The sequence below is a fragment of the Amblyomma maculatum genome, chromosome 11 (assembly GCF_055883805.1).
Source record: "Amblyomma maculatum isolate TAMU_Amacu chromosome 11, ASM5588380v1, whole genome shotgun sequence".
NCBI classification, from domain to species: Eukaryota; Metazoa; Arthropoda; class Arachnida; order Ixodida; family Ixodidae; genus Amblyomma; species Amblyomma maculatum.
Window position 1 is genome coordinate 118,004,090 of NC_139354.1, and position 121,896 is coordinate 118,125,985.

Sequence of the window (121,896 nt, forward strand, 5' to 3'; positions counted from 1 at the left end):
GCTCCATCCCAATCTTATTCTTCTTTTTATTTCCTTTTCATGGTCCGGGTCTGCGGTTACTACCTGTCCTAAGTAGACATATTCGCCTACTACTTCCAGTATTTCGCTACCTAATGTAAACTGCTGTTCCTTCCCGAGGCTGTTGAACATTACCTTAGTCTTCTGCATATTGATTTTCAAGCCTACCTTTCTACTTTTCCTGCCTAGGTCTTCAATCATTATTTGCAGTTCATCCCCCGAGTTGCTTAGCAAGGCAATGTCATCAGCAAATCTCAGATTACTGAGGTATTCTCCATCTACCCTTCCCTAACTGCTCCCATTCCAAGTCTCTGAATACTTCCTCTAAACAAGCTGTGAATAGTACTGGGGAGATTGTGTCTCCTTGCCTAACACCTTTCTTTATGAGAATTTTGTTACTTTCTTTATGCAGAACTATGGTTGCTGTGCAGCCACTATATATATCTTCCAGCACTTTCACGTACGGCTCGTCTACCCCCTCATTTCGCAATGCCTGCATCATCACCGAGGTTTCAACTGAGTCAAATGCTTTTTTTCGTAATCAATGAATGCTACGTACAAGGGCTGGTTATATTCCGAGCATTTTTCTATCACCTGATTGATGGTATGGATATGATCGATAGTAGAGTACCGTTTCCGAAACCCTGCTTGATCCTTTGCTTGATTGCAGTCTAAGGTTGTCCTGATTCTATTAGCGATTACCTTAGTAAATACCTTATACGTAACAGACAGTAAGCTGATTGGTATGTAATGTTTAGGGTCCTTAGAGTCCCCTTTCTTGTGAATGAGGATAATGTTTGCATTCTTCCATGGTTTCGGTACCGTCGATGACACCAGGCACTGCGTATACAGGGTGGCCAGTTTTTCTAGCACGATATCCCCCCCGTCCTTCAGCAAATCTGTAGTTATCTGATCCTCTCCAGCTGATTTCCCCCTTTTCATAGTTTCTAGTGCTTTCTTGACCTCGTCCTTCGTCACTGGTGGAACGTCTGACTGTTTTTCCCTACCGCCAATCTCATTACGGTCCTGACTACTTTGGCTACTGTAGAGACCTGTATAGAACTCCTCGGCTACTTTGACTATCTTTTCCATATTAGTGATGACGTTGCCCGCCTTGTTCCTTATCGCATACATCTGGTTTTTGCCTATGCCCAATTTCTTCTTTACCGCTTTAAGGCTTCCCCCGTTCTTTACAGCATGCTCAATTTTCTCCATGTCGATGTGGTCTGTTGGATTGGAAGCTTTCATACTCTGGCGTTTCTTAATCACATCTTTCGTCTCCTTAGACAGCTTACCGGTATCCTCTCTAACTGTCCTACCGCCTACTTCTACCGTGCACCCAGTAATGATATCTCTGAAATTATTTTTCCTTGCTTCTAGGGTAATATCGCCATCCTCAGTTAGAGCTGAATACCTATTCTGTAGCGAGATCCTGAACTCTTCTGCCCTCCCCCTCACCGCCAATTCGTTGATGGGTTTCTTTCTTACTAATCTGTTGCGTTCCTTCTTCAGATTTAGGCTAATTCGGGACCTCACCATCCTGTGGTCACTGCATCGCACTTTCCCGATTACCTCTACATCTTGCATAATGGCGGGGGTTGAACACATTATGAAGTCGATTTCATTTTTAGTCTCTCCGTTAGGACTTTTGCATGTCCATTTCCGGTTCTTCCGTTTGCTGAAGAAGGTATTCATGATTCGTAAGTTATTGCGCTCTGCAAACTCAACTATTAACTTCCCCCTGCTATTCCTAGAACCAATGCCATAGTCACCTACTGCCTTGTCTCCTGCCTGTTTTTTCCTTACCTTGGCATTGAAGTCGCCCATTAGTACAGTATACTGCGTTGCCGATTCTATACATCTTCATCTTCTACATATTCTACAACCTTCAGTTTATACCGCTTATTAGGCCTAATTACGATGCCTGCAACCCTCTCATTAATACTATAGAATTCATCTATATTACCCACTATATACTTATTGACAAGGAAACCTACTCCTAGTTGTCGCCTCTCTGGTAAACCTCGATAACACAGTACATGCCCATCCTTTAGTACAGTATATGCCTCATTCGGCCTCCTAACCTCACTAAGCCCTATGACATCCCATGTCATGCCCTCTAGTCCATGGACCATGTCACGCCACGCTTTCCGGTCTCTCACCATCTTCCTAACATCACATAACTTCATCTGCAGTGCCTCGAGGATGCCATCTAACCATCGCGTTCGCTGCCTACCCCTTCTCCGGCGACCCTCAACCTTTCCCAACATCAAATCTTTCTCCAGCGACTCCTCTCTTCTCATCAGATGACCAAAGTAGCTGAGCTTTAACTTTAAAATTTGACCCTCCAATGAGCAGTCAGGGTTTATGGTCGACAATATCGACTGATTTGATCTTCTGGCAGTCCAAGGAACTCTCAAGAGTCTTCGCCAGCACCACAATTCAAATGCGTCAATTCTTCGGCGGTCAGCCTTTTTCACAGTCCAACTCTCGCATCCATACATCACAACTGGAAAGACCATAGCACGAGTTATACGGATCTTGGTTGGCAGCCTAATGTCTCTGCTCTTTACTAGGCGGTCAAGGCTAACCAGGCGTCTCCTTATTTCATGGAAAAAGCAAGAGAGTTCCAGAAACCCATCTACTTCTGCTTTATTGATTATGCGAAAGCGTTTGACTGCGTAGATCACAGCAGATTGTGGCAAGCTCTCCAAGAGATGGGAGTTCAGATTCACCTCATCTGTCTCCTCAGGAACCTGTATGAAGAAAAGAGGCCACAGTCAGAACTGGGCATGGTCTTACTGATTGGTTTTCGATCGAGAAAGGAGTGAGGCAAGGCTGCATACTGTCGCCCTGCCTATTTAACCTATATGCAGAGTGCATCATGAGGAAGGCCGGTCTAGACGAGTCTTCAGCTGGATTGAAGATTGCTGGAAAACGTATCAACAACCTTAGATATGCGGATGATACCACTTTAATGGCAGAAAGTGAAGTGGAACTCAAGAGACTTCTGAAGCGCGTACAAGAAGAGAGTAAGAAGTTTGGGCTTAAACTGAACATTAAAAAGACAAAGGTTTGGTTTGGTTTGTGGGGTTTAACGTCCCAAAGCAACTCAGGCTATGAGAGACGCCGTAGTGGAGGACTCCGGAAATTTCGACCACCTGGGGTTCTTTAACGTGCACTGACATCGCACAGCACACGGGCGCCTTGCTTTTCGCCTCCATCGAAAAGCTGCCGCCGAGGCCGGGATGCGATTCCGCGTCCTTGGGAACAGTAGTCGAGCGCCGTAACCACTGCGCCACCCCGGCGGGGAAAAGACAAAGATCATGGCGTCTTGCCCTATCAAGTCCTGGAGCATCAATGGACAAGAAGTGGAAGCTGTGACAGATTTTCTCTTCTTGGGCTCCAAGATTACCTCGGAAGGAGACTGCAGCCATGAAATTAGGAGACGCCTGCTTCTGGGAAAGAGAGCAATGGTTAGCCTTGACCGCCTAGTAAAGAGCAGAGACTTTAGTCTGCCAACCAAGATCCGTATAACTCGTGCTATGGTCTTTTCAGTTGTGATGTATGGACGCGAGAGTTGGACTGTGAAAATGGCTGACCGCCGAAGAATTGACGCATTTGAATTGCGGTGCTGGCGAAGACTCTTGAGAGTTCCTTGGACTGCCAGAAGATCAAATCAGTCGATATTGTCGACCAGAAACCCTGACTGCTCATTGGAGAGTCAAATTCTAAAGTTAAAGCTCAGCTACTTTGGTCATCTGATGAGAAGAGAGGAGTCGCTGGAGATTGATTGATTGATTGAAAACATCTTTATTTATTCAGTATTCTCATAGCATGTGGGTGGGCCGCCTAGTCCGGTAGTCCATTGGCTGCTGCTGCTGCGCTGGCCCTCCCCACCAGCCAGTGCTGACGGTCAGGATCATCGCTGAGCAGAATAGCCTCCCACTGCTCCTCCGAGGGGTTGGGAATGGGGTCAACTAAGGGATTAAATTGGCATGCCCACACCATATGGTAGAGGTTAGCTACCTCTCCACAGTGTGGGCACTGCGGAGAGTATAGTGTAGGGTACCACGGGTGTAATTTAGCTGGTGTTGGGTATGTGTTGGTTTGTAGTATCCTAAGGATGTTCGAACTTATTGAGGGATTTGTGTGGTGTTGGGTACTCCTTTCTGGCTGTTCTGTATGGCGCGAGATTGTCAGCATACACTGCTAAACCTATCAGGTCACGACACCCTTCATGGTCATCAGGGGGAGACGCCCGGTATAGAAGAGCTCGGGCATGCCTGTGAGCGGCTTCTTTTCCTCCTGGTAGTTCCAGGTGACCGGGAAACCAGATGATTGATGCTTGGTTGGGTGGGTGCTTAGTTAGCAATGACAACCCTGACTGGAGAAAGATTTGATGTTGGGAAAGGTTGAGGGTCGCCGGAGAAGGGGTAGGCAGCGAACGCGATGGTTAGATGGCATCCTCGAGGCACTGCAGATGAAGTTATGTGATGTTAGGAAGATGGTGAGAGACCGGAAAGCGTGGCGTGACATGGTCCATAGGGTCACGAAGAGTCGGACATGACTGAACGACTGAACTGAGTTCCTCTAACAGCACTGCTAAACTACCTTCACTAGCTAGGGTTCTAGCATTAAACGTTGCCAGGGTCAGTTTCCAATGGCGGCCTGTCCAGCGGAGCCAGGCTTTTTTAGCACCCCCTGCTGCGTCACAGGTCTGACCGCCGCCGTGGTCAGTTGTTCCGCAGCCGCTGGTGACTGAGGGCCGGGGTTTTACGGAGCTTATCATAGCTTATCATTATGGAGCTCCATAAATTGCGCGGCACCGGGATTTGAACCCCGGTCCTCTTGCATGCGAGGCGGATGTTCTACCGCTACGCCACCGCCAACTAGCTATAAAGGCTCCTAATCCTGACCTTCTGTGCTTATGTCAGTGCCTAGCTTTCATGTCATGAATCCTAACCCCATTTATTTCTTTGCTTATCTGTGAACCCCAGAGTTTAGGAGAAGATACTGTGCTGAGCTCCTCAGTATACGAATTCATATTTCAATAATTCACAAATCGTTGTCAAATAATTCTTCATATGCAGTGATAGCGAACTGGCTTTGGCCCTCGGCTGCTGATGCCATCGTCACGCGTTCGCATCTAAACGCCACAGTGGCCGCAATTCAACGGAGGCGAAATGCGAAAACGATTCTGCGCTATGCCACCTCAGTGAACATTAAAGAATACAGGTGGTCAAATTATTTTAGTGCCCTCCACTATGAAGTCTGTCATTTTACAGCGGTTATACTCTTTGGCTTTTATTATTGCGAAACCAATACTATTCTACATTTCGAGCCTTCAGCGTAGCGCGGTGGTTGCAACGTACTTTCGTCTTACCCACGTGACGCTGCGACATCACACCACACGTGACACTAGGGTATGGGCTGGCAGGAGCTTAAAACTTGGGTCTCTCGCTTCACATGGGACGGTTATATCAGAATCAGCCTGCTAGGACCCTGACATTCACGTTACCCCTATAGGCCACTAAGGCACATTCATACGACTTCGTTAAAGCGGGGCTTTATATGTGGGCTGAGGAAGAAGAAAAAGAGAAGAAGAAGAACGCTCGGTCACCCGCAGCTAATGCTTTTGCTCAATATTTGGTTAAGCAGAGTTGAATCCTTGTAATTGTGTTTTTCAAAATTCGGTGGACCTTCTGGGTATTTATTTCAGAATGCGATTTTCAATATTTTTCAGCCAATAATATTTTCGACAGAATGAACGTTTTTCTGTGATTTAACGCAGCAACCCTGTGCGGTCAAAACACACATATGCTGTTGATCTCGGCGTGTTTGTCTGAAGAAATATTTTGTTCTTTTAGCAATTAACGTACAAGTGGTATAGTTGGAGTAGTGCTTATACAAGTAATTGAAGTCACCAGAAAAAACACTAATGTAAATTGAACGAGAGATATATCCCTTTTGCAAAAAAAAAAAAAAACGGAAGTGGAAGTTCGTTATTTTTAAGAACTACTAGTTGCCGCTGCTGCCGTTTCTGTTAACGTCATACGGCGCGTTGCGTTGAGTGGTCGCACTGTTAAGCGAGAGGGCGGAGAATTAAGGGCTCTGAAGTTTGATGGAAACTGCCGAAGTGATGCTAAACTGTTGCCGTAGCCAAGACATGATATTTTTTGTGACAACCTTGTACAATTTTGTGTCAGTGCCCCAGGGGGAGTTGATAAACCTCTTTGACTAACTTTTAATCGGATAATGATAGTGAACAAACAGTGCTTAGCTGATGAGGTGGTTCCTCCCGGTCTGCAGACCGATGTATGTAAGCTGGCAGAGAAATACCTTAAATCTCACAAATCCGTCGATTATCGAACTTACATCACATCCTCTGCTTCCCTACTTAACGGATTTGCAACTTTCACTCAGTGGAGATGCTAATGAGCAGCCTGCTGTCTGCGCTTTGATTGCTAGGAGTACTGACATTGCCAGGTTAAAACCGAATTCGGCGTAAATCTCGTATTGTTTAGTTTTGAACTGAAAAATTGCATGACTGCGCTTAGTCTGCTTAAGAGCGAAAATAAAGCCATTTTACAGAACTGATTTCAATAACTGCATCGTCATTCTCATCTCTGCTATCTTCATCGTCATCATCATAATTATCAACTAAATGCACCGTCATTTTCATCACTAATATCGTCGTTACAATTATAACAGCATCAGCATTGTCATCGCTCTGTAATTCTTAGGCTAGACAAGGAGTGTTACAATCTGTTTCCTCTGAGCTCGGCGTGGAGTAGTGGCTTGCTCGCTCGGCTGGGGATCGGAGGGATAGTAATCCGATTCCCAGTTGGGGCAGGTTTTTTGCTTGTGCCAGTACGGTGGACACTTTCGGCGCGCAGAACCTGATGACGTCACTGATTAGCCAAGAAACGATTTCGCCTTAATAGTCCAACGCCTACTTATGTAACTAATTTTGTTGCTTCAGGTCATTAAACCTTACATATATGCCACATTAGTACAGTATACTGCGTCTTTACTTTTCGTATTGCCGATTCTACATCTTCATACAAGCTTTCAACTGCCTGGTCATCATAACTGCATGTAGGTGCATAGGCCTGTGCAACCTTCCGTTTATACCGCTTATTAAGCCTAATTACGATGCCTGCAACCCTCTCATTATTACTATAGAGTTCATCTATATTACCCGCTATATACTTATTGACAAGTAAACCTACTCCTAGTTGTCGCCTCTCTGGTAAACCTCGATAACACAGTACATGCCCATCCTTCAGTACAGTATATTGTTTCTCCAATTGTTGCTCCTAATCTGGCACACACTGAACATGAGACGTCATATGTGGCCTACTTCGCTCTGCAGCAACGCGTTCTGTTAAAGCGTCCTTACCTTGCTTCGAACAGTTCCTCTAGAATTATCATAAAACGATTCGTCTCTGATTTCTCTTTTCCTCCTTTTATACATGTCCGGTGTCTGCTTATTCTGCGGCGAGGTAATAAAAACGCCCTCCAGCGGCGACTGCTGCCGTGGCGCTACCAGCTCGCGCTGCGCACGCGACCACCAAGATTGGAGCAAATGTAGCATGCGTACGCGGGCGCGTACTTGAGACACGCGGCCGCTCGCTTCACTTGGTCCCTCCTCGCAATCGAGCGGATATCACTTGTACGTGCCCGTGCCGACTTAATGCCGCGGACGTGCCGGGCGAAGCAACGCAAAGCGAACCCGATTCCGTGCAGGGATGGGGAAGACTGAAGCGTATACACTTTGTTTAACTAGACAAAGAGTACAAAGGGAAAGTAGATAGAGTCACGTGGAGCCAGTGTGCTTACCACCGCATCCGGCCTCTGGCGTTTCTATTCGTAAGCGGCGGCGCTTTTCTATGGCCACTAAAACTTTGCATTCATGTACAGGAACTGTTCGTAGTCTGAGAGGGTTTTCTTTAGGAGAGACGAAATTTGAAATAACTTCTTTCCGAATTTAAGAACAAGAGGTCAGAATTGTAAATAGAATATTTTTTAAATTTAAAGTCCCGAACCGACGTATGGCTTAAGAGGAACACCGCAGTTAAGGTCCCCGGATCAAGTCGGCCCACCTGGATTTTGTAATGCGCGCGCTGACATCGTACATCAGATGCATGTGTTACACACCAAAGGAACACTGACTCAGCTTACTACTTATCCAAATGATTTGATAAGCTGCGCACAAGCTCCCCTACACACCAGAAGCTTCTGCACGATTAGAGAGCAGTGTCGAATAGCACGTACTGCTCTGTAATCGCCCAGAAGCTTTAAAATTATTGAACATTCCTGCCACCCATTCACAATGGTTGCAAGTCCATCTTTCTGGAGCAATACTTTCAATTGTGAGCAAACAGTGGGATATTGTAAGGTGCATAAATAATGACCATCATCATGATGATTATCATGGTGATGGTCATCATCATGAACAACACATGATCATGCGCGTGGCGTACGCTTCCGATGCATGGGATAAATTTATTTTTACGTTTTCCGGCGCTCTCACGAGTAGTTAAATCTGACGTAGAAGACCAACGAGCCGAGTTTATGAAAATAACTGTGACTAAGCTGCAGAATATCGCAAGATACCATTATGAATATGGCAATGGAAATAGTTCCGGCACTTCCGGCACATAGCAAAAGTTTGCTTGTGAACTTCGTCCTCGGCTCACAGCAAGTAATTAAGTCTGTCATATACAACTAATGGCAATCGAAAAAAATAATTAAAATTTTGGAGGACACCTAAATAAGCTTTGTGTTAGGAATGGAAGCGCCTTTAACACCGCCTGTTCATTCCGATATATACTTTGGATTGGGAGACTGGTAGAAAGTTTGACAAGGTGTTACACATCTTTAATTGATTTCGTGTCTGGGGGAAGTTAAGGTGCATTATATGTCTCACTTATTGGTGGACACCTGCACTTAATGTGAACGGCATGTATTTGGATTATAGGCATGTGCTCGGTTCGAATTCCTATTGGAAACTGTAGCCGCCTCCAACTTGACTTCAGATGGATGCTAAATGGGAAGTGAAATGGTATGACACCACGCTGTAGCCGCACAAGAAGGGTTGCGACACAATTTAGATGTAAAGTCACGTACATAATTTTCCCACATTTTGTCCTCAAAACTGTAGGGTACAGCGACGACAACGGTTTTTCAGCGGAAACACCTGTGTACACGCTCACTTAGAACACCCGTCTGCCGAGGAAGGAATGATCTGTGGATGTATTGTTATGGTGCAGTTTTGCAATGTGCGAAAAACAATATAGCTTCACATTTTTTTCCCATAATTTAATCAAGATTTGTGGGTATGAATTTCAGTCTCCCATGATTATGCAATGACACCTACGCTCAAAAGCGGAAATAATTAACCGCTTTTCAGCTCTGCAACTCTGGCCTGTATACACTGAGGTATTTCCTCGCCCACTTTCTTCCTCATCTACAAAACGACTCTAAAATTCTAGCTGCATGTCACACTGTTTTGTCGTGCAAATACATACGTGCGTATTTATGTGTGATATAATAACTTCTTGAGATTTGACTTCTCTTTCTCTTGTTTTAATCGCGCATTGACTAATTATTGTATTCAAATATATGTTAACTTTGTTTTTGATACCGCAGTGTTATAGGACGTTTCGGTTTGTTGAAGTGCTGCACCGTCTGTGTAAGGTGTAATGCGTCCGCCTGGCATTTACTTGTTCAAATAATTGCTTAGCAATTTTGTTGAGCGAACATCTAAAACATAAATAAATAATACGTTTTTGCAGTTCTTGAGTTCTCATAAAAGAGGTCGTATTCTTCCCTAGCATATTTTGCCACAAAAACGTGGACGTTAAAGCTGAGCACATAACTTTTGACAACCTTTGATGCAAGCTCATAACACAGGCAGATGATCGATACAGACTTAGGTGTTCCGCAGTCCACAACTGCGGTATTTCTCAAGCAAGGCCGTTGTACTGTTTATGATTTACAGACGACCAAGTGTGACAGGGTGTGAGGGACGCGGCATGTAGTGAAGGGCTGCGGACACTTTCTACCGCCTGGAGTTCTTTAACGTGCAATGACGTCGCGCAGCACACAGACGCCTTGTATTGCCTTACGTTTACCCTCCGTCAAAACGCGACCGCCGCGGCCGGGTTCGAACACATGTCCCGCGGCTTATTACCAGAGCGCGCTATCACTGAGCCATCGCGGCGGTGCTGTCGGATGGGCAAAATAATAATTGGTTCACAGGAAGAAAAAGGCGCAGTATCTGTCACACTTGTCTGTGGAAACCTGAACCTCGCCGTTAGGGAAGGGAAGAAGGTGGGAGTTAAAGTGGAAAGAGAGAAAGAGGAGCCGTAGTGGAGGGCTACGGAGTAATTTCGACCACCTGGGGATCTTTGACGTGCGCTGACATCACACAGCACATGGGCAAAAGCGCAGATTGCACTTTTGTTGCTGCCCCGCAGCGGTGGTGCAGGGATAGGATTCGCGAGTCATGTATCGGAGTACCCGGGTTCGAACCCTACCACCAGCGGCTGCGTTTCAATGGAGGCGAATCGGAGAGGCGTCCATGTGCTGTGTGATGTCAGTGCACGTTAAACATCCCCAGGTGGTCGAAATTACTCCGAAGCTAGCCCTCCAATACGGGACCTCCTTCTCTGCCTTCACTTTAAAGGCGCTGTTTATTTATTTATTTATTTATTTATTTATTTATTTATTTATTTATTTATTTATTTATTTATTTATTTATTTATTTATTTATTTATTTATTTATTTATTTATTTATTTATTTATTTCTGTTGCCATTGCAATAAACATATGCACCCCCTGATGTATCCAACCTGAGGCAGATTTAAGGCAATATAAAAGTCGTGCCGAGAAAGTAATCAAAAGGCTTTGGGAATAAATGCGAAATCCGATTGTGATAGCGCGGTTATAACCACGCTACCAAAATGACATCATTCGTGTCGGGCGATGCAGAGCCGAGTAAGTACGTTCATGACCAAAGCAAGTCAGTCTTGTCGTGCATTGTCCTCCCCAAACTGAATAGGTAGCCGGCAACTGGAAGCAGCGAGGGGCGCGGGAAAGAATAAAAAATGAGATGAGAACTTAACCCAAAACCCTTGAATTCTCAGTCAGTATGTGAATTCTCGGCCTCGCTGGAACGTTGGGACGCTTAGTTAAAGCGGGCCTTCATAGCTATGACGCCGATTTCTCTCGTATACTGTGGTAGCTTACGAATGTAGGTGATGTATTATGTGATACAGGACTGTGTGAGATAATGAAAACGCAAATTAAGAAAGTAGGGATAAAGCGAGTAATAAAGGAACCTATGCAAGCGTGTATCGGAAAGGAGAACCGTACACGGGAACCATTAATGTGGCCACGGCATGCCTCTTAAAGGCAGAGCTGAGAGAAAATGAGGTTTAATGAAGGAAAAGGTGAGGGTGAAAATGTGGAAACAACGAGCAGGTTGGTCGGCTCCCTTATTCAGTGCTTCATTGTCTTTTGCTGTTTCACCTCAGACAGTAGAGCAGTATAGAGTAGCCTAGAAATCCGGAAATAATGAAATCACGAGGCAGATATTCACCACTTGTAGGTTTGCCCGGCACTGAAGCCGACGAGAATTCGGCACCTGACGGCAGGCAGAACAACTCATCTTCATACATTGCATGGACGCAAGGGCCTTAATTATCATCGCTCTCTCTTGAACTTTATTCGAACAGCTAACGTTTTTTCTTTCAGTTAATACACCCTTTAAAGTTTTATACATATTTCATTATGCCCTGAGGCAATAAACAACGTTATTAAAAAAAAAATCTTTAGGTGGAGTATAGAGTTGGCATCCCTATTTTTCTTTTTTTTTTTTTTTTTTTTTTCTGGGGTGAAATACATTTGCACGATAGAGAAGCCCACGTCGCCCAAGCGTCGCTAGAGGCGAGGCCCGACGGCGGTGCCGGAAGGTACCCTATGCAATGGCCTCCTTTGTAACGATCAAGTGGGAGGTACTAACTGTCAATTGAAAGATCGTCTTGAGGAAAAATATAGAGTAGGCTCTAACCGCGCATGCATAGAAACATAACCACATAACTATCTGAATTCCTTCGCCACAGATTATCGTAAATCTAGAAGAGACATGGAACTGAATAAAGGTGAAACGCGAAATGCGCGTGTGTGCCGTGCAATATCAGTGGTACAGGTTAAAGAAACCCAGACGGCCCAAATTCCGGTGGTGGAATTACTCCCCAGCCCTCCACAATGGCTCAACGACTAATATTCCTTTCGCCTTTATTAAGGCGATACATAATGATAGTCAATGATGAGAGAGAGAGAGTCGTGAATATGACAGCGACGGAGAAACGAATGAGATACCGGCAAATGTAAGTAGTAAGATCTAACGCTATTAAAACAATTGTAACTCGGCGTCGTCGGCCGTTTAAATCCTCGTATCCTTGAAAAATCACAAAAACACATCTGCCAGGCTTTCAGTGCAAGAGCATCAATAACCTCATCTTGGAAAAAGATTATCCTGTGGCATCATCGTTTGAGGCCTCGAAAAATCCTGAGCATTAATTTCTCTGTTAGTATAGTTGGCAGTCAGCAAACACCCGAACTCTGGCACTCCTCGTTTGAAACATCGGGGCATCGAAAAGTTATCAGCATGACACTGGCAGGTGGTAGTCGGCAGGTCACACGATCTGGGACTAATTGGTCGGACATGCATGCCGGAGCTCATTTCTGCTTCCTTCGTGGGAGTCGCCAGACGTGTGATCGATCGGTGGGTTGTGCGGCGTCACGACAACAGATGGCATAGTCGAGCTCAAACGATCTGCAAGACTTGTACAGCGAACTAACGAGACCTTCGCACCTCCCCCCCCCCCCCCCCCCCCTCTGCATTAGAAACCTCGTCGCCTAGAAAAGTTACGAGTATGCTCCTGGTGTGTCCACTTCTTTGACCATAAGACTGTGCGAATCTCACTGAGCTCGAAACCGTCGCCTGAAAGAAGTGTCGACAACTATAGGGTAGTCTATGAGTTCTAAGTCGGCTAAAAATAAACTGCCACCGTGCAGCAAAATAATTCAGAAACGAGCATTCTTTTCTATGTCGTTTCTTTACATAGACGACATAATCGTCTAGAATACTATGGAAAAGTAATCTTCTCGCATATATGGCGCATATGAATCTCGTTGTTCACCTGTCATGTCTTTTTTTTTTTTTTTGTCGTTAAACTTCAATGACTCACTTCCGAATCGACTCGAAGTGATGTCGATCAAGCGCCACAGTTAACAGCCGGTTATGTTAATACGTGTTCCAGTAATGATCTTGTCGCATGGAGCACAAGCATATAGTATTCCATAAGCGAGAGAATTGTGATGTTCTTTATATAAGCCCTCTCCATTGAGATGCCTCCACCCCCAGTGTCAGATATCACTACGCTTCTGCACATGTTAGCTAAAAGGTGCTCAGTTTTTAAACGCTCCCTACAAACTTCCCGGGTTCACGTTCCCAAAGGTTTCATACTCCAAACTTCAGAAACTAGAAGCCTGGATAAGCATTTACAATTTCAAGGCCTAAATTTTCTTAGAGGCTCAATATCTCAGTGACTAAAACTCACTGCATACGTAACGTTGATGACAGAAAAGAGACTCCCTTAAACCTCGTATAGCGACGATAAGAAAGAGATGCACCTGTGCAAGTATAAGCAATAAACCTCGTCATCATTTACTCCATTGCTGCTGCACAGTGTTGGCTATTCGTGGCGTTTGCCTGCTAATCCCAGTGTCGAAGGATCGAATGTCGCTTGAGGCCACCGCAATTCGGTGAAGACATAAAGCAAGCACGCCCGTCTGCTGTGAGATATCAGAGCACGCTAAGGTACCCCGTGAGGTTTGAACTAATTTAGAGTGCTCCACTACGGCATGCACCATATCTTACGAGCGTCTGTGGAACGTTGAAACAGTCGCACCACACAAGTCATCCCAATGAACATTTAAAGTCTTGTGGAGATAATAAGAGCGCCCTAAACACCCGCAAGGCGTTTAGTGCAGTTTAAGCGTTCATATCGATGAGTGTTATATATTTGGCAAGTTCGTTACCTACCAGAGAGATGCATGTAGAATAACAGGTTAACGGTGCTCTGTCGCAGGTAAAGAAAACGGGAGCAGAACAGGTGAGTGAGAACAGTGGAATAAAATGCTTTTCCAACTTTCACGCACGGCTCGCGTACACGTAAAGCGGTAATTTCCTTCCACTTCGAATTTAATATCTCCACTCGCATTTTTCTCTATCGTAGGTTGGTAGACGCGTTAGCTGAGCATAATCAGGGAAGATTGAAAAAGTGTAAATACAATTTAAGTAGGAAGAAATTACATTACTATGAGAGAAAACATTTCTAGGAGAATCATTTCTCCAGCAGAAGCGCCTACTAATGCGCCTCGACCCTTTGCAAGCACTCGGGCCAGAGTGCACCGCAGAGTGCGCGAGTAGCATCCAGCTGTCAGTGCTCCATTCGCGACCGGAGCTGGGAACCTTTTAATCCATGCAAACACCGAAGGAGCGTGCAAAACGCACAAAGGAGGCCCGTTGAGAAACGCGAAGTGGACGAGAAAAAATCCACGAGGGGCTACCGGAGAGATGCTCGAGATAGTCAGCCCTGAGAGGAAGACAGAGGAAAATGTAGAAAGAAATCCGGGACGACGCGAAAGGCGCTTAAATGGACCGACGTCATACGGCCCAGACTGATGACGTCAAACACGCGCCGCGGGAAACCGAGGGAGCGAAAGGCGACGCGGGAGTGGCTGGTGAAGAAGCGAGGGAAGAGGCGACCCCGAGACCTCTCGAGAGAGGGAGGCAGTAAACCCATGCTTTCTCCTCAACTAGAGGGACAGAAGGAAAACAGGAAACAGTGCGAGAAGGCACCGAACCCATGCACCTTTTCCCCTCTCCTTGCTTCTTCCTCGTCCTGCTCACCACCAGCCTCAGGAACTTAAAAACCCGACGCCTCACCTTCTTTTCCCTGTGCCCCTCTTATCCCGATCTCGAGGGGAAGGCGGGAACAGTGAGAGAGAAGACGGCGCGGCGATGCTAAAATTAGCGACTCAGTCTGAGGCGTGCAAGTGCAGGCCCGGAGCTCAATGAACTCCCGAAAGCGTGCCAGTGACCCCGTTTCCCGAAACGTGCGGTGAAGGGAAACGGAAGGACGGGGAAGAGCGGCATCTTTCTGCGCTCAGGCGCGAGTGAGGAGGAAGGCGCGGAACACGTAAGGGAGAAGGAGGAGCCAAAGCCTCTGACGTAAGCGGCAGCCCGTCGGCTATAGCCAGGCTTGCTTGCTTGCTTTGGACAGGGTGTTAGCTCACACCAGACAAACCAAAAGGTCAAAGTTAATGCAACCATCTGCAGCTTTCTAGCGCTTGCAAATGATAGATTTTGAATAGGGGAATTAGAAAGCGCCGCACGTCAATTAACCCAAGGCGCATGGTATATTAGAAAACCACAGAGAGATTTGCTATAGCAGCCTCGGCAGCGCGCCAGCGGTTATTTTTGGAATTTGCAAGGGGCTCCCCTCTTCGTCGCTTTGCACCCTCGGCCAAAAAAAAAGCAGCCCTTCCCCTTCGCGTTTTCCCTCTCTAACCTTCTCTCAGAAAATGAAAGAAAGGAAGGCTCCACTGCACCACCGCATGTCCACAAATGCATCGCCACAAACGCGTCGATATGTGACGCGCGGGGGTGAACCCTGATCCGACATGCGTCGGGCGACAGTGATTGCCAATTTCGAGACAAGCAGCAGCGCTGTAGGGAAAAAACGCGCTTCAAACGCCGCCGGAGCCAGCCCCTCGATCTGCGCAGGCCTGTAACGGGGCGCGCGCGACTTGCGTCACTTCCCTAGACGTCTCTTCCCTTTTCCCCCTTTTTTCTCCCCTACGTCCTCTCAACGTGGCTCAATGCATTACGACAAGTGTGCAACGCCAGTTGCAATCTGTTCGCCTGCTGCAAATTCTACACGCTCGCGTGCAAAAGAAAGGGATGAAAATGCAGCATCATGTCCTGATAAACTCACAAAATTTTAACCGCGCATTCACAAGAAGGAAATAACGCAGCGCTCGTTGCCATCCCTACGTTTCCCTAAGCACACTGTGGAAGCAACGTGCACAAAGCAGACGCTGGCTGCAGCACATACTCGTGTTACCCGAGCCCTGGGGCTGTATTGCAGTGCGAAACTGTACAGCGTGCTACATTTGAGCACATGATTTTCTGAAACCGAAGTTGGAGGTAGAAGCGGGACGGGACAGTGAGTCTGCAGCGACAGTGCAAGGTTGCTCTAACCACGACACGTTGGCAGGTCGTTCCACGTCCCGTGCACAAAACTTCGAAACTTCAATCAGCGCGCATGCAGTCGCAATAGCAAGCCAAATGAATTTCGATGAAGAAACACGTGCGAAGCAATTTTGCGAAGCGTTGGAAAACTGGAAGGTCGGGTCCAGCCTCCGTGAAGCGGGCTGGCGCTACCACGGGGGAAATACCCAACGCGCGCGAAAGGCAGGGAAAAGGAGAGAGCACGAATAAAATGCGGTAGCAGAACCTCGTCCAGCATCGCCCGCAGCGAAACCGCAACGAGCTCTCGAAAACGCGCCTGCATTGGCCGCGAAAGTGCTTCGCACACAGCGCATTCTTCCCTGCAGCAGTCCGTGACGCTGCGGACCTGAATGGAACGGATGTGTGCTGGCGTGGGGAAGGCGAGCCGTGCGGTGAAGCCAGCCAGGAGCAGTGTGGTGGTGAGGGTATATGTGCGTGCGAATGGGACGCGTGACGCTCTGCAAGCGGCCGACGTACCTTGGGCTCTCGGCTCCCCGGTCGCAGTCACATCGCTCGCCGAGCAGGGTGCAGCTTCCCGACGACGCCTGTTCATCACCTGTCCAGCATTTTCCGTTGGTCGAGGGGGGAGAACCTCGGGGCGCTCCTCCACACCCCCCTCCGCTCGGGCGCGCGCCTACCTTGCGTCAAGGTCTCCCAGCGACGGCATCCATAGCGCCTGAGGCGCCCCCGCGCCGCGGCGCACCGCAGTGGCGGCGCCTCCCCCTCGCCACTTTTCCCGATTCCTCCCTTCGATTTCCCCTTTAAGGAAAAAGAGCTATGTTTAGCAGGAGGGATGCCCCCGAGCTGGCAACACGGGCGGCGTCGCGTCGTCTGCTCGCTGCAAAACGCGCGAACACGCGGTAGCAGACGAAGGTAGAAGGCGAGCATAAGGGGTAAAGCAACTTTGTGAACATAGAGACTGCAGCACTTCTGTTACTGCCTTTTAAATATGTTTTATTTTTTCTTACACTAGCTGCTTGAAAGGCGGAATAAGATCGTATATTACTGCGTACGTGCTAAACATGATCGTTTTGCTAAGAAAACATTTCTACTCCGTTGAAGCGAAAATTAACTATCATTTGAAGTAGAAACTTCCCGGTCCTCCCGTTCGGCACCTCGACCAAAGGCTTGGACCAAAGGCTCCCTTTACTTGAAGGAGTTAGCAGAAAAATTCTAACCACACAGATTCGGAGAACTCTGAATTAAAAGCAAACAACGAAGCGTCCTCGTCAGAGTCCAGTCTGGTTATTTCACATCCCTTACTTTATTGTCACACACACGCTCACTACGGCCTTCAGCTACGACTGGTCATGCATAAAATGGAAAGAGTTAGGGTTTCGCTTTCTTTGTACTGTATAGTCCTGTTTGGCTGCCTTTGTCAACTGCGAGGATTTCCAGAGCATTAAAGTTGGCAATAACATCCCGTTTCTAAACCCCCTCTCTACCCAAAAACATTTTTTTTTTTTTTCAAGAGACCGAAGAAATGCCGAAAACGAAAAACCGAAACTCATTCCATTGCCAGGGGTGACGCTTTACATTACGCAGTGGTGACTCACGAATATTTTGGATGGTCAATGTAGCGACCGAAAACAATAGGTCCTTTCGCACAATGTTCGAGACGATCGCCGAAGTGAAATGTCTCGTACAGCTGCTAAACGTACGTGGTGCAAGTTTTCAGAAACGAAACACCTAAAGTAGAAATTTCCTTAGAATCTGTTTATTTCAAGAAACCCCGGAGTTTGATTCTCTATAAACTTCTGAAACAATGCCGATTTATTGCAACACCGAGGTGAATAAGCTATATTTTTGATGTGCTATGTGCATTCACGTGCCACATGCTTCGCAGGAGGATCAAAAAAAGGGTTTAAAAAGCCATTAAGGGAGGCAAAGTAAAATGAGGATACAGAGAAAGCATCGGTGTGCTAGCGAATGTTTCTACAAAAGAACTTAGTTCGTCTGGGCAAAGCGGTCGTCACTGGCAGTGGTTTAGGGCCTTCCGGAGTATGCCTGCTCAGAATGACCGAAGGACCTATTTAAAGGAGTACAGACACCAAATTATGGTGGCTTTTTTCTTCTTAAGACATTCCTACATATTGATCACCGCTCGATTTTTGCCTATGACCACTGAATAATTTTAATTGAATTTTATTTTCTCGCCAGTTTTGGTTACAGTTACAGCAGCCGAGACATGGCTGTGACGTCACAATCAAGTCAATGTCAAGCGCGGCATGGAAAAACCGCGATATAATCGCTGACTCTTCATCTTCTGTATTTCCTGTCCTTGAGGCAGGCTGGCTTCAGTGATCTGATGAATTAAAACAACACAGGAACGAATATATCACTGTTTTATTCATCCCTCAGTTCACCTAAACTTTACTTTGACGTCACAGTCATCGCTTGGCTGTTGAAACCGAAACTGGCGAGAAACGAAATGTGATTATAAATTATTCAGCGGCCGTAAACGAATATCTAGAGGTTATTCGTGTACATGTAATGTCTTGCGCATCATTACAGAAGACAAAACACGAATTCAAAAATGAAGTGTCCATAGTAAACTCCTGTCAAGGATGAACGTTTTACCAAGACTGAGTCCTCTTGTAGTATTTGCCAGCACGCCGAGGCTCCCTCTTAACCATTGCTTATGTTGCTTTGCGTTCTTCAAAAATTCCACATCCCTTCCCTCTCTCCATTATAATTAGAGACAGTCGTTCAGCTTCCCATGTTCAACAGTTTGACCTTTGCATGAATTAAGACAAGATATACGGAATAGAATTTCGATGCTATACGCGCTCCTTCGATCTTACAATGATAAAGGAAAAAACCTACAACCGATATGCTGCTGTCAGGTGGATCTGTAAACAAATCCACCTGATAGCAGCACTGCTTCTACTGAGCACGAATTCGGGAGGTCGCTTCCACATCGAATGTTTCGTCATGTATATCCATCATAATGTGTTTTCAGGTACAAACCAGCACGAGCTACTGGTGTTTAAAATAATTAGGTTTTGCAAAAAATATTAGACCAAACCTAGCTAGCTCTTGCATCTGCTATAATTGTAAAGAAACGAAAAATATTTCAGCAGGGAGGCGATCAAGCCAAGGAGTTCGACAGATCATATTTAAGCTAGATATCTACAGATCCCCATGGCCACCATGCTAATGACTAAAAGCATCTACGCTTGAGGGATAAAAAAATAACCTTGAGAGAATAATTTTTTTTGATATCCAAGTGCAATCCAGGGTTCTGCATCGGTATGGAAATTTGTCAAGCATCGGTAATCGTTTAAGCGATGGTGAGAACTTCGTCGCCCCGTCAAACTCTACCCAAATGTTCCAAACGAATGCACAATGTTTTACCCTATATATGTCGAACGCGGCTGGACAACGGACATGCTGAACTCCAGGAAGTGCACATCCGCGCTGGCTCGATCCGATGGCATGGCGCCTTCATCGTGCACCAGTTGGGTTCAACCTGGCATTTTCTGAAACCAAAGTTGTTTTGGTGTATCCTGTGGTACAGTTTCCCAAAAAAGCCGACTGCTACGGATGTGGTGAAATTGGAGGTACCACTACCCGGTAGCGGTAGGTTCTGAACTAGTATGGCCGTTTAATTTCCACGCGACACTTCCGTCATGCAGAGAAGCCACAGTATCTGGCACACGCTTCGCCGCGTTCTATGCTGGACTTTATGGGAAGAAGTCAGCCTAACAGCCCTTTCGCACTCTGCATTGCGGCCTCTGGAATCGCCACCAGAGCCTAAGACTGCGCTAAACATTTAGGAAAGCTATCCTGCAGCCCCATTAAGCATACGCCGAGTTGCCTTTTACCCACTGAAGAGTGGCTTGCAGCTTGCAGCGTGCAGCTTCTGTGAAGGTTTCACAAAATGTTGTACAAATTTTGGCTATCTATCAATCTATTTAAGGTTTCGGCCTGTTCGATATAACAAGGTTCCAATAAAAAGGTCACACTTCAGAAATAACTCTGATGTCAATTTTGCGTTAACGGTGGCGGATCTGTGCCAGAAGAAAATGCAGTTTGTAGCAGAAATTTAAGTTTCCAACAGGCCTACATTGCATTTTGTAGCAGATGTTCTCCCTCTGGACGCAGAAAAATTGTTTCAGAACAAAATTTTCTGTTTTAGAGCACATAAAAAAGGGGGTTATGATTTTTACGAAAGTTACGATTTGCGCTATGATTGAAGAAAAATTTAAAAAAAATCAACCCCGAATAAATATTTATTTTTACAGCATTTGCAACTTAAAGGGAAGGTGCATCGGTTTTAGATTTCGATAAGTGTCGAGCGGTTGAATGATTATAACTTGTACTTAAAGCATGCGAAGTATCTTTGCGCTAGCATTTGAAACAATGGCGCAATTAGCGATCAAAATCGCCACGGCTATCAGGCTTCACTGCACTGCACAGCGACGCATGATGACGTCATTGACGGTACCGGTATGTTTTCTGCATAGACACACTTGGTTTGAAGAAATGAAAAGAAGGCTGCCGAAAACAAAACCCTAGAAATGTTGATTAGCACCTTCAGAAAATGTACAGCAGTACGTGGGCGAAGGCAACGAACATCAGAAATAGTACCGTCCGCGACGTCATCACTGAATTTCTCCGCAGAACTTTAGTGCTGTGAGGAGAAGCTCGAAGTGTAATCGTCGATTACGCCATCAGTTTGAATGCTAGCGCAAAAACACTTTGCATGCATTACCTGCAGCCTATGTAGATTTGAACCCTTGAATATCGCAAAATTCTCGAAACGTGATGCAGCTGCGCTTCCACATGAAAATAAAAATAGACGAAGAAAACCCGCACAAGTTGCAAGGATCACATTCTTTACAAAGCCCATCACAAAGTATTCTTTCTTTTTGACGGGGTAACAACGAACTGCGGCGGATTGTTGGAAAGCTCGAGAACGGCAAGAGGCAGTTTGGGCATAAATGCGAGAGGCGCGCTATCCCTTCGCTATTCCCGGTTAAGCTGCTTAATGGCAAGATGCATCATGTTTAGTGGTCACTTATTGGTTCCGCTGTACATGATTATCAGTAAATATCGCATTTGAACAATACAAAAGAGTGAGGCGATTTTGGCAGCAGTGCTTTTTTCCATCAGCCCATCAACCTTTGACTGATCTGAAAATTCATGCGATGGAGATTCATTCTCCATCACACGAATTTTCGCGTGCAACAGCTGTTAACGCGAAAGCCACGAATGGCCGGAGTTCCTTCATCCGCTGGTGTAAATAAAAAGTTACAAATACTCTATCTTGTGTGATGGTTTAATTCGTTTATAATACAAGACTGTGACGGACATGTCCAAATGTCTCTGAAATGTGCATTTATAAGAACACATAGCCTTAGGTTTCAGAAACCCTCCGAACCCGAATGATGCTCTACGTGTTTACGCACGACGTGGATTTCATTCCTAGTTCTGATTCCATCCGCGCAGTGACGCTAGCGCACAGCACGGACTACGCGAAATCGAAACTATAAAGCGATAGAGCGCACGGGCTGCGCTATTCGTGCACGTTGCGCATTACCAAAAAGGTTACATTTCCTCTCTCTCTCTATGCAGGAGCACCGGTGCCAGTTCACATGTTCGCTTACCGGTCCACAAGCGAGCGACCACCGCGCGCACAGCAACGGCCGTCAAACGAAATTCTTTCATTCATGAAAGGCCGACCAAAATCGCACGCGTGCTAGCCATTGCTGTTTACAACACTTTGCAGGGATATTGCACTCCCTGAGCGACACGCGGCCGCTGTTTTGCTCTTTAGAGACTACTACTTGTGGCTCCACTGCGAGAGGAAGGGGACAGCAACCGTGCTGCTGGCGCCTTCCGAAGCTCTTCGGGGAAGCAGTGTAAATCACCCTCCTTTCCTTTCTGCCCGCTCGGCATCCTATCCTCATTCAGTCACTCTCAGTGAAGTACTGGACGATTCTCGACGCGAGGCCGCTTGCGGGAAGCGACCACATACTGACTCAATCTGGATCACGTGTGCAGAGCTTTCTCTCCAGGCTCATCGGCAACTGCCGGAGAACGCGAGGACGGATTGTAAACGCGTACACTTTGTACGCTTGCTCGAGTCCAAGCTCGAAAGAAGCCCTGCGCACGGTGCCGATGCTCAGCTGAGTCGAGATGACACAACTTGGAACCGCTATCACCGCCGGCCAGGGCCAGTGGCGACGCGCAAAGAACCATCGACGTGCGACCTGAACCCGTATTGAGTTTGCGTCGTTATCGAAAGTGTCGCTATCTCCCAGACCTGGAGTAATCTGATTGGTGGAAACGCCGGAACATGATGTTGCCACCTCTTCCGGTTCAGTACTGATACCGGCTTTTCGACCAATCAGATCACTCGAGGTCACGTGAGATAGCAACACTTCGATAACGACGCAAATTCGGAATACCGGCTCTGTGTGGCCAAAATGTGCTCCGTCCATATCTCACCCTCCTTTGTGATGTGTCGCGCACGCTTTAACCCTTTGATTGGCAGTGCGAGCGTCTTTCGCATCGCCGTGAACGCGTTGCTTTGGGCGGCCTTATTCTCGGGTGCAGCAGCAGGGCAGTGGGTTGTAGAGAGGCCAAGGGGAATAGTGCAGCGTTGTGTAATAATTCACTTTCTTTTATTTTCCAGAAACCCTGGATGGTCTCCCGGGCTAAAAGCTGCTCAAGTAGCTTGACTAAGGCCCAGGAAGCCACTTCATGACAGCAACTGTTTAAAATAAAATACACCAATGGCTGGCACAAATAAAATAACAAATTGAAAGATGTTTGAAAAACATCCAGACTGGCGCAAAACATTTATATGAAATTCGATTTCAAAGCAATAACAATGCAAAGATCAAGTAGGTGTCCTGTAAAGGTTCAAAAAAAAAAAAACAACAACAAAAAAAAAACAACCTAATCTATATACAGAAATAAGGACCTAATCTGTTTACTATTCAAACCAATCGTATGTGTGCATTTGTTTAGTAATGATGAAGATTATGGGACAAAGCTTGGTGTTTGTAGAATAAGGGAGCGATTATTCATTGCCTTCTACCCCGGAGCAGCCATATGACTACAAAGAAAATAGCTTTCCTTTGTAGCTGTGTGGCTGCTCTTGGATGGATGCTAATATGTAATCGCTCTCTTATTTCAAATTTATTCCACCTCGAGGGTTTCCCTTAGACTTTAGACTAGTGTTCTACAGTGGAGCTTTCTGTGTAATAAACACCTGTGATCATTATTACTTGCACTTTCCTTCGGAGCGAGTTCTGGGGAGCGAAGGCAGCCCAAGATTTTTGAACATTTGTTTGGGACTTCCCAAGCAAATGCAAGGTTACAACTCAAAATCGAACTCAGTCTTCTAATCAACTATTTGAAACCCTTACTTTTTTGCAACAAAATCCTGGAATAAGGGTGAAGCAAACATTTAAAACTGTCAGCTTCCGTTTTTAATATTTTCAACAACCTTTGGTGCAGGTGCGATGCAAAAGTGAGAAAAAGCTGGATTTTGCAGCAGCTTGTAGCAGGATTTTTCCTTCGGAGCAGTTTGACACAGTTGACCATACAACAACTGCACTAATGGAACGAATATCAAGCCAGTGCAGAAAAGAACACAAATGTGGGCAGAAGGTAAAGCTGGTTATTCATCAAGTTTACGCAAGCAGTCCCCAACACAGAATGCAAGACACCTGTATGAAATATGTACACTATTTATTTCCATGTACATCATAAAATGCACTCTTGCATAGCTTTTCTATCCGGGTATAAATGATAGATTCCAAAGGGATCAAGGTACACGCATCTGCGGACGTTACACCGGGAAACAGCGGAATGCTCTTCACACTATAGAACAAGATTGTAACTTGCACAGCGGACCGAAGAATAGCACACTCATCGACACCATTTTTGTGGCAGCCTCCACTATAAAATGCAAGGTGCTCTTATTGATCAAAGAAAATCGAGACATGTTGCAAAACACCATCTTTAGAGGGTTGATGCTATTACACAGCAACTTACACGCAGTTCAAAATATATGACAACTCTGCAAGAATTATTTTGTGGGTCATCAATTCTGAAGCCATTGCTAGAGGACTCCATACAGACTGTGACCGTCTTGGTTTCCTTGATGCACGCAGGAAATTTTGCTTATGGGTGTCTGTGCACTTAACTTTCACAACAAATGTAAATGTCACAATAAATGCCACAACAAAGGCAGGGCCGTGACCAGGTATCAAACACATGAGCTAGCTCTCAGCAAAGAATGCTAAAGCTTACGAGCAAGGACTTGACCCAAAACTGCGAATGAACTTCTTGCTGTTGTACTGAACGAGGAAACAGCTCATAAACATTTCATGCAGTCTAATATTGTCTAATCTATGTGGACAAGTTTTTTATTATGATTCAGATAATGCTGTATGGACCAGCATAACAGTATTCCCAATAGCGGAATTTTCGCAAATTAGGTGAGCATGACAAAATTAACTTCGCCAGAAACATTTATCCTGTATATACTACACGTAAATGGAGCGAGCCAACTATAAATGGCTTGCATGAACGTGATCACTCTCAAAAAATCTCTGTCCCTTTCACCCCTTGTTCGATTTCTTCTTTCACAGTACAGCCTAGAGGTTTGCCCCGACTGTGGTTTTCCTTATTACTGCTTATATTCCGACCAAGGATGTGCACCCTGTGGCTTTGGTACAGCAAAGACGCTCACATCGCACGCTGCGCTCATAACCAAGCGTGAAAAATCCTCAACTAACCGACCACACCATGTTGTAGCAAGGAACACACCACTAAAAACTCTTCCCGCAAAAGCAGCATCCAGTGCATGCATGCCTGTCCAAATCACAAAGCAGTTCATGACGGCATGGCTGAAACAACCAGCGGTGTCCTATAAGTTTATTCACGGCTTAAATCCAAGCCAGGATCTGCAGGAATCGTGATACACAGCCTGCAACTACTTAACTGCTAGCTAACAAACATTTACATCACCTGCTCCATAACAAAGACTTGTTTGCTGCTTAGCTCTACAATAAACAACCACAAAGAATACAATTTCTGCATTCAAACTAGCACAGGGTAGCTCAGCGACCACAGGTGACGAGAACAATTTCACAACAAAGATGTTGCAGATTTACAATACTGAATATACCAAGGAACACCGAGTACAAACCTAACCTCTAAAGCACAACATTTTCTAGTTCATACGAGCATACATATAAACAGTTAAAAAAAATGGTTCACTATGCTGCTGACATTAAAGGGAACACCAAGCAGACTTCTCTAATAAAGAGCTTAGTTATAATAGCACCCATATAAGAGCAAAATATGATTCTGACTATGTTAAAGAATCTCACCAGGAATAAAATGTCAGAACTGCGCTGAAATATTTGCCTCTCTAGATCAAGTATGCCACTAGTGAAGTAAACCAGTAGAAGCCTGCAAAATTACTTTCAATCGAAGCACACATCTGCCAACGAAGTAAACAACATTACCAGAGCAAGCTTACGATACCGGAATCTTACTTTTATGGCTGCCATGTATGAATTAGGATAAACAAAATGAAACTAAACAATTTAATTTGCTCATACAAGGAGACATCACCGAAAGTAAACAAAATGTAACCAGAGGCATGAAGGCAATCACAAAATATATTTGACCTTAAAATGTCTATTCATAAACTATAAACAGCAAAGGAGTAGTACGAACGAAATATAACGTTTCCCTAATAATATAACAACAAAAGTGAAGATGTTATAGGAAGAAGCGGGAATGCAATGCAAAACAGAGCTGAAAGAGCTTGCTTCAGCCCCAGATGTACAAATTTAGCACTATCATATACAGCTTCACTGCTTTCATAGATATACAGCCTGCCTTATCATTGTACAGAATCCATAAAGTGCTAATACGCTGGCATCACTGCATCTCTCTCGTCCACAAATAAAGTAAGTGACGAGTATTCACGATAGAAACGGTTTTGGGAAGCGGTTGCTTAGAACCTCATGCTGGCCGCATAATCTCGCAGGCCATACGTGCTGTCGGGCACGAGCGCTCGCCGTGAGCAACCAAACTAAAGATGTGTCTTGCCATGTGCATGAACACCGGCATATAGTCACAACCTAGTTTAAGCATGACGGGTTAAACAACCAAATAACAGTTGAACGGTAAAACTTGATCACGAAGGGAGGTGCAGAATAAAAGCCAGTGCAGGACGAAAGTGTAACTGAGGTTGCGCTTCTGTCCACGAAGATAGAAAACTCAATAGCACCCACTATTACACATTCTGCGGTCGTAATGTATACGCCACTCGTACAGCTATCATGAACGTTCCCCAAAAGCAGAGAATTCTGCCCACTGTACAACTAGGAGATGAGCGTAGCTGTCAAGTTGCTGCTGTGTAGACGACTTCAGGGCAAACTCCAGCTATGAGCTGAAAAAAAGATTGAAGAGATGACAGCATTACTCACAAAAGACATGTATGACCAATGTCTGGCTGGTGAGGCAGACAATTTCAGCTACACAGACTCCCCAAAGTCATAACAGCTCAAAAATGGAAGGGTAGATGAAAATATACCATATTTACTCGATTCTAAGCACCGCCTCTTTTTTTTCACTATCTAGTCCAAATAAAAGGGCATGCTTTTATTAAAAAAATTTAATATGACCCCCCCCCCCCCTACTCTTAGACAAGGCGGATGCTAACAAACACATAATAACAGTATATTTGGCAAACTTGTTCGGCAAACGTGATTAGAGTTCACCTAAATTTCAAGCTGTAGGCAGCTTTCTACAAACTCTTTCTGACCTCAGTTACAGCTCTCAAACAACTGACATCAAACCAAGCAATACACGCCCGTGAAACGTGCCGAGCGCCACTGATACGAGGCCCGCTATGAGTTATCGGGGCCGTTCTTGGCCGGTTTTTGCCGTTCTGTGCCGTCATCTGTCACAAGTGTCAGAATAATGCAACACATGAAGCCGCATATCACGCCATAACGATCTCTTTTTCTATGATCACACTGTGCACGCTCCACCACCTCAATTATAACCTTGGAACTCTGACAGCTCTGGCTCTTCAACAGACTGAACAAGCGTACCTGGCGGCCTTCAATATGCACTCTTCTTTGCAAAAAAAAGAGAGTGGATAGATTCCAATGCAAACATTTTTCAAACAACCTTGCAGTGCTGAACATGCAGCGTAGCCTAAGCTATGGCAGCTGCGAATGTTAAGAAGCAGCAAGTTTTGTTTTTCTTTTGCGAGAGTCGTCCATCTTTGTCATCGTACTGAATGTGCTGCGTAGTGTAAGCTATGGCAGCCGCAGACATTAAAAAGCGGCAGCTGTTTTTTGTTGTTTTTTTTTGCTAGTCGTCCATTCCTACACTTATGAATCAACGAAAGCATGCGGTCAGCTGCGACCATGAGACAAGATTTTAGCATTGTGCGCTTCAAATGGCATTTGCAGCTATCGCGCTTTCCAATGATTTTGTGGCAGTGGACTACGCCCGTCCCAAGCGCGGCGTGATAAATCGAACCAAGCTTGTGCAATCAAACCATCCCAGGCAGTCTGCAGAGTTCGCTCCCCGCCACTGCAGGAGCTATCAAAGTATAGTCAAAAGATAAACGTAGCATCTTGGCGTGCTGCCAATAAATGAGCTGTGGATGTGACGTCCAAAACAGAGGGACGCGCCACCGACTAAAGGCTGTTGCACATGCAAGCGAAAATACTCGCGATTTCCGCCACGGTGACAACAAAACCTGTTTTGAGCTGTCGCGGCGGCTTGACCAATAAGAGCGACGCAGTTTCAACAAGTTGGAAATTCTTTGCTCTGTCACTGCTGCTAGTTGCTGAGTTCGCTCAATATCTTGCATGTGAACCGGCCTGAATGCTTTTTTTTTTTAAATATCAGGGGTAAAAGTGGAGGGTGGGTTTTTTTATGCAAGTGGGTTGATCACGCGACAAATATGGTATTCCTTTTCACAATCGCAAGCGGCGTCTCAAGAATTTTTCTGTATATTGAATTATCGATATATCGAACTATTTCGCTATCCCCTTCAAGTTCGACATATCTGGGTTTGACTGTAAATGAAAGTTTGAATTATCCAGTCTCCTGCACTGCTGTTGATACGCAGATGTTGAGGGTGTCCGCAGAACTTTATTTGAATAATGAAATGAGGACTTCAGCATCATTAATGCTCTATTACATTTTCCTTAGAACAAAGTGCCAAATCTGTGTCCACTGTACAGGCGACCCATATCCGGTGCTAAATTCCTTCAGTGCTCCATCGATGTTCTGATATGCAATATGCTATGCATTGCATTGCTCAATCTATACGACAATTCAATTTTGCTTTTTTTTGGGCTTTTATTTTACATTTCCAAAGGTTAGGGGCCAATCCACATGATGCATGCGAATAAACCCAGTCTACTGAGGCTTTGCCATTGCTTAAATTTGAATGCTACAGGCGACTTCGCACTTCAACGTTTGGTAGAAAACTCTGTTACGTTCAAGTAAATATGGTATTATCTCGTCGTGATTTAAAAATAACTTTTGCCCTCTTTTGTAGCATTTCACGTGCTTCCAATCAAGCACTGACACAAAATACCGACCCCTATCTTGTCCTTTGGTTGTACTCGTACCTCATTCTAATTAAGTTAGAGTATTAAAACAAAAATGAAATAGGAGCCATTAAAAAGGACTTCCACACTCATGTTTTGAAATGAGTTATTTCATTTAGTTTCTCGTGGCCTTCTTTCTTTCTCATTATACACCACAGGCTACATCATCTAGAAACCACAATCAATAACAGAGAACCACGAAAGAAAAACTTTATGAAACATTACAAGCTACACCCCCAAATTTCATTCAAAATGTCATCATCTCACAGCTTAATAGACAGATAGAGGAAGCCATATTTGTTGTGAAGCTCACTTTAGTCTATTCTCATAAAATTCACACCTACCGCACGCTTCAGAAATCATCGATGCAAAAACACTCCTACTAGCAACCACTGCTCGGTAAAAACACCACTAAGGTCGCAAGAAATTCACCGAGTCAGTAACCATCCCTCAACTCTTAGCAATGCAAGATTTGGAGCTCCACAAGGAAGAGGCTTCCCACCTCTTTTATTTCTCATCTACGTCAATGATTTGACAAAAGACATAAAATACATGCTATGTTTATTTCCAGATCGTTGCATTATCTACAGCCTTTTCCTCAACCCTAGCAACTTCACCGCTCTCTAAACGGGCTAGGACGAAGTTCTATTGCAATGTGCCGTGAGAAGCCCTCGCAAGAAGTCAAGGCGGCAGGCCTGTCGTGCAGCTTCCTCCGCATATACACGCGGGATCAGCAGTGGAGGTACTGGACTTCAAACCCTGCCAGCAAAACCATCAGCTCAAAGCACAGACGGCGAAGTCAACGAGAGCAGCGATGTTTCACATATCACATACCAAAACATTTATCACATCACATCACAAAACTTTTATCACATACCAAAACATTTAGCTCTGTAATCACCACTGAGGATGTCAACCAGGTTAAACGACAAATACTACCCTATTGCACGCATTGACGCCGACGATTCCACACCGAACCATTTATTTTTCCTCTGACGGCAAAGTGCTTTAGAATGGCCTCCCAGACACCGCAAATAACTGACTAGTTAGAGAAGCTGTTCACAATTTTAGTGACTTATGTTTTATCACCACACTATGTTCTCTCAGGCTTGTTAAAAGCATACTACTGCAATGCTGAACTGTCGGCTGTATTTTGTCTTGAATTTTTTGTACGCCTGCTTCACTCAGGTTGTATATTAAAGAGTTGCTCTCTTTTCCCTGTATGTTTTTGGTTTGCCATTATCTAAAACCAACACCCCTTCCTCTTTATTGCCTCCCCCGTTAAGGAACAAGTAAATGAGATAAAATTACGGTCAGAAAAAAAAAATGATAACATAGAGTTGGTGATCTTAAACCATACAACCAATAACTACAAAAAAGCCTTCTAAACTAACTGATCACTGCATAAATTTCTGGCATGTAGAATCAATAAAAATTTGGGCATAAAAACATTGCTCTAGTTTGTAGATGTGGAGTGCCAGTCCTCGCTTATCAGTGCAGAAAAGAGAGAAGACTTCCTATGGGTTGTCACGCCCCTCACAAGCTTAACAAGCAAACAGAAAAGAAAATTCTATGAAACAAAACATACCATACTGCAATGCCTTTCTTGCCTCTACCTGAGTGGTTTATATGACTCCTCTGCATGAATACTAAGCATTAAAAATTCCAAACAGAGGTTTTGAGAAAAACATGAGCTTCGGATCAAGAGGTCTGAGTATGTCTGCACGCGTGCAGAAAAACACTGAGCAGGGATGGTCCAACTCGTGTCATGTTGTTTTTGTTTAGCAATACAAGCACAAAAATACCTGTCATTTTAGGATTGAACAAGTCGATATTAGAACTTAAGTTTGAAGATCTTTCTTTGGCATATTCCCTCTGTGGAGGAACAGCAAGGAAAACAATACAGTTGAACCCTGCAATAACGAAATCGCTGGGAATGACAAAAATTTTTTCGGTATCGCAAAAACGGGACTGCAAATGTAAGCAAATATGAACCTGGCCCCGTGAAATCGAATCTTTATTTCAAAAAGTCATTTACTGACATCTGCATTCACTGGTGGTAAAAAAAATCAGACGCCACCAAAGTACCGTAGTCACTCACATAGTGAGCCCATTCCCACAATGAACCAAACTCCCAAGCCCCTCTCCCTCTACTTCTGTCTTTGAGAATTTACTTTTAAAATGAAAGCTTTACTTTCCTAGCAGGAGCCAAGGTCATCGGCAGGCTAGCTAAGACCTTCAAGCGGAAGATCGGTGAGGGTGTGTCAACCACGTGACTTGCCACACGTGCACTGTTCACTCTGCCACCGTCGCGGCTGCCGTGTCAATGGTCGCCTCATTCCGACCGTATCTGATGATTAGCCACAGCTGCGCTGCACACTGTACCACGTGACTCACCACTGCTGCAACCGCGTGCCATTGCCACGGTCTTACCACTGCACCTCACTCGCTTTGAAAGGCGGCGACTGCGCGCTGCCTACTCAGTGTCTTGCCCTAGATGGAAAAAGTCAGGTGGAGCTGACGTCCCCAACTGTGACACCATCGCAGACAGCTGTTGCAGACGGCCATTGCAGACGGCCATTACAGATGACCATTGCAGATGACCATCACAGACGATGGGCCAAATCTGATCATCCGGCCGACATTGCCATTCATGCAAGGGATTCTGGAGCATAAACGCGCTAAACTCGCAGTTGAAACTAACGAACCAAACCAAGGCATAACCACGAACCAGCAAAGCTTTCCCTTACATAACCATGCATAGCACTTATGTTCATTGAAAGCCCAATGATATCAGTAAACAAGCCCTGGCTGAAAGTCCATTCAAATTTCAAAACCACACGGCAAGCTAATCTGCTAAAACATCTGCAGGTTACTAAGATGACTTTAATGCTTAAATCTTGGCGATCCAACAGTTTCTGTAACCATACAGCCCCTTTATACCTGACAGAGCCACACTTACATTCAAGGCCTCCCCAGAGAGCCCGGCTTGCAAGAGTGCTAACAGAAAGTCCAGCTGGAGAGCAGAAAGTACTTCAAATGGAGAACTGCAGGTGGCGTTCGTACCTAGCCTCCACGTCCCCGTCTGACAGCACCTCCACCGAACTGGTGCTGCAAGTTCGTTCCCCGGTGCGGACGCTGTTTGGCGATGCTGCGTTCCGCTCTTCCAAGGGTTTGGTACCATCGCAAGCGATGCCATTGGTGTCAACGGGGGATGACGTGTTGGCAACGTATATTCCGAGCGCCTCTTGCACCGATTCGGGCAGCTTGGCGGAGCCCCGGAGCTGCTCGAAAATCGCCTCGGCCGTGGACAGCATGCGCTCCAGGTCTATCCGGTAGCACATGTCATTCACATGCTGCAGGCAGCGCGGATGCAAGGGAGAGAAGTGGTAAAGTCGAAGTTAGAGAACCTAATCTTAATGAGGGCTTTCAAGCTAGATTCTGTATCAATGAATTTACAAAAAATTACTAGCAAAGAAACTCTTATCAATAAAATAGAACCACCACAAGCTGGCAAACGCTAAAGAATGAAATATGCAAGTGAATGCAGCTGGCTTCACTGAAAATGAACCTTTTCATCATGAGTTAAATCAAGTCATGGAGAAAAAAAAATGATTGGCTGGTTTCTATACCCAATTTCTTTTAGAATGAATAATGCTTGTGCCGCCCCCAATAAACAGTAACACAGCTACAGAGAGTGGCATATTTTATTAAGCGTAAAAATCACTTAACACTTTCCTGTCTACAGGAAAAGGGGGGGTTTTTGGGTAGTGTCATTATTTTCCTTTCTTCAGAAAAGCTTTATTGGTACAGGAGTGTCTAGATTCAAATTGTAGAGGAAGAATTCCTTTTCACAATGGTATCAGTGACAATCAACATATTTATTGAGTAAGTGATCAAAAAAAGAAAAAAACTACCAGCAAAAAATTGTAGTAAAAACAAAAATCACAAAAGCATCAAAGTTTCTTGACATAAATAAAAAATTTGAAATTTTTAATATAGATGTTTTTTACAACAAAGACCGATGCAACATTCCAGCAAATCGTAGCTTTCTGTTAACAGTATTCACTGCGTTAGGAGAAAACAGTAGCCGAGGTCGACCCCTGGCTGTTCTCTAGCGGTAAACACGACTCCCTGCGCTGTCGGTGGCAAGTAATACTGCCCAAAAGACGTTGTCACCTTGCAGATAGCAGTTGTGACCTTTGGAACAGTGATCTTTTGTGATCAGCGCGCAGCAAAAGTGGAACTTTTCGAGGGCGAAAGCGAAACTTATCGGGACATGGCTGTCGTCGTTCCGGGTCAGTTTGACATAGTTTCACTGTCTGTGCTCAAGTCTGAAGAGCTGAATTTGTTTTCCGAGTCATCACTGCTGCTGTTCTCATCTAAAAACGAGCTCTCCGATGCGTCAACTTCTGCGGAAACGCGCCGTTTCTGCACAGCAGAAGCGCGCGACGTCGACGCCATGATGTAAAACAAGGAGCGCCGATCACCTGACTCTAGAGACCATCTGGATGGGCACAGCACGGTGGAAAAAATAAAACCAAAAGCAAAACTAAAAGAATGGTTTCTCAATTTCCCACTGGATGATGCTACTTGTCAAGAAGTGCTTTGAGACCGGGAAAATTTGAATCATGAAACCGTCGACAGCGAGCTATCAATGAAAATAGGCGCGGACAGGAAAGTGTTAATGTCATCCTCAGTACCATGCTGACAAAAAAAAAAATGTACGGCTCGACAGTAAAAACTAGTGTAACTCAAACACAGCAGTGTATTCAAGCATTTAGCTGTTCTTCATGACACTTTCCCTTTTTTAAAGACTGCAGGTGGGAGCAGGAAAAACACCCAAATCCTTACTACACTTCCCCTTTCCTTCTCTAGAGCACCATTAACCTGAACTCCATGGCAGGCAAGTGAAGTAGTTTTTGGGTACATCACCAATACACTGCCACTGCCACAAAAAATCCAGGAGAAAGTTCATGACACAGCTATGCCTGAAAAAGCTACAAAAGAATTGCCACTTTACTCCAGTGTGAGGTGTACCTAGCCATTATAGTTAGAACAAAAGAAGGATAATTCAACGCCAGCAGAATTTCCTCATAGAGGCCATCAAATTTTATCAGTAACATATTAGGGGCTATCATTTAAACTGGTATCTTGTACTTTGTACCACAACACCAAGTAAATTTGAAGAGTCGCTAAATAAACAACCATAAAAGGAATACAGTCGAACCCAGATATATCGAATTTTGGTTATATCAAACTCATAGAATATCCCCTTGAATATCACATGTAAAAGTATAGGAAAGTTGCGTCATATATCGAACTCAATTTCACCGGTCGTTCGATATATCGAACTCCACACCACGGACTGGAAAGTGTGCCTTTCCCACAGACGATCGCATCACCCTCGGCCGTTTGCTGCGTGACGTTTTCAAGCCACGCGCAGAAGGAATGAGAGGGGACAAATCGGTCTAGGGCAGCGCCGCCCCATTCGAAGGCGCACGCATTACCGCACGCCAGCGTGACGTTTGCAAGCCATGTGCATGAATGAACCAGAGAGAACTGGTGCGAACGAGAGAGGAAAACTGCGATAGAGCGAAGCGCAAGGGTGTGCCCATTCTTTTGCCGAGCTATCTCTCTCCTTCCTCTTTCCTGGCCTTCGTTCGCAGTAGCACGCGCTGCGCATGTGCCAAGCCAGCTCGACCCGTTCTCAGACAGAACGTCGGACACTTTCTCCAGCGTGTGTAGTGAACCCTCTGCGCGCGGCGGCTGATGTGGCTATGGTGCCTGCGGAAGTTAAAAAGCGGCAGATCTATCTTATTTTTTTTTTTTTTTGCGAGAGACGTCTATTCTTATCGTTGCGCTGTACCCGCGGCGTAGCTTAAGATATAGCGTTACGAAGCGGTATTTTTAATTTTTTTTGCGGGAGTCGTTTATCCTTGCATGTATGAATCAACGAAAGCACGCGGTCAGCTGCGACCATGACATCGGCTTTCAGCATTTTTCGCTTCAAACAGAATTTGCAGCTACTGTATCATGCTTTCCAATGATTTTGTGGCAGTGGACTACGCCTGCCCCAAGCGCGGCGTGATAAATCGAACCAGGCTTGTGCAATCAAGCCATCACGGGCACTCTGCCAAGTTTGCTCCCCGCCCCTGCTGCGGGAGCTGTCAAAAGATAAACACGCTGTGATCGTTATCACTGCGCAGCATCTTGGCACGCTGCCAAGAAATGAGCTGTGGATGAGACGACCGAAACAGAGTGGCGGGCCATCGACATGCAAGCGAAAACGCTGGCGATTTTCTGCCGCGGCGACACAGAAACAGTTTTGAGCTGCCGCGATGGCTCGAACGGCAGAGGGACTGCGTCCCAACAAGTTGGAAATTTCTTGCTCTGTCGCTGCCGCTCGTCGCTGAGATCGCTTAATCGCTTGCATGTGAACGAGCTGGCCTAACGCTTTTTATTTTTCCAAATTCTCGAGTGCAAAAGTCGAGGGTGGGTTCATTATGCGAGTAAGTTGATTATGCGACAAATACAGTATTGTTTTTTCGCATCGTAAGTGTCGTCCCAAGCCGATTTCTGTATATCGAATTATCGATATATCAAACTATTTTGCAATCCCCTTCGAGTTCAATATATTCGGGTTCGACTGTTATAACAAATTATTAGCAACAACAAACTCTTTTAAAACATTCCGGAAAAAAATATACAATTCCTACTTAACAGAACCAATGTGGCTGGACATGAGACAGACCAGACAGTACATCAAATTTCCTGGAATTAAGCTGCACCCCCTCCGATCGCACAGGCATGCGGTGCTTGCTCCATTCCATGGAATTGCCGCCTTCAGAACAGTACTAAGAATACAAGAAAGATCTCTCCTTGTTTCTTAACAGGTGTGTCCCTTGTGTTGCTGCCTCCATAACAAATAAACTGCACTGTCCTTGCAGGCATTCGTGAGAAAATTTTCTATCACATGTTCTGGTTCGACACCCTGGAAAACAGGCAAAAAAAAAAAAAAAAAAAAAAAAGTCATTCGCAGCTTTGGTAAAGGCTTCCACGTTGCCTTGTGGTGGCCTTAAAACTACCACATAGAAAGTAGTGCTGTAATGGTAACTAGTTGGTTTTTCATCTTCAGGAGGGCGCGCTATACTTAGGCACAAGGACGAATTATACGATAGAGGTGTTAGCCATCAGATCTGCCCAATTCTCATGTGCACTCTTGTCAATAAAAGTCAGCCACAAAAGAGCATGTGCGTTACAAGTGGACACAAATACAAAGCTCCTCTGGGAACAGTCCCAGCATCACTAATATCGAAAACCTTGCTATGCTGGTGCATGGTAAAATTCGACTTCATTGAGACACGCTAAGTATAACTGTCTCGCTCTTTTTATCATATATTTATCTCACTTTGCATTTTCTTTTTAATGGGCACATTAAAAAAATGAGTAATTGCAATACTCCTTTACCAGACCACACTAGCAAGTATTGTAAAATCTCACTAATTCTGCCTTTAGGGCCTAGGAAAAATTTTCAGATTATCCAAAAGTTTGAATTATCGAACTCACATCTCAGAAAAAAGCTAAGTGACAACAACCATTTTTCACAAAATCTTCAAGTGCTATGTTTTTGCGCACACTACTAGGAGTGTTGAAGAACTGCTGAGATCGCATGTACCACCGTGGTCTTTTTTTGCAGTGCGACGCAGTAGCAATGGTGCTTCGTTACAAATGGTTCTATTGCGTTTTGAGAGTGTTTCACTGCACGAACTGTGACCCACACAGTGAAGCATCCTCAAACTGCAATGGCTCCGCATACTTGAAGAGCGGAGGAAACACATAGAAGAAAGGGAGGAAAACATGAGCAGGCATTAGAACAGCGTGACGCCGTCCCTAAGTAACACTAAAAGGTCAGTGACACGCACCGCAGTGCCTGAAAGGGCCGAATGACCAATGCGCATGCCCAATGACAGCAGCGGGATGCCATAAATTTAAGAGAAGCGAAACAGAAACTATGCTGCTCTGCATTGGGGGGGCTTCCAATTCATTATTGTGCTTGCCACAGCATGCATGCCTGAGGTTTGTTGGGAACCACTGTTCCATAAAAATAAAGTTCGGAAGGTCTATTTCAACAATAACTAGCTTCGAGCGTCATACCTCAACGCGATCTCCCTCTGAATCAACCTCTGCAAGTCCCCCAGCAGTTGAGCTAACAAGTGCCCGATGCCTTAGAGTTACGTGGGCATCGGCTGGAACTGGGCTTCTAGTTCTACTTATCCAAATTTACAAATTAACGAGGGTAAAATTAAGAATCATTTTACTGTAATCAGGAAAAAACTCAAATGATGAGCTTTTCCATTACTCCTACACAGACCTGTATACTATGAGTTGGCTTCAAACAGAGCCTGATCCCAGCCAGAGCCCGATGCCACGATACAACAGTAAGGCTCACAAGGAGGAAGGGACACCTACCTTGAGGATTTCGTTGAGGCCGTAGTTGTTTTCGATAAGCAGGTCCTTTTCGTGGTCCAGAATGGCTACGCACAGGAGCAGGTGGAAGTTCTTGCACGGCAGGTCTGTCCACAGGACCTGAGCATCAAGGAAACAGGCAGACGTGCCAGGTGTGTCACAGGACATCACAAATTCCTTTTTGGGACCAAGTACAGCCACAATAATTAACTTAAATAGATGTGGGCAACACCACAGACGGCTTTTCAAACAAAAATCTCTTTTAACGGCATTACCATTTTGCCTGTTATGTGGCAGCAAGCTGAAGAGGCATGATGGCGGACAGTGACGATGTTTAATGTCTGTATGCCTAGCGAGAACAATTTGACTTTGCCCCCGCCACTGTTTGTTTCTTTGTCTTTTCAATCCATGTTGACATTCAGCATCATTGTTGGGGCTCTGAGGGTTGTCACTACTAATTAATATTCGGACCAGAGGCCCAACAACATGAGTACAAGCACTCTGAAGAGCTCACATTTCCAATTGTGCACCTTTGAACTCACAGTATTCTCAAGTTTTAACCGATCACATTTTTCTGCAGTGCTCTCCAAATCTGAACCCTTCATATATTTAGTACTGGGCAAGTCTAATTACATTTTCAACCTAGTTTCAGACCAGCAATCTGCCTTTTGCGCGAGTTTTCTGCGCATGCGCGAAGTCGTAGCAGCGACCGATGGAAACACATTAGACGGCGCCGACGGAGTTTCCCGGCACCGCCAGTGCACGGGGGCTGGCAGCACCGGGCAGCACGGTGACCGTCATAGGCTTGGGGAAGCGATGCCAACCACATCTGCCGCGAATGGTTGCCACTCTCTAGGCGTGCCGAGTGCAAGACGTGGTTCTTCAGGTTTCCTTCGGCGAGCCGTGACCAACAAGGATGTGAAGCTTGAATTAGGGCCACCAAGCGTCAAGATGTGAATGGCTGACCCTAGCAACCGACTGCATACTCTCGATTGTGCGAAAAACACTTCATTACAGGTATGTATGCATCTAAAAAGAAAATTTGCATGATGATAAGTATCTACTGGAGTTTCCCCCAAGCCTGTAACCTTCCAGTGACAGCGCAATGAGCATTTATTCGGTGCGTGTTTGCTTTATGTGCTACGGAGCCTGATGGCGATGTATTTTGTCGTTTGTTTTCTTTATGTGTGAAGGGGCCGAGTAACGCAGATGCTGTGTGCGCTAGACCGTAATATTTAGCATGTTTTATCGAGACTGCCAAATTACTAAAAAGAAAAAAAAGAAATTGGCAGTGGCTTAGCTTGGTTAAGCCTGGTAATTGTGAAAGCAATAGCTATGGCTACACCTAGGTTCAGCTGGTGGTGTAGCTGGTTGTGGTGCTTGTGGTTATGCAGCGATTCACTCTGGCCACGGCATATGGTTCAACTATTGTTTATTGCGGGGTGCTACCTAGTTATTCTACGTACAACTAATAGCGAGGCAAGGAGTGCTGTGGCTGCAACGATATACTTGGTTGTGGGTGAGGTTAAGGCAGAATGTACAACTGCCGCTCCGGCACCGGCTGCAACGGCATTGTTTACGCCAGCAGAAATGAAAGCATCCCTGGAGACTGCGTTGGTTCCACCTGCCGCTAGGCCACCTCCTACAGTATACAACGTTGCACCCCCGGCAGCAGCTGCGGCTGCAGCCCCATAATTCTTAGCTTTAGGAACATGTGGCACAACTGCAGCTCCGCCCGGCCGTAGATCAAAGTTGGGCTTAACTCTCGGTGTGTAAGGGCATACCCGAACCGGCGCCCCAAACGTCGTTCTAAACTATCTCACAACAGTCTCAGGGATGATGTCACTCCGGCTGTAGCGCCTCTCGTGGAAGGAGCGGGAGTTAGACCACGGTTGGTAGCTACTGCCTCGCGAGTCGACGGAGCGAGTTGGGGCCCCTGTTCTTGCGCAGCTATGTTTGGCGGCGCGCCAAAGGTCACGCTAAAGGTCAATGGTAGCTACCGCCTCGCTACGCGAAGGGCTGAAAAGTAAAAGTAGTATTGCTTTCGCAATAAAAATTCGCCGTTTGTTGTGATGCACCACCGTTCATGAGCCAAGTGGTTGAGCTGGTCATGAGGCTCGCGAACGGCAGTGCATTACAACAAACGCCATATTTTTTTTTTCTTCTTGTTATTCAGGTGGCAGTCACGATAAAACATGCTAAATATAACTGCCTAGCGCACACAGCTGCCTGTGATATCCGAGCTACCTTGCCCTTTCGCACATAAAGAAAAGAAACGACAAAATACATCGCCATCAGGCCCCGGCACAACTAAAGCAAACACGAACTGAAGAAATCCTCATTGCGGCTATCACTGGTGCGTTACAGGCTGGGTGCAAACTCCAGTAAGTACTTTTCATCATGCATATTTTCTTTAGATGCATACATACCTGTAGTATCTGTGTTTTTGCTGCTCGAAGCATATGACGCACTTGACACTCTTGCACGACGCACAGTATTTTTTTTTACCTTACAGGCTCGCCTTTGTGCTCGGCAAAGCATTCGGATTTTGTTCCGTCGGTGTACGCAATAAGTTGCACTTCGTTAGGGAGCTTGATAATTGCCATCCTCGTCCAAACGTTTGCAACAGCAAGGAATCCATCCAGCACAAATTAGTCTCCTGGAAGGTTCATGCTCATTCACTCGCAGAGTGGATCGCTCTGGACATAGAACAGCATTGGTTCCTGACCGAGATGCGCATCTGATTATGTGGAGATGCACATGTGTCACCAAGTCGTTGATTCCGCAGAAATCTCTGTGGAGGCAGAAAGGTTGCGGATCCTTTCACAACAGAATGACCATCCTCTGTGCATCGAGAACCTTTTCACCACTGCGTTGACATTCGTTCTGGGGGCAGCAACCGGCTACAGCGCTGAATCATCCATTGCCAGAAAAATGTTGCGAGTTTCCTGCAGGTGTGCATTCTGGCCTGGACAATGCCCTTTTCAGGGGGTGTGTATAAGTGCCTCTCTGCCAAGCTTCATAGATGAAATCCTATAGCTGCACGCTTGTAGATGACGAGAAGAGGAAGCGACGCCCATTGCACCATGCCGGCACCGCGGTGACTGCATTGTGCTTGGTAACTCAGGACACCCTGCGCATGTGCGCCGCTTGTAAGTCACAGGAAATGATTCCACCTAGCTCTGTAGCATCAACAAATCCCTGGCTGCTTTGCTCTTTGAGATCCCCCTCTCTCTCTCTCTCCGCGCTCTCCTGTCTGCCGAGAACTTGCACGCTGACAGCGTTTCATTCTGTCACGTCGAACACGGCCCGCGCTATGAGTGGATTATGAAAACGCCGTAACATTCCCCCATACTGCGTGAACATGATATACTGCATTCACTGTCAGTACTTTCCGCCCCGAGGGCAAAAAAGGGGGGAGCTTTCGCTTTCTACCTGCGTTGATGTGGCCATTTCGTATGGTGCGCTTTTGCATCATATGCTACACCGCCGTCCAATGTGCTTCTCGCCCGCCCCCGCATGACGGTGCCACATCCTCCCGCAAAAGGCGGATTTCAAAGAAATACTACCTCAGCACAAAAAGCCGCATGCTTGGCTCCAAGACTGGTTGAATAAACAAGCTACACAATTACTAGAGCACTGCAATATGCACACTACAACATATATTGAAATGTCAGGCCAGATAAGACGACACTGCATTATCCGTATTCTCAGCAACAATAAAAATTTTAAAAATCTCTAAAGAACCCCTTTGCATTGTGTAGCAATGTCCCATTAACTCCCCAGACGGTCCTCTGTTTTCTCATCGGCTTCTGCCTACAGAATGACAATATGTTTTTGTAGCGAAAGCTACATTGCAGTAATTTTTTCAAGACCTCGGGTGGCCGCAGCTACATCGTGAAGAGGCGTAGCTACGAGAAGAAGAAGAAAAGACAAAGAACAAGAAGACGAAGAAGAAAAAGAAAGCGAAGAAGAAGAAGACAAAGAAGAACGCTCAGTCACCCTCAGCTAATGCTTTCGCTCCACATTCGGTTCAGCAGCATTGAACCCTTCTCATTTTTCTATGCACCTTCTAAACTACTAATTCACCTTTGTACTACAGTATTTACTCGCATAATGCTCGCACTTTTTTTTTGCAGAAAATTGATGCTAAGTTGGGGGGGTGGGATAATTATGCGGGGAAAATTTTCGAGCAAATATTTTGGAGTGCTAAAAGCAAATTTAAATAGGTGCGAATCAGGATTCTTAGGTCAGCTATTGTAAATATAACCAAGAAATTACTTTCAAGCAGAACTTACCCTTGTTAGAAAACTACAAGGTTGCCAAAAGCACTTTATTTACCGCACGAAGCCTCATCATCACTCCCTGCGTTCCGCGGTATAATGCTCACAGCAGACCGTACAGTTCTACTCTTGATCAGAGACTTGATCCGAGTCCGTGTCGACACTGCAATCGCTGTCTCCAGTAGCGTACTATGCAGAACTCGTTCACGCCGAAGTGCCTGCTGGCAGCGCGGTTGCCATGCTATAGCCCGTACTTGAAAGCTTTCAGCTTAAAAGCTGCTGTATAACTTGCGTACCGCCCCACTGCGATGCGGCACCAAGCAAGCAACGCGAACGGAATGAAGGAACAATGAGAATGAGACACGGAGACACCTCGCAAAATGGCGACGACTACGAGCATCATGGCGATAAAAAAAAAAAAAAAGAGACGAGCATAACCGATGATCATGGTGATCTACTCGAGCACGCTATCACCGCCTGGTAGCGCGTGCACATGAGGCCAGCTAGGTTCAGTAGCACTCCAAAGATGGCGCTTGTTACTACTAGCAGACGACTCTCGCGGTGGTGGTGCGATAAATATGCGAGGAAAAAAAAATTCTAATTCTTGACGCCCAATGTTGGGGGTGCAAGCATTACGCGAGTGCGAACATTATGCGCGTAAATACGGTAAACCTCACATTTGCAGAATTATAATAAAAGGTTCTTTTTTTTCTCAAACCACCTATTTCAGAATGCACCACAGATTGTTTATGAAATCAAAATACGAATATAGCACAGTTTTTTTGCACTGCTCTTCCGAGATTGCCACAGCAAGCTCATCCACTGGTCTCACGAGCTGCAAGATTTTAAAAGCCAACTTCTCAGTGACCTTTGGAGCCAGCGAGGCAATGTACACAGCCACATCCGAGTGAAAAGCCATGTTTGTCAACACATAGGGGGGGTTTCACGTGAAACATTGCAAATTCTTTATTCTCACCTCCTCTCTGTATTTAGTGCTGCTTTGAAAGCTTTTTGTGGCATCAGTGCAGGATGGTTTCACTAAACATGCTAAATCCAAAACTGTTTTCTCTCCTTCGACTGCTCACGAATAGCATTACAGATTATAGAGTTAATACTACTAAGACTAGAGCGAAAACGACAGCGGCGCTAACATGTAAACCCTCTCCACTCCTTTGCCAATCGTGTTCGCAGCCATTGTGGTACTTCTCGCATACTACATCTGCGTACAGCCAGCGCCCTCTAGTTCCAGGTACAGCAGACGACGTGATTCGAAACTATCTCAAGTACGCTTTCATTAGCCTTTATATCACTTAGTGGTACAACTGTAAAAAATAAAATGCGAAAACATATTTTACAAACTTTAGTGTTTTATAGATCTACTTTTTAGAGTTTTTTGTGCGAGCAAAGCAACAATAATTAATAGTAGTACCATCATGGCATTACGCGAGTGTAGCACAACCTCTTCACCGTGCTTTATCCTCCCTATTAGGGGCAGAAGAGCTCTGCTAGCTTAAGGCTTCTCAAGCTTCTTTGCAACTGATGTATGCCATACAATGACTTTTCACACATTGGGAAACATGACTCTCCTGCAGGTACACAGGGCCCAACTGAACTGATAAACGCTGACTGCATTATGTACAAGAAATTAGTTTTATCAGACAAAAAATAAGAGGGCAAAAAGGAAAGGTGAGATTAAAGCATGTACAAATTCAGGTGGAGGAGTGCTAAATCAACAGTATACTAAAGCGGACTATCTCAGTGGGTTAACTGGTTTTGCTGTAGATTTAATAAAGAATGCGCACAGAAGGCCAGGACAAGATAAGACATATGCACCCATGGCATGTAACTTAAGAGGCATTGTGCAGATGAATGCGTATACGCATACATGTGCGCATGTGTGTCACACCTTGCCCAAGCATTTTTTTGTGCCGTTATTAGCCAAACTATAACCCTAAAGTACCTAATTTCGGAGCCCAGTCAGACAACCAACCCTTTAACCTGAGCCAACTAGCAGAGGCGTGTTTGCCCCCTCACCTCCCAAAGTCGCATGATCTCTTCGCACTTGAACTCGCGCTTGAACAGCACCAGCAGCCAGCGGAAGCAGAAGTACAGGTTGCCAGACTCGTGCTCTTCTGAGATGGGGGAGGGGGGGAGGAAAACAGGTCACATGAATGCAACAATCTTTCACAACCTGTCGGAGGATAACAGTACAGCAGATGTACTTTTTTATTTATCACTTGAGTAGTACCAGAATGCTTCCTGTGAATGAGTCGGTTCCTTTCCGAAATTGTGCACTACTTGTCCACGGTGATTAGATAACTCCACAGTAGCAAAAGTATTGACACAGAAAAAAATGAGCCCTAATCAATGCGTCTGGGCTGAACATGTAGCCTCAAGGTTTTGTGAATAATTCATAAGTAGCGTAATCGTTCTCACACACAGATAGGTAAAAAAAAAAATTTGTGTGCTTTAGCGGCAACAACCACTGGCTCCACCTCTGCCCGTGAGACCCGTATCATTGAAATTCTACTATAACTAATAAAAGCATTTTGCACTGACAATGAGAATCTGATAACCACAAAAGAGCCTCCAGATTCCAAGGGGTAAGTTGAAGTGAGCCGTACAACGAGCTCTTGTGAAGGACCAACATGAAGCAGCAGTAGTCCAGTTTGTCTAACCATTTTATAAACACAGAAGTTTGCAAAACCCTGCTCTACCATCCCACGCTTCAGTACTGCGATGAAACTCTACAACTCTGGCAGCCCTGCCAGAGGTTGAAGCACACTGTAGGCCCTGATCAGGACAGTAGACTAGAATATTACTAATATTACTAATATTCTAATTTTGGCTTGTTGGTCCGGCTGCACAGCGAGGAGAGGCCGCATGAAAAGAAGAGTATGAAAGACATACAGGGCTAGTGCTGAAGTGGTCACTGACCACCTTATATTGTAACGAGTACAAGGCAGCGATCACTGATCGGAACAGTTTCATGCGCTACCTCAGTTTCTTCCTCTTTGTCCTATGTTCTTCTCTGTTCTCTTTTCAGAGAGGCATGCGGCAATATACTGCCACTGAAACATGCTCTTTGAGACCATGACAAACCACACACCCAGATAAACAGCTAGCTTGGAGACAGCGACGGCGAGGATGTCGTAGAGTTGTGCCAGCTGCTTCTTCATGCCGCTCTGGTCCAGGTCAAAGTTGGACATCTGCAAAGTTACACAGAGGTCACAACCACTGACAAACATGGCCAAGAAGGCTGGTTTTGGTTTGGGTCATCAGTTTCAAAACGAACCAAAGCAACTCAGGCTATGAGGGATGTCATAGTGGCGGCTGACCCTAAGACCCACTCGGGACAAACTCAAATCTGCTGGTGTCAATGATGGAAAGGCTACATTAACTCTCTTGTGTCACCTATGGCTTCATGACAGCCAGAATCAAGACCCTCGCAAACTATTAAGCAGACAAGTGTAGGATAAATGGGAGGCCTGTTATGATACTGAAATGAAAGAAGCCAACAGTCAGCGAAGCCAAGGAAATGATGGAGTCTTTCGTTCTGTTTTTTGTAATGCAAAAGACACAGCTGGCTTGACTGGGACAGCATTCCCAACATTGCATAGTTCAAGAAAGTGGGCCTACAAGTGAGGCATACACAAGGATATTACCTGGAAGCCAATAGCAACCAATACAGTTTTAGGACTGTCGGCTGGACGAGTTGGTAGTAATTCAATTTTGGGCAAAAAACAGCGCAAAAGGCGGTTGTCTGTATGCTTTTAAGGTTGCTCTGTCCTATGTCCTTCCACATCGTTTGCCACTCAGAAATGAACCACTACAGTTTTCTTTCTTCTGCAGCAGACTGATTATAGAATTCCACAACACATTTATAATAACTACACAATGCCACCAAATGTAACGAAGAATTCCTGGATCAATACTCAATTCAAGGTCAACACTGAGCTCACTTCGATGCTGAAGAAATAGCACAAAAAAGAAAGCTGCTCAACACATACCTCCTCACCCTCCAAGAAAAAAAAAAAAAAGATTAGCAGCACAGCAGACACACTAGTGGAGGGGAGAGGGGATCGTGTGGTTAGCATTCCTTCACAACACTGCTTGAAATGCTAGTGTATACCAAGCACCAAAAGGTCACAAAAAACAGTATCAGTACAAAAACCCAGTTTCAGTGTCATCATCACACACAGCACACAATAAAGGTTTTATGTGAAGCTTACTTTTTAGTAAACGAATTACATAACACACCGTCACAATTAAAGCGATGATCCCTTGACAAAAATTGAATTTTTTTTTTCCCGACTGTCAAGTTACACACATTTATAACAGCAGGTGCATACACTCACTCAGATGTGCTGAGAAAAGGCAGCGTGGGAGAGGGAAGAGTGTCACTTTCACTTCTGAGAGAGAACTGAATCCTAGTCCCTAAATTACTTTTGCATTTCTGTGCATGCAATAGGCGTTTGAAACAGTCTAACACAGTCTGATGGAGGTCCTTTGAACTAGAAGACCCTTGTCGGCCACTCACCACTCGCTTGATGAAGCCCACAAAGCACCAGAAGGAGTCCTCCTCGTTATCCATCACCATGAGGATGGGAGACAGCAGGTCACTCATGCCCTGGACATAGCCTGAAACAAACACCGATCGTTGGAGGCTGGCACAGAGCACAATACCTTACCAAAAAAAGCCTCGCAAGTGTGGCACAGCCGTGATTGACCTGCACGCTTCACCTCGTCATCGCACCTGAAATGGCGGTGCTTAACGAACTCTTTCAGTAGCTCAAACAGATTAAAATCGTTCGAGGCATGGTCTGGACTGTCAAGGGGATCTGGCAGTAAGTGCAGGCATGCACTGTCTTGCAGGAACGGGACTCCCTCGGTGACGATGTCCGGTTGCTTTTCCACCCTGCCCTTTGCACATCGCTGAGGATTTCACAGTACTAGTAGACACTGTTCATCCTCTCGCCAGCTGGCACAAAAACCACATAAGCCATTCCAGCTCAGTGGAATGCTTTGGAACTTTTGAGGATTTGGCGAGTTGATACGCTTCCAGTGCTTCGATGCACGTTTCGACTCTGGGGAGTAATATTCATTGCATGTGATGACCTGATCAACCAATGGCTTTCCTTCAGAGAAGAAACGGTGCTTTAGCTCTTGGGTGATTTGCAGAATTTCACACAATTTTACAAATTTATTCGCAAAAAATTTAGTCACAAACCACTGTTCAAAGTACATGTTCACTACGTGTGCTGCCACCTTATTCACCAAGGGACTTTATCACCACAAATTTGGACCAGCATGCTGCGAGAGCAGACTTTTGTCCCATGTATAAATGACAAGAAGTTCCAGTATCCCTGGTAATGGTGATAAGAAAAGAATCCCCAGTTTGACTTGAATGACCCTAGTTCAAAACCTGCACAATCTGGAGCACAGTTCCAGCCAATCACCCCATGTAAGTCGATGACTCCGGATTTTCACTAACCTTAACCTTGGTGGGTTTGTACTATTTAATTTTGATGGGCTCTCTGCACGAAGTTGCCTCAAAGTACAATAAGCCATGTTTATGGACGTATAGCTCACTACTTGTGGTAAGCGCAGCATGACTAGTGAACATGACGTTGATGACATGCGGGTCGCACGCTCCCACAAACTGGTCCCTGTGAATCATGACTAGCAATCACAAGGTTCATGTTATACGAGCAGCACCCATGCGCCTGGTTGCGATTGTAGCTCATGCGTTCATATCTGCACTGGTGCAGGAGAGTGTTCAGAACATCCGAAATCCTGAAAATTGTACTCAGTGAACACCGGCTGGGAAACTTTAGAAATTTGATGTATGGTTTTGATTTATGGGGTTGAACGTCCGAAAGCGACTCAGGCCACGAGAGATGCCACAGTGGAGGACTCTGCAAATTTCGACCACCCGGGGTTCTTTAATGTGCATTGACATCGCGCAGCACACAGGCGCCTAGCTTTTCCCCTTCACCAAAGAGCGGCTGCTTCGGCCAGGATTTGATCCCGCATCCTTGGGCACAGTCGTCGAACGCCCTTACCACTGTTGTCACAGCGGTGGGCAAGAATTCGCGTCAGCTGGGCTCCTATCACCAAAATTATAATGTAGGCTGATGATGATGACGATGAGGTAAACAATACCAGAGAGTGGCAGTAAGTTTTGCATGGATGTGAAGACAAAGCAGCAAACAAATAATTCATCACTCTGCTACAAATGAACTGCACAGCGGCAAGAGCAGCGCTAAAGCCCAAGAACTGTGCTTGCTCACCCAGGTCGAAGTTGTACATGCAGTAGGTCATGAGGATGTCATTGAGCATCTCGATCTTGGCATTGTTCTCTCCCTGGTAGAAGGTGTGCGTCCGGTCCGTCCGGCTCACATCTTTCTCTGCACGAGTAGGACAAATAAAAAAAAAAAATTACACTGAATATGATACTTGGTCATGACTCTGGGCCTTCAGGCAGTGCTCTGCAAAACAATCTTCACTTGCGATGAAAGAGACTCGACAGAGTGATTTCCCAACAAATTTTCAGGAAAAAAGATGGGTTTCTTTCAAAACCAACTGCTCTTGGGCAGCCTTCCCAACCTATTCAGTCATACTACAACTATTTCCCTTACATTGGATCGCTCAGTTACTGGTTCACTCTCATGGAAGATGTTTTAAGTACTGCTAGCCACCTGTTCAAAAATGCTCTGAGGGCGTTCATCTTTCATCGAGGGATAAAGTAAATGCTGATGGCATTTCCACTGGAGAAGAAAACCATTCGTAGAGCTACCAAAGCAGAAGCTCAATTATACAGTCAGTTCAAAGCTCCTCTACTGCTGAATAGCAAGGATGCTGTTCCGGCACTAAAGACTTGTTCTCTCCTGTGGTTGATGACAGAATCTTCACTAGACTCAACTCCAGTGCGTATCCATCAGGCAAACTGTGCAGCAGTCACTGCCCTTATGCTGTTGAGTTCCAAGCCAGATCAGATTTGCGCACTCACCAACGAGATTCTTCCTCTCCCTGAAGTCGGCAAACCGTGACTCCTGGTCTTCGCTGATGGACTTCCACTGAAGCTTCATGCGGTAATAGTAGTCCCTAGACAGCAGGCGAGAGCAGAAGAGAGAAAAAGTCGTAAAAATCATTCAAGCAAAAACTTGAAAAATATGCTACAATGCATCCCATATTAAGTGATACTTCTCCCAAGTTTAAACTGCAACAACTGCAAGCCAATGATAAAAGCACAGTTGAGATCACTGCAAACAACAAAGCCTTGCTCGTTGCGTTACACGCCCATGCATTATGGCGCCTAGCGTCTGGTAAAACAAACCAGTGACGACACAGAGCTCAGCTAAGCTCAAAAGAGGTGTTGCCACACGCTTCTGTGTGTAGCTGTGGCCACAGCCTCTAGCCAAAAATATGAAATGATGAATGCCAAAACCTCCGAACCTATTGTTCTTCATTCTAAATGTAGAAATAGAGCACAAACCACATGATTAATTTAAACAGTGCGAACACGAAGACAAAGGACAAGATAAAAGAAAGCCACAGTACAAGCGCTGAAGTCTTGCTGACACACTTATTGTCCGTTGAAATAAAATATGATTCCACTATCTCTCTCGTCATCTTCTCTTTGTGGCGATACAAAATCCTAACCTTGTCAAACTTAGGAGTGCACTTCTTCTACTCCTTCTTCATTATTTCACATGAATGGCAATGTGATACCAGAAACGTTTTGTCCTTTCCACTTTCGAAGTTGTTCCGGTGTTCCTGTAGTCTCTTATTAATACATCGTCCTGTTTGTCCTATATAACTGGCTCCACAAGAGAGTGGAAGCCTGTACACAACACCTGTCTTGCATCCAACATATGGGTTTCTATGTTACACCCCACATTCTTGCTTCTTCGCTTCTCTTTCCCTTTGAATAGCCGGGCAAATCCTCTTCATCTTGAGCGGGGCGGTCAATGCGACGTCAACACCATACCTCTTGCCTTGCCTACATTTTTGAGGCCATGTGAAATTCTGTGCACATAAGGTACCACTGCAACCTTCCTCTGCCTCTCACCCAGGCTGGGCAGGGATTTCAGTCTGTGCGTTCTTTTAAGGCTTTTCAGTACCCGGCAACTGGCCTCATTAATAACCGACTCCCGATAACCGGCCCTTGCAATTCTTGTCACTTGTCTTTCAAAACTCTTGCCTATGACTCCCGATAACCGGCCCTTGCAATTCTTGTCACTTGTCTTTCAAAACTCTTGCCCATGCCATATGTTGGATGCAAGACAGGTGTTGTGTACAGGCTTCCACTATCTTGTGGAGCCAGTTATATAGGAGCCAGATCGAATCCCGCAAACCAAACTAAACCAAACCAAACCTCTAGTTTTCTTAAATAGGGCTATGAAATAGTCTTCAATACTGCCTTTATATGTTTTGCCACTTCTTTGGCAAATACAAAGAGAATAAAGCGGCCTGAGCATGAGCTCACCAGATGCTCCAGGCCTTGCTACACCGCTATAGTCCATGGCCATGCTCACTTTTAATTTTCTTTTTCTTTTTTAAAGATAAGTGGCCACAGTGCTTCCTGTACCCCCTATTCAACGCGTAACAAAGCCAGCCATTTATTATTATTAGTTTTCAAAACTGAGATTTGTAATATATGTAGGCCTATCGACTGCCAAGTAGTGACAGCTTTTGGAATCATTTCCTACAGAGCATACATTATGAGTACCAGTCAATTATAGGTCACTAAATTTCGTTACTCATATCTTGCGAATGGCAAAGTCTTGCAAACCCCTTGGGCACGCATAAAGGCACATGGTTCTAATACGCTGCTGCTGCATCTCTCTGTTAGTGATTCATGAATCATTCACTACGTCTTTTACGCTCACCTAAGACTACCACGCCTTGCTGTGTGGCATTGGCCGCAAAGCCAGTGGCTGTCAGTGCATCAAACTAGGGCGTGTTGTTCCTGAAGGCATGCAAAGGCGCTGCTGGAGTCCACCAGACAGCCGTTGCTGCAGACCCACTGGTAGCACGCAAACTCAGTGTCAATCCACGATGCATTACAAACAGGGTGCATCACCAACCTGTTTTCTTCATTTTTGTTTGGTGCACTGTAGTGTAAAAGTTGAGAAGCTACAGCGGAAGCGTCCTTTTTGACTGCCGCTATGTTCGATGCCAACGAAGCTAGCTCAAACCTTTCTGCAGCGGGACAACAAGCGATGCAATACCTATCACTTGTCCGCACTTCTTGGCCTAAATAGATTAACATGGTCCCTTCAAGGGCTACTTTGGACTTTCTTTCCATCTCTTCAGATTTCACTGAAACTTTCATAGCATGTCCTGCTCTGTTTCCTGATCATTTATGCCAAATTTCAAAGCTGCTCGGAGTTTTGTTGCAGCGCAAATAAATTTTTAAATTTCTGATTTCGAGACTTTGATCGAGGCGATTTCTACGAGCAACCTTGAACGCAAGACGTCACTGGATGCCTGGCCACTTAAATACAGTACAACCTCGTTAATTCAAAGTCATCGGGACCGCGAGAAATCTTCGAATTAAGCGGGTTTTCGAATTAACCGAACACACCAAGAAATAAGACTTAGGCAAAAAAATTCGTTGCAGGAACATGTTACCTTTATTTGGCATAGTTTGAATTACTACTGAAAGTAATCAGAGATGCTGGTTTGCCGCGTCCGGTAGTTTGCGGCTCCTAAGGTCATGCTCTCGAGTTGGTCAAATAAACGAAACATCTCTGAACTTCCACCGCGGCACTCAACAAAACTGCGGATAACGTTCAGCGATCCGATAACTTCACCAAGAGCAGGTGCTCGGAGAGGCTCGTCGGTGTCGTCATCGCTATCGTCGCTGTCATCGCGCATGTTCGTACCAGCAGTGATCTCACTCTCCAAGTCAGAGTAGCCAGTCTGCTCTTCGCTTTCAATGTTGATATAATCGGCGAAGCCGACTGCGTTGGACTCATCCTCTGCGCAGAGCGCATTTGCCATGCCATGCCTTTTGGCCAACTCGGTCTTCGAACAAGCGCTCTTGTCTGCTTTCTGGATCAAGCAGAACTTCTGCTGCAGCGTTAAAGTCTTGTACTTTGGCATTTCTGCACTGCTACGGTCACAAAGCTAGCACTTCTGCACAGTCCCGCCCAAAAAAACGGCACAGTAGCCGACCTCTAACCACAGCGCACAACACAAAGAAATGGCGCAGGCGAGACCGGCGCGGCGGTGGTGGTGGCGTACTTGCAGCGTCGGAGGCACGGGGGAAGAGTGGGCGAAGCACACCAAGGGATGGAGTGGGGGCGAGGTCACGTGATAAAAACCGGTATGCCCGCCGTGTTGCAGTGAAGCACGTCTTCTCCTCTGCAGGCGCCTGTTTCGACGGTGCGCAAGGCGCACTGTGGACCGATTTTTGTGCAGAGAGTGCTCCGGCTGGGGCGCTTCGCCTATAAATCATCACCATTACTATGTGGCTTTGCCTCGCGGCTCCGTAGGGCCGTCGTTTCGCCGGGTTTGCGGCGAAACATGGATCAGGCATTGCCGCATAGCAGTCCAAATTTTCGAATTAACCGGGCTGGCGCAGGCCGCCTGTTCGAATTATCCGGCCAAATTTACATTGGAAAATACGGGACCGCAGAAAACCTTCGAATTATCCGGGATTTCGAATTAACCGAGTTCGAATTATCGAGGTTGTACTGTATGTGAGAAAGTGCTCATCCACTGTCCTATACCTAGTAAGAAAATTGTCGTCCAACAGTTTCGTGGCTCAGTCTAGTTGCCATGGCAAAAGTCCTTTTCTGATGTGTGTAGCCGGCACCAGGCATGCGGTAGCTGGGAATAAAAATGCTAAATTCCTGAATTTGACACAAATAGTGACCCCCGCTGTTAATCACAGCAGCCAGTTTAGCCAATAAACGTGAATACAACAAGTTTTGCTGCCGTATCCACAACCTCAAACGTTGGCCAAAACCTACTATGTACTTTCAGCGTCGGTTCCCTGCTTTATGCTCTTAAAATAATTCCACAAGGAACACTGAAAGGTGGTTTCTAACACTAGAGATAGGGGACTCTAAGAAATATGATAGCTCCTCCACTCCACCATTCCGCTACACTACTCGACTTTATATCCACTCCAGCTCAAGCCAGCCATTTGCAGTGCGGTTTATTTTACGTACTTGAGTTTCTTGCGATGGGCCTCCCGCTCCTTGTATGTGGAGCTGAAGCTGTAATATCCCAGCAGGAAGGGCCACACCTCTCTCCGTAGATCGGCCGCAATACCCTGCGAGAGGGAAAAAGAGGCACAAACACAGTCGAGCCAACTGGCGGTAATTTTCACACAGGAGTAGTCCACAGAAGTATGCACTGTACTGCCCAAAGAAATGGCGACGATGATAAACACACACAGGAGAAGCAGCATGATACTGTAGCTGAGCTGTTGTTGAACGTCTACTGCTCTGAACCACAGGAGACACAAGAGCTGCTGTAGGGGAGTGGGCATGCCACTGACACTGGCGAGATAAAATTAACCCCATCCCACCACATGAAACGTTACAAACACAAAGTCAGTGAGAACAAAAGAATTGAATGGAAGCCCTGCTTGTCGCCTGAGTGCCACGTCTATAGACTTCGTGCACATCCAACTCCGAAGTGACGTGCGCGCCACTGGTGGCCACTTCTGCATCCAGAGTTTAAATGCGCCAATAGACATTCGTGTGAACAAACGTTTTAGAAGTATTTTTTTATGATATCACAGAGCACCTACGACATCCTCCCTTAATGAGGAATAGGTGAGCGGACCCTAGAATAGCTTGCAAAAGTACGAAACGTCATTTCAAAGCAACACCAACTAGCATGAAGCAACACCAACTAGCCCAATCTGCAGTTCCTAAACAAATACAGTTGAACCCGGTTATATCGAACCCGGATACAGTCGCCGACCGATAAATCGGACGCTCATAATTCGGACATGCTCGTTTATTCGGACAGGTCTGCGGCACCGCCACTGGCCCCATAAACATGATATGTAAGGACGACCGATATTTCGGACAGCCTCCGGCTCTATATTCGATAATCCGGACTCTGAACAGGGTGCCTCGATGCGCGCGCTGCCCCCGCCGCCGTTCCTAGTTAAAAAAAAAAAGAAAGAAAGAAAGGAGACGAGCACCTTCCTTTGGCGCCTACTCGAAATAAGCGACTGTGGCCTCCGTGATCGGCGAACAGTGCGCCGTCAGCATTGCTGGAGCTGATCACGGAGGCGGTGGCGCAACAGGACAGTTGCGACGGGAGAACAGCAGGTGGCGCTCCACTCCGCATGACTGGCCCTCGGGCATGTTTGGCCTCCCCGCGTCTTCGCCATCGGCCACCAGTTTGTGCTCGTTTGTTCAGTGCCTCGTGCGTGAGTAGCATTAGGCTAGGTTCTTTCAAGTGACCATACGACAACGTTTCTCTTGAGTTTGACAACGACAGGCCACGGCAAATGGCGCCAACGGTGCCTTCGCGGTCCGTGCCGACGGCGGCGAAACGTGGGAAATACACGACGCTGACAATGGCGAAGAAAGCAGCCATAATACAGCAAGTGCTGAGCGGCCGTTCTCAAGTCGAAGTTGCCCGTGAGTTCAACATCTCCAAGCAAACGATATCGGACTATATGAAGAATAGGTCCAAGATTCTTGAGGCCACGGAGAAGACAACAACAGCTGAACAGAAAAGGCTGCGACAAGGCCTTTACCCGAAGTTGGAAGAAGCGTTGAACATCTGGCTTAACGCTACTGTCGCCCAGCGTGTTCCTGTTTCTGGCCACCTTTTGAAGCATAAGGCTGAGACACTCGCACTGCGGCTTGGCATCGAAGGATTTCAGTTCAGCGACGGTTGGCTCAGGAATTTTAAAAAGCGGTTCGACCTCGCCTTCAAAAAAATGTGCGGTGAAAGTGGTGCAGTGAGTAGCACACTGATCGCAAACTACCGCAGTGAAAAACTTGAAGCGCTGCTTAGTCGCTACTCGCCAGACAACACTTTTAACGTCGATGAGACTGGTCTCTTCTACAAGCTGCTTCCAGGTTGCACGTAAGCGGAAGTGCGTGCAGCAACGCCTCGACAAATTCTTCCCGAAACAGGCACCCTAAAATGTAAATAAACAGGTATTTTTTGCTTCATTCGTTTTTTCGGACATTCGATATTTCGGACTGGTTTACATTCCCCGTGGAGTCCGAATTATCAGTCGTTGACTGTATATCGAATTTTGGTTATATCAAACTCACGAAATATCCCCTTGAAAATTCCATGTAAAAGTATAGGAAAGCCACGTCATATATCGAACTCAATTTCACCGGTCGGTCGATATATCGAACTCCGCACCACGCACTGGAAAGTGTGCCTTCCCCAAAGTCGATCGCATCACCCTTGGCCATTTGCCGCGTGACGTTTTCAAGCCACGCGCGGAAGGAATGAGAGGGAACAGTTCGGCGACGGCTGGTTTGGACAGCGCCGCGCCCATTCCCCAAAGGCGCACGCATCTGCAGTTGTCATTTCTCGTGCGCCAACACATGACGTTTGCAAGCCATGTGCGTGGGTGTGCCCATTCTTTTGCCGAGCTATTTCTCTCCTTCAGTACGCGCAATGCATGCGCCAAGCCAGCTCAGCCCGTTTTCAGACAGACGTCAGACGCTTTCTCCAGCGTGTGTTGCGAACCCTCTGCATGCAGCGGCGCGGTGGCTGACGTGATTATGGCGCCTGCGGACTTTCAGAAGCGGCAGCTCTCTGTTGTTTCTTTTTTTTTGCGAGAGTCATCCTTTCATATCGTAGTGCTGTACGCGCGCCGTAGCGTAAGATATGGCGTCTGCGGACGTTAAGAAGCGGCACGGTTTATTTTTTTTTGTGTGGGGATGTTTATTTATTTATTTTTTTTTTATCGTTTATCCTTGCATGTATGAATCAGCGAAAGCACGCGGTCAGCTGCTGCGATCATGACGCCCGCCCCAAGTGCGGCGTGATAAATCGAACCAGGCTTGTGCAATCAAGCCATCACGGGCACTCTGCCAAGTTCACTCCCCGCCACCCCAGAAGCTATCAAAAGATAAACGCCCTGACATTATCGCTGCGCAGCATCTTGGCACACTGCCAATGAGCTGTGGATGAGACGACTGAAATGGACTGACGCGCGCCATCGACATGCAAGCGAAAATGCTCGGGATTTCTGCCACCGCCGCGGCCACACAGAAACCGTGTTTTGAGCTGCCGCGGTGGCTCGAGCGGTGAGAGGGACGCAGTTCCACCAAGTTTGAAAATTTTCATTCTGTCGCTGCCGCTCGTCGCTGAGATCGCTCAGTCGCTTGCATGTGAGCGAGCTGGCCTTAACGCATTTTTTTTTCTTCAAATTCTCGGGTGCAAAAGTGGAGGGTGGGTTCATTATGCGAGTGATTATGCAACAAATACGGTATCGTTTTTTCGCATCGTAAGTACCGTCACAAGCCGATTTTTGTATATCAAATTATCGATATATCGAACTATTTCGCGATCCCCTTCGAGTTCGATATATCCGGTTTGACTGTACAAACTGCTCGAACCACTCAAAAGCCACAAGGAGTGAGCTCTTGTTTACATTCTGTTTGCATAATGTTTGCATAATGTTTGCATAATGTTCATCGCAGATGTGTTTCTTGTTTAGTTAAAATTACTGTAATAGGCTATCTTTTTGTTACATGTGCTGTTTAGAGTGAAACAAGTCAGTAACCTATCTTTTTTGTTTCCTTCACCACACGTTGTTTGTTATCGGCTCGTTGTTAGGGGCAGACAGTGATGCTTCAGTCACACATTTTTTCACGTCGCGAATGGGCCTGGACTGAAAAAGCTAAACAACTTTAGCCAAGTTTTTGCTTCGAAAGAAACTTGTTTGGCCACTGACTACTGTGTTTAGAAACATAGGGGCGCGCGCAGACGGCGGAAGCAGCCGGGTTATAGTCTGCAACGTCGTCTGCAATGATGCAGAGTTTGCTTTGCTTCATTTGTAATGACGTTTGAGGGCTGCTTTTAGCTCCCATCCAGCACCGACCACCAGGTAACTCCCATACGCATGCATCACGATGTTCTAAAAATGCATCGCCTTTGCAATGAGGTTACATACTTTTCCAATCTGTTCTACAGCGTACTCAGCTTTTCTTCACGAAGGGATGACATCATTGGTGCAGCATGAAAAAAATAAAAGAGCGTAATTAAGAGATCTCTCTAGTACATGTATTCCTATGGGGTGCCATCCCACTCAGGACGCTAAAGTGGCCACCAGTGGCGCTGAATGTAGCGGCAACAGCGGTGCGCCAGCCGGCATGCATGAAGCCTATAGCAACTAGATTTAAAAAAAAAGGCAGTTGAATCTAGAAAGCAGTTTTTTCTTTTTTTTTTCCAGCTGTGTTTGCTCTTCAAAACCTAAGCAATGCAATCTTGCTGGCTTCAAATAGAACGCACATTGCCACTAGTCTGAAAAAAAAAAAAAAAATGTGTATGTTTTCACGTAGCCTCGGATTATCTGTTCCAGGGTCTTAATTTTAAAAAAAGAAATTGAGTAGTGTACATAAGGCCCGCAAACTGTGAAAGCCCATCCATGTTGACACCAGTGAGTGCACAAGCAAGGGTGCCCGATTTTTCGGCCTTGTGGAATCCCGAATGTCCCTCAATATGCTGGCAAACACCCACTGTCCTTGCTTCCACATTTTTAGGCTTAACATGCACAAGAAAAGCGTGCGCATTCTGACCGCTTAAAAATTGCCCCGTTTAATTATTAATGAGTAGCTGCGCAATAATATAGCCTCCTAGAGATGATTACGGGATGACTAACCTAGAACTAGAGTAGGCAAAATAAAGAAGGTTACTTGTTATGTGCAAAAAAAAGTATTCAAAATGTTCACTTCAAAATTATTTCAAGAAAATAACTATTTGCTTCGAACAAGAGAATCTCTATTCCCACAGGCCTAATGAAAAATACGGTTTTGAAAATACTGAAATATGCTGTTTGGTCCCTGTCGGTTTGAAAGCTATTGGAATAATTCAAGAGAATTTACTATTCGCTTCGAGGCTGGAAGACTACTATTTGCAGGCCCCTATAAGAATTCAACAAAATTTCCTTCTCCTCCTCCTCCCTTTAAGAACACTTTTGAGCTGCAGTGCAGTACGGTGCAGTTAAATTTCTTAGAAGAAAGTATTCTTCTAAGAAATTTAACTGCACCGTAAGACAGTTCTCAGCAACATATGTTGTTGATTCATCGTTTGGGACAAGAAAAAGAATTGCAAAGTGAACCATTGATTTTGCTAGTAACTCACCCCTCGGAAGATGCGCTGTTTGAGGGTGTCTTCGTTGAGGATGCGTCCTTCAGGATCGTGTGCCAACGCCCACTCCTCGTGTCCCAAGGGGCTGCCACGTTTCACCTCAGTCCGCTTGGGCAGCGTCTGACGAAGACGACGACGAGAAGAGAGAGCAACCCCGTCAATCCACTTAGAAGGCATAAACAGCAAAAAACTCTTTTAATGCCCACGACACGATCCCTTGTGCCCCTTAAAGCTGCAACTATAAGTTATGAGAACAATTGCTTGCTATATTTTGGCTCTACCTTGATATCTCCTATGTGAAACAAAAGCGTGTAATCCCTTCACTTTGCTGATTTACTGATATTGATCAAGTAATACAAAAAAACCTAGATATAACAAAAAATAAAAAGTTACCATTTTTTGTAACGCGAAGTTTTAGCATTAAGAACTGAAAGGACCGTGCAAGACAGAAAGGTAAATAAGAAATAAGCGTAAGTGCAGTCACAGTGAAAATGTTTATAGGCTGGTAGCGTGACATTTGCAGCCACAACCCCCAACTTCCACCGCGACTTGCAAAATGCCTCGAAAATATGTTGCAAATACACATGCTTCGATGAAAGCAATTTTTAGGAAATTCAGAAACTTCACAATACTGAAGAATTTGCTAAATGATGGTTCGTTACAACCAGGTTCAACTGTAAATGCATCTGTTAGGTTTCCTTACAGTAGTTTACACCATTTATTCAAAATGATTCTATTTAACTACACTTCTATAGAAGCCTTCCTTGTGTGCTCAATACAAGAATCAATGGGAAGTGGTGCACTGGGACAAATGACCAAAGATCCTGGCCCTAGTGCAATACACCCTGAACCCAGGGGTAGCAAAACCAGACAAAGAGATATGAAAGTTACTCAATGGACGCAATACTCACCGATGTTGCATTCAATTTACTGTAAAACCTTGATAATATGTTTCTTAAAGAATGTGGGAAAAAGCATATCCAGGAAAACATATGCTCTGTAGTGCCTGATTTCGAAAAACTGAGCTCCTGAATGAGGTAAAAGGGAATTTAGAACTGACACTTTCACCGTATAAAATAATAATAATAATAATAATAATAATAATAATAATAATAATAATAATAATAATAATAATAATAATAACAATTGGTTCACAAGAAAGTAAAGACGCAGTATCTGTCACACTTGCTCTGTGGACACCATGCACCAGTAAGGGAAAGGTGGAACGTGGGAGTGAAAGCAGAAAGAGAGAAAGGGGTGCGGAGTGGAGGGCTTCAGAGAAATTTCGGCCACCTGGGGATCTTTAAAGTGCACTAACATCACACAGCACACCGGCACCACTTTGTTTCGCCTCTATCAAAACTCAGCCGTGGAGATAAGCATTTCTTGACATCAAGTATGAACAGCTCCCTTTTTAGTTATTGCAGAATTCTGTCTGTATTTGTATTGTCCTAAGCATGCAAGAGATTTGGTGACAAACTCGGTTCGTAGACGACAATGACGAGCCGAGATAGTTTCCTTGGTTGCTTCCGGATGCTTCACCCCCTTACACGAGTGACACGTGGGAAAGCCGATACGATGGCTTACAGTTATCGTGTTTTTGCTCTTACTACGTTCCCCAGACCGGTCCCGCTCGTATTTAAGTGTGCACAGTTGTACTAGGTATCAAATGGTTCACGCCTATGCCCCTAAGGCACTGCAAAGAAGCCATCGTGTTTCTTCTCGTAGAGTCGTGTTTCCGTGAGAAAGGACACCTTGTATGTTGGCTCGTTGACTTTCTTTGATGCTTCGCCCTTTTACATATAGGCACTGCAGGAAAGCAACCATAACGAGTGAGCGCCACTGTTCAGTTCTTTTACATCGCGAGTCCTTAGGTCGGCGTCCCTCGCACATTAGCACATGTCTGATTAACCGCCATACATATTATACGATCACAATTTGTAGAAATTTTGAATTAATAATAATAATTGGTTCACAGGAAGGTAAAGGCACGGTATCTGTCACACTTGTTTCTGTGGACACCAGAACCGCATCTTAAGGGAAGGGAGGAAAGTAGGAGTGAAAGCGGAAAGAGAGAAAGGGGAGCCATAGTGGAGGGCTACAGAGTAATTTCAACCACCTCGGGATCTTTAATGTGTGCTGACATCGCACAGCACACGAACGCCTCTTCGTTTCGCCTCCATTGAAACGTGGCTGGCGGCGGTCGAGATCGAACCCGGGTACTCCGGCACAGTAGTCCGGCATCTTACCACTGCACCACCACGGTGGCGAAAATTTTGAGTGTAGTAACCAGGGAATTGTGTTATCTGGGAATGCATTAACGAGGAGAAAAATAGTGTAACTCTATGGGAGATATTTTAAGCCCGCGATTTTGAATGTATCAAACGGGAACTCATATAGACCGTTAAGTATCAATGAGGTTCCACAATATACGAATGCGTAGCATCAAACAGACATCTTTCACTGCAATATGCCAGCAAACTGACATAGCTGTCTGTATTTGTGATAGAATAGTACCTAAAGGAAATTCAAGTACTCAGGCATGCACTGAGCACAGGAAATCTAAAACTCACCTTTCAGAGTTTGTATTGCTCTGTTTTTGCCATTTTTGTCCTCATATGATTAGTAGAAATGCCGGAACCAGAAGCGATGGTAAGTATTCACTTCCTGTCACCGCTCGCAACAAACATCTGGTTCCAGTGTTTCCCCCATTCAGGTGACTGGCCTAATACTGGCCTAGAGAAACGTGGTCCTACACAACCTGAAGACACTTACTCTTACGACCACCTCAAAGCCTGGCTCCTCGCTGTGGTCGCTGATCTCGAGGCCGGTCAGGCTGTCGGGCTGCTGCTCCCCAAAGTAGTCGTAACCGATGCGGTACTCCTCACCAGGTAGCCCCGAGGCGGCCCCAGTGACGTAGTGGGCAACCTTGGCAAAGCCATCCCACGTTGCATCCCACGACGGATTCACCAGGAACTTCTGTAATGTAATGGTTTAAACACGGATGTGAAGTACAGCAAATGTTCCATTACAAACAGCAAACATTTATATGTATTTATTCATTCAACCTGTTATTTTAAATGTGATCAAAATTTGCACAATGGAAAGTCTTGCAATGACTGTCATAGCGTTTCAAGAGGGACAGGCCACATTATGGACAACTAAAGAAAAGTAGTTTTGACAAAAGGGTAATGTTACAAAAACATCTCACATCATTCAAGTAACATGCTGCAACATGTGCATGTATACTCTCACATAAAAACTACCAAGTCTGCAAAAATCATATACATTCCGACATTTTCATCATCCAACTCCCTATTTTCCCTGCATTAAATGCATGCATCATGAATACCAGGCTTTAAACTAGGCCAAGTTGTCTGGTGAACATTTAAAAAAGCGCTTAAAGAAATGCTATATGTCCTCATCTATGGCTTAGTTACGTGTGCGACAAAAGAAAAGTCTGCTGAGGATAACAATTTGCAAGAAACTAAGCCTTTACTTGAGGCTATGCCCCGTAGCCCAAAAGAAGCCTTTCCAACAACCATAAATAAGTGGCCAACATGAGCAGAAAACCAGTTCTGTCCTAACGGGAGGCATTGTTTGTGCCACCAAGGGCTTGTGGTTGCTGCCAGGTCACACACACACAGTATAAAGAGCCCACTCACTCTAATGACATCGTAACGCGAGGAAGACTCTGTGTACAGGTCTAGCTGGTCGAAGGATTTGTGCAGGGCTTCCACAGCAGGCATCTGCACCAGGTACAAAAAGTGGTCCTTCCTCGACCTGCGCAGAGAGAAAATACTTCAATAATGTAGAAAAATTATGCCATGGAGCGGTAATGCATTATGATGTGCCTTCATGTGTCATGCCATCATCTGCTACATTTCATTTCCCTTTCCAACCCGCTCCTCTTCTAACCCCCTGCCCCTTTGACATGTGGACGTCCATGTCAATAGTGTAGATCCAGAGGTTACTCTCTTTATGCTCATGAAAGACAAGCCTGGCAACCATGGCCACACACACACAAGGATACAGCCACCATCACCATGTTCTGCTGCCTCACTCATTTGAACTGTCTGTGTCATTTTTCATGCAACATGCTGCAATAAATGTCGACACTGAAGATAAGTCACAATTTGGTGAACCTAACGTAACACCTTTCAACAACAGTTAGTGATGTAAACAAAGGAAAAGAACTTATACACATATATCTCCTTCTATTGGTGAAAGCACTTTCAAACTGTCAGCTGAAGGAGAATAACAAAAGAATAAGCCCATAGGAAAACACAGACTAGAAGACACATGCACACACGTGAGATATTTGTACACAAGAAAGGACAACCTTTAACAATTTGCTGCCAGCTGTTTCTTGTACTGGCAGCCCTATGCAGAAACAGTTTCTTTTTCATTTTGCAGAGGGCCACTAACCGACTTGTGTGAATTAGTACAATGACTGCCATGCAATAAAGGGATAGGAAATAATCATGGGTCATTGGCTGCCTGTACGCAGAATCCTCACATATAATTTTTCTCCCTTTATTATGTAACAGTATCACTTTGTACACTGTTCAACTCAAACCCACTGCCTCAGCCAACAGCTCCACAGAAATATGAGCTGACGTAGACACATCTGGTTGTGGACATATATCACTCCTTTTCCTCCTCAAGCCTCGTGCATTTTTACAGTGGTTATCAACTAACCCAGATGAAAAGCGTGCCTCGCCTTTCACTGCCAAGGTTTTTGGAGACTGCTGCATACTCCCAGCCAGGTTTTTTTTCTACACATTATTTCCGTGAAACTTTTATGCTAGTAATGCACAACGATGCTCTGCAGAGCATGTTTATTAAATATTTTTATAGCACTCGGCAGGTTTACCCTTGTTGCCCGGATTCATAGGTGGCAAGGGCGCTCCCTCGCTTTCTTCGCCCAAGAAGCCATTTAGCTCAACTGCTTTATTGCTGAAACCTTCATCTGAATCAGAATTCGTCAGCAGTTCATTTTTCTTCGCTCCTAAAACTGAGGAAGCAAGTGGCATGGTCTTGCCATGGCTGCACAGCTGACGACGAGGAAGTGACACGGTGTCGATGATTCTGATGAAGATGGAGAAACATCTCTCCATGAGTTGCTTGAAAATATACCCTGCAAGTTTTGTGCATTTATGTGACTTCTCCACAGATGGTGTGGCATGCCCGCAAATTGCTTTTTTACACGAGTAGTATCGGGAGTGGCAGGGAGTGAGTTAGCACAGTATACTAAGGAGTAGCAGGGGGGTATGCATGTGTGGCCTTTTGAGGTATCTCGGAAGTGACAGGGAGATCCATGGCAGAGGCCTATGACCTGCAATAGGCATATCAGGACTGCCGACAATACTGATCACTAATTGTGGAGTCCATCCTTTCCTTTGTTCCCCAAGCTGCTCGTACCTCAATAAAGCACAATAAGAACTCCAAGAAGGTTATCCACTGTTAGTTTTGATCACTGACAATACTGATCACTAATTGTGGAGTCCATCCTTTCCTTTGTTCCCCAAGCTGCTCGTACCTCAATAAAGCACAATAAGAACTCCAAGAAGGTTATCCACTGTTAGTTTTGACCTTGCCTTTGAGTCGGTCTGATGAATAGTGAATTAAAAACTGCCTAAACAAGCAACCATTTAGTCACTCACCCACTCACGACTCCTGCACTCATCTAGATCAATTCAAGTGTAACATGGTAGAGAAATACCAACGGTCCTCAAGGTCTTAGTCCACATCACAACTGACTAAGGAAAATATCGTTGTTCAAGCAGGGACTAGGTATAAAGAATATGCGGACTGAGGTGCGAGGGCCCTTCATTTTTCTGAAGCAAGGAATGTGCACCGGGTACAGAAAGCAGGCTGACTGCATGTACAAGTAATTGTCTCACTATTGAACTCTCCGTGAGCTTCATCTCGTCTCACACAACCATGCAGCCTCATGACAGACAAGGAAAATGCAATGGGTGAGCGTCTCAGCCTAAAGATGAGGAATGAGAAGTGGTTGCAGTCAGAGAGCAGATTCATGACCAGGTAACAAGAGCAGGATAAAAGGATCCCATCCTTCTTTGTGCCCACTGATGCAAATTCAAGTCCCTGAGAGAAGTTTGCTTTGACAACACTTGCAAGTTGTTTGTATGCTTCTATCAGATGTACAGAAACAAAATACCTCAATAAATCGCAAGAAAAAAAAATAAAACAGGCAGACTTTTTTTACTAGCCCCAGGACAGGTCACTGGCCCTCCTTTGTTGTCTTATGACCTCATGACGTCCCATAACACTATGAAATCCACTCCTGAGACTCCCTAAGCCACCTCTGGCTGGCTCGAATGCGTTTTCCGGGTCTGGCCCACCTCCAGAATATACTTTTAGTTAAGAATCAGGTGAATGCGTGTCTCATGCATTAGAGTTTGCACGTGCTATGCATAGGTCCAGGATCTTGCTGCTACGTCCATTTGTTCCAGCTATTCTTAGCTCGTAAGTACTTTGACACTTAAATCCCTGCTCTACTTTCCTACATTGGCCTGTTAATGTAAAAGTGCACATTGTAAATTTGATCAAATTTATTTGCATGATGCTGCCCAACCATATGCACTCCTCAATTTTTCCATAATAGCCACTGTAATGCTGTCTGTATCAAGCAACACGCAACTATATTAGCAGAGAACCAAATTCTTTTTTTTCTTTGTAGTACTTACGCGACGTACAACCAGCTCGTGAAACTCATTAAGGCCTGATAGCAAGATGTAACAGCAATGTTTTATATGTGCAAAGAAGTTGGGTGCGAGAACAAAGTGTCTCACATTTCAAAAGGTGAGGGCATCTACAGAAAGAACCTTGTCTTTCACTAGGTACCCACTTCATGTAGCCAGCAGAAAATTATGCTTACAACAGCTATGGCCTTCGGACAGCCACATTTTTTCTGATGTCAAAATACTCTTGTATCAGATTAGTCTAATAAACCTGGCCTGCTGCTTAACTCCTGGGTGTAATAATAATAATAATTACCTCACAGGAAAGGAAAGGCACAGTATCTGTCACACTTGTTTCTGTGGACACCTGAACAACACTGTAAGGAAATGTTCTGGCATAGCAATGATAGGAAGCCATCCAAAATGGGCGCCGAGCGTTACTAGGAAACTATAGAACATTTTGAAAGACTATCATTATCCCCTCCAGACACACCGTTAACACAACCTCTTCCCATGGAACTGTTTAGATGTTTCGACACGTTGCTCCCGAAAAAGTTGCACAAGTGTTCAGATGGGACAGCAAGTATGACAAGGCATCATTACCAGGCTCCAACTTTAGAGAATTAAGTCGATTTAATTAAACTCATTCCTATCAATCTGTTATTCCCACTGATGTGTGCAAGGACAATTATATAAAAGAAGAGAATGCACCTTCTAACATGAAATTCCGTGAAAAATACTCGAACCCAAAGTTTTTAACATAACCACAAGAAACCAGGAGCCGTAATGTTAGAGCAAATCACCAAAAACAGCGTTTTTATTTGCAGCGACTTGGGGCCTCCAAAGATATGTAAAATCAGTATCCAACCAATCACTAAAACCAGAGAAATTATCGGGTTTTCCCAAGCTGTCCCCAAAACAAATTCAAGCAAGGACTTCCTGCTAGGCACTTACTATCGAAGTGGACTGTCATAAAACAATTCAAAGATACTCAAATGCATTCATATTAATCCATTTTCCTTTTTTCTTCTTTGAAGAAAAAACAAAACTATGAAGTCGTAAGGTGAAATCTGCCCAGTAAGTACCCTAATAGAAGTGGCTACCATGAAGATTGCTCAGCAGCTCTGCATATCAAATCTGCCAAACAAAAGCATGGCATTGGTCCATCCTCTACTGCAGCAGCTGCTTGCGGAATTTGTGACTATTTTTGCAAGAGGCATCATTTGAATGTCTTCAAAACCATTAAAAAACCACTTTGTACGTCCGTGGATGTGTAATGCACAAGGGTCTGCAACTCCTAAATTTCGCACCAGAATAATAAGGTACTGCTACCAGAGCACAAAACCTTTGCCTAGAGACTCAGTCGAAGCAACTGCCACCGCAAAGGAAAAATTTCTGCATGCAGTTCTTTAAGCGACTTGCAGTCACAAATAGAGGTGACATAGTAGGCCTGGAAAGCCATGTTTCTGCTGAGAAAAACACCAATCCAAATTACATAACAATGCTGAAAAACCGGAGTAATGCAATGTAAAGCTAATTTTCTCAATGACACCAGCCCTTGATGACTGCGCACTTTCGTGAGATAAAATTACCCTTGCTACAAGTGATTCCGGACAAAACAAAATTCTCCAGCATTTCAACCTGGAGAGGTGAAACAAATCAATCACTGCGACTATCAATTTTGCTGAGTTATTTCAGTGCAATGATTTATATACAGGAACTTTTAAACAGCTCCCTTTCTTCCTTGTTCCCCGTAAAAAAATACGCGAGTGTAGGTGTCATGACACCCCGTATTTCAATTCAGGTCACTGAATATTTTCTGCCTTTGTAACGCACGTCCACTCTACAAAGCGTACTGTGCAGAGCTTCGGGTAGTCTTTTTGAAAGGCTGGCGAAAAACCTTCCCGAAGTCATAAAGGGTAATACATATCCCATAAGGCCCTGTAAAGTTGAAAGGCTTATGCACAGGGTCCACAACACCACTGCAACATAAACAGGCGTGAAGGTGTTCCAAAACAATTAGCTCCGCTTTAAAAGCGAAAGTGTTCATTCTTGCGGCTGCAGCCAAGATTCCCCCGGCCACAACGAAAAAGAACGCAGAAAATAAACAAAAAAAAAAAAAAAAAAAACCACAGCAGACACGAGTGATGATGACACGTTCTTTACTGAAATATGAGTCAGTGAACAATGCCCAAAACAAACACACAGCTTCAAGGCACTATGAAACAAAAATATCCACAACACTTTTGAAAAAGTTGTAAAGGGCACAGGTGTTTTTCAAAGTTGACATTTGCAAAAAGAAACAATAATAAACAGTATTGTAGGTTCTCTCCTTCACCCCAATCATTTCCTCTATACAGTCTTAGACACACGTGGTATTCTCTGTTACTATGCAAATTTCAAGGTCGGCTTTTAATATGTGCTCAACGGGCAAGCGACATAAGCAACATTGTAATGTGTGCTACTGACGCCCAAACAATGCTCGAATAAGTGGTAAAACGCAACACCTGCTTTAGTTAATTTCAGGCATTCCATGGATAACTCACCATCTGGTCACTAATTAAGCCACTTAATATATAAAAGCTCTGGCAATTATATTTGAGGCAGAATCACTGCGTTACGTAAAACAATGGCTCCTTCTGTCCAGCTGTTCTGAAATTATGTTATACCTCTGTCACACGAGCAAATTTAATGTCATTCGTATCGAATGACATTAGCATCTAATGTCATTATTCCCCTGCTACACGAGAACATTTAATGTCTGTCATTAGGTTCGAATGACATTCTTTATTGAATGAGTTTGGGAAACTCATCCGCATTCGATTGCGAACTGAATGTGTAATCTTGACACCAGATACACAGAAGAAACAAGTAATGCAACATATTCTGTGCACAGTGAAATTAAAAAATTATATTTCTAGAGTTTTGTTTTAAAACTTGCTAATTTAGGTGTAAAATTATTCGTACTGCAGGCTCTCGCGGAACGGCATTACTCTCGGTCACAGCAGTGGTGCAGTCATGGCAGTGACTCACAATCATTTTGGGCTGTTTGTTCCTTGGTAGCCGCATCTTCCCGTATTTATCTTGGAACTATTTAAAGTTGTGACTGAGCTTCTAACATTTGAACGTCAATTACATTCTCTATGTGTCTCCGTGCGTCTCCGCACTGTGTATCCACGCTCCGCTGTATTCAGCCATATTGTTAGTTTACATTTGTCGAATTTGTGGGTGACTCGATACTTGGCTTGGATTTTTATGGCTAGAGCTACAGCACAGCCAAAAGTGATATTTTCGATTGAATTATCGTACAGAAATGTTTTGAATAGCTTTAAAATGTTACGCAGTGATTTCAAATGCCTTTTGTGTGCACTGATGTTCCTTAAGTGCAGTATTTTTTTATAGCTGGTCGTAATTGCCACCATTTGCGAATGACATTTTATTTTACCGTGTAGCACCGAATGAAACCGAATGACATTCGATTCGAATGACAATAAATCTGCCTGTGTGACAGAGGTATTAGTCTGTATTTTAAAAAATGAACGGACAAAATGAAAAATGCGACTAAGCTATTCATTGCCAAAGCTTGCAATTCACCAGGTCACCTGCTGCAATTTGCAAAGTTGTTCATAGTTAGCTTTGCAAGTATGTTTGTTAACCATTACTTGTATGCACTGTCGAGAGGCTGCTGCATTTCGCAGTGTAAAGGTTGTGTGTTTTTTGTTTGTGTACTCATTGTTGAAAATGTGTGAAATGGAAGATCCTTTCAGTTGGCACGTAGCCAATGGGTTAATTATTATAATGATCTCGTCAAGTAAAAAACAAATACCACCAGGGATGTTCCCTTATGGATACAGATTAAAAACACATTTGATAAGCATGTACAAAAACATGAAAATGGCTCAAAGGCATTTTGCATTAACAATGATGCATCATAAACGTGGCCAGATTTTTTTTTTTCTTTTTTGGCTAAAGGTAGGTTAGGAAACAGGTAGAGTGACATATTAAAATAGGAAAAGCACTATGTTCACAATTTCAATGTGTTCACATGAACACACACAGCTCAGGCCAGAAAAAAAGCTGCCCGCACCACAAAAAAGATAGTGAACTTGGCAAAGAGGAATGAGGTAGTTTGTTATTTCCTAACAATAAGGCATCCTAGGGTGTGCAAGAATTGCAGTTACAACATCGGCAATGACATGCACAAATGGAACACACAGTAACTAGAGCAATGGACAACAGATTACTCAGTAGCATGCTGGCTAAACAAACACTCAATTGCTTCTAACCATCATTTGTAACAGCAGAGGTTTGCGACTAGCCATCAATTTTTTTGTCTCTTGACATTGTGGAAACAGAGTACACAGCCACTGTATAAATGAATCCTGAAATTCGGCGAGGAAAACTTTTTTTTCCCATGTCAACAAGACTGTCAACCGTCTCTTCTAAATACTGAAAAATATGACTGCTTCAGTGTGAAATGAAGCTAGTAATGGTGATCAGAACATAGCTCTTTCAATGTGTTTCAATGTGCTGACACTAACATCTTGGCTTGCCATTACCACATTTTATTATTTCCACTCTTTGTTATCACTGTTATTGCTGTGTTGTATTGTTATTGCCATTATTTCTTTGTAACTGTAGCGCTCTTTGCCATTTTAGCAATTCCAAGTGTCGTTGTAAAACACGACAGCTTGGCTCGATGCAAAGACCTAAATTGCACACTAAATCATCACACAATCACTCTGTCGAATATCTTCCTACAGTTCTGATGTTTTTCGCACCAGGAAAATTTAAAATTAAGTTTAGTGTGGTGTATTAGATTTAAGCACCAAGTACTCTTTAAAATTTGCCGCATATTCTAACATGAAAGCTTAAAACACAAGGAAAACGATGTGAAATTGTTCCACCTCATCGCAAGGCATCTAATGAGCTATGCATAGTGTTCCGCAGGCTTCCCCAAAATGCGAGCACTCAATCTAGCAAGACACTTCAACCTAACAAACCAATTGCAGTCTCCAAGGTGTAAACCAGTGGCTTTTATAACCAAAATTCTGCAGATGCAGGTTTTGACACACGAAACGTTTAAAAAAAGGCATGAAAGTAAGTTTGCGTGATATCACCATAACTACCCACAGTATTTGAAAGCACCAGATTTGACGTCACGACACCCTTGTTGCTCCTGCATGATCTGAATCAACCCACACACGTCGCTGATGAGGTATAGCTACCAGATAACCCAATTTTACAAACTCTGTCAAGCTTTCAGCATGGCAAAACAAATAACAAGCTACTATACACCTAAAACCAACCCAAAAGCATCAGTGCGTGAGGCACCCTTTCCCATGCGTTTTCGAGACATGAAACTGCAAGAGTATGGAATCCGTAGCATCTGCAGCCATCATCACTAAACTGGACCCCCGACTGCCAACCTTGTTCAGTTTTTCTATATGTGCCCCCCCCCCCCCCCCCCCCCCCTTATGAAAAAAAAAAAAATAAACTCATACAAGAAAAAGTGGCAAAGTGGTATAGTAGCGTTTCGCTACGTTGATGACTACCTTATTTTCATGAATAAGGATGGTTTCGATAGTTTGGCGCAAGATGTGTTACGAATGTTCAAAGAGCAAGGTCAGGGTCTGTCTTTTACGTATGAGTTTCCAAAAGATCACCATATTCAGTTTCTGGATTTGGACTAGGGTCTGTCTTTTACGTATGAGTTTCCAAAAGATCACCATATTCAGTTTCTGGATTTGGACTTGTGCTTTGAAGACAATCACGTGTGTTGGAGCTACAGCCCCAGGTCAGGGAAGCCTCTGCTTAGCTTTGAATCGGACCACTCGAGGTTGGTAAAGGATGGGTTGGCGGTCGCATGCATCAAGTCCGCATTACGTAAATCTTGCTATCACCGTGTCGAAGATGCTTTTTCAAAACAAATTTCGAAGTTGTTGGCGGCAGGCTTTCCAACTATCCATCTCGCTCGTCTGTCAGAACGTGTTTTAACGCGATCGAGGAAGAGTAAAACGGTGCAGGGTGACGTTGGTGTGGCGACGCGACGAAAGAAGGTGGCTGCGATACCTTACCTCCACGGCGTTTCTCACCGACTTAAGAAACTGGCGGCAAGGTACGACATTGACGTTGTATTTACAGCGAGAAACAAGATAGGAGGCTTGTGTGCTAGAGTTAGAAAGGGGCTCGACAGTGTACCTCGTGATAGTTTTCGTTGTGCAGTGTCTCATAAGAAAAAGTTCACCACCTGCAGAAAGAATGTGGTCTACCGCATTCCGTTGAATTGTGGCCGGTGCTACTACGGGCAGACAGGCAGATGTCTAAATGTGCGCCTGACGGAACACTCTAATTCTCTGGGAGGGAAGGCGAGTTCCAATCTTGCGCTACATGTGCAATCCCGAGAGTGTAAGTCGAAGCATGACCCGTCCCTTTGTGCGCCTGACTTCAATAATACGGGTGTAGTTTACAGCAATGGTAATCAACTCTGCAGGGAGTTGGTTGAGGCATTTTACATTGCTAAAGCCGAGGACAAGTGTGTGGCTAAGGCGTCGGTTAGCCTTCATTGTAAGGAATTTGACCTTTTAGGAAAGTTGTTAGTTAGGCCTTGACTTTGAATTGGCTTTGTATTTTCGTCTTCATCTTCTTCCCAATGTCTTGCATTCCACCGGTTGGGTTGTGCGCGAGCTTTTCGGAAGGAGTCTTCGTTGTTTTCTTCCGATCATAAACATTCAGTTGATAGTCCAGCCTTGTCCTGTCCCCTCTTTGCTGTGTCTCGTCTTTTGGCTGGTTATGTAGTAGAGTGTAGTAAGGTGTCAATGTGACCGAAAATGCTAATAGCACAAAGCTTCATTTTCTTCATGCCTTCTCTAAAGCATGACGTTATAGTCTGCATATCATGTCAAACAATTAAGAGAGATGATCTTATTTAATAAGACAATTAAAGAGCTGACATCTGCCTTTCTGCCTAAACTCCCCACATGAAACCGTGCCAATAACTCTCGACGTAACATAATTTTAACTTCCGATGCCACCGCAGTTTAGGCATGCGAGAGGAGAGCTCAAGATGTTGCCGTTCCCAAATGACACACCCCCACAACCCTTACTTGTTTTTCATCGCTGAAGTCTCACAGCAGTGAGCGCTAAATTTTAGCCTTCCCATGAATGCAAAGCTACTTCTTCATTACACTAGTACAAATTTGAAGTCGATAGAACTAAATCTCAAGTCCTGCAGCTGTGCAGTGCTGTGCTTCAAATCATGCAGCTGGTTATGTCTGCCTGATTAGGGTAGGGGGTCATGACGTCAAACTTGATCAGTTTTTGCCTGATAAGGCGCCTTGTCATGAGCTCATGAAATGAAAAATAAGACCATCCGTAGAAAAAGAATGGTCAACGACATTTCGGCACAACCGCACATTAAACCAATTCATCTTCAGCAGTTTTCTTCTATTTATTTTTTTTTATTTTGAACCAGTACACTGTTAAGTCGACAACCAATATTCTGGACTCCGATGGCTGCGAAAGCATCCGAAAAATTAAATTTTGCAGAAAAGATCACTTTAAGTAAACTTCTGATGGCTACTATGGTGGAGGAAGGGGTCACTAGGCCGGTCTGATACTTGAAGGTCTCGCCACACGGTGTTTACACAAACAATGGGCAGCAACCGGCGTTTATTGGCTGTACTGTTGTCATCATCTCTCAGGCAAATGTGCTGGCTTAGATCTAAGTCCGGACGTGAAAGCAAACCTGCCACTGCAAGTTACTGTACCACCACATTTTCAGGATGCTTCATCGCATAGTCCTCATCTGCCATGCAGTGAAATGTCCTCGAAGAAGCGGAGCCGTATGTGTAGCTGCAGTCACACTTCGTAAAGGGCCTCATATTTCTAATTGAAAATCTGCTTGATATAATCACATTTTCGACCCCTTGAAGCCTGGATTAATGGCGTCCCACAATACATCTTATACGCAGCTTGGCTATTGGCACTGGTTCTGTAGCAATTGCGAATGAAGTCCGAAAAATAGAGCAATCAGTCATGATAAGCCTGAAATTTCAGGAGCTCATATACATTAGCTGTATGGAGCATGTCGTGGTGTTGTGAAGAAGTCTGAATAATTAAGCATGTTAAAAAAAAAAAGCTGTGGTTTAGCTTGTGGTTAAAAGAACTCTCTGTTTTCACTTCCACTTTCCTCCTTTTACTTACGACTTGGTTAGGGTGTCCGCAGAGAATTGTTACAGATAATGCGCCTTTTCTTTCCGTAAATCAACTTGAAACCGCGCCTTTTCTTTCTGTAAATCAATTTGAAACCCCACTGATGCCTGCTGCACTGCTGTGTGGTGCGGCATTCGAGGAAGCGCCAAATGAATGGCGCCACACACCCAGCGGGATACATCGTCTGGTGACGTCATCACACGTTGCGACGTCATGACCGGATGTGACGTCATTATGACGTTACTTCTGGTTCTTATGACTGGATGTGACGTCATGACGTCGCAGCCGATGATGTCACCATGTGATGACATCATGGCCAGTCATTGTCATTACTCATGACTATTTAGTGATGGCTAATTAGTACTAGTTAGCCATTAGTTAGCACTGAGGCACCGCCAGCTGTGCTACTATCATCCTCACGCTAGAGAAGGAGAATTAAGATGCGCTACTCACGATCTCAGACGTGGCGCAGTTAGTAAAGCGCTCGGCTGGGGGTCAGTGCTACCACGGCCAAAGTACGACCACAACAGAAGTGCGCTCACTACGAAGTGGCTGGCGTAGTGCAGCTCAAGCTACAAAATCGGGTGTCTGACTTTTCGGTCGTCAACTGCCTTACAGTGGAATCCTGCTTCTAGGCCTGATTTGGCAGCTCCTGCCAAATGGATCACGTCATGTGTTCGTGTGAGGTCAGACAACTTTACAATCAGAGCCCAGCCATGCCAGCCACCTGACAGAGCCATCCATGCCTGCGATTTTTCACTCACAATGCCAATGCCAGATTTTCCAAAAAATGTAGCCTTTAACGCTATCGCATTCCGGAGCTGCACAGGCAGTTGATAAACGCAACAGCAACAAGTTAGCCTTGAAAACAACAAAAAATGTACGTTCTTGCCTGCCACTTTTTTTGTTTGCCTGTTCATGAGAAATTTGTGAAGCTTTGAAGCTCTCGTAATCGTTCACATGTGCAGGAAGTCATAAGCAGCCCTTTGTCTGCCTCGAAAGCTGTTGGTGGCAGTGAGGCAGTAGCAAAGAAGATGAACACGAGCAATGAGTGGCATTTCGGCCTGTGTACACATTTCTGCACCATTTTCGAAGCGGCCGCTTCCATCCTACACAGTCCTGGTCTCTCGAAACCTAGATTTTGCATTTTTAAGGTGCAGACAACAGGAAAAATATGGAGCCCATTTCTGAAACATGCCTTGGAGCCAGTCCACACAGCTACACCTGGTACAACACGTTGCTCACACATCAGACAGCATGCGTGCAACGTGCGGCATGTTTTCGCTTTTGCACCTTCTATGTTTCGCGTCTGCGCTGCGAAGGGCATCGAACGGCACCCCCAGCCGCAAGAGAATTCGCACAGCCTGGAAGTGTGCTTGGCCCCAATGTGTTTGCAATGCATCGGAAGCCGCCAAGTATAGTTGTAGTCAAGTGCTGATGAAACCGAATTAAGCGTTAGCCTCATTGCCGTTTGACGCACGGTAAGCCTAGGCCATCAAAATAGCGGCGCGAAGTAAACTATCAGGAAACGACAATCATAACATAACGTGTGAAAACGCTGCCATAAGTTGTGGCATAACATCTGAGTCTGTATTGCGTGGGTTTACATAAAAATCTGAGCAGGGCAACCTCATGAAAATGTAGCAGACACACCGTAATGAAGGGCTCTGGAAATTTCAACTCCCGGGGTTCTTTAAAATACACTGACATCACACAGAATACGGGCGCATTAATTTTCGCCCCCCTCAAAAAGTGGGTGCCGCGGCCAGGATTTCAACTCGCACCCTTAAGCACAGTTGTTGAGCGTCCTAACCACTGCAGGTGTGGCGAGTGCATAGTTAAAATCCATGAGCCAACCTGACAAGCCTAAAATGTAGATGCTGCATGACAAACTCGGCCATCAGGAGGAGGCACCCGAGAGAAGAACTGGGTACACCAAAGAAAATTCTGAAGCGTCAGCTGTCAACTAACAATGCTGACGGCCTCACATAGGAAGAGCTTCTGCAGTTTTGATACATTAACAAGTATTTACACACTTTGACTGCATTCAAACGCTGATGAGCCTAGGAAGTGCTACCATGTGACAGACACAATGCATTCTTAAAATACCACATCAGGGATCGTTTGCACAATAACAGAAATTGTACCTGTACATAACTGTTAAAGCTTTCCACCGGAATCGGGAACCACCGTCCACAGGCATTGTGCATAATGCGAAGTACACTACAAGCTTCACTGCCTTAATATGTCATAAGCTTGCAGACCTCAATGCTTGTGTAGTACACACACACAATCATTTCTCTTTTCTCCCAGACAAAGAGGAGACAAAATGTGCCGCTAACAAGAATAAGTAGTACAAAGCATTAACAAACAGATTTCAGGGATAGTGTATATTGCTGCACTGGAATCAACACGTGCAGACCAGTATGAAAAACTAACGGAATTTCCATCAGCCGACTGGATCTCTGCACAAGTACACCGGCTTTGTCTTATAACGTTCTGCTGAGAAACAAGTGCCTAAGTTAAAAAAGGCCTAGTAAAGTGATGCTGTAAATGTCATGCAAGTATGGCAATCCCAGAAAAAAAGAAACAACACGACCTGACTAAAATGTCAATTTGTTCGCATTCTCCAACTGCACATACGCTTCGAAGAGCCAGGGTGTATTACGAAAATTTCACCCACAATATCATACTCCTAAAGGCGTCTCTTTTAAAAAGCAAAAACAAAACAAAAAGTACAGTTTGCTTGCATGTTCAGCATGTAAAAGCTACATTAGATGTCAGTTAACTTTCACAGCTATCACAAAAGCTTTTACAAAGCGATAAAAGAGGAACGGAAAAATCCTACTGTGGACCATGCGACTCTTGGAGCTCTGTGACCAACATACCTAAAATTACTAGATACCTTGTTCATTGCTTTTTGCAAAAAAACCTACATAACATTCCCTTCATGCTGTGCAATGAATTAATTCATTAAAAGATGCTTCAACAATGAAAACAATACGAGGCGAGATGCTATTTGATCAGCTACGCTGGCAGCTAGGTTTACGCACCCCACTCGCAATTATCGGTTAGTGACACAGGGATGTTGTAAAACATGAATTTCAGATGAAATTAGCTACACACAGATGGAGCGAAAGATGTTCGATGAAATATTGAGTGTGTAAAAGATGGCTTTGAGTGCATAGATGGAGTGATAAAGACTGTTGATAACACGATAGTGTAAAAAGTTGCTTCTACTCCACTTCTACTCCACAGACCGAGTAAAGTCATTTCTAAATACTTTTTAAGCAATGCATCAAGGATGTGAGGCACTGAGGCTTTAAGTTGAGTGCACAATTATCTCCTTAGCAGAGCCACTCCCAAGTAAAAAGGCGCACACTCGGGAGGCAGCAAGTCTAAGCACACTGGGGAGTGAGGAACATGCGAGAACCTGAGGATGATTCTGGACTCGAAACAGAAAAGTTACAAGGGCTCAGCTTTTAACTACCATAGATTTGCAATTTTAAGCATATCCCCCTCTCCCCCCCCCCCCCCCTGGCAAAAAAAGTTTTGAAAAAAAAAAAAAAAGTTTGCACGGTATTTTCGATTTTCGAACTTAAGTGCCCCCTCCCCTTCACTTTGGCCTACACGATCATGAAAAAAGGGGGGTGCTTAAAATAGAGTAAATATGGTATCTATAAGCTTAACTTTTTCTTTCATAATAAAACAATTTGTCTCCACCCTAAACCAATAAAGATTCTCCTTAAATTTCAGCCACGCCCCTCCTTGTCTGACAACTATTCGTTCAAAATAGTGATCGAAAAGTAATCTGCTTTTACGACACCACCAAGGGTGGCACAAGTAGCAAACACATCACTGCTCTGCAGAAAATTGTAAATCACCGTGATGAGCATTTAAAGATTGTAAAACTGCCACACCCTTCCGCCCACACCTCAGCCATGGCCTTCCCTCCCCTCAATGCCTCTAGAAACAAGGAAGGATCCGTCCTTCCAGACCTCGACTCTGTTGCACAGGAAAGAATCACCGAGGAAAATAAAGATCATGTGAAGCTGTTCCCTCCTCCTTCAGCCTGAAGCCGCCTCCTCTTTGTCTCGTAGTAGTCCATTTTTGCTCTCAACACAGACATCTTCATCTTGTGTTCGCGCTTCTTCAGAGCCACTATCTCGTTTGTTGCCCTCTGGACGGCCTCACACATCTTGGCGATGGAGCCAACGAAGGTGGTTCCGTTCACTGCCTGACCACCATCCGTGGCATAATCGTTTCGTGGGCTGCTGTCACGGACACCCCGTGTCGCACCATCTTCGCCTTCACTTCCTTCACTAGCATTGTTCGCCTCTGGCCATCTTTCTCGCTTGATACGCGGCGGACCTCCCGACTCCTCCTTCTTGAAACCCCACAATGGACGCGCTGCTAGTGCATCCGTCAGGCAGTTTGTAGTCTGATGTACACTCAGGTTTTGAGTGCACGACAGCTGGGCAGCTAAAACACTACCCTTGTCAACGCTGTTCGTTGCATCGAATAACTTGTGGGCGGAAGGGTCACCCGCCATGGGCTGCCTGGACTGCTCCGAAGAGTCGGGAGACCTTGGCAAAAGGATAACTTCGGGGTGGTGCGATTCGGACAGAAACGGAGCGTCCGATTCCAGGCAGGATGAAGGTCCAAGGATAGAGTCGTTCCTGGTTTAATGAGAGCAGGCAGGAAAGAAAAACAGATGGAAAGCTTTAATTAGCTGCACTGTAGGAAAAGCATCATGACAACCAAAAGACACCTGGTAACAAGAGGCTCAAAGTGGAATTTAGGAATTTCACTTCTGCACTGTTCTCAGTCCACAGGAAGAAACAATTTCCAGCATTCTCACTTTCTTAAAGATGAAAAGTTGGCAAATAATGAAAGCTTTAGCCAACTTCAGAGCTGACTAATGTATTTCTTAGCTATGCAGTGAAAAGACGCACATTAAATTTCAAATAAAAATGAAACAGTCCTCGACACGGGACAAAATGTAACAAAAATTCAAGTGAATACCTGAAGATAGCAATACTGATCCCTTTAGCATGATCCTTGGATGCGTATAATAACCATGTTAGGATCCACAGTTATTAAAACATCATTCACAAATGGGAGAATTTCAGCGCATATGTTTCAGCAACTTCACTGTAACAGGCAAGACTTTATGCACCTCAATAGAATGGGCAACGTAACAAACTAGTTGATGAAATCGCAAAAATAATATTAAAACCCGCGCACAATATGGATCCACATATAAGACGAGGTGCAATTTTGGAACAGCAAAATAACGGGGAAAAAAAAAAGCTTTTATGTGCGTATAATGCGAGCAAGGAAAGATCAGGAAAAGTGTTTATTTGCCCTACATTTCGCAGTGACCTCTCAAGCCGTACGTGCTCCGCACTTTCGCATCTGATGCCCCCCACCCAGCAAGGGGCGTCGAACCTTCAAATACCAGTGCTGCTTCATTCACTCCCCATCTCACGCCGACACATTTAATCGCAGAATTTCGCACACCGTGACAACAAGAGCAGCTCACAATCGCTCCGGCAATCGCTGAAGCCCCATGGTTCTCCGGTTGTTTCAAAATTACTAGGCCGCTTCCTTTTCGGACATGGGACAGCAGCACACGAGCTGCCAACAATTGTGCGCACCAGCACCGTACGCAGCCGCATGACAGTGTGCCCAAGAAGTGTTCTTGGATTCAGGGTTTTCGCGATCGTCATTGTCTGGTACGTGTATAGTCTGCCGAGAGTCCCATGCTAGAGACATCTTTTAGCAGAAACTCTTCTTCGGTACCTCTAAATGCGTTTGGTATCACGCATTTCTCGAAAGCGCAGCTGACGTGCTCCTTAGGAATACTGGAGAAGTGACCGTGATTCGGCTTTAGGGTGTGGCTAGCATGGCTGGAGAGGCGCATGACAGACCTGTGCAACGTGCCAAGTAATCCTTTTGCCATCACTACATTGTACGAGATGCGACCTTACCTCCCTTCCCGGTCGCGTGTGCGTCGCAGGTACCGTGGTCATGAGGATAGTGGGGTGAACCGAAACCACCGAAACAGTCAGCCGACACAAAAGCTAGATAGCACCTCCTCTCACCGGAAGCCTGACGCTGACGGCGCTGATTAATAATATGGCCAGAAATGTGATTTTAGGCTGAAATTTGCTTGCATCCATATATTATAAGACGTAGATGTAGAAATCTGACACAAAAAAAACAACAGAAAAAACTTGGTATAGTATGCAGGTTTTTACGGTAGATACAAATAGAAAAAGACAGCATTAGCTATGAAATGTAATTTACTTGCCTAACACCTAGTGCACCACGAGTACTTCTAGCTATCTTTTTACAATATAATGCAGGTTTCAATCAGCCGGTTCCCAGTAACATAAATGTGTTGCCAGTAATTGTCTACTTTCACTACGCTCAACAAGTCTATAAGTCTAATGTCTACTACTCACCAGACACTTATATATTAAGGACAACAAGATGAGCAGCCCACAATGAAGTCTATATCTTTATCTTTCATGCTGTGCCCCCGAAAGTGCCATTGTAACACTACCGTTACTAGTTAGTAGTGATATCTGCCAAATTCTCATTTACTGACTTCTATGCTGCACTTCAAATCAAAAATAAAATCCAAGCCAATCCAAGTTCCATTGCTTAACCAGGCAGGCAACAGTGTCAAGATGTTCAACTCTCAATTATTTAAAACCACAGAGTGAAGTACTGGTTAACTTACGCGTCCACATCCATGGGCATGTCGTCTTCGTGCATGTAGTAGTTCTCCCCGAAGGTCTCGAAGACCTTCAGGGAGAGTGCTGAGAGATGTGCCGCTGTAGCCCCCTCAGCACCTAGAGCCCCCAACGACAGAGGCCAAGGAGGAAGAAACCAACGGTTGTTGAACAAGCCTCTCTCCTTTCTTCCTCTGCGGAACAGTCACCACACTCTCAAGAAAGCAGCAGCCACAAGAACGACAACACTCTGTGGGGCCCCATGCACACGACCATCACTCCAGAAAGCGCAATTGCAAAGGCCATGGCCATAGTTTCAGTGGCCACAAAGAGATGCAGCAGTGAGATCTCTATCGGACAGAGATGTGTCTTAAAACTAAACCCTCAGTGTGTAAACTAAACCCTCAACACACTGAATTCTACTCTGCTACTGACCTTGACTTGAGTGACGTGACACAAATTGCTGAATTTAGGCATGTCATTAAGCGGAGAAAAAGAATTGGGGGACACTTAAAGGACAAATGAAGCAAAAATTTATTTTGGCTGCAATGTGAATGGCGACTAATAAAACTAATCCACACAAAGTTTCATACTCCATAGGAAACTATTTCTTTAGTTACAGGTGTTTTAAAGTTTTGTAGCAGACGAGTGCACCTGGTGGCGTGTCACAGAGCTGGGCTTACCGGATATGACATAGAACAGCCGCTCGAGAAGCGTCCACAACCTGAGCCCATTGTGTGTGGGCGGTCTGTGGACAGCATGCAATCAAGACCTTGGGGCTGAAGCGTGACTTGGTGGTGTTACAATGTTGAAGTTTTTATTATTTACACGGTGATTATTATACCAGAACAGTGCGCAGCCACCAAGGGCACGAACGTGCGCGGTGTGCAAGAAACGCGCGCATCGCATGTGTCTCAGATGTACGGAAAACATAGGGCAAAACGTTGATGGTTGGCTTTCGTTCCCAAGGCTGTAAAATTTATACGATCGACGCTCATGTCTTTTATAACACCTGAATAAAACCCAAGCCGTCCTCACTTGCTAAGGTTTCTGAAAGAAGTAACAAGCCTCCAGTATGCTACAACTGCAGCGCCTGAGGCACCGCGCGCGTTCCTATCTCATTTCCAGCTCTTACTAATGGCTACCCTCTTTCCAGTTTCGGTCCGAGAAACAACAGTTTTTGCGAGCGATTCCTGAAACACTCGCTTCAGTTACGAATGCAGTATTTTACTTATAGTGCTCTCCCTTGACGTAGTTCTAGAAAATGCTAGCAAAAAATTTCGTCGCAGCTGGCGTTTAAGCATTGCCTTTAGGGTAATGGTGTGAAAGCATTAAGAGTGGCTTTCGTTGGCTGTTCCCCTTTGGCAATGTACTTCGACAGGTATTTTAGATTATATGTGCACTATATAAGGCGCTCTTATTATTGTTCTTTTTTATTTACTGACGTAGCCTGCACAAATATTGTGTGATTGTACTTTGCTGCTTATCCTCGTTTGCGTATGTGCAAATTGGTACTCATTTACCCCCTAATATCTCAATTTGTACCTCTACTATCTCAGACATACTCATTAGCATAAGTCGTGAGCTACCACATTACGTGCAAGACCACCTGGCAGAGATATAAAGCCACACTTTCATCAAGCCGCATGCAGGTGCGGGGTCATCCGCTCTTGCAGTGAGCAAGCAGGTGGGCACGTGGCCACTCTCTTATGAGCACCAGAGATGCAAAGGGGAGTGGACGTTTTTGCAGGAACGAAGTGTGCCCTGTCCTGTCACTTTGTTCGTTCCCGAGTTTGCCTGCCTGCACTATAAACCAATTTCCTATCGCTTTGCTTCAATGCATGGCCAGGTTGGGTGCACGTGCTCAGCCCAAGAGTGGACATCCCCGTACCAGCTTCCAGCTAGGAGAAAAGCCTTGCTGACTCTGTGTCCAAGGGCTTGGAAGGGCTCAATTCACACCTTTCCATCTTAAAGGAGTAGCCTGAGTAGGCAGCTCCTGACAACTCGGCCATTTAACGTAGCCCTGTGGTGTCCCACAGAAAACACAACCAGGCGATCAATTAATGCCCTGCCCCATGTCACCTGCCAACGACTACACCGCCTGGCCATAGCACGCTTGAGATTTTTAGCTCACAATAACAATGCTGAATTTTCTAAAGATCAGGCTGTTGATCGTATCGCATTACAAGAAACCAACAGGAATTGCTTGAGTAGCTACAAGTGAAGTGGGGCCTAGGCTGGCACTAAATCCCCCGTCCTTACAGATAGATGGACAGGAAATGTGGTGTGCAGGTGGTGACATTCTCAGTAGATTACAACAGTGCGAGTGCCCCTGACAGAGGTCTGCAACTGATTAACGTGATAACGTTGAGGGCCCCATTCTCTAGAAAATACCGTATAGGTGCTATCACTAATGTGGGTGAACAATCACGGGCACACCTCTGGCAGGTGGTACTTGGCAGGTCACAAGGACAAGTTGGCAGCTCCTGCCAACTAGGAAAGCTCCCCTGAGGTCGAATAAACCCTCCTGGACCCTTGAATTCCTAGTCAGATACATTACTTCTAGGCAACGCAGGCGTTTTCCCATGGCTAGGTTAAAGCAGGGCTACGTCAGATGAGACGGCTGATGGCTGTAACTAGCCAGTGTGTGCGCGATAACACGTGTACAAATTAAGATATTAGTGATTTAGCGAGTGACAAATGCATGCACGCCATGAGAGTCCACAAGGAAGCCACAGACGAGTGCCATTAATGCTGTTCCGCCGTACCCTAATTGGTAGAGCTTAGGCATCTCTCAGCTTTTCATTTGCACCTGAGAAAACCCTCTTGTGTGTGAGGTTGCTTGACAGTGCAGCCCTAAGTCTGTGGTAAACTCCACCTAAAGCAAAATACAACTGAGACACCAAGGCCAAGGGGAATGGCAAGAGAAAATGAAAAAGAACTTTGAAACAAGGGCTAAAAACCGGTCTGCTGCCCCTCAATGAACCATTAAACCCCAGTCACCAAAATCCACCTTGGGTGGCAAATTAGCCCATTGTGACTCTTAGGGGAACTGACTATGACCAAAGCTGCCGCTGTTAGTGCGAGGCCATTTAGTCAATAGTAATATAGTTGCGCAGGCTACACATGCAACAGACGACCTGCACATTGTCAAGGAACTGCGGGTGGAGGTAATAATTTACGCAGCGCACACTATGACGGGCCTGTAATACGGTCTTGAAACTGGCTGTAAAATTTGTGCATTATGCAGATTAAAAAATCTATACATCTCTGCACCACAAAATGTTCTCAAAAGTGACCCAGTAATCTACAAATACACATGTTCTTTAAATTCCTATTCCCAAGCCTTGGAGCAATGCCTGGCACCAGTCTCTCCCGCAAATCCTGACATGCGACGTCATGCAGCTCACCATCATCAGTTGGAAGTGGCCGTCGTGGGCTCAACAGAAAACGCGACAATCTCCGTAAAAAGGGAGGGTGACAACCACGACCTGCTGGAGATGGTGGCACGCCGCTCTTTGCTGTGACCAGATAGCGAGCAGCCAGGAAAGAAAAGCCTACTACACAACAAAGCTGGGTGGTGCAGAAGTTGATTTCTGGCTGGCACCAGTGTAAGAATTAATAAAGAGAAAAGGAAGCGGGCTGTTTTGAATTGCTTATATTTCTGGCAGCACACGAGCTGGGCACAAAATTTCCAAGGGACAATGATAGCAGATTCAATATCTTGCTGGCTTGCGCTTTTCTTTCTCTCGGTGGAATCCCTTTCAAGAGCCTTTTGAAAGGGATATTAAAGAGTTAGTTTGTTACATTAAAGGGCCACTGTCCAGGGGAGGACCTTTTAGGCGAAGGAGCCCAGTGTTTCGATCAGGTACCGGAGATAGTCTGTGCAAAATGCTACAGGGACACGCGTGCCGCAAAGCAACGAAAATACAAATCAAAGCTATCTCATGCTCTCCTTCGGGAAGCCAGCTTCCCCGTTTCCTGCGCTGGCCCGTCGAGCCACAGCAATGACGTACTTCCCGCGAACGACGTCCATTGGTCCGTCTCGCTGTCTGAGGGTGAAGGATGGGTGTCTACCGCTCGCTGCGTGCTTTTCCCTCGCCACGGCCCGACTGAATCCAGAGGTGCGCGCTCCCTCGCCCGTTTTCTTTCTTTTTTTCGCGCAGGCAAAGTGCCACGCCCCACCTCCTGCCAAACGCGGAGGAGGAAGGGGAATTTGTCTTGTGGAGGCTAGACGACCGGGTAGGAGAGTGAAAAACCGTTGCGAGGGAACGGAAGGAGATAAACACGACAGAATCAGATGATTGGGTGGCTGTAACTGCGTAATTAGCTACTCTTTTCAAAAACATTTTGCGGCCTTTCATTCTGGGGGCGAAGTCTCACAGTCACCGGAGAAGAAAATATTTTCGATCGGAGGGTGGACAGTGGGCCTTTAAGTGACTGGTGATCCAAGAATGCAGACATGTAATTTCTACCGAAAGCAATGCTCAGATAACTGAAAAAAAAAAAAGGACTAGAAACTGCACAACCAGCAGTAACGGCCCTACAACAGAATCTGGCATGTACTCCCACCTGCCAAGAGAATTCCTTGCCAAATAGAACTGGTTATTTCCTTTTGTGCTCTACGCTATATTAACAAGAGGACACCAACACGGCAGGTGTATATGGGAATGCAAAATGCTGCTCTCTTTGTGTGCCACTGCCACCTGCCTAAAGCTCCGATTTGCAAGGCAGTTTCAGTTTCACAAATCGAAATAAAGGTCATTAGAGTAGCTGTGTAAAAAATTACATTTTTCATCTTTTTTTAGGCAAGTGCAGGAGACAAGACAGCATGGAGTGCGGACAAGTGCAAGGGGCTTTGAACACTGAATGACCACAGAGCACCACACAGTTCGATGTGCCGGTACTTAAACAGGCAGCCATATGCAAAACCACTGGAGGAGACGTAAATATAACGGCCCCATAGTTCCTTTAGCAAAGGGTTGTTTATGGGTTTCAACATCCAAAAACAACTTGGGACCTAAGAGAGGCTGCAGTGATGGTTCGGAAAATTTCGATTACCTGAGGTTCTTTAACATGCACTGACATCACACAGCACATGAGTGCCTTGCTTTTCAGTTTCATTAAAAAGCAGCCACCGTGGCTAGGATAATCTATGTAATAAACTTCTTTGGTAAAGTTAAGTAAGGTTAACCTATTTAACATTGAGCCTATAAGCACAGCTAAATTGCATTAAATTGGCACTGTAGTCAGGAGGCAGTCAAACTATCCCACAGATCATTAACAGCAAACTGCCTGAATGCCATACTGCCTCAAAAAACAGCCATACCATTCCAATTAATATCAACTGCTTTTTTTCTTAAGGCAAAAGCCTTTAATGGCTCATGCTGTCGTGGACATATTGTGTCCCGATTTTGCGGCAGCTCTGGTTGACCGAGGCGGGATGACGTCATAGAGGTCGCGACCAATCACAGAGCACCACCACAGTATGCGCGAATTTGTGCCTTATATGGCCACATGTCAATCAATGATCAATCACTAATTAATAACTAATTAATAAATTGATTGATAATTGATGACTAATTAGACAATTCATCTTATTAATTATTAATGCAGCACTCAGGCTTTCGCCTTTCACTACTTTAGTCTCTAAAGTCCCTCGTAATTTTTTTACCATTTTTTGCTATCAGTTAATATTATGAATCACGGGCAGTGAAAAATTTCTTACTCTCTGCCTTAAAAGACAGAATCACTAAGGGAGATAAACACAAACTATCTGCTCGATTGTTTCCCTTAGAATGATACTTAGATGTTAGTATACATGAACAACCCTATGGCATTTGCCTACACCTAGTTTTCCACAACTCTGACTGTTTCCTCATGTTGTTTTCATTTCAACCCCATGAAGTGGTGACGATGACACTAAAGCTGGCTCCAGGTTACAGTGAGAAAGAAAAGCCGTGACGTGCAGTTGCCGACAGATTTACCAGACTCTGCAGGAAACTACAAATGGGACAAATAACTGAACAATTCAAAAACCCATGAACTTAAAGAAAAAGAAACTTCATTGTGAGAAACCGGCTTCAGAAATCGCGAGCAACATCATTTTGCACATTTCGTTTTTCCAGGCAACTATAACAGACTCCAGTAAGAGAGTATAATACGAGGTTCTTTTCACAATTGTATCACGCTGGATTTCTGCCATGTATCATAAGTGGATAAAAAAGATTGCAGCCTAAATTCGCAGTTCAGACCTCGTTATTAATCAGCACTATCAGCATCAGGCTTCCAGTAAGAGGAGGCACTATCTAGCGAAGGCATCGGCTGACTGTTTCATGGTTTTAGTTCCACTACCTTGATTTCGCGATCCTCGCAGCCATGGTGCCCACGAAGCACATGCGATCAGAAGCATGCAAAGCACACCTCGCACGGATCTCTCAGGGGCCTCTACAGCCATGCTAACGTGCCCTAAAGTCGAATCGCAGCCACTTGACCAGCCTTCCTAAGGAGCGCGTCAGTCGCACTTTTGAGAAATGTGGGATAGCGAACGCTTTTAGAAGTGCTGAAAATGATTTTATACAGAAAGCTGTCTCTAGGAAGGAACTCTCGGGAGACGACACATACTAGATGACGACGATCGCAAAACATGAGAGGGGTTCAACGCTGCTGAATCAAATGTGGAGTGAAAGCTTTGGCTGCGATTGACTGAGCGTTGCGTCGAACACAACCAGCGTTCCATTGAACACATCGAAGTTCACTGGCGTTCTATGGAGAACCCACTTTCCTGGCCCATGCATGCGATGCTGGCAGACGCTTTCCTGCTCTCCTCGATCAGCTCTCTCCGATGACGCGCATGTGCAGTGTGGAAACTGCCCTTCTCCTCTCCTATCCGGCGCATGCATTTCTGGGACACCACTACCCTCCTCCTCCTCCTGTGTGTGGCAGCACTGCATACTTGAAGTCTTTGGGTGACCCACGAGCAGTTTGCCCACGTGCGGTGAGGCTGCTTAACGAGGCACGTGACGTAACAAGTCCGCACGTCGCACGCAACACACCTGCGGCAAAAGCCAGTTTTGGCGCATGCGCACTGCCGCTCTCTTTCAGGCACCGCAAAATGCGTGAAGGGTAGCGTAGTGCAGCTTTCATCAAACCTCCAAATCTGGGAACACTTCCGGGCGCACATGCCGCCCTCCTGTGCACAGATGCAAACAAGCGCGAGTGTGGCACATGATGGCCGGCTGCTTGTGTGCTGCAATCCCGTGTCCAAGCTGGAAGCAATCTACTGGGTTTACGACCGCCAGAGAACCGAATGGCAGGCGAATGTGAGGTGCTCTTCTCATCACAGTGTGTGAAATTCTCCGATTATGCATGTCGGCGCGAGAGGGGGAGCGATACAGCAGCGACGCATGAAGGCTAGTGACACTATTCACAATGCCTGGTGCGTTGCACGCAAAAGCGCAGAACACTTAGGGTTAACTAGGAAACCCCTAAATGTAGAACACAAATATTTCTGCTGACCTTCCCCCCCTAAATTTTTTTTTTTCCATTTTTTTGCTATTCCAAAATTACACCACATATTATATGCGGGTTTTTACAGTAATTAGGTAATCATTGATATCCACCCAAGCGAAATGTCAATGAGTAATTACTCCCTTATTACAAATCTACTTCATCTTGGGAGATTCCCCTAAATATCTGACTAATAACAGACTGCGCTTGAACCAGAGTCAAGCTTTTGTCCCATCCACACCACCAATACAAAACTGCAACTGCCAGTTGGTCATACACTGTGAGCAATGCCAAGCAAAGGCAGATTTCGTTTTCCTGGGCAACGATGCTTGTGATGACCGAGAATGGGAACCCATAGGGAGGTGCAAGAAGCGAGTATCAGACTGCACCCCAACCCCCACCACTACTTGCCCGGCACCATGGCCAGCCCCATCTGAGCAGAGGTAGTTGGCATTGCCATCCCAAGGTAACGCCAATATTAGACCTTGCCTTAGGACGCTAGGTAAGAGGCCAATTGGTAAGACAGTCGGTGTCTCGAGACACCCCCCTGCGTCATCGTCTCCTTTTGTCCTGTGTCTGCTACGGTTTTTTAAGACACCTTGCCGTCATGCCACTCACAGCGGCGCTTCCTCCTCTCACTCTCGTCATCCAAACCTCCTCAGCTCCCCGATTCGCCGAAACCGACCATGTGGGAGTGCGCATCTGTTTTTTTGTATTTTGTTTTACAAGTAGCAGCAGCATTTTCCACTCATTTTTAGATTTTTTTCTTTTCTGTCCCGCCGCTTGCCGTACCTTTGCAATTTGAATGCTATGGGTACAAGCGGACTGCGACGTAAAGAATGGGGCATAGCAACAAATGCAACTAGAAGTTGGTTGTCATGCCATCCTGCCGTGCCTTCGGTTGTGTGCAGTTGCAACTGCAAAGCTTTGTCAAATAATTGCAATCCATTTCCATTCCAATTTCATTTACCTGTCCCGCTGAACCTGTCCTGCTGAACCTGGAATAGTTGCATATACTAGTACGGGCTTTTGGTTCAGTTCAGTTTAAACCTTTAAAGAGAGCGGCTGCCTTCTATTGTCAAAACCCAGTCCCGTAACACTAGAGCAACTTTTCTGGGCCACCTTTAAGGATCTACCAAATTCTAGCACATTTTGGACGCAGTAATAAAGGCTACAGGACTCTGGACATCCACACTTGGAGCATATATGCAAATGTTTCCACGAGGAATAAGACATGAAAATGCTTTTCCAAGGACAATTCACCCCTTAGAAGAGCATTGCATTATATATCACCTCGTTTTCGCGGTGCACTAATGCTTTCTTTTAATCAAAATTTTGTACTAAAATAGTTTCCATTCAATTTAATCCAAATGCCAGAATACTTGACCTCAGCATTAATCAGTTTAATTCAGGCACCATAGCGTTTACTCCAAGTGCCAAATATTCAATCCGTATCTCCAAACTGTAAACACACCAATGATTAAAGAAATATAATGCCCATTCGGCAACCAATGAGCCTGTCGTAAGTATGGTTACGCCATTTAGAACCATACCAGTCATGGGCCCAGTGTTTACAGCATACGGTGCGCCTACAGAAGGACTCGGTCAGTAGCTGCATGAAGTCAGCAGGCGTTAGTTATGGCCAATGGCACATGATTCCCCCCCCCCCCCCCCCCCCACGGGGTCAGTAAAAACAGTTACACCATTACAACTGTAATAAAATCCTCCAGAGAGTGTCAACGAAATAACTAGGACAACCTCTCTGCAATGAGCCAACAGTCCTGTCACACTACTTTTTATCACTTGGAACTTGACCTGTCACCTCCACAAAGCAATTATTGATTTATTTATTTATTGGTGATAGGATGGTTGTGAAATGACGCAGTATTTTGAGAATAATAAAGACACTACGGTGACGAACCACTTTAGCTGGGTGATTTCATGATGCCACGTGATGTCCTGGAACTTGTACAATGAGGTGATATTTTTGCAACACTATTACGATGGGCATCAGATAAAGCAGCCTTGTATGAATAATACTATCAACTTGCAGTCATATTGAAATCTCTTGCACTGTAACTGAAACACAACTGGCTCAGCGCGCCTGCAAAACAACTACAGCGTTACACACAGCTTTTTTGAAAGTCAATACAGTAGAACCCCTTTATAGCAAAGTGACTGGGACCAGCAAAAATCTTTACCATATTAGGGTCTTCACTATATAAGTTGTTGGTGATACATGGCCCTGAAGATGCTGTCTGGTAGTTAAATGACCACTTACTGAACACGCCTTGTTGCATAATGAAAAAAAAAAAAAATTCTGATATAGCTTCTATCTCTGTCTTATCATCTCTTTGTGCAACTTTTTTTTCAGTTATCAAAATTTTTTACACCAAGTGGAAGTACCTCTTAAGCATGAGGACAACGTGGCTACAAATACAATCGAGTTTGATTTCACATGAAAATCAAAGCCTTGCATGAACAAGGTGTAACTTTTTACTGTTTTTGTTTCTTAAAAGGCAGTAGATGATAAATGCACACGGCAGTCAAGTGCTGCAAGACCGAACAGGCTGCAACTCCACTGCCTTATGCTTTGTGCTGCACAGTACTGTGAATATTTGCCCGTTTCTTCCCCTTCCCTATTTCTTGCTGCACTTTTACTCTCCCTTACTTTCTGAACGAACTGCACCGCCTCCTTTCCATGTTTGTAGACAGCTTTACTTTTTTTTTCCCCTACGCGCTGCATGCTTTCCCCCACGGCTCCAATGGCTCCATAAAGTAGGCTTCTAAAGTAGACTCCACCTAAAAGGGCACACGGTGTTATTTTTCTGTTTTCAAATACAATAATATCTTTTCCTCGCGATTCAAAGCAGTGCACGAGCGACGATGTCATATCGTGGGAGTCATCGTCACGGCCATGACCACTTTACTATACCCGATATTTACAAAAAATGTCTTTACTATAAAAGGGGAAAAATGTACAGTTGTCTATGGAAGATGAACTGGGACTTCAGTTTTACTTCACCACATCCGAGTTTACTATAGCGGGGTTTTGCTGTACCCCGCGCGGTTCTAATATCACCGCTCAAGACCATCGCAATAAGCGCGTGTAAGCTTCACTTATCTTGAACATATTACTGACAAAAAACCGTCCTAACACTCCACACGGCAAACGAATAGGTAAACTGACTTCTGCCCCTATGACAGAAAAAAAAGCACACCCCTTTCACATATTGAATGCTTCAAACTCTAACAATTATGCAACATTACCAGCATTTGTCGAGGCACGACTAGCTGATAACACGCAGTCTCAATATACAGGTGCTTTATTCTTTAAAGAAAGACTCGTTGCTGTTTTTAAGTGCAATCTCAACTAAGTATACATTGTACGAGTGCGAATAAAGAGAGTCTGAAAAATTTGTCAGCTACTGCAAGGCAGCTCTGTTGTCATTTCAATTCACTTCCACGGTCATGTGAAGCTGCCCTTTAAGCCAAAATGACAAATGAACAATGAGCCATAACAACTGATTCTTTTAATACGCACCCCGTAACCTGCAGTCAATTAAAATATGACAGCCATCCCACGTCCGCTGAAACCAAAACAACGGGACAGGCTAATTATTAACTCCATGAGACCATTTCTGTTGACCGATATCCTGGGCATCATTCCAAACGAGAAACACCACCAAACTTTAGCACCAACAACCCTACAAATAAATTTTCATTCTTAAAAGACTATAGACACCAAATTTTGCTGGCATTGTTTTTTTTGTTATTGATGCGTAAGACATTCCTGTATATATGAATCACCACGTGAATTTTGCTTGACTACTAGTAATTTTTAATTGAATTTCCTTTTCTCACCAGTTTCGGTTTAATTTTCAGCAGCCGAGAGATGGCCGTGACATCGCAATAAAGTCTAGGTCACGCACGGCACGAAAAAACAGCAATATAAACACTGACTCTCCGCCTTTTGTAATACCTGTCCTTGAGGAAGGCTGGCTTTATTGTTCTGAAAAATGACACAGGAACGACTATATCACTGTTTTTTTCATCTCTCACGTGACCTAGATTTGATTTTGACGTCACAGCCATCGCCCGACTGTTGAAACTGAAACCGAAACTGGTGAGAGAAGAAATTCGATTATAAATTATTCAGCAGCTATAGGCGACTGTCATGAGGTGATTCATGTACTGCAATGTCTTAAGCATCATTATAGAAGACAAAACACGACCTCAAAAATGAAGTGGCTATACTCCTTTAACATTCTGCCTGACACAATACACGGTTAGGGAGAGAGATGTAAAAGAGAAGTAAGTAGAGAGAAGAAGCAAGGCTCACCGGTTTTGGCACCGCTACTATCCCCCACCATCTCGCGACGTTCCCGTTTGGCCTTGAGGAACAGGTTCTGCCATTGCTTCTTCACCTCGGCTACGCAGCGGCCGCCCGTCGCCGGGTGGTGCTCGTTCAAGATGGTCGTCACCTCCTTCCACCCTTCCAGCTTCTCCTTTTTGCTGATGCCTTCGGCGAGGCGCGGGTTGACCAGCGCCCGCCGCTTGCGCAACAGCGACAGCAGCTCCATCTTCTCCTCCGTTGGCCAGTGGGGGCCCCTCCGGCGGATAGCGGGCGGCAGAGACGACTGGCTTCCTGATGGGCTCCCACAGTGGCCGGGGGCTTGGCTTCTGACATCGCTAATGACCAGGCCGCTGGGGAAGGGTGGCGGTTGCAGAGGGGTGGTGACGTGAGCTGGCAGCACTGCCGGAGGTGGCGGCGGAAGAGGCGGAGTTGACGGTGACTGCACTAAGAGCTGCACCGGATGGGGCACAATTGAAGGCTGCAGCTTGCCGCCATCGGCCGGAGGGTGGCTTCCGGACTGGCTCAAAACTAGCCGCAACGACTGCTGGGGAACAAGCCGGGACTGGCCGTTGGGCTGGCTTTGCACCATCATGTTTGGAGCGCGCGAAACGAGGAACTGGATAGCTTGTGGAGCACTGATCAGAGGGTGTGGTCGAGCGACCGCAGTGGGGACGCCCGACACATCGGAACCACTTGCGACTGTCTCTGTAGCTTGGCTTGCGGTTTGGGTTGTGGCTGGGCTCGGAGCTGGGCTTGCAGCTTTATCTGTGGCTTGTTCGGTGGCTTGACTCGAGTCCTGGAGCGGGCTGACGTGGACGAGGGAGTATGCGTCGGCTGGATCGCTCCTTGAGACCCGAGAAGAAGGAAAAGGTCCGGAGCACAGACGACGAAAGCGAGGAATTAACTGGCTGTCTTTTGGACCGCTCTAGTCAGTCATCGCTTTTGGCGGCCGCGAAAGGCGGAGCGGAACGGCACCGACGCAGGCACACAAAGATCGGCCAGAAGAAGAAAAAAGAGACACATCCAGTGGATGAGCAAGACCAACAAAATCAAGCAACAGTGTGCCATCGCATCCTCAAGGAGAGTCGGAGCAGCTGCACAGAGCAACATCTCTTTTTTGCTTCTTTTATTTTCTACTATTATGAACAGCGTCGGAAGAAAACAAACATCTCGTATCTGATGCAACGCTCCCTAATTCAATAGATACAGTCACCTTTACTGAACAATAAAAGTAACCAACTCGTTAAAATTAATCATACAAACGAGCAGCAATATTCCCCAATCACAGGATGCCATTTCCGCAATCATAAGAAGCATATCAGCAGGCCAGCACAAGGGTTGATAACATCAAAACGTCTCTCACGGTCGTACCAATCAGCCAGGCCAAGCCACCAGCATAAAAGTAACGGGATTTGCAAAAGTATGCAACAAAGCACTATCACATTTTGTAAGACAGTGGGCATCAGTAAAATGCAACGCATGCGATTTGTTTGCATGTCTGTGTGCAATCCATTTACTTAACAAATTTCAAGGGGCGCGCAAAAAAATAAGAAGTGTCCAGTCCACACCGCCCCAGGTACACAACACTAGTAATACCCAAACACAGCAAAGATGGCTGAGGTCTATATAAATTTGCTTAGCTGGGAGTGCTTGTTCGACATAAAGAGATGCAGAAACTGGTCGGAAAAGTAGTGGGCCAGATGTAGAAATAATTACAAGGCAGGCTATTCACTTATCGACTTTGCTTGTACCTCAAATTCCCACCCATTCTCTTCCCATAAAAAAAGGTTTCGGCACTTTTTTTTTTTTTTGAAGTAATGCGGAGTTTACTTCGTATTCCTTTATTTTATCACATACACCTAAATGAGTGAAAGCCATCTTGAATGGCTCACTGCTAGTCAACTCAACTCCGAATGCTCTCGCGCTTCATGTTTGCATCAGAGTTAAACGTTGCGCCCCCCCACGAGCAAATGAATGAACAAACAAGCATGGCAAAGGTGGTGATGGCAGGCTCTCACCTTTTGAAGGAGACGTGTTCATGCAGGGCGCGGATGAAGTGCTCATGCCGGCGCTCGATGAACACGAACACGGGCAGGCGCGTGCCGTCACTCAGGTTCAGCGTGAGCTCGTGCCTGTCGCCCACCTGTCGTAGTCGGTACGAGTTGAGCTCAGTCACCTCGAATGAGATCGACTGCGCAGCGGGAGACGAGGAGGATGAGGAAGAGTCCCCAGAGGAGGCCACCGTCCCATTGTCGTCCTTCTTGATCTTCACTACACCTGTTTAGAAAGCGGAAGGGAAGAGAGCGTTGCGTGTGCAAATTGCTTTAGCCACGCAGAGCAGCAAGTGCTCGCGTGTTCGACGTTTGTCACATATTCCCGGGCTCGCCACGAAGTCTGCTCTGAGGCTGTATGGTCGAGCACTTATGCAGCTACCAGGGTCGCTGGGGACAGGATGGGACAGAACAAAACACAAACTAGATAATTAAAATGAGAACTATGGCCCAATTTTTAGAAAGCTCCTTACCTCAATGAAGATGCCTTCAGAGCAACACACCCTCCTGTAGTAAATTTTCAAATATGCTAAGCATGGCCCCCTTCATAAGGAGTACCGTATTTACACGATTGTAAGTCGACCTCATCTTTAAAATTCGAAAATCCGAAGTGGGGAGGTCGCCTCACAATCGAAACCAAAGCATGGCACTCTTAATAAGAACAAGATAAAAACTATGTCAAGGAGGCTATAGCAAATCTGTTTGCTCTACGGCTTTAGGGGGAATACTGGTCTTAAACTTAATTTTTCTATTTATGAATAGATTTACACCAAACTTTCAGAGTTTGTTTTAGTATTCTGATTCCAAAACTGCAAACGTTTTTATTTTCTTCGACAGCAAATAGTTTTTGACACAGCAAAGAAAGCATGTGTTTTGTTTGGAGGAGCCTTGGTAATTAAACTTAAGACCTTGTGGAGAAGATTTCTATTTCAAAATGATCTAGAGTCAGCAAGGAGTGCAATAAGCATATATGAATATTCTAGAATAATTTGGATGAAAGTTAGAGCTCGTCAAACTTGAAACAAAAAAAGTTTGTTTTGGCAACTCAAACAAATTATCTATTTTGAAAATTTTCTTAACCAGCCAGTGGTTTATAGCCAACATTATTGCACAGCCGATAAATTTATCTTCCTAGCAAGAACAGAATCATAGCAATAGCAGATATAGAACCCGAGATATCACTCCTCCAAAAGGCTGAGTGTGTCAAAAATTCAGTATTGAGAAATTGAAGAAAAACGTATTGGCAAATTTTTGACGCACCACAGCTAGCAGCAACTCATTAAAGTGTGTTCTGACTAGCTTCCGAAGTCAATGCATCATTTACCATCGATATAATTGCCCTCGAAAGAATGAAATTACTGCCAAACTGAATGCATGGTCCGGAGGCCGCCACCAAGACGAGTGAGTTTGTAGCGGCATAAAAATATGCATTTTGCCGCCCACACAAACACACAAAAATAAACCCTCCATTTCTTCCTCTTGGTTTTAGCTGGATATGACAAGCACACATCTGTTGCCTAACCCATGCGCTTCCTATCGGTTAGGAATGTTACACAACGAGGCCTGCGTTGCTGCTTTTGTTCATGTTGCTCCAAATCTTGCGTTAAGTTAAAACGTTGTGGAACCTTGATCAAAACTTCACTTAATGTGGGACACACTCAAACAAAACTGTCATTTTAGGTCAAGTAAATACAGCTTTCCTGTTGTTTACACTTGCCATACCTTTATTGCTGCGTTTTTATATATATGACATTATATATGGGGAAGGCAGGAGCGCTCGCGCTAGGCCCATCGCAGTTCATTAAAAATCATCTTACGGTCATCGGTCATCATCTCTCTGTTCTCTGTGTTCATGGGCTCACAGCCTCACAACAATATGACACTGAGAGATTTTGTATTCCTCTACCTTCTGTGCTCTGAAGAAATGCTGAAGCTTTTCCAGAGCTGTGATTAGAACCTGAACGCAACGGTAATATCTCTATCAGGTATTAATGGCCACCCATGTTGAAGGTACCATTTATGCGAAAAGTAGCCAGGTCACATGTTTTGCTTCTCAGCTGTGCATCGCGGAGCACTTAGCCCTTCTCCCCACCCCCGTGTTTCCAACTTCTGCAAGGCGAGAAGAATCCCTGACTTTACCTTTTAATGACCTCTTGATATTTAAGGAAGTCATAAAAAGGCTCCATATACAAGTGATGAGCAAACCATACAAACAGTTACCTTTCACAAAGGTTGCGCACTAACCATACTTTCATTTATTTTTTTTTTTTCCCACCCTAGCAATGAGGACCCAAGTGGCAGCCACTTTCCCCCCCCCCCCCCCCCCCATTTCTTATGGAAATAAAAAATAAACCTGGAACCCCCCGAAAAAGCAAAGCATCGAACGAGTGCACCTGAACCCCCCTCCAAAAAGTGGCGAACAGTGCGAGCAAGTCGGAAGAGGAGTGACGCACCGGATGACCTGGTCTTGTCTTTGCTCCCAACGTGGTATGACACCGTGCTGTCAGCGGTGAGGTCCTCCCAGACACCTGCGGAGTCCTCGTCGTACCGCTGCTGTTGGGCTTTGACCTCTGCCGGCGGCCCGTACGGGGACCAGGACACAATGTGGCCGTGCCTCTGCACCACCAAGTCCAGGTCAGATCAACACACACTGGTGGCCCTATTAGGCACTGCCTGTCACTTCAGCTTAAAAAAACACATCTTCGCACTTGTTTTTTTTTTCTGCTCAAATAATGTGGACAGGCTGAAGAAGGCCATATAATTCGTTTTGAAGTTTCAAAGATATACTGTGTCTGCAAATAGTATGCAAACGACTGTCATGTAATAAAGGACAGTGACTACACAGGAAAGAAGGTGATCAAAGGTGGGAAAGGGCCTAAAGGCAGCCGTGGAAAAGGCCCAAAGACAATGTAGCAGGAAGCCTAAGGGCGAGAAACTTCAAGGGAGGAGTCTGTTATTGATGGGGAGTAGCGGAGAGGATTCATCAAAAGCATTCAACGCCTGCACTTCGGCTGCTAAACTCACCTCTTTTGTGATCTCCAGTTTCCCAGAAACTGTCTGTTCCCCCTGTGGGCTGGCGAAGCGCACGGATACATTGTCTTGAGTGTACGTCAGCTGCACAAAAGAAAGCGAGAAGTTGGGGACAGCTCCCACACTCATTCACTCACTGTCATTCACCAATTCACTCATCCATGTAGTTTGCTGCTGCAAAGCCTTCACCACAAGTGATGGCAAGCTAAGGCGCTGTCCAAAAAAAAAAAACTAGTATTACAGGCTTATATACCAGGAGATGGAGATGAAAAACGGAAAAAGCTAATATAAGGCACTACGGCAGATATACTATTACTAACACAACCTCGGTACAGTCAACACTATGTAAACCAAAATGATTTCCATTTACATGAATATATAAACAAACGTGCAATGGCGAGTAAAAGCAAATGCATAAGGTGCTTGAAAATTTCGACACAGCGCAGTAGCAGTGCCGGCAAACGACCTAGCCAAATTAGGGACAGCAATGCCCCAGCAAGATGAACACAGCATGCAAGTTTTAATATTAATAGCCTGTTCTAATACATTTAACAGACTGTCTCAGTGCACATTATTAGTACAGGTTGTAATCGATAAACCTTTCTCAATTCTGAGAAAACCAGGTAACAAAACAGAAATGGGTTTGACTTTAGTAAACCCATGGTCTATGCCCCAAGTGTCAGTCGGGAAAAAAAAAATAACTTCTTTCCTTCTTAGCTCGCTTTATGGGTAGAAATGAGAGGGCTGAAACTGACAGGAGAGCAAAAAATGTCGGTGACAGTCAATAATTGCAATAAGTGCACGCAAAACTAAAGCGATGACATTTACGATTAATCTCCCCAAGAAGTTAGTGGCTTTGCTTTAAAGACAACAGCACCAAAAAGCATAACGATATCACAGGTGTGACCGGCTACTGCTGTTGTGGCACACACATTCACAGCCACTGACTACAAAGTGTTCCCCTACATCGAAGACTGACTCTAAACAATGGCATTTTTGGCTAGGGTGATGAAAGAGTGTTTCATAAATCTGAAATGCAACCTGTCTGTTCTTACTCCATTCATTGGAAACTGCGCCAGCATTTCTCAGAAAAACACATGCACACAAGAAAATATAGCATTAGAAACTACTGACGCACGCTCTTTTTTCAATACAGCTGTTCGGAAAATTGGAAACAAACTAATTTAAATTTACCACAGGCAACGACAAGGATGCTAACAAGGAGAGCCAGCACTAGATGCCAAGCTTTCGATACACAACCTGCTTTGATATAAACTAACCCACATTATACGAACACCAAAATGAAACTGTGCTAACAGGAAACAAAATCAACCAGCATTATGCCTCACAGAACTTGTTTAAAAAAAAACTAAAAGATGTGCAGAAACCAATGCGAGGAAAATGATGGCCTGTCCTAGAAACAAGCCAATCCTTAGTGAAGTTAAAGTTAACTATATTACAATGAGCTCCATACACTCAACCAATGCATAAGGGGGAACAGCATGCACATGTACTAAAAAACAATTCTGTGCCAGGAATATCCTCTAGAAGGCACTGAGACAGCGACGAAGACCAAGAAAGCTATAAAAGAAATGAGAAAATAACAAAAAGCAAACCCTGGTTTGAGCACGAAACCAGCCATATCGAACCACAATACCGAATCCCCAGTCATACCGGATCAGGGTCGGGAGAGTACGACAGCCGTTGACCCATCTTTTGCCAACGGTTCATTCCGCGCACACCCGTTGAACGCGTCCACATATTCCACGCCAGAAAGGGCAACACTGTCAGGGCCATAGATGCTGGTGAAAGCCACAACTTTCCCGCTTCCCGAGGCCGAGAACTTCCTTCTTAGTCCCTCAATAACAGAGAGTTCAGTATCAGAAAAACATTACAGCAAACCTCGCACGCATCCGTTTTTGAGACCGTTAGGCGCGCTCCACAGGCGCAAGAGTATCCGCTAGAGAGAGACCACCAATCGGCCCTTATCTTATCATGGCAACAAGCATGGCCTACGCGATCAGTCCTAAAAGGCGCGCCGCCGGGCCCCGCTGTGCTCTGGGTAAACACAGGAGTGGTGCCTTGACGGGTGGTCGTCAAAATAGTCAACACAAGAAAAGAAATTCTTGCTGCTGTACTCAGTGACAAAGAAAGGTGTTATGAAGGAACACTTAAGGACAAACTGAAGTTGGTCTATATTTAAATACTATCGCGTTTTAACTAAAAACGAAAAAAGGAAAAAAGCCACTTTTTGAAAAAAGAAGCTTTTCAAAGCCAGATAGGGCCAAGAAAATAAACCCAGTTACTGCCACCGCTGGCTGGTTTCCACAAGAAAACTGCAGGATGCTGGCTACTACTTCTCTTTACAAATCTTGGACGGCACAACAGATGGCATCCATTTACACGGCCAGCAATCACAGGGTCCTCAATGGTCGTCACAAGTTCGATTCAAGCAAGAAATAAAGTGGCCAAATTTCAATAACCCATTTTTAAATTAAAAAATTCAATAGAAAACAAGAATTAACAGAGCCAGAGAAACTTCACGAACAAGTCCCAAATGACAACTTAACCGCTACTCCCTTCGCAGTAGGATGGCATCGAAGGCCTCAAAAACCAGTTTTTACAGAATAATTTATTTTGTACCATTATTAATGTAAGGACCGCTAATCTATCTCCGTATAACTACAGAAAAACCAATACCAAAGCACACGATTAAAGTGATGCAGCGGTATCTGCTGATGGCAACAGCCCAAAAAATTCTGTTTTTGCGAGTGGAAAGGCAGCTAATGTATAAAAGCTTCCTGAATGTCCGAACTGCCATAAAAACTGAGTTTCTTTCCCCTATCGAGTCTGTGTGTTTTTAAAAGCTGGTGATTCCAATCGGAATCCCTAGCCAGTAAAGAGGTAGTGCTGTCGAAAAGAGATGAACACCATTTCCTCCCTCATATTGTGGAAACACATGCGCACTCTGATAATCTCTACCAACAAGTAATCAGAATGACTCGCCACTCCGCTATGCACCTAGTGGCATGACACACAACAATATGATGAAACAGCTGCATCGCAACATATGCCAGATTACACAGATTCCTTATCACAGCCACCTTTCACAGTTACATACGTAGGTAGCAGATTTCAGGAAGAAACAAAAAGAGTAACAATGAGCATAACAACGCATGTTGCTCCTAAAAAGGGACACAAACTGCACAATAAAGTCGCAAGGTTTGTCGTTAAATCTGATAACTGTTCATGCATGGCCACAGACATCGCTTCATGTGCGAGCAATGCCCAAAGCATTATCGTTGCAGCTCGGTGTTGAACCAAAATCAGCACCGAGCTACAACAATAAGGGAACCAATGGAAGTACATTTCATTCAAAAAAGGCAACCACAATATATAAGCATGCCGTTCTTATTGCTGGTTGATAAGCAAGTTTCTTAACAATTCCCGATCCTGAGAGGAGAGTAAGAAGAGGGGGGGGGGGGGGGAGGGGGGGGAATTTCTTGGTATAAGAAAAAGAAAAAATATTGGGAAGACCTGTTTTGTATCAGGGTTATAATAGCGCTTTTTGTGGAACCTAATTCCAAATTTATTTCTCTTTCTTTCTTTCTTTTTTTTTTTTTTTTTTTTTTGCTGATTCGGTTTTCATCCACCAGGTTTTAAGAACCACTTCATTGGCAAACACTAAACAACTGCAGTGAGGAGAGATACTTCCTGCTGGTGATAAAAGTAACGTCAAGCATATGGTGCTATCTAGTAGTATTGCAGGAAGGCATAAACCAGACCAAGAAACCAAGCCTCGAGAGAAGGAACGAAGCAGTTGAAAAGAGAATGAGAGATTGCTTGCCTTTCTTTTTTAAAGGAACTTTCTACTGACATTTTCAACAATTTTTTTCTTGCTTCATTGGAAAGTTCCATTACCAAATTAACTAATACCCAGCTGTAGAGCTGAGAAATAGGGCAGAACAATTTCAAACCTAATTTTTCCATATAGTAGATTTGTTTCTCTCACCGGTAGCCTGCATCTGCAAACACTGACGTCATGGACGTGACACACAGTTAGTATAGTAACTCTATGCAGCTCTAAAAGCCGCATGCAGAGCATGTCATTTACTAAGATTCACAGATTTTGTTAAAACTACAACAGAGAGCACCCAAATTGCTTGAAATATAATGAAATAAATAAATAAACTAAATAAACCTAGTGACATTTAAAATAGATACCAATAACTAGTTTTGCCTATAGACTAACACCGCTCTGTGATGTAAGCAAAATGCGGTGATGCTGCTGACACCAGGCTGTACCAACAGGGAGTGAACAGAAGGCTTAGCGCCCATAGTTGACTTCTTAGTCGAAAATAAATTTAAACTAAGAAGCTGCCACAACTAAGAAGCCACCTCATTTCTCTAGCCCACTTCCAGTAACATCAGCAGTACCATAGGGTAGTGTACTCGGGCCACTGTTGTTTCTCATATATATTAATGATATCATCAATGTAATAGCTGACCCAATTGAAATTAGGCTCTTTGTAGATGATTGCGTCCTTTTTCATGAGATCAACAACCATAATGACCAATTACTCCTCAACTCCAGCCTTAATAGAATTCAAGAATGGTGCAGTGAGTCGGATATGAAACTAAACATAGGTAAATCGGTCTTCATGAAAATAACAAATGAATCCCACTCACACATTCATTTTCGCGCAGTCTTCCATCGCAGCCTCTAAATGAAGTCAGTGAATATAAATACCTTCGAATCACTATACCTAATAAATTTCGTTGGAACCGGCATATTGCAAACATATGCGCATCTTCCTTCCAAAAGCTTTCCCTTCTACAGCAAGATCCACCAAGTGTCAAGCTAATAGCATACTCATCAATCATAAGACCCAAGCTTGAATATGCCTCCACTGTTTGGGACCCGTACACAAAACTTAACATTCACTCACTCATGCAAAACTTTTAGTTTTATTTTTTCCAAGTATCGCACAACAGACTTACCAACTGAACTGACGATGCAACATAACATCCCAATACTCCAGTTACGCAGGAAGATTCAACAACTTTTGCTCTTACTGAAACATAAATTGTTAATGAACTCCTTGCCTACACCCGTCTGACAAGAAATCGTCACGAACCCCTACTAACACCTTATAATTCTAGAGTAAACACATTTAAATATTCTTTTTTTCCGCATACTATAAAAGAATGGAACCAACTGCCACCTCGCGTAACTAATAGCATTTACTCCATTGACCTAGGTGAATCTTGATTACCTTGTTGCAGATTCGGCAAGCAGCTGCAAGCAGAGCGACGAAGAAGAAGAGGTTTGGGACTGGGAGCGCGGGAGACTGAGCGCCATGTTGCTACACTGACGGCAGTGGGGACAGCTGGGGATTAAATGTATTCAGAGGTGTCCTGGTGTCTGCCCTCATTTTCTATATACCTGTGACTAACATGATATGATGTTGCTTCTCTAAAAGATATTTGTTTGTGCTTGAAATAACGTCTTTTTTTTTCTACTGCTGTGTTCATTGACGCATTCTATTGTTTATTTCCAAAGTGTTCAGTTATTCTACCCCTGGCTGCTGTGAATATTGCGTTGTGCACAATCACTTTTTGTTTATGTGATATTGTTACTGTTGCCCCTCCCGCTAGGGCACATCAAAGGGCCTGCAGTATATTCTAAATAAATAAATGAATTAGATCACACAATTAATTCCACTAAGTCCTAACATAGCCTGATGAAATAAAATGTGCAGCATGTGTGTATTCATGGTAGCAGGCTTCATGTGAGGAGGCAAGGGAATGCTGCAAGACCTGACTAACGGTACCTGCCCCTGCTTTAAGGTCAGAAAAATAGGACCTGGTTTCGACCCTGACTGCAGCATACTGGTAATGACAGTATTCAAGCTTACCAAGTTAGCACCTGAAAGAATGTTAGTAAATTTCATCCTTTCTTTTCATGTCCCAACACTTGACTTGGGCTACATATGATGCCCCAGTAAAAACACCAGGGTTAACTTATCCACCAGAGGTGTTTTTTTACAGGCAGCAAAACCTCAAAAGTTTTTTTCTTTTTCTTTTTACCCGTGGCAAAATGAAGCCACCTCAACTAGTAATGAAAACTGAGATACTGCGACTGTTAGTGAACGAACACTGCACCTGTGAATCAATAAGTATAACAGTTGGTGAAACATGGTCTGGTCGAGTGCACACGTCGACAGTGAGAAATTTTCTTTCAACGTTGCTGATGTCACTACAAATTTTGGCAATCGTTTATGAAAGGGATGTGTGCCTTTCATCATCACTACAAATATTAGTAATGATGATTGAGCCATCACCATGGTGACTATAATGGCTATAACGTTTTTCCAGAAAACTATTAGAATATTAAAGATTTACAAACAATGCTAGAGCATTCTTTCTTTATATACATAATCTTGGAATATGAAGGTCAATGTACACTCCTCCCTTAAACTGTGTAGCATGATTACAAGATAGCCGAGGAGTTAAAAGAGGGTAGACAGAACTACACAGCTGGCCAACAACTATAGTTAAAAAACAACTTAAGATATGCGTGTGAGTCAGAAGCAACTGCCCTCTTCTTTTCTAGACAAGCACCAGCAGCAGTAGGCTGCCCTTAGGCCTAACCATAACTACTGCATTATTATATTGTTATTTTCCTTTCATGATATCATCAAAAACAGCCATACTAAGCCCATTGCAGGGAAAAGTCCTCTGCCATGTCCTCCATTTAACTCAGTCCTCTACCAGCTACAGCCACCTAATCCACACAAACTTTCTAATCTTACCAGCCCACCTAACTTACTGCTGCCCCTGCCAGGCTTGTCTTTTTTTAAAATCCAGTATGTCACCCTTAGCGACTATCTAACCCTCCCTCTACGTTACAAGCCCATTTGCCCATTTCTTTTTCTTCTTTTAGACTAGAATGCCATTAACTCTTGTTTATTCCCTGATCCTATCTGCTCGCTTCCTATCCCTTAATTTTGCAATTACCATTTCCTGTTCCATAGCTTTCCGTACCGCCCTTAAAAAACTAGAACCTGTTTCATTAGCGTCGACATTTCTGCCCCTCAGATGAGTACTGGTAAGATGCAGCTGTTATGTACTTTTCTCTTTAAGGATGCTGATAAGCTATCATTCATGATTTCAGAATACCAGTAAAGTGCACTCCACTCCCCTTACCGCTTCCAGCACCTCACTCCCTATCGTAAACCTACTAAATCAGCGCCTATCATAAACTGTTGCTCCCTCCTTAGACCATCGGCATTCATTTTAATTTTTTTCAATCCTCAGACTCACAGCTTGTCATATGTATAAATCTATTAAAGATTGTTAAAAACGGCACTCAGTTTGAACAGCACACACACACAGCCAAGGTCAAACTCTTTCAGGAATAGCATCTGAAGGTGTTTTTTTCCGAAACAGGTTCTGTCTTTGACTCAGAAAGGATGTTAGGATTCGGTTATCAATGAATAGAATAAGAGACACTGTGCCTGCCCCCAAACTGTAATGCTTGAGCTTTTCCCTACATCTCCATACAAGCATAGAGTAAGCAAATAAATACCAGTAATACAAATTATAAATTAGTTCAATGAGCTTTTAGGGAACCCTTCCAAGATCGAGCAGACTTGAAAATAATGTGTAATTACTCATCAGCAATTTTGAACGAAGACATGTTTTCACCTACAGCTATGAAGTTTCTGAGAAAGTTACAAAGCTTTCCTTTGCAGCCGTATAGCTTCTTGTAAAAAAGACGCAATGCCAATAATGCTGCACAGTTGGCAGAAAGGTGAGGCACGTCCGTGCATCCTCTTTCTTTCTTGTGCACAGTCTTTTTTTTGTGCTAGACCTTTTTATGAAACCATGCACCAATTAGACCCCTTATAAATAATAATAGAAGTTACGACTATGCTTCAATGGATGCAAATAAGCAGTATCTCCCTAATACCAGTATAGAAAGAATAAAAAATATAAAAAATCCCTGGGTAGAACTTCTAAGTCATGCGCAAAGGCAAAGCATACCAGCATGATGCACATTTACAACTATAGAGGCCTTCTATACAAAGTCTTAGGCGAAACCAGTGCATGATACACTGGACTCTCACTAATTCAAGATGACACTTTGGTCTTCTCGAAATCAATCATACTTTTTCAGCTCCTACCTGTTTGAACGCCCCACAGACCAAGCAAATTTCCAGTAACTCCCCTCTGAAATCCGAATTTATGAGAGGTCCAACTGAATTTTCTTCAATAACAAGTGTGACAGCTACACACCAATCTTTAGGTATCTTTTCATAAGGAAAGCACAGTTTTAATGCGCACAATATTCCTTTTAGCGCCGACAGCTTCAGGCTGTCATTTTCTGCTCCAACAGGGCACTTAGAAACTGGAAGGTTCTACTACCAGACTGTTTCATCAGGTTAAAAACGATGCCTTTTCCTAACACGGTTTGTGCACGTGCATGACAAAATTTATAGGCAACTGTTTTGGACAGCAGCGTCATTTGAACTTCTGATGTTGAGAAAGCAGAATTCAACCCAGCTTACTCTAAAAAATTTGCTCGTTAATTAAGAGTAGCTCGCTCACCTTTAAATCCTCCCCCCTGCATAGTCTTTTTTTGTGTGTGTTTTTGTCACAAGCCCCTCCGTACTAATGCTCTCAGGCAGCATGCAGGATGCTTAGTAAATAAATACATTGGTACAGCAATCGCGAAATAAACCCAAGAACCAGTATTGTCACTGCATCTATATCTGGTCTAATTTTTTCGAACGCTAGGTTTTGCATTACCCAGTAATCTAATATAGCACATGGGTCAAGATGCTGACAGACTTAGTGATATTAAAAAGCCCGATAACAAAATGTAGGAGGCTGGAATAGAGAAACAACAAAATGCTATAAAAAAGTTGCAACGCTTCCAGTGCTGCACTAATGAATTCATAGTAATGGAGTTGCTGCAGTTAAGTTTTCTCAAATGATACCCAGATTCCACAGACATCCAATGAAAAGTCAGCAGCCTAAAAACCCACTTGCTACCGTTTCCCATGAATCTGATGTCTTCAGCATTTCATATATTTAAGTGCCAAAAAACTGGTTTTCATTATTCTCATTGCCATGGCTGCAATACCGCGGAACATTTGGCTTTATATGTTTTATTCAAGGGATGCAATATCAACGACACTTAGGGAAGCACCATTTGAACAAGTGCTCAAAGAAGGCCAAGCGCGCTCAGTATCACAAAGTGAATTACTAGAGCGGAAAAAACAACAACATATATCTGCGCGACCCCGTTACGCTGTGCGAACACAAATATTAAGCAAGGACATAGTGTCTCACGTCTTCCAGCAAAAATGAAACAATGAAGTAGGTGTGCCGGAAAGCGCACGGCAGCCGATGCAAAGTCGGGAGTTTAGGTTTCACTTCCTGTAGGATGGCACAAGCGTTTGAAATATGAAACCTCACATGCGTCCTCGCATCGTTCGTTTCAAGAACGCGACAGCTCTTACCATAACATCAAGGGGTCGACAAATGCAGCCAACACCACTCTTTCTTATCCGGTTAATAACCGCACGCGTGAAGAGTACAAAGACAAACGAAAGCCAAATAAAACGGCCAAGATGACGAGCCGAAGCAGTAGTGCTGATCGGCCTTGAAAGCGACACAATGTGGTGCGCTCACGAGTAGAGAGATGTCACTGCCTTAACTACGAGCAATCGCAGACTACGGCGGGTTAACTAGACTATTAAAAGGCCGTGCCCAGTCGCCAAGGGGCGTCACGCGGTCAAAGGCAAACAAAACAAAATCACCAATGCGCGCGCACGGTCGAGACGGACAAAAGTAAGCGAGCGCGAGACCTTCTCTCGCGAACCTATAAACAAATCGCTTATGCATGAACTCGGGCGATGCAACCACAGCTTCGATCTCAACCGAATTTCTATGCATCAATTGTCAGATGAAAGATGGCCTGGCGCTTCGAGGCGACGCCGCAAACCATGCGATCTTCGAAGAAAAGTCGCCGCGTCGGACGTCAAAACAATTTCGCAACAAACGGTCCATCCGAGATGCCCCCTCGTTCCGTACTCTTCAGAGTTTGAGTGGACCCGATTCTCCAGAATAAGTTACGAGCCATGTGAGGCGAGGAAGTGCAATGCGCCTTAATGGCATGGAATGAGCATGCAATAGCATCTTGACAGCGTGCAGCTTAAAATGAAAAATTATCTCACTTGTTTGTCGCCTCCTCCGTCGGCCATCTTTAAAAGTTCGTTGTCGGGGAGCGGCTAAAACTCGCCATGAATAATGCCAGTGTTGCCTGATTTTTGCTGGACAGCCGCCCTGAATCCCTAGCAATCCCTAGGTCGGATTGTCCCTAGTTGGGGGCACGGCGTGCCGGCCATCCATGGTGCCGGCGCTTGGGGGTGCCGGTGCCACGGCGGCGGTTTGGTGCCGTGGCTTTTGTTGTAGTAAACGAGACTGTGCCTGTTGCACGGACGGGTGCGATCGAACTGACTGGTGTGCGCGCCATGAACAACCCTGGCACATCTGCTGCGGCTTCGGTACAGAAAGGTTAGTGCCCGGTCTGTGAAAAGATTTTAGTTGTGGACAAAGCATGCCAATGAAGGTGCCGCCATGTTCAAATTTTAGCTGCCCCTTTTGCGTGCAATGTTCGTGGTTATATGCTGTCCGCTTACCGTTCTTATTTGTCACATACTGCAGGGATTTGTGCCAAGGTATGCACTTACAGCACGCGCCAATTTAGCACGGTTGAAGGCGAGCACTGCACTGTCTTATGATGCTGCTGACTGGCGCTTGATGCTTTGTCTTCTATCAACCAGATACTCACGGCACTCGTCAGTGATTAGCTGCTTAGGGCGACGAAGCTCATTTTATGCTTTTTTCGTTCTTGGCCCCGATTCTCCGTACGCTGTTCGTTTTGATCACATCCGGTTGAAGTACTTGCCTATGATATCGCTCGAGCATCACTAGCTTGAATCTAGTGATACATATTGAGCACCAAAAGCTCGAAACTAGCACTGAACCTTTTACAGCCAAAAGCGGCAGCTATATGGATGATATTCTGCGTACCCTTGATGAAATTTTACCTAGTTTGCGTCGGGTACGACAAAAGGATAAGCTCTGTTGAGACAACAGAAATGATAACGTAAATACCGTTTAGACAACTCCATTGTAGCACGGAGACCACGTAGCGGTGCTTCGAAGTAATGAACTCGCTACTGAACTCCCCTTATGTGTGTGTGTGATTTTTTTTTCTCCTGTACCTTTAGTTTCTTACACTCTTTACTAGAGCCCTGCACGGGTTGGATTTTCCAGCCCCTTCCCTGGCCCACGTTTGAAGACCATCCCGGGCCGATGGTTCCAAGCCCATCGGCAATGATTACATGGCCCGGACCCGGCCTGCGCTTCCACGACAGGGCCCGTGCCAAACCTGCAAAGTAAGTCTGAGCAGACGCCTTAAAAATATATTGCTTAACTAGCACATAACAATAAATCAAGATGAGAGACAAACCTTGCAAAATATTCTTGGTAGAGAAGGGCACAGTTAAAGCACCGACAGAAGCAAAGGCATGGTGAAGAATATTTTGACAACACATTTTATGTAAAGCTATCTAGCACAATGTACACTTAAAAGGTATGGATTACGGGCATTTTAACTATGACTCCTTATAAGCAATTGGCTCTTGGTGCAAGTTCTTTGCTTAATCACCTACAAAAAGACTGCCCCTGGCAACTTTGCCCCAGGGACACGAGTGGGCAAGGGCAGAAAAAAACAAAATTTACGTATTCATTGAAGAAATCACAGCCACATTGCCACATCTCTGTGGAGACGAAAAGCGATAGTGTCTGTTCATTGTGCATGTGTATGTTATTGGATATGTAAAGATTCCTAAAGCAATACGCTCTTATCCGACAGCATTTATTGTAGCGTAGAGACATTCTTTGGGGGGGGGGGCAAAGCAGACAGAATTTTTATGAACAGATGGCTGCCTGCCGAGCAGTCAATTGAAGGTCCTTGTCCAGGGGCTGTTATGAGGCTTCAAATGTCCAGCCGTTAGCAGTAACACAAAGGTTAGAAGCTACCCTCTTGCTCACTGATTGCTGAGAAATCCTAAGCTGATGGTGTTGAGTACTTCAGTAGGCACGTGCTTATGCAAACGGGCTGTGTCATGCATGACAGGTTACAGCACTTCATAACACCTCCATTGTTCGCTATCGAGTTTTGAGCCTTTCCTTTTTAACTTTTTTCACTTGTGTCATTGAATGCAGCCCGGCATGTTCGTACTAAATTACTTGGACAAAACACCGAGTGGCACTGATTAAACTCTGTTTACAAATGAGCTTTCTCTCATTCTCTGTCAACATATGTATTAGTAGTGGTTTATTCATAAACCACTGGAATGATTTTAGTGCTGGAATTCCATCTCCAAAAGAAGCCATACACAGCTTTACCCAGCCTGGCCTGGTTCCGCCACTGCAAGCTGCAAACCCAGGTCTGCATGTCAAGCCCGAGCCAGGTCCAGACCCATAAAAACGGCAATTTTCCAGCCCGGCCCAAGTTTTCGGGCTGCCCGAATTCATGCTCTGCTCCACACACTTGAAATTATTTGCCGAGAATAAGTTCTCAGCAGGCAGTACTTTGGTAATCTTTGTTAGGAAGAAATTACATGCCATAATTTTTTTGCCCCGGAAACTTGGGTGATATCTGGCTTACACGACTACCTCAAAAATATCACCCAGACGTGTCCCTTGCCTGCAGTCGCTTGCTGTACAAACCGCATTGCAATTTATTTGCTGACAATATGCCGCATGTAGTGCGAAACAAAAGGAGGTCATTATTTGCTAAAAGATGATTGTGAAAGTATGAAAAATTTCAGTCACTGCTATTTTCATGGGAAAATGTCGCATGGCCTTGTATAGCCAATTAGGGCCAATTGATGAGAAATTTTTGCTCAAGATTTCTGCCTGCAGAGTAGGCACTGCTGTCATTTCTAATAGCTATTTCGTTGTTCATTCATTTGCAGCGGCACCAACATGTTCTGTTGTCTGTGTTTTGTGCACCCATATTCTGTTCGTTGCTTTAAAACATTTCTGGGTAAGTGCAGTCGAGACCGCGAGCATAGTGTTGGGCGAATTTACCAGGCGGCATGACAAAAGGAGGCAGTGTAGTGTAGAGGAATCCACTTGTGCCAAAGACAGAGACTGCAACCATGCCAGACAGGTTGCCAAGACATCGAACGAGAAGCCAGACTAGCCTATTGCCAAGAAGCTTACCAAATGCGGAATCAAGCCAAGACTGAAGCGGCAGCTACAAATGCAGCACCGGCCGATGGCTAATGCTCTTGACTTGGTTCATAGAGAGCTGAACTTCTACAATTTTTAATATTTCATAACAAAGGCTTCAAGGATTTGCCTCAAGTGATTCCAGGTAGCCCTGCATGCACAAACCTTTGTCACGGATACACCTGCAAGAAACAAATAGTGGCGCGTAATTGCTCCAAGCGATGTTCTCTTTGTTTTCCTTTTTAACTTGATACCATAAAAAGCACCCTGTGTGGCAGCACCTGCTGACTTGGTCATGTCATGTGGCCTTGTGATGTCATGCAACCTGACGGACAGTCATTGCAGTGCTGCGTCACCTTCCTGCCACTTCCCAGATACATGCCCGTAATTTTTCATGGATGCCAGATTTTCTGCAGTATGGGACCCATCACAATATTTTTTGTTGCCAGAATCCAATAGTGCAGTGTTTTGTGACTTTTTTGTCGCTTGTCCGGCAGCAAGACACATTTATTGCCGAGATATTTCGATTTGAAGTTGAAGAGGTCTGTTTTCCTTTCAAGGGATTTAGACTTGGGAAAATGACGCAAACGATGGTGTAAACATAGACTCCGTGATTCTTGATGCATAGCGAGCAGTGCAATCTAGCAGCAGCTGAAATTAAAGCTACAGTTCGCCAAAGCAGTCTATTTGTTTGCACCAGGCATAGATCCTGAGCTTGACTGCAAAGTTCTCGCAGTGAATCTTGACCTTGGCACCCACAGAGCATGCGGTGCTTTTTAAAGTTGAGGTCACTTGACTAACAGGATAGAATGTACGAGCGCTGACGTGGCGGCAAAGTTTGTAGCTAGCGAAGCTATGGCCACTGACATTGCCGAGCTACCATCACGAGTGACGAGTAAAGACTGCTACAGATGGTCTTTTTTGAATAGCAGTAAGGGGTGAACAATGCATTGTGGCAGAAAGTTAAAAGAAAAAAGGGGTACACAGGGCCTGTTTTGCTCAATTTATTTCGTTTCCTTCACTATTGTATTTCTTAATATGAACCAACTGAGCTCCCTTTCGTTCAATGCTTCCTTGGGTGTCTACACCTTATGTGGTGTACTCTAGCGTCGCTGCCCTGCAGATGGCAAACTGATGTGCCAGTAAGGTCTGTGCATGCACGCTGGGACAGCAGAAAATAGAGAAATATAAATATTACGAGATAGTTTGGCAAACTCCTATGCTTATCATAGATATGAGACATCGGTGACACTATTAACAGCCAGCAAAAGCATTCAGCACACTTGGGATGCAATCGTTTAGCGGTGAGTGAAAAATATGTGTAAAAAATGCAATTGCACTAAACAAGTAATGTAATGCGAGAGGTCTCAGCTGTTCGTGTGGCGCAATGGCTAAGACATTCAGTTAAAACTCCGACGGACTTGGGATTCAATCCCGTTCGAGGCTGGTTTTTTTTTTTTTTTTTTTTCCTTAACACTCATGCCATTTTAAATCTTACTTTTTCCAGCCTTTCTTTTCTTTCCCAGCTCCACTCTGGTCTGTGCAGGTTTATTCTGCCCAGTAAGTTATAACTTAATCCTGTGTGCATTTCATACCAGATTTCTCAATAGAGAAGCGCTTACTGAGGCATGAACTTCATCAGAGGAAAACTCTGCTGCTCCGCACTTGTAAACCAAAGCATGTATATCAAAAATGAAACCATGTGGTGACGCCAAATGCATAGCTGTGACATCAAAGAACCAAAACATGCCAAAACGAAACTGACTGCCTGTGGCACTGCCAAGCGCAAATTTTTTTTTGGCTTCCAATATTTAGCCTCTCTTTTTGCCATTTTTGAAACAAAAGTTAACAATTCAAACATGCAACCATAATACATGTCAGGCAGCCTCCAGGATCCCTTGCATGTCATTGTGCATGCATTTGCGATTTCTGTATTTCTGCAATGCCTGCATTTCTGTTCTCTTTTTTCTACCTTATAAGAGTTTTGTTTTCAGTGAAAGTGGTGTTTTTGTGATTAGGAGCCAGTATACCATCGCTGCAAGCCTACTTTTTATTTCAGTGTTCCTTTAGCACTACTTGCAGGTCTACTGCAGGTCTTTCGTATTGCACTCTGAACAGTTTTTTACCCATGCTTTTCATTAAGATTTTCGAAGCATGATGGGTTGTAGCGAATGGATTTGATTGCACCTGAAAACTTCAAACACAAATTGAGAGCCTGTAATTTCTCTTTTTTTTTTTTTTTGCTCACTGCGTTTTCTTTGCGAATGATGAATTTGACCACTTGCTTCACGAGGGAAGGCTCGAGGACGTTGAAGCTACTTCGATTGCCCGTCACTAGGCACAGTTACAGCAGTCTCGTAGCTCACTGGGTGCATGAGGTATTTGAGGTTACTACTCCTTATCGCCATAGACACCAGCAGGCTCAGCATATGTATCTAGGCATGCGGCTTCTTGTTGGTTGACCCCTTATCATTTATACTGCGCAGTTTGTTGAATAATGGAAGCGTACAAGTTGACGCAGGAAATGAAACGCCATGCAGTCCTCATCGCACTGGCCGCGCGCCACAGCGACTTGGAAATTGCCAACTTTCTGAATGTAGCGAAGTCTTTCGTTAACAAGGTGCGAACAGAACTGATGTGCTGTGATGTGGCATCTGTGGCGAAAAGGAAAAAGCACAGTCAGCGGTCAGACGCCGTCAGAACACCTGATTTTCTTCAGAGGCTGCAAGTCATCGTGAGTGACAACCCAGAGAAGTCAATGCGGGCTATTCCAAAGGAGCTCGATGTCGCAGAGTCAGCTGTCAGGCTTGCTGTGCACGAGGACGTGAGGTACCATTTCTGTGTTATGAGGAGGGCGCAATTCTTTTCTGGTAAAGCTCGGGAGAATCGTCTGCTCTGGTCCAAGCGCTTGCTAGGCAAGCTGAAGAGCCTGGAATGCTCTTTTTTTTTTTCTTTCAGATGAAAAGAACTTAGATCAAGACCAGAAAGCTAATTGCCATAATGAAAGATGGCTTTACGGAAGCGCTAATGAGGTGCCGACAGCATTGCACACAAAATTTCTGTCTGTGATGGTGTACGCAGCCGTCAGCAACAAGGGTGATGTCATGCTGCCACACTGTTTTGCAGAAGGACTCCGCGTTAATGCTGCCGAGTATGCAGAGGTGCTTGCCACCGTTGTGAAGCCCTGGACTGATACTGTTTCGAAAAGAAAACCTTGTGTCTTTCAGCAACATTCGGCTCTCGCCCACACCGCCTGCGTCACCCATGAGTGGCTGGCCAACAACTTTCAATAACCACATCACTCCCAACTTGTGGCCTCCTAGTTGTCCTGATTTGAATTTACTCGGCGTCGTTGAGAGAGAAGCCGACAAAAGGCCACATAATACAAAAAACTCTGAAGGTCGCCACTTAAAGATCCTCAGGCGGTCCAAATTACTCCGTAGCCCTTCACTACGGCTCCTCTTTCTTTCTATCCACTTTCTCTCCCACCTTCCTCCCTTCCCTTACGGTGCGGTTCAGGTGTCCACAGCTACAAGTGTGACAGATACTGCGCCTTTCCTTTCCTGTGAACCAATCAATCAAACAACTCAATGGGCAGTACCTCTAAGAACCACCTGATCCGTGCATGCAGCCATTTCCAAAGCCGAATTGAATTGGTTATTGCTGCAAGTGGCGCATTCATTGAGTAATGTGAAAATAAACAGTAAGAGAAATATCTCCTAAAGTTTGGTGAAAATATATATATATTTGCTGGAGATATTCTCTGCCTGAAGCCAACATCGCATCCTCAAATGCCTCGCACACCCGGTATATTGCAAGATATGTGGCTCGAAAGTTCAGGCAGAAATCAAAATGCAGTACTTATTCTGTATCTAATTTTGAGCAAATTATGTGTGCAAAAAAAAAAAAAAAAAAGAAAACGAATTCATCTCAAATTTTGACCACCGAGGTCTTCTTTATACGTCTGCAGAGCTTGCAAAGCTCGTAAACACGCTGGAAAATTCGATTTTTTAAAATTATTTCATTTCAATAATTGAGATTAAGACAAGCAGCATTCATAATTTTGCGATGTTTTTGAAAAGCCCACAGGTTCCAGGGCCTGGATATTCTGCCCATGACAGAAAAATTACTCTTCGCATAGAGAAGTTCTACGTCCAGATGAGGTTCTGTTTTTATGTGAGGTCACTAAACTAAGAGCAGAGCTCTAAACCAGAGCAGATAATGCACCTGAAGGTGAGGAGATGGAAAAAATTATGTTCTAGGGCTCAATTTAATGACTCTGCCCGCGTCTTGTGTATTTTCAAATTTAGCAGCTTAATTCATTCACATGCTCGTAATTCAGTGACATTTTCATATAATTCTGTAGTGTTTCTTATGTTGGTACCATATGCTTGAACTATTTATATTCACTTAAAGGGGTCATGACAGCTAAAATTTGAGCATAAACTGATTATTGCATTTCACTCCATTCACGTTAATTATAAATCCTCGAAATTTGAGATTTCAGTGCAGTAGATAGTTTAAAATAAATTTTTATTATTAATAGCGAAAGCAGCTTTGTGGTTTGGCAACCTTGGGCGCTGACGTCGCACGATATCATCCCCATGTTTTCTGCTATTCATGGTGACTGCGGCACTCTTGCATGCATGCCGTGGATTGTGGTCACTGAGAGCCTTTTTCTTTCTTCAGCAAAAATATTTCATTCCCATATTTTTTTTACTTTGGCAAGCCTTCACTATAGTGTGCAACCTTAGCGATCCTTGGACTTGTTTTAGGCTTAGTCTAGAGATTGTCGAGAAGGCCAAAATGGATGTGCTCATGCTGTATTATTTAAGCATACAATCTGAAGCACATTATTCTTACGTTTTGAGAGTTAGCTTGTTTAGCAACAAGCACTCCCATATATAAAAAGGCACATGTCCAACGTTTCCTTCCTGGTCTTAAATCGGTAACCAATCAGCAACACAGTTGATATGAATCGAAGTTCGGTTTACATCCGGCTTCTGTTTTGGTGAGCAGTCAAGGTCGACAAGTCTCGTTCTGAACGAGGCCAATTTGGGAAAGCGACCCACGGTTTGCCTTTGCAAGTGTGAACATCGGTCAATCTGAGCGGTTCCTTAATCGCACACCCTTTGCAATCCTCAATCGTGAATGGGCCTTTAAACTGCACGCTGGTCACATGTTGGTTACAGTCAGTCCGCAGTAAAACATCTTCAGAACACAGCGGGCATGTTTGTAAGCAGCACAATTTCTGCTGCCAAGAAGGGTAGAAAGGCCTTTATGACTTATTGGAGATTTAATTTACCACATGCTCTGAAGTTTCTTCAAAAAGCCGATATTTCTGCTATAAAACATTAACATTTCTGCTCCATAGCTGTTTCAGAACGTCTATCCTGCTTTCTGCTCCATTTAGCTGCTCCAAAAAGCATATTTGCTTGCTCCAAGAGGTGCTCTAAACACCTATTTTGGCCACGCACACATGGTACTGCTTTTCACGAGCCCCTGTCCAAAAGTGCTGGAAGACAATAACGATGCTATTTTGGGGCCTACTTCACGCAACTTCCGCACTCAGACTTCGACTACCTTGAAGGAAAGTCATCCTTGCCGCTTAGAGTGTTCAAACGTGGACTAGCCTCCCTTGCACTTTATAATGGCGTTCGCACCCTGACCGCCTACTTACTTGTCCCTGTGGGCCTTCTCGATGAAATCCTACAGGCCCCTCATGATGAGCCCACAGCTGGGCGTCTAAACTTTATTTTACTCTCAGTCGCATTCAGGTTAAATAATATGGGCCCATATTGGTCTCGTCTATCTGCTAATGTCACGCACTATGTCAGGAGTTGCTGCGACTGCTAACGCCACCGAACACTGCTAACAAGACTGCAGGATATACAACCAAACCAATCACCTGCGAGGCCATTCCAACAGATCGGCATGGACTTACTAGGTCATTTCCCGACATTGACATCTAGCAACAAGTGGATAATAGTAGCAACTGACTACCTGACTCGCAACGCCGAAGCAAAGGGCCAAAGGCTTCTTCAGACTAATTATCGTTGTAGAAAGCGAGAAGCACATCATAATATCAGTCGTGTAAAAAACCCACTTCTCGTTGTCCGTGGCATTGTCCTCCTTGCATGCATTAGCAGTCAGTCGGCCTGAAATTTAAGCCGATGTAACTAGTTTCTCGCTTTAATGTCAGCACAGTAGCCCGCCGCGCTGTTGCTGCCGGCTAGGAGCGGAGAAGCAGGTCAACTCCATTCCACCTTGTGTATGGCAGGGAGCCCGAAAATTCCGAGAGCACTGTGGAATCTACACTGCAGAAGTGCGAAAGGCTGAGCGTTGCTGGTGCACACGGTGCATCACGTTTGCTCTCATTATCATTATCAACTAAATGCACCGTTATCATTGCTAATGTCGTCATTGTCATTATCACTAATTGCAGCGTCATTGTCAGCGCTACTATCGTCGCATGTGAGACAACCGCCAAGCTTGCCTTGCAGTGCCAGCTGAGCACTTTGCCAGAGATGGTCCAGCGAAGTATAAAAGTACATCGTACTCAAGTGCTCCAACACCAGATGGATGCTTTGAACGCGAAGGTTGGCAGAGGAGTACGGAATTGCACAAGACGGCCTGTTGGAGATATTCCAAGCTGGCGTGGAGAGAGCAGATCCATAACCAGGTTTGAGAAGCAGAAATGAAGAGATGGCACAGCGAAGCACGGGCAAAGTCATCCCTGGCGGTGGACTCCAGCACAAAACACACGATCGCTAATGAGAACATCTATGACAACACACGAGACAGCGGACGGCAGCGGGTTACTCTGCGAGGCACGGAGTGGTTTTCTGCGCACCAGTGCTCAAGTGCAACGCAGCCGATAAAACCATACAGCATGTTGTGATCGAGTGCCCGAAACTGTGGCCCTCCCCCCTACAACTGCGACATCAGCACTGATGGAGACTCTTTCGACAGCACTTGGTCTGCAGTCGATGTCACCACCCAAAGAGCACACCCTGGGTAGGGCAGTAGAGGTGACAAAGCACCGCCTTGACTGGTGGCGTAAACGAGAAGATTGTTGAAGGACTCCCCCCTTCTTTTCCTTCCTCTTTTCTTTTTTCTGGACTTTTGACCAATGCACAGCAGTTGGTATACTTTTTGTTCTTTTTCTACTCCTTTATTTATTGGCCTAATGAAGAACTCTGTGATCCCTCGCTACAAAGGGGAGTGGCCGCATCAGCATCATGCAGACAAGGAGAATTATGATGTGTGTTTTAACTCATCCTCACGATAGACAAGGGCCCGCCGGGGTGGCGCAGTGGTTATGGCGCTAGACTACTGTTCCCAAGAATGCGGGATCGTAACCGGGCTTCGGCGGCCGCTTTTTATGGAGACGAAAGCAAGGCCGCCTGTTCTATGCGATGTCAGTGCACGTTAAAGAACCCCAGGTGGTCGAAATTTCCGGAGTCCTCCACTACGGCATTTATCATAGCAGAGTCGGTTTAGGATGTTAAACCCCGCAAACCAAACCAAATCAAATCACTGTAGACAAGATTTATGTGCAGTTCACGATCCCGGGCGTGGCGCAGTTGGTTAAAGCTTAGGCTGGCGATGCGAGGGATGCAGGTTCGATTCCCGGTGGATGCAAGATTTTTATCTTTCCGATGACATTAGTTTCGGTTTCAGGCGATGTAATTTGATTGAAAGCTATATTGTGACCGAACAAACGCCGACAGTATGAGCCATTAAAGCGCAGCTGCATCACTTCTCGAGAATTTGACTCTCCATAAGCTGTCGGTAATGCTTGCAAAGTGTTTGTGTGCTATCTTTAAAACTGATGAAGTAATCAAAGATTACAATTCGAGCTTCTCCTCACAGCACTGAAGGACTGCGTAGAAGCTCAATGATGACATCACGGACGGTAATATTTTTTTTCGTTACCTTCGCCCACACCATGCGGTGCCTTTTTTGATGCCATCAAACAATGTTTCTGGGCCTTCAGTTTTGGTAGCCTTGATTTTACTTCTTCCAACCAAGCCATTCTATGCGGGAAACATACCGGTGCCGTCAATGATGTCATTATGTGCCCCCCACGCGTCGCTGTGTGGTGAGGAGAGGCTCGATAGCTAAAGCAGTTTAAATCGCTATTTGTGCCATTGTTTGAAATGCTAGCGCGAAGATATCTTGCATGCTTAACCTGGAAGCTGTAATCATTTGATTCCTTGAAACTCATCAATATCTACAACCGGTGCAGTTTCCCTTTAATACAGCGCTCTATGTCATGCTGATGCCACATGTAACGGAAAAGGACAGCCTCAGTGTCACTGCCTACCTTCAGCGTGAAAAAGCAGCCCGACGACTCGCCCAGCTGCGCATAAAAAGCCAGCAAGGCACCAATGCCTAACGTAACCTACAATGACAATGAAAATTACAAGCCAGCAGACCGACTCTAGGTTTGGATGCTGAATCACCATCGTGGATTTAATAAAAACCATAAATTTTATGCTGCTGTTTCCGCAAATCAAGTTTACTCATCTAGATGAAATGGGCTATGGAATTGTCCCCAGATGCTGCTGACAGCACCCCAGGGGTGATACATGTCCAGAAATGTTATGTTGTGTGCCTAAAGCCCTGTTATAACTGATGGACACCGTTTATATTTTGCTTGATGTTTATTTTTGCCTACCTTTCTATTCAATGTAGAGCATTGGGCCGATGCTTCTTTGAGGGGGAAGTCATACCGCAAAGCTTTCTTTTTCTTTTTTTTTTTTTTCACGCTTCACGCCACCTGGATGCAGCTTTTACTCTTTTTGTTGTACAGTGATGATGCACAGAGATTTACCTCGAATAATTGCCACAACACAACACTGCTTCTACATTGTTCTTGATCATTGTACTTGGCAGGTTTACCTGTTTCCTTGTTGCCTTTAAACTGAGCACTGGGCATTCTGTTGTTCGATGACCAGTGCCTTTGTCGTGATTGGCACCTTGTTGCAATGAAATAAACTCTTTATGTGAATCCAGTGTGCAGATAATGCTGTCAAACAGAGTACTGAGTTCTTTTTGGCTGATAGTAAATGATGGAATAAGAACACATGGTTGCAAAGAGCATATGTAGGCTCTTGAAGAAGTTACCTGTGCTCCTTCTGCCATTAGCTTGTTAATCGGTGTGATGAACCACTAGTTTAAGAAACACTATCACCAACCAAATTATTTATTAGAACCCAACGTTTCGCGACCAACTCGGTCCCTTCCTCAGGGGCGACTAAAGTTCGAGGCCCGCAGTAGCAGGCAGCGGCCTATGCTTAGCCGATCTGAAGAAGATTGGCTATACTCGCGCCTTTTTCCAATGTGCTTCCCGCCGTCGAGCTAGCAGGACAAGAGGGTTGGTCAGCACGGAAACGACGAAGCGCCCTCACATTGTGCTCCCATACGTGGCAGGCACCAGTGAGGCGCTTGCACGCATCCTGCGCAAACACGTCTGTGTGTCGCACAAACCTACCTCAACAGTCTGCCGTTTTCTGCCGCTACCAAAAGATTGTATTCCCAGAGAAAAATAACCAGGCGTTATTTATAAAATCTCGTGCTACGAGTGCTCTGCCTCTTATATCCGCGAAACAAAAAATCTCTGTCGGCGCATATTGCAGCACAAAAATGACGCCCGGCAATTGAACTCGAAAAGCAACCCCCCTCGCCGAGCACTGCGAATGCGCCGACCACAAAATCGCCTTTGAGGAGGTGAACATACTTGATGTGGAGACCAATCCTTTCAAAAGACGTCTTTTTTCGGTTCATCCGGCTGACAGCTGCAGCAGTGAACAGGAATCCGGGGACGCTACCCTGGCTCTGCTACACAACTGGACTTCGCCACGTGTGCCTGCTACTGCGGGCCTCAAACTTTAGTCGCCCCTGAGGAAGGGACCGAGTTGGACCCGAAACGTCTGGTTCTAATAAAAAATTGGTTGGTGATGGTGTTTCTTAAACTTTTGTTTCAAGTACCCAACCGGGCGGAGTTACACCGAAGATGTTCTCTTTCAAGTCAATGAACCAATAGGAAAAGCTTTAGGCCTTTCCAATGACAGGCATCGTAAGAACCAATGAGTGCGGAGGACAAGTCTATTTGCCATATTTGAGCCTAGTCAGAGCCTCTATGAAGGCACACAAAGGACAACTTGATAAGAAGTTATCTAGCTCATTTTGAATATGTTGACATTCATCCAGCAGTAGTTATGGCTGACTGCATGGCAGTGTAGCCTAGCCTCCGAAATCTGCTTCCAAAAATTGATGTCAACATACGCAGTTTACTTGTGCAATCCGCTGGTGTTGGCAATACTTGTACTTTTGTTTGTATTTTGTATTTTCCAGTCTACAAGAGTTCTGTTTCTTGCTGTCTTTTTTTGAGACTCACTTTTGACAACTTGGAAAATCTTTCTTTTTGCAGAGTTCGAAGCCTGGAAGGACCATATGGAAATCTTTGAAGTGGCTCATCTTGTTAGTGGCAGGAATGGCTCATCTGCATACCATGCAGGTTTTTGCAAATGCACATCTGTTTGTTAGCCGACTTTGAAAAATATGAGGGCTAAGGAACCTGTTCCACATCATGTTCAAAATAGGCTGTGCTTATATGCCTAAGCTGCTTCTGACATTGCCATGGTGCTTTTGATTTTGTATACAAATGCTATCTGAATAAAAGGTGCCTATGTATTTTGTATGTTTAATGAACTCAAGCATGTGATGGCTCACATGCATGACATTGTTAATGATGATCCCCAAGATACACAGCATTTAATTGATGCTAATTATATGGGGTTAGCTGCACGTTAGCCCTGCAACCGCCAAATTAACTCCCGCAAAAAATACATCGCCAGGTTTAGTTGTAATGTTTTTCATACCATTCTAATTCTAAAACGTTTCCTTCATTAGTAAAGCATGCTGTCACTTCGCCATCTTTGTTTTTTTTTTTGTTTTTTTTTTTACCAGTGTATGCACATCGCAAACGGGGTCAGAGTAACTGTCAGGTACAAATTCTAGATTGTCAGCGAAGCTGCTGTCTGAACTACTTTACGAAAGAGCTCTTTTTTGTTGAGGCATCACCGCCACCGGCACTTTTTGTGTGTGGCACTATCATAAAATGACTCTTGTCATGCCAAAAATGTGTGCTACTGAAATGAGCATTTTTTTTCCATGGATAACTACGGCTCTGTAGAGTTGAAAATGCAATCAATGTATTTACCAAATCTATTCCTTTTTCATTGGCAGTGCAAGCAATGTAAGAGCAGGTTGGACAAGTGCCACTTGTCACTGGCAATACTGGCACAATTGCCAATGACAAATGAAGCTCTGAGATAAAGGACTAAGCCAGCATATGGTTTTGTGGATGCAGAAAGTTATGTGTAGTTAAGTTTGTACACAGTCGTCTGAAAGATTCTCAACATTTTTACAATGATTATTGCAGACCTGCAATGAGACACTAGAATAATCACTTTTACATAGGAAAGTGATGCTGCTTCAATAGAGGCAATATGCGAAAATGCCCGTATGATATGCAGCAGTATTAGTAGTGCACAATAAAGGGTCCCAAGAGGCTAAAATTGTGGCCCTCCTACAGCCTGGAAATAAAACCCCATATACTTTGCTGATATGCACAGAAATACTGCCTTTTGATAACTAGACATACGCTGCACCTACCTCCACCATCTGTGCTTGCCTTGGATTGCAATGCCTTATGTAACGTGCACGAAGGGATTGTACTTTATTTTGCAATTAATTTCGTATGTATGCTTTGGTGAACTGTCTGCAGCCGCAGGGCCTGCTTTTGAGCTGCATAGATTGTTTTCTCCTCGTGGAAGTTTACAGTTGACAAGTGTTCTGTTCGGTTTA

The 121,896-nt window shown here is 44.8% G+C and overlaps 1 protein-coding gene and 1 long non-coding RNA gene across 7 annotated transcripts; one reads left to right on the forward strand and one right to left on the reverse strand.

The window, feature by feature from the left end:
• Nucleotides 1-24,083: 24,083 nt before the first annotated feature.
• Nucleotides 24,084-106,661, reverse strand: LOC146174838 (TBC1 domain family member 15-like). 4 transcript variants are annotated; one of them, XM_084584004.1, is made up of 16 exons: nucleotides 98,374-98,558; nucleotides 96,694-96,783; nucleotides 96,123-96,285; nucleotides 93,637-93,895; nucleotides 61,754-61,871; nucleotides 60,864-61,067; nucleotides 58,083-58,208; nucleotides 52,949-53,052; nucleotides 48,775-48,869; nucleotides 48,056-48,172; nucleotides 46,303-46,403; nucleotides 44,872-44,971; nucleotides 43,797-43,894; nucleotides 37,483-37,599; nucleotides 31,973-32,366; nucleotides 24,084-26,822 (listed from the first exon to the last, which is right to left on the reverse strand). In XM_084584004.1, the coding sequence occupies exons 1-15, from the start codon at nucleotides 98,494-98,496 to the stop codon at nucleotides 32,046-32,048; spliced, it is 2,136 nt and encodes a 711-aa protein (XP_084440130.1). In that variant the 5' UTR covers nucleotides 98,497-98,558; the 3' UTR covers nucleotides 24,084-26,822; nucleotides 31,973-32,045. The 4 variants fall into 4 exon arrangements, with proteins under 4 accessions (XP_084440130.1, XP_084440132.1, XP_084440131.1 ...); XM_084584006.1 differs by having other exon boundaries at nucleotides 32,077-32,366; nucleotides 98,374-98,556; XM_084584005.1 differs by lacking the exons at nucleotides 24,084-26,822; nucleotides 31,973-32,366; nucleotides 37,483-37,599; ... (8 more) ...; nucleotides 61,754-61,871; nucleotides 98,374-98,558 and adding exons at nucleotides 76,586-77,688; nucleotides 79,761-79,872; nucleotides 91,604-92,463; nucleotides 106,230-106,661.
• A 460-nt stretch (nucleotides 106,662-107,121) lies between these two features.
• LOC146174839 (uncharacterized) lies at nucleotides 107,122-120,720 on the forward strand. Of its 3 annotated transcripts, none has more exons than XR_014701998.1 (3): nucleotides 107,122-107,286; nucleotides 108,006-108,173; nucleotides 120,458-120,720. It is a non-coding gene; the product is annotated as an uncharacterized LOC146174839 (long non-coding RNA). The 3 variants fall into 3 exon arrangements; XR_014701996.1 differs by having other exon boundaries at nucleotides 108,026-108,173; XR_014701997.1 differs by having other exon boundaries at nucleotides 108,052-108,173.
• Nucleotides 120,721-121,896: the final 1,176 nt, after the last annotated feature.

Bases quoted from the DNA above. Each gene is read 5' to 3' on its own strand.
- LOC146174838 (XM_084584002.1), bottom strand. From the start codon at position 98,496: ATGGCCCTGACAGTGTTGCCCTTTCTGGCGTGGAATATGTGGACGCGT. The intron at 96,784-98,373 runs GTATGACTGGGG...TCTTTTGTGCAG, and splicing joins ACTCTCCCGACCCTGATCCG to CTGACGTACACTCAAGACAA. The intron at 96,286-96,693 runs GTGAGTTTAGCA...TTGGTGGTGCAG, and splicing joins AACTGGAGATCACAAAAGAG to AGGCACGGCCACATTGTGTC.